At 32.9% G+C, this 144,179-nt stretch overlaps 1 protein-coding gene and 1 long non-coding RNA gene across 2 annotated transcripts; both read right to left on the bottom strand.

Annotated features, from left to right (window-relative positions):
• Positions 1 to 8,027: 8,027 nt before the first annotated feature.
• Positions 8,028 to 11,728, bottom strand: LOC139520183 (uncharacterized). The gene is made up of 3 exons (XR_011663833.1): positions 11,191 to 11,728; positions 10,388 to 10,604; positions 8,028 to 8,538 (listed from the first exon to the last, which is right to left on the bottom strand). It is a non-coding gene; the product is annotated as an uncharacterized lncRNA (long non-coding RNA).
• Positions 11,729 to 41,216: 29,488 nt separating this feature from the next.
• Positions 41,217 to 130,140, bottom strand: LOC139495630 (protocadherin Fat 3-like). The gene is made up of 20 exons (XM_071283921.1): positions 129,977 to 130,140; positions 129,324 to 129,399; positions 120,859 to 121,040; positions 119,494 to 119,664; positions 110,376 to 110,491; positions 105,737 to 105,911; positions 102,915 to 103,048; positions 87,063 to 87,234; positions 75,834 to 75,967; positions 72,364 to 72,514; positions 71,464 to 71,600; positions 69,977 to 70,145; positions 68,657 to 68,815; positions 65,750 to 65,890; positions 64,143 to 64,265; positions 58,229 to 58,411; positions 55,132 to 55,319; positions 52,183 to 52,549; positions 44,819 to 45,178; positions 41,217 to 41,604 (listed from the first exon to the last, which is right to left on the bottom strand). The coding sequence occupies exons 1-19, from the start codon at positions 130,128 to 130,130 to the stop codon at positions 44,823 to 44,825; spliced, it is 3,288 nt and encodes a 1,095-aa protein (XP_071140022.1). The 5' UTR covers positions 130,131 to 130,140; the 3' UTR covers positions 41,217 to 41,604; positions 44,819 to 44,822.
• Positions 130,141 to 144,179: the final 14,039 nt, after the last annotated feature.

Raw genomic sequence — 144,179 nt, 5'->3', positions numbered from 1 at the left:
AGAGGGCCCCAAAACTACTAGTGTAAAACCATTCAAACGGGAAAACCAACGAGAAACGAAAAACACATATGAACTACATAAACAGACGACATCATGCATTGTAACTTTTAAAGCCAATTAAGTAAAAAAAATAATCTGAAAGAACGTGCGATATCATATTAGGAAAATTGATGGTCAAACCATAACAATAAATCAAGTAAAGAATTTTAAGTATTCAACCTTTATAGCTTGCTGTTCATGTGTGAGCCAAGACTCCGTGTTGAAGGCCATTTTTATTTATTTTCAAATTACAAAGGTTATTCCTGATTAGTATTTTTAATTATTTTATTTAGGCGTTTAGAACCTTTGGTGACCTCACAGTTTAAATTTCTATGATAAGTACGTCATGAGCAGTGGGCATTACAGACGAACGTTCACCTAATTTTCCCCAGTCAATGAATGGCCATAGCTACACTGTTATGAATTTCATTCTATTTTGTACGCCAGACGAGCGTTTTGTTTGCAATATACTCACCAGTGACGCTCGAATAAAAAAAAAATCATCAACACGTTAACTGTTCAAGAGGAGAATATCAATTTGAGTAAGTTAATTATATTTGTCGTTTGTATTTAAATGTTGGGTGATTTTTTAAAAGGTATGCTTATCTATGGATTCACAGACAGAAATCCTTAAAGACATAGATATAAGTAACGTGAACATGCCGGATTAAAATTATCATTGAATACATCGAATTAACATCAATAAATATATCAAGCAGTTACAATGTAAAAGCGTTAATACTCTTCCTATCAATCCATGGTCCACTAACCTATAATATTTCAAGGTTTTTGAATTCTTTATTTCTATTCTTATCGTGTGAGTAAATAAACATGACTGCAAAAAATATAATTTACACGAACCACGGTCTTGTTTATACGTAGTATAACTAAGGACGTGTTACAAAAGAAATTGGCTATGACTTTTGTTAAAAAAAAGTCGAACTTTCCATAGTAAATCGTAACATGAGATACAATTTTGGTATTCCGTTAATTTTATTATTAACATGTTTTGTTTATTTTAAGACATTTAAATAAATGTAGATCAAGATCAAAAGCTTCATAAAGTAAATATTAAGATACAAAAGTTTAATTGTCACTAAATCTTGTTCTTTTCTAAATACACTGTTCCGTATTCTCACTTCTTATGGAATCATAATTAAAGGGTAATTTTATTCACATTAAAGGAAACACATTGCAAAAATGTTTAAATAAAAGATACTGTACAAATGTTTGCTCCTTTTTGTTTAATAAGAGATTCAAATTCAGTGGAAAAGGGTATCAAGTGCGTTAAGGTTAAATTTGATCAATAATACCATTAATATTTTCTTTTATTTGTACCATTTAATGTTCAACCAACGTAATTTAAAGATGCATAAAATTTTAACGATTATTTCGATTTAAGGATCCTACAGATATAAAATTAAAAGTGTGGTATACAGGAAAACGGCACAATTACAAAAAATTGTGGAGATAAAGAATTAATTTCGATAACAAAAAGTTGTTTGAATCTTGGCGGTCAATACCACAGATACAAGGATTGATTTTGTAAGATAATAATAACTCTTGGGTCATGAGGCAGCTGAAAATCAAAGTTGTGTCATGATGATATAAATTGGTTCAATAGTTCTTTAGTTCAATGGTTCATTAACATTATAATTATAAGAAACTCGTTTCGTATGACTTTTAGTCGGATTACTCCAGAAAAATTAAATGACAAAAAATTTGAAAATACTTTTTTCATTTTCATACCTTTCATAGGGGTTTCTCACAAATATCGAATATAGAATTTTTTGTTTACTGGGATATAGCATGATGTTGGGAAAATGAATTTCTCTCTCAGTATTTCGTTTAAATGTTTACATTAGCTGCACATTCATGACATTGCACAGTTCTACTCATCAATGGTGCATTGAAAGCAAGAAAAAAGTTTGGTCCATACTTAAAATAATCAAAAATCAATTTGACACCTGTCAAATAATTTGATATGAATCTATTTTATATTTTCCTTATATGACACTATTCTTTATTTACTCAAACAGTTATTTCTTTAAGATCCTACTTTAAAAATCACTTTGTTACAAACATGTACATCACAGTTTTGAAGTTTTCTTTATGAACATATTTCTTATTCGAAACAATTTTCTAATTAAAAAATTCAAATAAAATATTGGAAAAAATTATAAATTTGATGAATACCAAAATTAAAAGAGATAATTTTTAAAAAGACAAACAGCTATCGCCAAATCAATCATTTTCATAATTGTTTCAATTGGAATATATTTTAACTTTTATAAACAATAAATTCAAAATTTGATTTTAATACTATTCTATTTTTTATCCGTTGTATATGATTGTGCACATAATTTTGACATCATATCAATATTCTATATATTAAGTCTTATCTATCAATAATATACTGTACAGTGCAATATTACGTTAATTGAACACTTCAGATATAAAATATATAGTGTCATTCTTTACAGAATTATAAACGATTATATCGCATAAGCTAATTAAAAATAATTTCGTCTATCATAACCTATATAATTTGTAAATATTATTTCAAGCTTAAAGTCATATGAAACGAGTGACCGGTGAAAAATAATGTTTATCCAATTCTTGAACCAATGCACGTATATATCATAAACTTAGTCGTCAGTTCACGATTTTATAATTTTTTACGCAACCATATCGTATAATCGTCATTTTTTTTCTCTCTGTCTGTTATGAAGTGAAAATATAGCAGCTTCTTAAATATCGTGTTTAGAAGTCGAAGTTTACCGATTAACATCTTATAGTAAACAATCAACAAATAAATATTGATTATGTGGATATTGAGCACGTGTTTAACCTGTACAATCAGATAATAGTTTATTCTAAGGACAGATCCATGCGTATTGCGATCACCAGATTTTTACGAGTGGGTCACGCTGAGGTCACTTTGCAGACGGAAAATATGACGGCAATTGCTTCCTGAAAGAATGCAATTCAGTTACAGTAAACTTCTTCTAAATATGAACAAATAAAAGAATTGTCTTTGCTTATTCGAGGTTTCATATGACTTTAACCCCGCCCCATTATGTATGTGCCGATCTCAATACAAGAACCGGGAATACATTATTTGTCGTTAGCTGCTGTCTGTCATTGTTGTTTTTTGTTAATTAGGCCGTTGCCTTTCTAGCTTGATTTGTTTTTTGTTTTGTCATGCCGAGATCCTTTTATAGGTTACAATGTGGTATGGGTTTTGCTCATGATTGAAGGCCGCGATCTTTCGTGACTTACAACGAAGTCCTTTGATGTCTGGAGGATATACAGTTGTTTCTTTGCAATCAAACAATTATATTTCCTTATTCAAATTAGCCACATTATATCAATCGTTTTTTGGGGCTAATTTGTTAATTTGGTAATTTGGTATTGATGGGATATATTATGCTAAGATAATTAACTCACTGTCGAATTTATTTACAACTCATAGTCATTCATGTAGTTTAGCGTGTCTTGTTGTAGAGAAAATGTTAAAGCTGTATACTTATTAACCTCTTTTAAAAGATAGAAAACACATCTTTTTTTTAAAGTTATTTGCGCATGTCAAAAAAGGAACCAGCGCTTGATACATTACCAATATTTTGATATGCTGCAAATTGATTATGGATTTATCTTATTGATTTGATTGTATAATTCCAAACCCGTACCTCAACTTTTTAGTCTTTCAATTCAACATGTTATAAAGTTATTATCTTGACAAAGCATTAGGAAATTGGAAAAATGCTGAATAACTTGGTCCCAGACCACAATTGTCAACCCTTGATTTTCAACCCTTCATTTTCGTTGTCCACAAATATAGTCCCTTGTGTTGACAGTGGGTTGCTTGCCATTAATGTTTATACTCCTTCCAAATTTATTTCTCCATGTTTAATGCCTCAAATTGCAAGTCATGAGGGGGGATTACACTGTAAAAAAATTTGAGTCCAGTAGTGATTTGGTCCAGCCGAAAAAGGTTAAACATTAGCAATTCGGAAGCTGTCAAAAGATTTCAAGACGCCCTAAACATAAAATTGTCCATATTTTGAGTTAGAGTCGATGCATTTTTCTATAAGTTTGATATAGAACAACACTGTAAAAATTTCATTGAGAAAGCGCAGGTGGGATTTTTTAATTCTCATTTATGTTCTAAAAGAAATGCACTACGAAATAATTGTGGTCTCGGACCACTTGAGAGGGTCGTGTCTTTGTTACAACGTCACAAAGCTGCGATACAAATGAAAGCGCACCAGAATATTATGAACATAACTAAGGGATAATTTAACATTGCCTTTTCAAATGTACATAATTCGAAAATAGTTTTATCAGCCGTTGTTTACTAGCAGTTATCTTTTCAATAAAATACACAACTTTTAAAATTAAAAAAGGTGCAGTTTCAAACAAAAACAACAGAGAAATGCTGAACGTCACATGGTACACTCGTGACAGATAAGGAGAAGTGATTCGTAGTTGTTTTGTCAGCTTTGATGTGATTTAGTATTCTTTTATTTGTCGTTATGAATATAACTTTTACTGTTTAGTCTGTTTTTGGTGATATCCATTTGACGTGACTCGCTACTTATAAATGAAATCCAGTTCATAGTGATTAAGATTAAAACACAATGTTGACTACTGTTTCCATATTTATGACACTTTTACCTATTATGTCTGTTTGTTTTGTTCACACATCGTTGTTAATATAATGGAATTTAATGCGGCTGTCATGCAAGTGAGAAGTTTAGCTAGCTATAAAACTAGATTTAATCCACAATTTCTACATAAGAAAATGCCTGTACCAAGTCATGAATATGACAGCTGTTTTAAATTCGTTTGATGTGTTACAGCTTTTTGACTTTTCGTTTTGAATTTTCCTAGGAGTTCAGTATTTTTGTGATTTAACATTTACATGTAGCCTTTAAGCTTACAGTAAAACTAGAAATAAATCTAATGCGGATACCGTTCAGTAAAAAATGTCACCAATTTTTATACAGAAAAAAGCCCCAGATTGTGGTATCACAAAATGCAATTTGACATCTTCCTATTTAATCGATAGAAATATCACTCTTTATGCAAGAATGGTACAATCGGTACTCAAATTTAAAGCTGTCTTAAGTGTGTGCATATAAAAAGAAAATGGCCCGCTTGAAATAATAGTAAAACATTTCATTTTGTCCTGAACATTTCTTTTTAATGTACTTTGTCAACTTATCCATTTTAGCATGAAAAGAGGGACGAAAGATACCAAAGGGACAGTCAAACTCATAAATCTAAAACAAACTGACAACGCCATGGCTAAAAATAAAAAAGACAAACAGAAAAACAATAGTACACACACGACACAACATAGAAAACTAAAGAATACTAAAGAATAAACAACACGAACCCCACCATTAACATTCTCAACCGCAAGGATGGTATCGGATTGTTCTTTTTACAATGGCGGCAACTGTGAAAGAGTACGTTAACTTATCAAAATGCACGAACTATAGCCTGGTTACGATTGGAAAATCGACAATTGATATTAAGACGTTTGTGTGTCTAAAAAACAAACCCTCAGTTAAAGGTATTATTATTGTTTGATATTTACTTTTCTGTGTTTTTCTGGTTTTATTTTTATTGACTCTCTAAATGATTAAATAAAGTCTATATTTATTTAAACAAATAACAATTAGTACTGAAGCACAAATGAGTCTATGTTATATGTTTAACTGTACTCACTTCAGAAGAATCATATAATAAAAAGTCAAATTTCAACTTAAAAACGGAACTTAATATTCAAGGCCATTAATTTATAAGTTAAATACCTTTACACAAAATTCAATGGTTTCATGCTTGTATATCGATCTCTTTGTCCGATATAAGACATTATGTCAAGACATGACAAAGCAGCTTTACTATACGTATTATATCTAGGTGATTTTGTATCAGGATATTTGGCTTCATTGTCGAACTTCAAATAATTCTGTATTCACAATATTTACCGTGTCTAGTATTTTGTGTGAATTATGTTGCCAAACAAAATAATAAATTAACAACATCAAAACACAAAAACAAAAGCAATATTAATCTTATGCAACTTCTGAAAATTATATAGATTCTACAACCCGAATCAATGTTGTCACACACATGTGTATTTATACTCAATCTCTATAAATCTTCAATAACGACCGTACAGTTACAGAATAAATTATCGTCATAAAGTTTATACAATATTACTACGATCTTCATAAAATAATATCTGGAATATGTCAAAGAAGCAGCTTTCATGTTATGTAACTGTTGAAAGTGCTGAACATGTTCAAACAAAAAAATTATTTTCACTAATAAATAAATCTTAACCCGCCGCAATTGTGCGTCTGTCCCCTAGTAAGGAGCATATAGCCTTTGTTGTCTTGATTTTTAATTTTAGTTCATTTATATGTTTTGGAGTTTAGTATGACAGCCATTTTCACTGAACTAGTAAACATTTTCATTTTATTTGGAGCCAATTGATGCCCATCTCAAGATGCGAGATTTTAACGCTAATTTGAAGACCCATTGCTTTCCTTCGGCTGTCATCTGCTCTTTGGCCGGGTTGTTGTCTCTTTGACATAATCCTTATTTCAATTCTTAATTGTATAACCTAACGATTTCGAATTCTCTATCCATTTTCTTCCTTGTTTCAGTCGATATTTCTCTTGTATTTAAATATGAAAGCAGAAAAATATAATCAATATCAAACATGACTTTTTTCGGAGCATGTCATGTCACTTCATCACGCTCATTCAGCAAACGCACATTTCCGTCACTCTTTTTGCAGTGACTATTATACAGAAAGACCTTTTATTTTGCCAGCAACTTTAAAGCGAGGAGATGTAAGGTTTTAGCATTTTTGAACTTGTCAGACACGCTAATATTTAGAATTGTTTAATATGTTGTTTGAACTTCAAATTTTGACAAACGTTTTTCCGGGCAACTTTATATTTAAACATTAGCATGGCAGTGGTAGTTGAAGCGTTTGGACAAAATGTTCAAGCAAAACACTAACCAAGATGCAATCAAATAACACGAGACGTCCAATCAATTAAAGGGTCGAACGAAACTTTTAAGATTATGAGAAAACAATCATTAAACGTAGACCATTAAAAGATAACTGATCTTACGAAGTGCCAAACATTTTAATAGTACCTGTTATCATTTCATAAGGTTACACCAACAGGTAATTATTCATGTCGTTTGAGTATGATTGGTTGTCGTTTACATCACAAAAGAAGCGATGCACGTTGCCAGCTGTACAGAAATATCATAATGTGTGTATGTGCCTGTCCCAAGTCAGGAGCCTGTAAATCAGTGGTTGTCGTTTGTTTATGTGTTACATATTAGTTTTTCGTTAATTTTTGTACATAAATAAGGTCGTTAGTTTTCTCGTTTGAGTTATTTTACATTGTCATTGCGGGGTCTTTTATAGCTGACTATGTCGTATGGCCTTTGCTCATTGTTGAAGGCCGTACGGTGACCTAAAGTTGTAAATGTCTGTGTTATTTTGGTCTATTGTGGAGAGTTGTCTCATTGTCAATCATACCACATCTTTCTTTTTTTTTAAAACGTACTACTAATATCATTAGATTGTTACCGTATCACTTAATATAACAATAAAATTACTTCCTTCGTCTAAACAGATGCTCCATCACTTGTTTGTACTCAAACTGTGAATTTGAATGTGAAGAACCGAAATGAAAGAAAATGTTTCCGGCAGTGCTTCGTCAAAGTCGACCCTTAAGTAAGATGGTCTTTGTTAATTTTTAGGACCAGTTTTAGACACAAATGATGTGTTGTCATTTGACCGTTACTCTAAAATATAAAGTGTCGCAAGGGAATTTTTGTTTGGTATAAAATTTAATTGAATCTCATGAGGTTAATAGCATATTTTATTCAAAAAAATATTACAATCGTTGTTAAAATATCAATTGTTCAAAAAATTTTCCGTTTCATTTTTGACGTCATCTTCAGTTTTAACAGTTATTGGAATATCGCTTCCATCATTTTTACATTGACTTGATTTTGGTCCATAACAGTTGAAGATATCATACTTTTTGAAAGTTTTCTTTTTGTAAACAAATATTCTGTCAAATATGAGATAGAAAGAAGTGAAAATGTACACGACAACATCGAAAATGTTTTGTAGGGAAATATCTGGCCTAGCGTATCATTATACCCAGGATACTTAATAATAGACGGAAATGACAACACGGGTTCACCTCCCAATACACGTAGTGTGGTTCCTACAACAAGTCCACTGATTGCTCCATATGTATTCGCGAATGGTACCCACAATGCACAAGTTAAAAAAGGAAACTGAACAACATACATGGCATCAGCGCACAATATATACAATCCATAAATACTGTTGGCAGATATAGCAATGACAGCACCAAGAGTTCCTACACCTACGTATACTATAATAAAACGAAGTACCCATGTAAGTTCTCTGTCAGATGCCTGAAAATAAAATACTTTCTTGAGCCATTCATTTGAAATACTTACAGCGATTTTGACGTTAAGACATGGTAAAGACATTTGGTTTTGTTAGCGACTATATGTACAATGACATCTAGATTTGTTTTATTATTTGTTTTGTTTTGCTGTTGCATTTACATTTACATTCTCATGATAGAACATGCTAAGGACTTGAGCATGTTCCTAAAAGATAAAAAACGGAGCGAGGAAGAAGCTTATTAGTAAACTATTTTAGGAAAAATGTTATATACAAAAAATACCGAACTCTGTCGAAAATATAGAAAATGGTGGATTAAGCTTGAAATGAAGTTGGCTAAACCTCTCACTTGTATAACGGTCGCATAAAATTTCATTATATTGACAACGATGTGTGAACAAAACAAACAGACATGATAGGTAAAAATGTCAAAAAGGGGTACAACAGTCAACATTGTATTATAATCTTAATCACTACAAATTCAAAACAAACAAATATGTTCACAAAGAAAAACAAAACGATATTTAGACAAAGCACAATGACAAAAACGACAGACAAGGATCCAAAAATTTACCATAGCACGATAATAAAATTAACGGTACCAATTTTCTTGCACCAGATACATGTCTCTTCAGTGATGCTCGTGGCCAAAATATTTGAAATCCAAAGCTTATATAAAAGATGAAGAGCTATAATCCAAAAGGTCCAAAAAGTATAGCCAAATCTGTGGAAGGAATCAGAGCTTTGTATGAGGGAGATACATTCCTTAATTTATAAATGAAGGGATGTATAAGTACCGAGACAATTCAAATGGAATACAGTAAAAGTAATAATTTACAAAAACAAATAAAAGAATAATTTACATACAAATAAGAGAATAATGTACAGACAAATAAAAGAAAAGTTTACAGACAAATAAAAGAATAATATTACACGTTATTAAGATGATAAACAACGTAAATACTTAGAATCTGTATATCAAGACCAACATCTGTTATTTGTGAAGTTGATACGAACTACTTATCAACAAGGTCTGGGTATCTTCAAATGAACGTTTTTTGAAAGTATAATGGAATATACTTATTCCGGGACATCCTTAGCAGGTCGGCATAAAATGGGATCCAAAGTAAATAACTTACTTGTCTAATGCAAATACAGACAAGTGTATTCCATAAATATGTTCCAGGAATGTACTCAAAGGGTTAACACAAGTATATCATTTACCACAGCTATGTACAGGAACAGAGTTAAACAATTGGTTATAGACCTAACGACATTCATGATGTGGAAGATAATATTAAGGCAAATGATTATTTATCTGTAAATGAAAAATCAGAAACATGGCCATAAATCTAATATTATTGTTCCTGATGCAGATTTTGGGTAGGGATTTCCCATAGAACATCCTCATGGAGTTGTGTTTGTTTTTCGTACCGATCTATTGTATTAAATAATTTGCAACTGTTTGTATTGTATTTCTGTCACTAGTGTTTTAGCGATATTTTTAACATTATCATAAAGCCATTAAACCAAGTTCAACCCACTATGTTTTCTTAAAATATCCTGTACCAAGTCAGGAATATGGCAGTTATTATCATATACTTTGTTTCTTTGTGTGTTGGTGTTTGTTGTTTGCACTTCGGTGTTCTTGTTGTTCCTTTATTTTCCTCTTATGGTTTATGTGTTTCCCTCGGTTTTGGTTTGTAACCCGGATTTGTTTTTTCTTTATCGACTTATGGCCTTTGAACACCGGTATACTACTGTTGCCTTAATTTCATTTGGACGCCGGTGGATAGTGGTCTCTTTGAAAATCATACCAAGCCTCTTTTTATATACTAGCTACATGATAATTACCTGAGGTCTAAAGCAGTTTTGGTAAATATTTCTACTGAATACAGAGCCTGTTGCCAGGACAATGGAATCTGCAGACGACATAACTGCAGCACTGTTTGCTCCGAATCCTATGACCGAGACTGTTAATGGACATAAATATTCCATAACCATTGGTAATATAAACGCCCAATCTTCGTAAGTAATGTGGAATTTTGTGGATACGCAGTCATGTTCCAATCTGCAAAAAGATCCACAAAAAATAATTATACTGGTTCTTTCGTTCGATTCGAGTCACAGTTACTTACGAAAGAAGAATTAGAACAGCTATCATTAGATTCACAACGATTTTATACTTATTGACAATTGACAAAATAACGCGCATTTCATCTATACGTACGACTGACATCTTGTCTTTTATGTTCAACAATGGTATAAATGATGACACAGACTTGTAATGAAATTAAGAACAGTTTCTGAGGACTAAGAATAGGCACATAGGAAACAACGGATACAGAAAAAAATGAAAGTAAAAGCTATACAGAAAACTGAAGCGAAATCACAATCATCCTTTTCCAAAAGGTTACACAAAATTTCCTCACTAGTTGTGGCGTTGTTTTACATGTGTCGACAAGCACAAATTCATTAACAAATTGCATTCGGTGTAAAAAAAAAAACCAAGAATTTTTTTTCGGGTTGTTGCCATTATCAATGACATGGCTGTGTCATATAAAGATATGCCCAACATTTTGGCTTCAGTTATAACCTCATCAGGTTTTTTACTTATCTACTATATTACAAAATTATTAGAATTATCTTATTGATACCAGTGGCAGCACCAATAACACCAATAGCAGCAGGTGGTAGCGCCATCAACGCTGAAATAAAAGCTCCCAATAACGCAGAATTCCGAGCAACGGTTACAGATTTACATGCTAAAATTCGTTGGTAAAACGCCTGAAATATAAAATATAACAGCTACTTTATTTCAATTTCATATGTTCTGAATATAATTTTTTTTGCACTTACAATTGTCGGCAAAATTATATATTAGCTTACTATAAAACCGTAGCTATAAAACCAGGTATCACCCATCATTTTCTTAGGAAACTGCTTGTACCAAGTAAGTACTATGGCAGTGGTTTTTCACTTGTTCCGTTAATTCATTTTGTCAGATTTTATGAACTTTCTTTTTTATAATTCCCCTTTTGAGTTTGGTATTTTTGTTTTTGACAGTATTTGATAGATTCTTTCCCTTTACAGTTTGCAATTTTTTCATATAACCCTCATTTGTGCGACTCAAAGACAAAAGTAGCTTTTTCGATACATATCAAAAAGGTCCGTTTTAAAATTCTAGAGAGTTGTGAAACGGTTGTCCTGCGACCAGGGGCCTGTTTATCGAAGCTCTCTTAGGATTAGGACGTGTCCTAAGACCAACTTAGGACATATCTTAGTCCTAAATGGGTTTATCAAACATGTTGCAACTTAGGAAAATCCTAGGAATTGTCCTAACTTTAGGATACCAATTTAGGTGTCTTAAGATGGTCTTAGGATGGTCCTAACTGTAGGATATAATTAGGATGGTTATTTTATAAACAAATACGGCCGGTTTTGGTTTCATTTAATTCTTAAGGCGGGGGAAAACGGGGGGGGGGGGATTAAAAATATTGCAAAATTATATATGATTTTTTTTGTAATCTCTGTCCTTCCTTTTTATTTTTCACTGACTTTTTTAACATGACTTGTCATCCCCCGTTTTTTGCAAATTTGCTCATCCTGGTTTTTTTTATTCCAAACTCCTGTCCTGCTTTTCTGAAATAGCATCTTAGCACCACCACCCCCCCCCCCTCCTAAAAAAACCAAATGGTATATCTCCTTACATGATGCTGATGCATATTACATCCAAATCCCCCTTTTCAGAACCTTTGGTTGCAACATTTGACAATATACCAAAAAAGCTTAGTTTTACTCTATTTCCACGTCGAACAGGAGAGTCTGTTGTTTTGCATCCGTAAAATTCGAATTTCGGCTCCTGCTCAAATACACACGTAATAAAATAGTTGAAGTTATTGATGTATTTATATGAAAAGTGCACGAGATTTGCCTTTGGACTTTTTAAGTATTAAAAACCGTGACACTTCGAATTCAGCTCACTCAATGCATATAGTGATTTTACCAATTACATATTTTATTTTAACTTTTTACAATTAGTTTGTTTAATTCTTATATAAAACGTAATTATATTATTTGTCTTATGTTTTGTTTCATAAAGTTTAAATACATACAATTATAATATATAAATTATTTATAACCTTTAATTTTAAACTAATAATTATTTTATAATTATTAATCTTTTTTTTACTTATAGTAATTGGTTAAATTTGATACATTGAATTTTTAATTTGCTATTTGTTTTACGCCAATACTTAGGACAGCAGTTAGGACGTCCTAGCTAAGATAATCCTAAGATAGCTTCGATGTGCATGCTGAGACGTGTCGTAAGTCTGTCCTAACTTTATCCTAACTTCTGTCCTAAGAAATTCTTAGGACCGATCTTAGGACAGTTTCGATAAACAGGCCCCAGATGAATAAAAGTAACAGCATTGTTACTCTGAGCGATGTGTTCGTCTAATGATATTACGCCATGAATTAATATACCATATCCTTTCTTTTCCGCTCTAAATTATATATAATTATATATATTTATATATAAATATACTAAATAAATAAATGATTTGGAAAATACGTTGAAGGTAGAAAAAGTCATGAGAATTCCGAATGCAATAAGGTTCTATCCGGGCACTCTGGTTCTAAAGCTTGGTTCCATCTGGGTTGTTTGTTCTGAAACTTGGTTCTATCCGGGTTCTTTGGTTCAAAACCATGGTAACTGGTTCAACATCCAGGTTGTTTGGTTATATCAACCCGACTTCTTGGTTCCATCTAGGTTCTATTCTAGATTATTCTAATGTTCCCGTTGAACTTGGAGAAGATAACCACAAGTATCCGAATAAAAAGATAAAGTAGGTCAAAGACGCTTAAATTGTTTTATAACATTAAACATTTCAGGATAGACTGTAAAAGAAGCTGTAAGGTATTTATCTTCTCATTCTAATAATTTTGATTAGGAAACTAGATAGAAATAAAGCATCGTATAGATTTTAAAAATAGAATGAAATTCAAAACAGTGTGGCTGTGGCCATTGATTGACACATTAAATTCATCCATTGACTGGGACAATTTAGGTAAACGTTTGTATGTAACAACCACTGCTCACTATGTACTTTTTAACTTGACACTTAAACTATGGGGTCACCAAAGGTTCTCAACACCTTAATAAAGTAATTCGAAAAATTAATCAGAAATAACACGATGTTTTGATTTATATCAATTATATAAATCAAAACATAAAGGTTATTCCTGATTAATTTTTCGAATTATTTTATAATTAAAGGCGTTAAGAAACCTTTGGTGACCCCACAGTTTAAATGTCTATCGTTGGTACGTCGTGAACAGTGGTCGTTAGAGACAAACGTTCACGTAAATTGTCCCAGTCAATGGATGAATTTAATGTGTCAATCAATGGCCACAGCCACACTGTTTTGAATTTCATTCTAAAACGAAATATACATTATATAGAACATCCTTTTTTTAATTCAGTCGTTCTGTTTTATTTTATTTTCCTTTACCAGTCTATGGAAGAAGCGTATCGATAAAAACTTTTCTTATATCACAAAGCGATATTGTCTAATTTCAATTGTAAATATGCAGACATTCCATGCGGAAAATGTTGTTTTCGGTAACGAAAAATTAAGAAAATACTAACTTTAAAACGTATTGTTCAAATATAAACAACAATTGAGTCTAAATATACATTGAGAAGTTAGTTAGAAGCTAAAGTTTATGTCCGTGTTAAATTTGAAGTGCTGTGCGTTACTTTTAAAATATCATAGCAGTGTTTTTCTTATATCAATATTAGTACCGATTAGTATTAATATTAGACTGTTGTACCCATATTTTGACAATTTTACCTATTATGTCTGTTTTGTTCACGCATCGTTGTAAATATGACAGAATTTGATGAGGCCGTCATACACGTGAGAGTTTAAGCGCTATAAAACCAGGTTCAATCCACCATTTTCAAAACTTGAAAATGCCAGTACTGAGTCAGAAATATGACAGTTGTTATTTATTCGTTTGGTGTGTTTTATCATTTGATTTTACCATTTAATAAGGGACTTTCTGTTTTGAATTTTCCTCGGAGTTCAGTATTTTTTGTGATTTTACTTCTTAATAGTATTGTATGTAAATAAGCAGTTTTAAGACCATTGCTTATATTCAAATTGTTTTTGGTAACATCTTACAAATTTCTCAATTGGTTTAAGAAGTAAAACTAATCAAATAAGGGTTTAATAAATAATGCCGTAATCAAATAGCTAAGTATCAAAATGATTGTTCACATATGTAACATTTAGCAAATTTCATAATAAACGCACCGAAATAATATATATCCAATATAATCGCAAAGCAGGCATAGAAGACTTTCATTGGATAACAATGAAACTAACTTGTGACAAAGATGAATCATACTATCCTCGTTCAGATTGATTCGACAAAATCTGACCTGTACTTTTGAATCTCCTTTTTTTTTTACAAAATAGACCGTTGGTTTTCCTGTTTGAATGGTTTAACACTAGCAATGTTCTTGTTCCTATATAGCGTGGTGTTCGCTGTGAGCCAAGGCTCCGTGTTTAAGGACCTACTTCGATCTATAATGGTTTACTTTAAACAAATTATAACTTTGATGGAAAGTTGTCTCATTCGAACTCATGCACCATCTTCTTATATCTATAAATCTTTAAAATTTCCCCTTATAGATAACTGCTTTCCAGTCCTCCAACTGAACGATCTAAATGTATGAATATAGAAAAGATATATACACAATTCTAACGTCAAAAGACAATTAGATCTTATTTATTTGTGTTCTAAACATTTTTTTTAGTACTCATTGAAGAAATGAATTTATAACAAGCGATACGGATTGTTATTTTGCACTAAGAAATGTTCGCGTATTTATACGATCGGTTACTAGCCAAAAACAAAAGTCAAATCTCTGTTGCAACAATACATCGAAATACCCTCACGGTCATCGCGATGAAAAAGAGCGTCCACGCGACGAGCTGATTATGTTCATAGAGATATCGATTTACCAACGGGAAAAGTCTTTGATATCCCAAAAGAACTGTTTTCCTTCTCAATATCTTTTTCTATGTTAATAATAAATACATTTTCTGTTTGACAAGATTTTTGATTTTCGTTGTATCTGAAGTTGTCCAATTTATAGTCTGGGGCTACCCAGTTGGTATCTTCAAAGTTCGGGACATCAGCATTTGTACATTTTAATTTGTTTGGATTATTGATTTTACCATTTGACTATTTATTGTAATTTGGAGCTGTATTGGATTGGATTGTTTGAATGAATGTTTCTTTTAAGTAATGATATTTTTTGTCCATTTCGATATTACCAAGGTGGATAGGCTATAGTAGTGTGACCAGTATAGTATAATCTAATAGGTAGGTAGACGTATTTGCAACCGCATTTAAATTCCGCCATTGCATCATAACTTCAAATAGAATTATAAAAAATAAGATGTGGTATGATTGCCAATGTGACAACTGTCCACAAGAGACCAAAATAACACAGACATTAACAACTATAGGTCACCGTACGGCCTTCAACAATGAGCAAAGCCCATACCGCATAGTCAGCTATAAAAGGCCCGATAAGACAATGTAAAAAAATTCAAACGAAAAAACTAACGGCCTTATTTATATAAAAAAATGAACGAAAAACAAATATGTAACACATAAACAAACGACAACAACTGAATTACAGACTTCTGTGGCAAGGATAAACATGTTAGTTAGTCGGTTAAACCATGTGATTGAAAACAATAGACTGAACAGATTATTAACACTTTCAACTATCAATAGGGTCAAGAAACATTTTTGAAATGATAAGTTCATGCAAGCGTTAATTTTGTTACCAGTTACGAAATTTTAGTGATATTGATCCTAAAACATTAAACCGGTCATGATCTAAGTTTATGAATTAAATTTGTAGTTTTCTTGACATGCATTGTGACGTGTCATCGTATTCATTTTGTATTAGAAAACTAAAGCAGTTATATTAGAAAAGTATCGCATTCATAAATTTTTGATATTAAAAAGTCATCGCTATGATATAAGACAAATATCGCATTGATATTTTAAAATATAGCAGTATCGTTGACTTATAGGTGATTTAGTCGTAGCAAACAATTGAATTCATCTCAATTGCATTCCACTGAATTTGCTACATGATACTGATAGAATGTGTACATCTACAAATGATAAATCGTTCATTTATGTTTCATTTATTCAATAATTCAATTTTCTCGTTTAAATACACCTTGCTTGTTATTACATAAAATAACTCATGAAAATTATACACCAGACGTATGTCGTGTTAAATGTCACCCTGTTTTAAGAAAAAAGTCATTACTTTATACCGAGAAATATGCCTTTCTTCGTACAAATGCTAACATTCGTCTGAAATTTCCCATAATGCAACTCGTTGATATAAGACAATATCGCTCGTTGATATAAGAAAAGCTTTTATCGAATCGCTTCTTCCATAGACTGTTTACTCATTCCTTATTTCCGTTAATATTTCTGGAAGTTTTAAAACAACACAATTAGGACCTGTCGTTCAGTTGGCCAACGATATATGAATCTAACCACTTGACCAGTTGACGACTTGCATATATATTTGATTGGACATTTATTTTCAAGTTCGACTGAATTTTATTAAATAGGCTTTGTAATAATATCAGATTTGATAGAAATATGTGTGAAGTATATGTAACAAATCGTTTTGTTTAAAACGAAATGTTAAAAGACATATAAAAAGAAAGTGATGATCAATTTAAGTTTGTTAGCTTTATTTCATTGAAAAAAATAAGTTATAAAATATTTCAAAAATGTATATATACAATAAATTTGTCAAATTTGATACTCATTGTGAAGGGCATGCATATAATCATTAGGCCCAAAATAATCAAATAAAAATTCAGATTGAATATTTTTATAATAAAATTGTGTGTGTGTTAATGACAGTGCTAGTGGGATGAGTATCACCAGCACGATAGTCAGAACTTCTGTGTTGATGCCATGTAAAGGGACATAAAGTGTTACCCTAGTCCGTCCGTTCTCTTAACTTTAGTTGCCTCAACCAAATACTACAAAACTTATACACAAAATAAAAAAAAGAAGATGTGACATGAGTGCCAATGAGAACTCTCCACAAAAGACTAGATGACACAGAAATTAACAGCTATAGGTCACCCTACGGCCTTCAACAATGAGCAAAGACTTAAGTCCATACCGCATAGTCAGCTATAAAAGGCACCGAAATGACAATGTAAATCAATTCAAACGAGAAAAGAAACGGACAAGTTTATGTACAAAAAATGAACAAAAACAAATATGTAACACATAAACAAACGACAATTCATGAATTACAGTCTCCTGACTTGGGACAGTCACATACAAACAGAATGAGGCGGATTAAACATGCTAGCGGGATCCCCACCCTCCACCTAATGTGGCATGAGTGCCAAAGTAGAATTCTCCACAAGAGACCAGATGCCACAGAAATTAACAACTATATGTCATCATACGGCCTTCAACAATGAGCAAATAGATATAGGAAGATGTGGTATGAGTGCCAATGAGACAACTCTCCATCCAAATAAAAATTTATAAAAGTAAAGCATTATACATGTAGGTCAATGTACGGCCTCCAACACGGAGCCTTGGCTCACACCGAACCACAAGCTATAAAGGGACCCATATAAAGGGCCCCAAAATTACTAGTGTAAAACCATTCAAACGGGAAAACCAACGGTCTAATTTATATAAAAAACGAGAAACACATTAAATTACATAAACAAACGACAACTAATGTACATCAGATTCCTGACTTAGGACAGGTGCAAGCTTTTTCAGCGGGATGAAACAATATTATAACATCACAACATAGAAAAACACACGATAAAACGAAGTTCAAACGAGAAAAGAAACGGACAAATGTATAGGCCCCTGACTTGCGACAGGCACATGCATACTGAATAAGGCGGGGTTGAACATGTTAGCGGGGTCTCCACCATCTCCCTAACCTGGGACAATGCTTATTTCCACATAAAAAAAAATTGAAATTTGGTAGCGTCACTTTTACCGTTCATGAGTTATCATGTTCCTTTAAAAATATAGAAAATACTGAATTTTTCGTTTTCGTTCTTTTTAATAAGTTTGACTCAATCAAATGTTATAAACCTTATACGTAATGCTTATTACCCCATAACACAGATATATCAAGTTCGATATTGGGTGGTGTTACTGTTCATGAGTGATTAGATATAAGAAGTTGGTACGAGTACTAATGATACAAATATCAACACGTAGCCTTAAGATAGGAAAAATGCTAAATCTGTTGTTTCTGTTCTTTAACTTTAGTTTGCCTCAACCAAATGTTTTGAAACTTATACACAATGCTTATGGTCACAAAACAGTCAAAATTACGTGAATCCTGCATCTATATGTGGAAGTTTACTTGTGGTTTTTTTTCACAAGCAGGGGCATCTGTGGCCCATAGACATATTGTACATTTATTTCAGTAAACAGTTTATTTACTTCCTTTGGGTTCTACTTCTATTAGAGTTAACTTGCATATTTTTTTTAAGGATTGCGGTGCAGTTTGATAACAGACAGTGACCAGCATAAAAAAGTGTTTCACTAGATTGAGCTCTATGTCTAAGTGTACTTTAAAGGTTCTTCGCACTGAGTTCAGTTTATTGATATGAGTATACCTTCTGTGTGATTTTTCAAGATGCTTAAACAGACTATCCATATCTACATGTCCATGAAATGAAATCAAAGGTAAAATGATTGAAACATTTTGAATTATCTATCACAACTGGCAGCACATGGTGCTACTGAATCAGTAATTGTTCTCTCTAATTTTTCACGGCAATTAAAAGATTTAGTTTTCATTTGATCAAAACATTCTTCAATTCAAAAATTGAGAATGGAAATGTGAAATGTGTTAAAGATACAGTAACATGACAAAGGAGCAAAAAGCAGTCGAAGGTCACCAATGGGTTTTTAACAAAGTGAGAAAATCCCTCGTCCGGCGGCGGACTTCAGATTGCCCCTAAACAAAATGTGTACTAGTTCAAACTCCTATACATCAAACCGAACTTATAATTAAAAACATACAAGACTAACAAAAACCAGAGACTCCTGACTTTGTCAGGGTAATCATACCAAGAGGCACACCCAATATGCATAGGTCAAGAGTCAAAAAGTCACAGACTGGTCAAAAGTTCCATGACAAAAAAAAACACAAAGCAGATTTTGAAGAAAGGGTCATCGTGGTACACAAAACTAACAAATATATCTATATATCTATTATAGATATAAGAAAATGTGGGATGAGTGCAATCAGACAATTCTCCATATAATTCAAACAAAATATACAAGTTGTACAATGGGAGCAAAGGTCAAGCTCATATGAAGTTTCTCGTGCCACAGGACTCACCATCTTATGATAATACATCTGCAAGCTACATATTCAGAAGCAAGGTCAATTTAGAATTATACTTTTAGATCAGGGTAATATACAAAGGAACCCACTGTATTATGATGACACACCCAAAGTGCATAAGTCATGAGTCAAAAAGTCAAAGTCTGGTCAGTAGTTCCATGTCAAAAATATACAAATCAGTCCTGCACGAAAGTTCATCACGGTACACGTAACAATGTCTTATGTCATGATGCACTACACATGCCAAATACAGAAAACATGGGCCAGGGACAGAAACAGAAGACATATAACTAAACTCAATGGAACAGTACTTGTATTGTAGGTCACTATATACAAGTGTCTTCAACATAGAACATAAACTCTCGCAACACTTCAAAGTTAAAACCGTCTTTCACAAAAGTTTGAGCAGGATTCTTTGCAACGACTATCTTAAATACCACTGTTAATTGAAAATCGGGTCGTGCAGTTATGTTAATAAATTAAAACGGTAAGATAAGACATTAAAACACTTAAAACTAGGGTTTACCATTAATTTCTAACCTTACCATGTGATAGCACTATGGTAAACTGATAGAAACACATGATGCAGTCATGAAATTAAATATTTGCAATAGTACGACCAGACCAATACAAGACAGAGTTGGAAACAAATGAAAGTAATTATACATACGAATTTTTGATAACAATGCACACATAAGGAACCGTAGTTTTCATTCAATTTATTCATTTAAAATGTACTCTCGCGTTAAACAATGAAAATCCACACTGTATATTTATATAAACGATCAATCTTGTAAATTATATATTATATATAAATATACTAAATAAATAAATGATTTGGATAATACGTTGAAGGTATAAAAAGTCAAGAGAATTCTGAATGCAATTAGGTTCTATCCGGGCACTCTGGTTCCATCTGGGTTTTTTGGTTTTGAACCTTGGTTCTTTGGTTCGAAACCATGGTAACTGGTTCAACATCCGGGTTATTTGGTTATAGCAACCCAAGTTCTTGGTTCCATCTGGGTTCTATTCTAGATCATTCTAATGTTCCCGTTGAACTTGGGGAAGATAACCGCAAGTATCCGAATAAAAAGATAAAGTAGGTCAAAGACGCTAAAATTGTTTTATAACATTAAACATTTCAGCATCGGCGGTAAAGGAAGATGTAAGGTATTCATCTTCTCTTTTAATTATTTTCATTAGGAAACTAAATAAAAATAAAGCATCGTATAGATTTTAAAAATAAACCGAAGTATACAATATATCGAACATCCTTTTATTTAATCAGTCGTTCTGTTTTCATTTATTTTTCTTTACTCATCCCTTATTTCCGTAGTTTTAAAACGACATGTCGTTCAATTGGCCGACGATATGTGCATCTAGCTACTTAACCAGTAAACGACTTTCATATATATTTGAATGATTGCATATTTATTTTCAAGTTCGACTGAATTTTATTTAATTGGCTTTGTCATAATGCTAGATTTGATAGAACTACATGTGAAGTATATTGTAACAAATCGTTTTGTTAAAAAAAAAATGTTAAAAGACATATAAAAATAAAAAGATGAGCAATTTAAGTTTGTAAGCTTTAATTAGTTGACAAATAAGCTATAAAATATTACAAAAATGTATATGTACAATAAATTTGTCAAATTTGAGACTCCTTGTGAAGGGGATGCATATAATCATTCGGCCCAAAAAAAAAGAAATCAAAGTTGAGTTTAATATTTTTATAATAAAATTGTGTGTGTGTGTGTGTTTATATGACAGTGCTAGTAGGATGAGTATTACCAGCACAATAGTCAGAACTTCTGTGTTGGTGCCATAGTAGAGAGGCATAAGGTGTTACCCTAGTCCGTCCTTCCCGAACATCCCAAAAAATGAGTCCCGTTCTCCTAACTTTAGTTTGCCTCAACCAATATTGGGAAATACTTCAAAACTTATACACAATATTAAAAAAGAAAATTTGGCATGCGTGTCAATGAGAACTCTCCACAAGAGACCAAATGACTCAGAAATTAACAACTATAGGTCACCATACGGCCTTCAACGATGAGCAAAATCCATACACAATAGTCAGCTATAATAGGCTACGAAATGACAATGTAAAACAATTCAAACGAGAGAACTAACGGCCTAATTTATGTACAAAAAACAAATATGTAACACATTAACAAACGACAATCAATGAATTACAGGCTCCTGACTTGGGACAGGCACATACATACAGAATAAGGCGGGGTGAAATTTGTTAACGGGATCCCCACCCTTTACATAATATGATTTGAGTGCCAATGAGAACTCTCCACAAGAGATCAGATGACACAGAAATTAACAACTATAGGTCACAATACGGTCTTCAACAATGAGCAAAGGTCATACCTCATAGTCTGGGACGATGCTTATTACCACACAACACAAAATAAAATTTGAAATTTGGTAGCGTCACTTTTACCGTTTATGAAAATTCGTGTCCCTATAAAAAAATAGAAAATGCTGAATTTTTCGTTTCCGTTCTCGTAAATAAGTTTCACTCAATCAAACGTTATAAACCTGATACGCAATGCTTATTACCCCATAACACAGATCTATGAAGTTCGATATTGGGTGGCGTCACTTATAAACGTATATATACTGTTCATGAGTCATTAGATGTAAGAAGATGTGGTACGAGTACCAATGATACAAATGTCAACATGGAGCCTTAAGATAGGAAAAATGCTAAATCTGGTGTAACCGTTCTTCAACTTCAGTTAGCCCATACCAAATATTTTGAAACTATACATAATGCTTAAGGTAACAGCACGGTCAAAATAGCGTGAATCCTGCATCTACAGTGGAGATCAGTTCTAACCTCTCATAAATTCTGTCAGAATCTGTCAGGAGAACTGTTCTAGAACAGTATGTAGAACTGTCAGCCTGACACCTTTTAGTCAGTTCTAGGTTAGAACTATTCTAGCTAGAACTGATTTGGTCAGTTCTACCTAGAATTGATTTGGACAGTTCTAGCTAGAACTGATCCTGACAGTTCTATCCTAGAAAGTTTTAGACAGTTCTAGCTAGAACTGACCAAATCTTTGGTCAGTTCTACGGTTAGATTTGATTTCAAATTCTACGGCTAGAATTGCCTTTTTAAATTCTACGGCCAGAATTAATTTATAAATTCTACGGCTAAAATTGATTTATAAATTCTACGACTAGAATTGATTTATAAGTTTTAAGAAATATTTGTCTTAATATAAAGGCTTCGGCAAAATAGCGATTAATATTATATAGAGTTTTGCTATTTTGCCGGTTTTATATCAGATTTATAATCGGCAAGAGAACATGTTTAACCCCGCCATATTCTACATGCATGTGCCTGTTCCAAGTCAGGTCTGGAGCCCGTAATTCAGTGATTTTCTTTTGTTGATGTGTAACATAAAATATTTGTTTTTCTTTCATTTTTTGTACATAAATTAGGCCGTTAATTAGTATTATGTGTGTGTGGGGGGGGGGGGGGGGGGTGTTATTATTTGAATTGTTTTACATTTGTTATTCTGGGAGTCAGGATGGCTCGTTATCACATAACAAAATTATCTGACCTCATTAACCAAATGTAATATCTGTTTACGAGTAGTTTTCATACCTCGGACGGACCTGTATAACAAAAATCTTTTGACCACATCAATCTAAACTGACATTATTTGCTCTTTCTTTCTGCAAATCTATATAGCTGCATAGTACTTCAGCTTTAATTTTAGGTCAAGAGGGACTGTACTATACAAGTTACAGCAATATTGGAAAACAATTTTGTCATGTTTGTTCGCATCAATTTATAGTGCCAGCATGCAGGGGCAGATCCAGTCATTTTAAAAAGGGGGGTTCCAACTATATGTTCCCATTCAAATGCATTGATCGTCAAAAATAAGGGGGTTACAACTCCTGTACCCCCCCCCCCCCCCTTGATCTGCCAATGAGCCAATATCCTCTTTTTATTCAAAATATTGAATCATAAACAAATATCAGTAGTTTTCATACTTCAGACTGAGTCGTATAATAAAATCTTTTGACCGCATCAACCAAAACTTATCATATTTGCTTTTTTTTTTTTATGTAAATCTAAATAGCTGCACAGTAATTCAGTTATAATTTTAGGTCAAGAGGGACTGTAGTATATAAATAACTACAATATTGGAAATCAATGACCACAATTTTTTTTCTCGCATCAATTGAGAGTGCCAGCATTTCCTATTTTTATTCAAAATATCGCATCAAAAACAAATATCATTTGTTTTCATACCTCAGACTGACAGTAACATGTAATCATGTAACCAAATTATTTGTCTGCATCAATCAAAACTGCCCATATTTGACAGCATCAACCAAAACTGACCATATTTGACCGCATCAACCAAAACTGACCATATTTGCTCTTTTTTATGTAACTCTTATAGTCGCATAGTAAATCTGTAATATTTTTATGTAAGGATGGATTGTAAAATCATGAAAATACAAATGATAGAAATATTGGAACACAATGCTACCTAATTTCATTTGCATCAATTTAGAATGCCAGCATGTCCTCTTTTTATTCAAAATATTGCATCATAAACAAATATCAGTAGTTTTCATACCTCAGACTGACTGGTATAACAAAATAAGTTGTCCGCATCAACCAAAACTGACCATATTTGCACTTTATTATGTACATGATATCAATCTTAATAGCCGCAAAGTAAATCACGTATATTTTTATATCAGGATGGATTGTTTAATATAAATGAAAGCAATATTGGAAAATAAAATTATGCTCACATCAGTTTATAGTGCCAGCATGTCCTCTTTTTCATCAAAATTTTGAATCGTAAACTAATTTCAGTAGTTTTGATATCTCAGACCATAGATGTAAAACCCATAGATGAAGCTCAACCCTGACTTCAAAGGTTATATGTGCGTTGTAATGGCTTTCATGCACACTCATCTGATAATGACATAAACCAGTTGGTCATTGAGATGCAGATTGACAATCAGGACAATAGAAAACTGACAATTAAAACCTACTTAGCAATTAAACATGCTAAAATCAGAAAGAAACCAAAATCAAAATATATATTTTATATTGACTTGATTATAAAAAATAATATTTGTTTAGATAAAACAATATTACAAATTATTCTAGAAAAGAAACTAATAAATGTAAATATATTTTTTTAAGGCAAAACTTCTGTTTTGATCCTGTTTAAATTTTATATCAATTTAACTCTATCTTATTATAAACAATGCCTACTTTTATTTATAAACAAGTTTATTGAAAATATAATTGTTAGAAAACATTAAACAAGTTATGTATGCTCCAAAAATTATTTTCCATGCCTTGTATGTTTTGTTATTTCACTAAACTTAAAACTCTTTACAGTAATTATAAATACATATTTCATAAACCACTTGAATGAAATTATTATAATTTTTGTAATTAGCCATAAAATATATAAATTTCATCTATGATTTAGTAACTAATTAACTTATTCTTAAAATTACAAAATATAAAAATGATTTAAAAAAGACAATTTCTCTTTTAAAACTAGAAAAACTGATGAAAAAAAGGAAAATAATGTACTTTCTTGTTATTTTTTTTCCAAAATTCGACGCAGTTCGACACCTTAATGAAGCATATCAAAGAAAGTGTGTATTTCAGAAGCTTAAAAAGGTGCTATTCCCATTTTCAGGAACTAACAGGAAGACAGTTTTTATGAAATATAAAGACACAAACCTAAAAAATACATTTTTGAATTGAGTTCAATATTTCCCTCGTTAAATGCGCAATTTTTGATCGATTTCATCCATTTTTTTACCATTCTGTTTGTCTGTCCAGTGCGCTAAAAATAGACATATATTAACAACAGAAGGGACATAACTCGAGAAGACATTTAAGAAAATCTATTATGCTGTACTGGTCAATGAGATCAACAGATAAGAGATATGGCTAGAGTTACTTGATTGAGTACAACACACATAAAACATCAAAGACAGTCAATTTGGTCATGGTTCTTTGTATCTAACAATAGAGAATAGTGGGGAACTTTTGGCGAGCTTAAATTTATCTATGGGTATTACATCCGTATGCTCAGACTGACTCATGAATACATGTATAACAAAATTATTTGTCCGCATCAACCAAAACTGACCATATTTGACAGCATCAACCAAAACTGACCATAATTACACTTTGTTATGTAAATCTTAATAATATATAGCCGCATACTAAATCACTTATAGTAATACATATTACGATGGATTGTATAATTCAAATGACAGCAATATCAATAAATATTGGAACACATTGGCTACAAAAAAATTTCCACATCAATTTAGAATATCAGCAAGTCCTCTTTTTATTCAAAATATTGAATTGTAAACAAATTTCAGTGGTTTCGATATATAGATCAGACTGAGTGAGGGTTGTTTTAACAAAATTATTTGACCGCATCAACCAAAACTGAACTTATTTACACTTTATCATGTAAATATACATGTACATGATGTATATGGCCTCATTGTAAACATGGTAAACCAATATTATTTCTATGTGAGGATGGATCGTATGATAAAAATGACACCAACTTTGAAACACAATACACCTTATCGCTAATCCTGGCTGACCCGGTCTCTTGAACTTTTGAAGCATACAACAATGACTTTTCCATTGTGGCGTCAGATATTTTGTTTTATGACGTCAAAATTTTTACGGGAACCTGTGTGATATCCAGTAATGGCAGACAAATAGCGACAAGGTGTATTTATACCATATCTAAGAATTTAGCGCGCTGTTATTTCCTCTCTGTATCCATAATAATGAACCGTCATTAAACATGCTAAAGTGACTTTTTAACATGTTTAAATCAGTAGTTTGTGATGGTTTGTTTTTAAACAAAACTATGTAATGGCATCATCCAACACTCACATGACTGATTCATATACTTTATTTTAAAAATAAAATAAAAAGTACATGTATGGGAAGTTCTCTTCTTGGAATAGTATACTGTTAATATAATTTGAAGAATGCAACGAAAAATGCATGATTTTGTTTGTAGCCGAACGTCCAGGGGCAAATGTTTCATTCATGTTCAGATCCAGTATATTTTTCTGAGTTGCAGACTCCCAGATATCATTTATAATCGTTATGGATAAGTCTGGCTAAATTGACGAGATGGTGCAAATGTATATATAGTTTTTTTACGTTGTACAACACTTTTTTCATTAATATCCCATAATTCATCCACTGTACAATTTTCGTTTGAACATTTGTCAAAACAGAATCTTAAATGAATGTAAATCCCAGGCAAACAAGGTAAATATTACGATTAAAATTCCATGAATTAAATGCAGAGTTTTATTTAGGAAGAGACTGTTAAAAACGGGGAACGAAGAAACGTAAACAATGATGTTTGCGTATGCAATCTTATAAAAATATTTCTCCGATGAGTTGGATAACCTTCTATTCACTTCGATATTTGTACATGTAACGTAATAAAAGTCGTTTTCAAGATCAGTAAAAAATATAGAAAATCTGCTATTTAATATATAGCAAAGTAATTGGAAGTGATTTATCTCTTCTAAATTCTAAAGTGCCCTTACTGCAGTGCCGTCATTTAGAACTGCTCTACAGTCCTGACTGATTTAAAATAAAGCGTAACAATGCAGACAAGAATTTTATTTAATTAATATAAATTTGGCAAATATTCTGTATTTAACTTTTAATAGATATACATAAATTTTAATATATATATATATCTCGTTCATTGATGTAACATATACATATCATAAATGAATATAGGGCGAACGAACCAAGGGCGAACGGACTATCAGGGCGAACAAACTCAGTGCGAACGAACCTAGGGCGAACATGTTATCAGGGCGAACGATCCCGATACCCTGATTTAGTCAGTTCTGCTGACAGTTCTACGGTTAGAAGTGATTTGGACAGTTCTACCTAGAACTAGTACTGATCCTGACAGTTCTACCCTAGAACTGATCCTGACAGTTCTACCTAGAACTAATTTAGTCAGTTCTACCTAGAACTGATTCTGACAGTTCTACTTAGAATAGGGTAGAACTGTTCTAGGACAGGCTAGAACAGTTCTATGACAGAATATTCTGACAGTTCTAATGAGAGGTTAGAAGTGATCTCCGCTGTATATGTGGAAATTTACTCATGTTTTGTTCACAAGCATTGGCCCATTGACATATTTTACATTTATTTAATTAAACAGCTTATTTACTTCCATTAAATTCTACTTCTAGAATTAACTTGCATTTTATTTTCAGGATCTCGGTGCTGTTTGGTAACAGACAACGATATTTCAAGTTACATGTGACCAGCATAACAAAGTGTTTCAATAGATTGAGCTCTCTGTCTAAGTGTACTTTAAAGGTTCTTTGCATTGAGTTCAGTTTATTGATATGCGTATATCTTCTGTGTGAATTTTTAAGATGTAAAAACAGACTATCCATATCTGCATGTCCATGAAATGAAATGAAATCTAAGGTAAAATGATTAAAACATTTTGCATTATCTATCACAACTGGTAGCACATGGTACTACTAAAGCAGTAAATGTTCTCTCTAATGAGGGTCTTGTTGGGGATTCTGATACCACTGTTTTGTCAGATTCCCGTATCCCGCTTACACTATGTTCGTAAGCAATTCTCATTTTATTGTCAATTCCCGTGTCCCGCTAGACTTCATTTCCCGTTTTCACGGCACAATAATTTGACTGTCACGTGTAACGCTTACAAAAAATCAGCAGTCCCGCGTCACGCTTAGACCCCAATGAGACCCACTCCAATTTTTCACGGAAATTAAAGGATTTAGTTTTTTTTTAACCTAACATTCTTAAAAATTGAGAATGAAAATGTGGAATGTGCTAAAGAGACAGTAACATGACAAAAGAGCATAAAGCAGTCGAAGGCCACCAATGGGTCTTCAACAAAGCGTGAAAATCCCTCGACCGGAGGCGGGCTTCAGATGGCCCCTAAACAAAGTGTGTACTAGTTCAAACTCCAAAACATAAAACTGAACTAACAATTAAAAACATACAAGATACAAAAAAACAGAGACTCTTGACTTGTCGTCAAAATAATCATACCAAGAGACACACCCAATATGCAGAGGTCAAGAGTCAAAAGTCATAGTCTGGTCAAGAGTTCCTTATAAAAAAAAACACAAAGCAGATTTTGAGGAAAGGGTAATCGTGCCACACAAAACTAACAAATATATCTTTATATCTAAAATAGATATAATAAGATGTGGTATGAGTGCCAATCACACAATTCCTCATTTAATTCAAACAAAATATACAAGTTGTACATTGAGGCCAAAGGTCAAGCTCACATGAAGTTTCTAAAAAATATACACAGCAGTCATGCACGAAAGTTCATCATGGTACACGTAACAATGTCTTATGTCATGATGCACTACACATGCCAAATACAGAAAACCTAGGTCAGAGACAGATACACAAGACATATAACTAAACTCAATGGAACGGTACTTGTATTGCAGGGGTGGTGTTCTCGAAAGTATATCCTAAGATTCGTCCTAAGACACATCTTAGACCAATTTTAGGATGGACTTAGGATCAGTTTAGGACACTCTTAAGTTGTGCCTCGAAGCTATCTCAGACGAATCTTATGTTAGGATGTCCTAAACATATCCTAAGTCGAAATATTAAATCGTTAAAGTAATTTTTTGATAAAACATTTGTTAATGACGAAACTATTTAATAAAATTGTTTACGAATTTTATAATAACATGTACAGAATTAAATGCATAATTACCAATATAATTATATCAAAAAGGATTGTTATTTAAACTGCAAAACAATTTATTTTGAATGAGAATTAAATTTGTAGTTTAATCGTATAGTGAAACACGAGGTTCAAAGTTTAAAATCATGCACAATGTCTTTATATACGAGTTAATAACCGATGGTGCGTTTCATTTCATGTTTTCTTTCACGTAAAATAATGAGCAAAAAGCGAAATCCAAACTTTATTACACTATGATGAAGTTAGGATGATATTAAGACACCTTATTCACGGCCGACACTCGGCTAACCGAGAGATTGGTCGGTTAATCTATATTGAGTATGCGGCTATATGGGAGATTGGTCTGTTAATCGGGTTGGTTATACGTCTGTTAAGAGTAAAACGATTAATTTAATGTTAAACTCTATTAAATATACAGATTTTTGGCATGTTATAAGAACCAAATCAAAAAAAGAAAAGTGTCTGACAAAATGATATCTATCATAGAACATTTTGCACTTGTAAAAACATTTCTTAGTCTGCGCAGTTTTCAGTAAAACTAAAAGGCGTCGCGCAAGTATGTAGTATTTATGTTTATACGCATAGCATTTTTTTTAATAAAAGGCGAAACAAACAAATTTAGATATCATTTAAAGGACAAAAAATAGTACTGTGGTTCTAAAAAATAAATTGACATTAGTAAATATTTCAAAATTGTAAAATAACGTGAATAATACCACGTTTTAGTGAAAATTATGGGAATAAAGTCTGTTAATGGGTTGGACAATTGAAATTGTGTCAGTTAAGAGTTATTTAGCCACGAAAATAATTTTGCTACCTTGATATTTTCTCCTTGAAAATTTTAAGAATGAGATGTTCCTGAGTAAACAAAAATGACAATACGGTGCCACAGTATCCTAGAAAGAGCATTTTTATTTTGACTTTCTTTGCATTTTATTGAAGGGTGTGTCTCTTCAATATAGCGTGATATGGATTGGCCTCTGGAATATGCATGAATTTTTTATTGACGTTTTCAACCAGCCTTAATATATGTGTCTGTTCGAAGTAGCACGTTCTCAGTTCTGACTGAAAGTGTCTTACTAATACAACACAGGGTACATATAACATGTTCTCGTTCACATATGAACATGATATTTGTCACTGGACATTAAACCCTAATTCGTCAGCATCATCCAATTGGTTCTTTTCTTCTATTACTTAATCATATGCTGTTTACAAATCACTCTAAAGAGGTAAACGGAAAGGAGCAAAGGCAGCTACATTTGGTAATTTTAAGTTTCAATTCATTTTATTCCGTTTAGTTCCTTTCTACATAAACACAGAGGAGAACTACAGTTGTCTATGGTGGCCGGTGGAGTCTATTTCGCGTTTTCGCGATTTCACCTTTCATATTCTATAGGGCGAAAACGTGAAATCGCGAAAAGGCGAAATCGCGAAGTTGAAAACGCGAAAACGCAAAGTCGAAAACGAGAAATCGGTTTCGCGTTTTCGCGTTTTCGACTTCGCAATTTCGCGTTTTCGCCATATAAAATATGTAAGGCGAAAACGCTAAAGCGCTAAAACGAAAAATGGCATTAACCTGCCACCATAATTGTCCGCATGTAAACTTCTAGAATTTGTCACCAATATAAGTACATCGCAATCCGTTACTGTTTCAGCAGCCATCGGTGTTTCATGTGTGAATTCTTAAACAAGTATTATTTTTCTCTCGTTTTTAGCAATGTATCACTCTCTACTGTCCTATGAGGGTCCGGATTGGGGGTATTGTTTATTTCTGTATTCTTTAAATTGTTATGTCATTTTTTTCTACATTTTATTTATCTTACTCATTATTCTTTCTTTATTTTTCATATTTTGTCATCCCAATATATTTTACTTACTGATGTTTAGTTACATTACGACGTTTATCTCTGATTTATATACTGGTTACCAATGTAGATGACAAATTTGTGTCATTCATGACAATTAAACAGAATCAACATGATATATGCGATCATTCTTGGATGAAATTAATATTACTTTAATATTACACTTTTTGAAACCATTTTTATCAATTTTCAATTTCATGTGTTGTTTCCGTATTTGTTATGTTTCATTTCTCATGTGTTGTTTTCGTATATGTAAGCCGCTCGTCTTGAGTCTACTCATTTGATCCGATAACACCCCATATAGCAATACAATTATACTTTTATTGCCATTCATAACTCTTAACAGACCAATTAACAGACCGGGTTTTATACATCCGACATTAACAGACCAGGTTTTAAATAAAGATGGATTTATGTCACAAAAATACAGATTTTCGTATAGATTTTTCACACAATGATATTACCAATGTTATTTCAACTGATCGGGCGGAGCTTACGTTTTAATTTGCATGAGGACAGTCGATTTGTAAATGTGTGTGATTACGAGGATTGCCGTTATAGTTATTACTGATTTCTAATCACCTATCAGTGACCTCAAAGGAATTTACAAAAGAATAACTGGACAATGCATTGATGAGTGTATCCTAAAACACCTATCTATAGATGGACTGGTTTATTATGAGCGAACTGGATAAACTCCGCCCAGTCAAGTGAAATAAATTGAGTAATATCAATATGGTTAACAAGCATAATGCCTTTCTTTTTTCGATGTTCAAAATATTGAATGCAAGTAAATTTAACCAATGTGTCATTTTGTGTACATTTTATGTGTGTAAAATGTGTATAAATTTACTGATGAGTAACCCGCCTTTTCATTACATCGAAGCTAGAAAAATAATAATTACACCTCTGAATTCAGTACATTGAATTGTTTTGTTAGACATGAATACTTTTAATGATGAAAATATATTTAGAAAGTTATACAATGAAACATGCTGAACTTTCAATGATTTTCTCGATAACACCTGATTAACATACTTTAGCCAACCCGATTAACAGACCAAACGCCGATATAGCCGCATACTCAATATAGATTAACCGACCAATCTCTCGGTTAGCCGAGTGTCGGCCGTGTTATTGGGTGTCCTAAAGTTAGGACGAAAAATGAGATGCACCAAAAGTTAAGAGAGCTTAGAGAACACGACTTAGGACAAAGACTTGTCATAAGATAGACTTGGGACACGTCCTGATCCTAAGATAGCTTCGAGAACACCACCCCACACACTACAATCGCCTTCAAAATAGAACATAAACTCTCGCAAAACTGCAAAATTAAAACCGTCTTTCACAAAAGTCTAGCAGGATTCTTTGCAACGATTTTCTTACCACTATCAATTGAGAATCGAGTCGTGCAGTTATGTCAATAAATTAAAACGGTAAGCACTTAAAACTAGGGTTTACCATTAATTTCAAACCTAACCATGTGATAGTTCTATGGTAAACTGATGGCAACACATGATGCAGTCATGAAATTTAATATTTGCAATAGTACGACTAGAACAATACAAGACAGAGTTGTAAACAAATGAAAGTAATGATACATACGAATTTTTAATCACAATGCACAAATAAGGAACCGTAGTTTTTATTCAATTTATTTATCTAAAATGTACGCTTGCGTTAAACAATGGAAATTAACACTGTTAATCCTTCAGATTAATTTTTTCGATTGATTGATTGATTGATTGATTACTTATTGGTTGTTTAACGTCGAATGGCAAATATTTCATGCATCAGAACGAATAAATTAACAATAATTACAATAGGATTACGTAGGACCTGTAATGAATGCCGTACAGGATGAAGGTCGGTGAAATTTGGACCACCATAAGGATATATAAGAGAGGAACAGATCGCACGAACAGACCAACTGCACTGAACCCCTCAGAGTTGCTGCAAGGGTTTTAACAAGAAAGCGTTGCACTCTATCTACACAAGGCATCGATCTAACAACCCCATGACTCAATTACCACTGTTTTTGTTTTAGACACACAGGAGAAGCAGAAAGTAAAAACGCCTAAACAACAAAATTATAACCAAATAAACAAATAAACCAGTGGCAATTCTGCTTCTAGTCGTATCAAACTCGTTAAAATCAAATCAGAATTGACCCCGCAATATTATTTGAAAAATTATAGTTTTGAATGAAATTCGCAGTGTAGCGTAAACTTGTAGGTAACGAATAATTACCGGTATATTGCATGCAAATGTGTGTGTTGAACTAGAAAGACGTTGGCATGTCCCGTTTTTTATACAATTGAAAATTTTAGGATAATTTATATTTATGTGAAAAGTATAAAAGATACTAAGCCTAAGGGGTAATCGACGACAAGTGCAACATTTATAATATGTATAAGTGGAAGAACAAAGCTAACAGCAAAAAAAAACGAACAAAACATTACACAGAAACTAAGAATTGAGCACTATGACAATTATCTCAGAATAAGTAAATTCTATGTCATCCAAATCTCAGTTCTCAAGGGGCAGAAAATAAACAGGTGTCTTCTATTCCGTCCGCAATGTTTTGGAAAATAAAATCTAAATTTAGAACTATGGTTGAAACTGAAACTATACACATCACGGTGGGTATGGTTGTCCTGCGAGAGAACGTTCTGTGCTGGTGATTTGGTCCTGTCAGGTGCTGGTGGGTCCTGATTCTGTGCTGGTGGGTTTGTTTACATTGTATCAGAACGGCAATACAACGACTGTTTTGTTGCTTAATTTTTCTCTGATGCGTCATAAGTACCATGCAAAGTATATTACAACAATATTATATTGCAAAAGTCGTGCAAGTTCGTTAAACGGAATTGTCCTGACGCTGTGCTGGTGATAAGAAAAACGGTCCTGGTTCTGTGCGCCTATGTCCTGGTTCTGTGCCTTTATATTTTAGTTAAAAGTGGCATATATTCAAGATCATTGATGCTGTACTGTTATTGGCTAATTAACTGTTGTCTGCTTTCTTGAAATTGACATTGTTGTGAATCTGTTTACTGTTATTATGAGAGAAAAAATACCCCTATATTTTTTTTTTTTTTTAAATTAACTGTAATCTTATTTATTGGCCCAGGGGCGGATGCAGGAATTTTCGAAAGGGGGGTGCTAACCCAGGGCACCCAGGGCAAAGGGGGGGGGGGGTGCAAAACATATGTCCCGATACAAATGCATTGATCGGCAAAAATAAAGGGGGGGGGTGCGCACCCCCGGAACCCCCCCCCCCCCCTGGATCCGCCACTGTGGCCTGTTAATGGAACCCTTCTTGCACCCTTTTAAGATAAGAAAATATGTTTACGATTTTCGGGATTACGATCATTTTGCAAGATCACCAAAATACGTTGTAAATTATACAATACTTATATAAAGTAGATGATGTGGTATGTTTGTTGTCAATGGACAAATTTCCATAAGAAACCAAAGGAAGTATGTGTTAACAACCATACGTCATCGTACGACCTTCAACAATAACCCATAAAATAAAAATGTAAAAGGTTTTGCATAAAAATGGAGAGCAAAAACATAGAACAAAGGACCTTCTGAGCGTTTGAATCATATGTCTTTAGCAGTTTAAAACACATTTGTTTGTGAACAATTTAGTGCTGACTATAAGAATGACAATAGTATTGCGGGTTTGTTTGTTTGGGTTTTTTTTTGGGGGGGGGGGATGGGGGATAAGTTAGAGCGAGATTACAGTGAAAGCTTTAAGCTTGGCATAGTTTCTCGTAAGATTTAAAAGTTGTATTTTAAAAGAAAATTGTATCTTATAGCTATTAAGAATCACTTGCTGTATCTGTAAGATTTTTTCGACATAATTTTTTTACATCTGAACGGTTATCAGGTATATTTTTTCGAAAGTTCGATAGAACACTAAAAAAAAATCACTATTTTATGAAAGGGCAGACTAGAATATGTCAGAGAATGAAGACGAGATAACCTTTGTACAGAGATTTTTGTTATGTTTAGCATGGGATCAACACAAGGGTATATTATCCTTAAATATCTATTTAAAAGTATTTGAAACTACCGTTTGCGTTGTTTATTGTGCCTTCAATTTCAAAAATTAAAATATCTCCTAGCTTCATACTACCAATTGAGTATAAAACAAGTGTATAAGTTTAAAAAAGAAATTCTTAGATTAAACACCTACATTTAACTTTAAAAGGTCATACATGTAACAGTTTAAAACAATACAAATCTACACACACAAAAAACTGGCTTAATTTCAACTGGTTATCAACCCGAATCGCTATAAGATCATATATAAGCTCACCTGTGTCGAGGGGTCGTGTGAGGTTCATGTATTGTCTTTTTTGAAATTACTTGACCAAATGTTACCAAATGATTTTTCAAGAGTGAATCTAGGAAAAACAATATTCATCAACAAACATGACCACTGTCTGTTAAAATGTATTCGAGTTTTTAGTTACAGACGATTCCATTGAGTATGTAGGCAAAGGTAATATATTTGGTTAGCTTGCTTGTTAGCTAAACCGTGAATTCATTGTTAGGTAAGGTATACTACCCTCCTTTCGAAGTAGCCTGGTCCTACAGACAGAAAGATGTGTCATTTGTCGGACTAGTCTACTCTTAACGTAGGGTAGTTTACATAACCTGACAATGACTTTTCTGTTCAGCAAGCAAGATAACCAAAGATATTCCCTTTGTCTACACACTCATTGAAATCGATTTTAATATTGTAGAAGTTCAAGCAATTAGGGCAAAACTTACCGAGTAAAAAAAATCAAAAAAAGGCCAATGTCTATCTACCTTGCACATTTCAGAAAATTCAGATCAGATAACGAAACTGGGTCCAGCAACATTTATAAGCAATTTAAAATTTTGAACCTCACAGTTTCCATTCACCACAAATATTCTCGTTACAACGAATCATTTTAAATACAAAAATACCAGTTGCAGCCTTTTGTTTATCTATTAATATATGTATACGGATAAAGTTATGAAAGGCAGCAGGGTCACCGGCAGGGTGAGGAGTCCATGTCATCTGAAATAAATGCTAAGCATAGATCTAGAAAGCGACAGATAATCATGACATTGAAAAAAACTCTCTTCTTTTCGACTTTTTTCGAACAAATTGACGCATAAAATGAATTATGTAGTATTGTGGAATTTTTAACTTGTGTTCAATTCATTGGTTACACCTTTTACTAGGATAACAATCCTGTCAAGTGTGACCTGGGAAAAATATTTCAGAAAAGAAGATGGAAATGTGAAAGTTTCCGTGCGTCAGGTGCAACAGCATACGAACAGCTAACATGCCTCGTCAGGGTGGAAGCTAAAAAGTCCACGAAAATTTGATTTAAAACCTTTATTCGTTCCAACAAAGTTATTGAGATTTTGTTGATGATTTAACCATCTACGACAACAAGAGTTTTTTTTTTTAGAATTTACAGCTCTTCTATAAATATATGCAAAGCAAACCATTGATCAAATTGCTTGCTATGATTGTTTGGATGTTTGTAAACGACAGGTAAGTAGTCTGTTTACTATATACTAGAACTTGTTTGGACAATAAACATTAACTATAATTCCTGTCAGTTTGTATTTGTCCAATCAAATCCCAGTATGTATTGAAACTCCGCCTACCCCAAAACATCCAAGCAAACATAGCAAGCAAGTCAATCAAAGTTTTTTTTTGCATGCTTTTATAGAAGAGCTGTACTATATAATGCAAAGAAGCGTTTAAGTCTTTCGCCAAAAAATACTATCAATTTCTTTTTGTCCTATGTAAACTTCCGTACCATTTCCTTCCATTCATGATCATTAAATTGAACTGTAAAATATTTCTTGGTACCTTCTTAATTCCTTTATAAGTCTTATGTATACATAATTATGACAAAAACTGTTGTGAGCACAAGATTTACTGCACACTTTTAAAGTTCTGCTTCATCAAACATTAAAATGTGAACTTAAGTTTTGAGACTTTTTTAATCGACACGATTGGAATTTTTGTATATGAGAACATGGTTTATCTATAATTAGTTGAACATGCGGCTTTGAACTAGCTTTCAGTACCTGCGAGCATTCGTTGTTCAATAATGTGTGTCTTTGTGTTATTATCTTATGTGATAAATTGTTGTGTTGGTACACCACTGTAACAATGAAGGAGGAAATGATGAGGGTTGGTTGGGTGGAAGTGGGGAGGGGTATGCGGAGCGCTAACAAACATGTCTATGCGGCATGGGCTTTGATCATTGTTGAAGCATCAATGTAAGGGGCATTTAATATCTTAATAAAACTATTCTTATTTTAGATACTATATATTGTTATCTGATATTGGACGAAAGATGTTGCCCTTTTATGTAATTATGTAATGCAAGCTACGATCATTTGAAAACACATATTAAACAGCCAAATGGATGCACAAGAGCTAAAATAGGAGTCATAGATCCTATTGACAACAATTATCTGCCCAATTTTATTGATTTTGTAACATTTGTTACAAATATGACCAACTTCTTATCCAAAATCACCAGCACCGTATCAGGACCCACCAGCACAATGACAGGACCCACCAGCACAGTCAGTATCAGGACATGAATAAATTGAGAAAATGCTAAATTTTGATAAATTGCAATGTTTTTTTCACAAAATAGTTTTGCCGTGTGGATTGCGGTATGGAAAGCGAACTCTATGAGCATTTTTGTTTTATTTTTTCAGTTCTAGATTTTCTGAAAATGAGCACTTTTGTGTTACGCTTACTGAAACAGTTTAGAGGGTCAACTTTTTAATGGTTTACATATGAACCCATAAGAAACAAAATTGAAAAATCTCAACTGTTTTCTTTCATTTTTTATGAGTGAAAACGTCAAAAATCATCATTTTCGTCTTTGTTTACATTTTTTCATTGATCACCAGCACCCGTCAGGACCGAATCACCAGCACAGAACGTTATCTCGCAGGACAACCATACCCACCGTGCACATGTATGATAAAAATAGAACATGTTTTTTTTCTGGATCGAATTCCAATTTCGAAGGGATAGCAAAATTTGTATTCGTTTGTTGTGCTTTTGTGTATCATTCAGAAGTAGAGAATACAATTTTGAAGTAATTTTTTTCTTTTCAAGTCTCAATATTGAAGATTATTACAGAATAGAGTATAAGAGTATAAGGTAGGAAAGAAGGGGGAGGGTGAAGAAAATAATGTTATTTTACAATGTCGGGGCCTGTTATAACCGACTATACGTTATGGATTTTTCTCATTGTTGAAGGCCGTATGATTGCCTATTATAATTGCTTACATCAACTTCATTCAGTAAGGTAGCTGGGGTGTCAAAATTTTCGACGATAGATTATTCGTAAGCTTCTGTAAAAGACTTCTCGGTCAATGTAATTTCAAATTTCAATATAAAAACTGGGGACCACGGACCTTGTTTTTTTCGTAATAATAAATTGAAATTAACGGCATTTGGGGTATTTTATTTTGTTTATATAAGGGAATCTTAAGTTTTTCTTATTGAGGAAACATTAAACGATAGAATTGGCTAAAATTCGATGAGAGAATTGCTTTTCATTAATACTTCTGAAATATAAAAAAATAGAGGGTCACGGGCCTTATTTTCTTGAAAAAAAACCCCAAAATGATTGATAGTTCAATCTTTAAATTTCAAGTTTTAGGTATCTTGTTGTATATTGAATGATACTTGGTAAAATATTTTTAAAACAAAAAGTATTTTCGCAACACGATCAGAAAGGACGCTCAGAAAAAATACATCCGACTGTGACAGATAGTTGTCTCATTTGCAATGATACCACATCTTTTATTTTTATATTACATTAAAAGAAACAATTCATTTGCATTAGATACGGGCACAATTTGTATGACCCTATACACAATGCAAGGTAAACTCGTATAGCATTAAATTATGAACAGTCGCCTCTCCGAACTTTCCCGAAGTTCTGAGTTTTTGCCGAGTTTATGAGCTTCGGTCCTTGTTTGGAAGTGGTCTCCTTGCATTACACTGGATACATTCTAATAAAATTACACTAGATACATTTTTTTAGCATCATACTGGATGGATACATTCTCATAACATCGCCCTTGGTACATTCTTATAGAATTACATCCGTACATTTATAGTCAATGATCTATGCACGGGAAGTTATAAAAAAAAACTCCGATCTGTTTTATTTTGCTGAAATTCATATGCGGGTTCTTCTTTTGACCTTATTACAGCCATAAAAATCTCAAGATAATATGCATTTGCAGATTTCTTATTTTTTGGGAGTCGTTCATGTGGATATTTAACAAATAATGGTACAAGAAATTATTTCCTTTGTTACTGAAACTCCAGCAACATTATATCATGCTTTGTTCTGTAGTTAAAAAAAGGGAAAGCGATCGAGACAGGAAATTTTTGAAAATAAAATTGCACAGTTGTGTCAGGTGCACGTGTGTGAACCTGACAAATATAATGGGTTTTGTACGCAATACCTCGAATAGCGCCGGAACAGGTGAGGATGAAAATATGCAGAACATTATATTTACTTTTTTTTTCAAATACAAACACGCAGAAATAAGATTTAAAAACAAAGACATGTATACGCGATCCCAATATTATAACAGAATTTTTAAATATGTATAGAATCATTCTGTGCTAATCTGGACAAAAAAACTCGACCCCGTTCACACTATGACATTTTTATCGGTTTAAAGTAGATCGGTTCACATTAGATCGGTTTAAGGGCTAATATGAACGCTTTGAATCGATCTTCAATCGGTCTAAACTAAAACACCAAAAGAAGTAGTTTAGTTTGAATCGATCTAAATAGATTGGTAAGGAAATAAACTGACTAATTTTTAACGATATTTCTGCTGCCACTAAAGTGCAAATTGGCAAATAAATATTCTGCAAGTGAAAGAAAGTTAGACTTCAACTCCATCTTTTCTAGATTAGACAGGGTTCCACATCTTTTTTAAATGTTTGTATTGCTCTAATTATTATGAATAATGATGCTAGTACACGATATATGTGCATTGTTTTGTCAAAAAAAATCCCATATTTATGTAGCAGAAGCATTCTACTTTCCAATAAATAAATTAAATATTACGTTTTCACAATTTTGTAAAACTGCTATATTTTGGGGCCAAAAAGGGGTCTTACTGAACCTACTCCTTTGTTAATTCAATTCAAGTTTTTGATCTTCTGCAGTTCGACATGGTAATTTTTTAGTTGTGAGTTTGGAGAAAGATACATATATTTTGGAAACTAAAATAGAATAAGTATACAAAGAACATATGTAATTTCTTTGCATACAAAAACATATTTAGGATAGGCTTTAATCATTTGAATACCCCAGGCATAGATGACATAATTTATTATTTTCAGAGCTCTTCAACTTTGTAGTCGATTTGGCCTTCAAACAAAATATATGCGCACCACTAATGAGTAGACGTAACTCTAGTCTGGCTAACGAAATTATAAGCCTAGTATCTTTGATGAGATTTTATTATATAACAATGTTGAATAACATTTACAGTACCAGTTTTACTGCACCAGATATGCATTTCTACATTTAAGGTCTCTTCGTTGAAATGCTACTGTACATTAAAAACTCTTAATAGTAAATAACGGGTGGATTATTCAGTATTAGTGAAGCAACCAAACTTGATTACGAAAATATTAAGAAAATCACGTGAAAAAGGCAAAACGAGAAGAGGCATATAGATCACTCATTAATCAGATTTTACATCAAGAATAAATTTCAAAAGTTACTAAACTACAATTGACAGTTTGCATATTAATGCATTTGCTTTTTTATGATATGTTGATAACAAAGGTTATTGACATATTCCGTGACTCTGTATCTATTTCAATCGTTTCTTCTTTTCTTTTGGGCATTCCTGCAACAAAAATTTTTTAAATTAAATAATTTGATAGTCAAATGAAAATAATACGTCCGAAACGCTATCCTTGGTTTTGCAGGAACGATCAAAAGCTAAATATTTGAAAGCCAAAGAATTTAAACTACCGAAACACACCATGAACTATATAACCAAAAGGGACATAAAAGCCAAATTCATCTAATGACAATTTTGCCTGAGAGAGTCGGAAAGTGTACGTAGACATTAGATAGAAGAGCGCGAGAGAAGTCTTCTTCCAAATATATATGTTATTATTATTGCAATTAAATGTTAAATATGACATTTTTTTTTTAGAAATAAAATTATTGATTTTGAACTAACTGTGAAACTTTGAACAGAAAGTAGCCTATTCAACTTCGACGTTGTAGGAAGATCCTCTTTTGTTATAAATATTGAAAATAAATTTGTTGTTGTCTATTCGATCACGTGATCAGAAATAAACTATACATGACAGAGCAAATAAAATCAGAATATTTGGAAATTTCAATTCTAAATCATATTTTTTTCAGTGCTAGTAATTGTTTTTTTTTTTGCAAAATTTGCCTGAACCAACAATATTTTAAGAAAAACTAAAAAGGAAAATAACAACATCGAAAGAGTGCATTAATTATTCCTTCTAAACTGCTAAACATCCAAGTTGCATTTTTGTTCAAAAAAATCATTTGTTTTACTTGTACATGTGTTTCTATTGTTTATAATACTGGCATTATAGATAAAGAGATTTTTCTTAATCTTTATTCTATATAGTTTACGGCCAAACATTAGTAAAGACCCGTTTAAATTTCATTTAATTGATAAATTGAACAACACTGACCGTTATCTTGATGATATTTTCTCGTTAAATAATCAAGAATTCCATAAATATACAGCCGAAACTTACCCAAATGAACTTACTTTAAATAAATCAAACATTGACAGCAATAACTGTCCTTTCCTAGATTTAGATAGTTCGGTTTTACACGAGAAACGCTGGACAAAAAATTACGACGAAAGGGACGATTTTTCTTTTTTGGATGGTGATGTTCGTTTGGTACCGTCTAACGGGGTTTATATATCCCAACTCGTTCTCTATGCCCGTGTCTGTAGTGACGTTTTGGATTTCAAAGATCGTAATATATGTATTACTGGTAAATTATTAATTCAGGGATTTCGATACCACAAATTACTCAAAAAATTTGCTAAATTCTTCCTTAGATACAAAGATTTGGTTTGGAAGTTTGGCTGTACCTGTAGAAAGCTTATTTTAAACGGAATTGCATATCCTAATTTTTACGGCGAGGTTAACAATCCTTTAAAAAAACTTCTTCTTTTTATTATTGCTTTTATTGGTGTAGATATTGATTTTGTTATCACAAAAACAAAACCGTACTGAATAGTTTTGTTATACACACATGCACATTAACGGTACTACAATCTGTTGATACCTATATTTTGACATTACACAAGGTCATGTTTTTCTCTGACTGTGAATGACGTCTTTACAGTACATCCATTTGATTTTGGATGTGTACTGATTGATATTGTAGTCTTAGAAACATGATTTTTTTATTAGTTGTTATTGGTTTTGAACTAGCTGTCAGTAACTGCGAAGACTTTGTGTCTATTTTGTTTTGTTTTCATGGATGTATAAAAACCCTGCCATGTCCGGTCTGTGTTTTTGTTAGATGTTTTTCTGCTTTGAATCGATCTGATGAGTTAAAGCCTTTTCAGCTGATTTTATTGTTCTTATGTTGTACTGTTAAACCACTGTCCAAGGTTAGGGGAGGGTTTGCGCCACATTCTTTATTTGCCTGTCCCAAGTAAGTAGCCTGTAGTTCAGTGGTTGTCGTTGGTTTATGTCATATTTGTTTAGCCGTAATTGTTTTGTTATAATTTAGGCCGTTAGTTTTCTCAATTGAATTGTTTCATATTTTTCATGTCGGGATCTTTTAGATCCAAATATACGGTGTGGGTTTTTTTTAATTGTTGAAAGCGTTTCGGTTGCATGTAATTGCTTACATTTACTTCATTTGAACTTTGGTGGATAGTTGTCTCATTGGCAATCATACCACATCTCCTTATTTTTATATTAAATGTTTGTTTTGTTATTACACTGATTTAGTTATAGATTGAAGAGGGAGAAGGCTGAGTATGAAAAACAATAAATTTAACCTTTCCTCTTGTTAATTTTATGTCCCAAGTCAGGACACCTCATTAGTGGCTGTCTTTCATTTTATCTACTTTTTTTTGCCCTTCAGAGACTGTGTTGTTGATTTCAGATTTTCACAATCCCTGTTAATTCTATTGAACCTTGTGTAGACTTGTCATTCGACATATGGTAAGGGCGCTTTCCTTTCTGTTGTTGAAACCCATTTTTTTTAAGTTTACAAATTACATCTCGATGTTTTAAGCTTTGTTGTTGTTAGGTAGCACTCGCGAGCACGGCTTGAAGTCTAGTTGAAATGTTTATTGTGATACACAGCTTGGGTTCTTGTTTCTCAAACTGTTTTTATACACTGATGCATTATGCTAGTTTGTAGTATTTCTTTTTTTTTCTCTCATCGAAAGGTGCGAGTCAAGTTCTATACGGGTGCTCCAAGAACGGAGGAAATAACTCAGAGAAGAAGACAATCTAGAACTCTCTGATGATTTAAAACATTTCTTCAGTGGTGCGAGTTTGTAGTAATTGTTTTTTTTTCGAGTAGTGCCAGTTCCGTCTCTGTGTGACACGGGTGCTCCAATAAAGGAGGGATTTAGTAAGAGAAGAAGAAAACAATCTAATGATTAATCACATTTCTTCGACTTTTAATATTTCGTTTTTTTGAGTGGTGCGAGCTTGATAAAGTGATGCAAGTTGTAATAATTAGTGAGATTGTTTGAGTGGTGAGTTGGCCGTGGGCCGAGTTGTCGAGCAGTACGTCGACTGATCATGCGCGAAAGCGTTATAAGACACCGAATTTGGATATTAACTAAAAATTTGGCGTTTTTTGTGGAAAAAAAATTGTTTCAAGGACAAACTTAGGAAGTACAAAACACTACATTTATACGTCATATCACAAATATTTCAGACTTTGTATGGTTTCAGAGGAGTTGCGGCTCAATGAAATTGGTCTCTTCCTTTAGAAGTATAGATAAGTAAGGTCGATTAAGAGGGATCATCTATTTTAAAGAAAACAAATTCAGCTATAGTTGTTTGGGAATTCATTAAAGTTACCTTTTTATTTTGGGCATGCACAATATCCTTTATATACAGTGTGGAACACGATGCAGATTGTTCCAAAAAGGATTGCCATCAATGGAACAAACCATGCCATGTTCGGAGCATATGTGAAGAAGGTCTTGTAGTATATAACATCTACATAAACATTTCCATTTGATTCTACACCAGGTAAAATAACATTGACCAATGCAGTATCTTGTTCACCATCACTATCCACGGCATAAACAGTAAGGTTGAGATTTGTGCCCGGAACAAAACTTTCCAGAGACTGTTGAATAATAATGGAACCATCAGTAGATACACTGAACAAGCCGTTGTTGAGATCTTCCTGTTCCAAATGATAAATGACGTTTCCTATAATATAAAATTAGAATTAAAATGAAGACTTTTACTCTTTAGCATCTGAAAGACACATCTTAAACTTGAAACCAATTAAACAGGTCTCTGAAAAAGATTCCCATAGAATAGAATACTGATATCTTACAAGACGGAATACCCTCGATGGTTTCATAGAAACCTCCTTGCATCGGTCTTTGTAGGGTAAACATAATTGGTATTTGGTGCCAGTCAGACAAACAGGATGAATATATATGAGTAAAAGAAAGCACTAGTCGGCTAGAAATAGTATGTCATCTTATGCCTTATGGTGAATACACATTATTCCAATATTCTTTCTACAGTAAGATGATGTACAACAAAACCAATCAGTGTTGTATAGAGACGGAGATTAAAAGGAAGAGATTGCATTGGATTGGTCGTGTATTGAGGAAAAGAAATGAGGATATCACCAAGACTGATTTGCGATGGACACCTCATGGTAGACGAAAAAGAGGGAAGTTTTTCGCCAAAAGAGACCTGGCGTAGATTGGTAGAAACTGAGATGAAAGACCTTGGGAAGACCTGGAAGAATATTGTTGAAGAAGGCAAAAGATAGTCAAATGTGGCGGGGACTGATTGATGCCTTATGTGCTGACAGGCACGAAGAGGATGAGTGAGTGAGTAAGATGATCTTCAGAAATGTTATGGTGAAATATATTAAACCAACGGTGTCAATCAGATGTGGATTCTTAAAAATTCGAAAGATCTACTGGAAAATCATCAATCATAATGTTTAAAGTATTGAATTAATATCAAACCTTTTGATATTTCTACTCTTTACACTACTATTCCCCATATTCACCTGAAAGATCGAACACATTGAATAATTAAGGGGTTGACTTGGGGGTATGGGAGAAAACTCTTACAAAATGTATTGGAAGTCATTTGTGCGTTTAAACCTATCAGTAATTGTATCAGTGATCAAGTATTTATTTTGTTTATATTTGGCTCTGAGAATGATGCAGGAAGATCTAGAAAACTGGACAAGTTAGATGCCACCAAGTATTAAATTAAGAAACTACATTTGTTTTAAAGATTTAATAATCAAAAGCTGAAAGGGTAGACAATTACCATTCATACATGAAAGGCTTTAAAAAAACTTATGTACTAAGGAGTTTTTGGACCGACTATAGTGTCTTGACATCATTTAGATAAAATTTTGGAAGATTTGGAAAAAATTGAATTGGAAAAAAAGGGATTGAATAAAGAAGTTATAAGGTTTTAGTGCTAAGATATTGGTTAATATGCTGTTCTTAACAGTATGTCTTTGGTTTTCAAATACAAACGGCAATATTCTAGGAGATATGATCTGAACATCCATCATAGTAGTGCTAGTGCTAACAGATAATCTATGTTAGCAGATAGATAGTACGTAGATAGTGAAAGACTGACAAAACATTGAATTTTAATAGCGTCTCCTTACTGGTGACAGGGGCATTTTGTAGTATGGGAGAGAAAGTAACATTATGTATTATAATGTTGGTATGTAAATTCGTCCATTATAGGCGAGTGACTTATTTCAAAAAGACGCTTAGTTAACGACTTTAATGCACCCACCTAACACACGGCTGTATTATATATCATTCGAAAGCTGTTAATCTGTACTTTCTGTTTTACCCGGTCGTAAAAAAATCGTACGGTGCAATTTTTGTTAAATCAAGGTCAAAGGTCATGAAAAAACATTCCAATTTTTGCGATTACTAAATAAAACGCCATTTTCTAATTCTTGTACCATAAAATTTTCCAAAAGATCATATGAACTTTATGGAACATGATACATAATTTCCAAATCAAACAAAAAATAAGAGATTCGATGCGCAAAATTCCAGAAAATTGAAATTTATCACAAATCCTAAAAAAATGAAAAATTATTCAAAAAGCAAAATATATCTTGGGGAATCGATATTTGTATGCTAAACAAATAGATAAATGTATATGTTTTAGGTCAAGGAATATTTGTTTTGTAATTTTAAGATGCAATTATTAATTATTGTTCATGGAACAGCCTTCTATTGAAGTGTTTGCAGTTGCCCAAAAATCTGCCATCTGCAAATAGCGATCATTTTGTTAATCTATGTTAAAACAGCACATCGCTAATTGTGAATATCAGGGAGGAGAATGATGTTTCATAATAAAAGAAGGGATATTTAAAGTAAGAAAAGAATATATGCGAGGTAATTGAGGTTAAAATAGGTTTTTTACGAAGTCAAACTTTTTTACTTTTTGTAATCATGTTTAAATGCAAACTTAACTTTGCGACTAAATCGTAGGCAACATTGAAATAAGTAACTTTCTAAAGAAACACTTGGTTGTCTAAAGCGGGATGTAAACGAACTAAATAAAATGCGGCTGCTTCTAATTTAGTTTAAAAATCGTGTTATAGTAAGTCATTTTAAATGTGTTTAGAAGTTTAATAGCTTTAATTATTTGAATAAAAGATGCTTTGAGTATTTTCTATATAAGCTTTAAAAATACAAATGCATGTCATTGTGTATGTAGAACACTAGAAGCAGTTGTGAAATAACAAAATGAAAAATTTAAATACCCCTCCTGACCTCATAAGATCATTCAATGTTTTAGGAGTGTTCGTTTTCATGGTATGCTGTGTTTTTTGGACTGTTGTTCGCCTCTTGGACTTTAATTTTATTTTGTTCATGGTTTTAATTAACTTTATTTGACTCAAGGTTTGAGATGTTGATTGTCCCTTTGGTATTATTTTACTTTAAAGACATTAACTTGCAGTAATGAAAATCGGCCCAAAAATCACCTCAAAGTAAAGTGAAGAAGATTAACGCAATAAGACAAATATCCGCGAAAATAACTTAATTTGCTCACGGTGATATATATATAGATCTAAATCGTTATCATGATACATTTAGCTACACTAATCTATAATTTTAAAACCTTTTACTACTTGAATAGTGACGAAATATATCAAAGGGACATCAAACTCATAATTAAAAACGAACTGACAAAGCCGGGCAAAAAACGAACAAGACAAGCAACAGTATACAAAACACAACATATAAAACTACAGATTGAGTAACACAAACCCCCCAAAAAACATTTGAGTGAACTCAGGGGTTCCAAAAGGGTAGGCAGATCATGTTCCACATGCGACACCCGTCTTAGTTTAAACATATTTTTTATAGTGGATTTTGAAACAAGCTTTTCAACTTTGCGGGTGCGAGTGCTGCCTTGTAGCGGCATTAGCCTGCTCTTTTTCGAAATCTACAAAGGTGAGTTTAACGTGCAAGAGATATGACTCTCTCTTAACACGGGTCAGCAATTTATCGTCCCCTTCCGACGGACTTTCATCGTTTCCTCTAGACCATACTCACAAATGGTGTCGAGGAAGAGCCGAAAATTCAGTCCCTGAAATTTTCATCATGGAACAGGAATCGAACCAGGAACCTTTGTGCAAGTAGTCCGATGCACTTACCACTACACCGTGGCTCTCTTTTACCCGTCTTGTGGCTCATGTATTTCCTAACTCGGTGCCAATCCTTATTTGGTTGGTGACATTCACGGCAAAAATGACGGCAATTTGGTTACGTCGATGGAACTTATCAGTCGTCATCTGGCGAAACAGATATCTCATAATTGTCAACCAACTCGTAGTGGCGCCATGAAATTTTCAAAGGGATGATTTCAACTTTGCATTTGAACTCTGGTTTAAAACATGTTTGAACCACCATTTTTCTTCCAATGTCTTGTACCAAGTCAGGCATATGGCAGTTGGTATCGAATAATCTGTGTCTTTGTATGTTGGCGTTTGTTTTTGTAGCAGTTCTGTGTTTCTGTTATATCGTTGTGTTCCTCTTATAGTTGATGAGTTTTCCTAGTTGTTGCTTTGTGACCCAGATTTATTTCAGTTACTAGTAAATCGATTGATGACTATTGAATAGCGGTATACTATAGTTGCCTTTATTTCAGAGGAGTTGAGGCTCAATGAAATCGGTCTCCTCCTTTAGTAGTATAAATATGCAGGCGTTGCTATAATGTTGTTACATAGAAATGAAAAGTTTATAGTAGTTAGGTAGTAAGGGGTGTTTTTATGGGTTGTTTTATGCTCATCTCTTTTGTCGTAAAACTTGTTCTCAACCAACCCTCATCATCGATTTCAAGATACGTGATAGAGTAAACTATATCTGTTGAGTTTTTATTTTCAATTTCAATTGTCCAACATTGTCACAAATTTTTCACTATTCAGTGAGATGACATCATCTATAAATGGAAAGTGAAGTTTCAAGATAATGATAGCTTCTTATCAGTCGTCTTCAGAAACTCTTGCATGAAGTCATCCTCGTATGAAAAATGAAATAGTCATTCAAGCTATTCAGGAAGTCTAGTTGCAACTAGAATCGTTGCGTATTATGGATATTTTTTCTTCAAAATTATTCTTATTTGATGAATAAATGCAGGTAAACAATGAACAACGCAATTTAAGCAATCAAGTAGTCAAGTTTTATAATGTGTTTACTAGTTTTTGAAATTCTTTGAAATTTCAATTTTCATCAATTTATTTTCTATTTAATTTGGTCTAAATGTTAAATTCACATTAAATAAATAAAAGGTCTTTTCACTACAATAATATTTATAATGAAGCTACAAATCAAACAATTAGAAAAGTCGAAATATGTTTATTTCAGTCTGGTAGTTACAATGCAGATTGCAATCTCTTAGTTTCACCCCCTTTATTTCAAGCAATAAGATGATTCGCGCACATATTTGTTTACTCTAAATGTATCAGATTCTTAAGAATTTGTTTATTAAATCTTATATTGACCACATACAATGTTTAAATAGGAAGAAATGCTTAAAAGCGTTTTTTTCGCAGATGGCGGTATTTTGGGCAACTGTATGAGTTGTTGTGATTTGCTGATTTATTAGAAGTAAGCACAATTTTAGGAAATTTTATGATGTCAAAAACTTCTTTGATAGTCATTACAGGGTTTTACTCTGTTTTAATTGATTAGCATTTGCACCAGAAAGAAAAATTTGGGTTTTCACACATTTTGTTAACTTTTACTTGAATTTCAGGAAACATGTGCTCTCTGTCAAAAACACGCATTAAATATTAAAAAATGCATTTGAATAATGACTGCTAATCTCTCTGCTAAAAGTTTAAATTGTTTGCATATGTGAATTTAGTATATAAAAGTCATATTATGCAATCAGGCTGAAATCTTAGAAAATATGCACTTATTCGTCCTTGACCTTTGATTTTGATTTGACGGAAATTGCACCGTACGATTTTTTTACGACCGGTCAAAACAGATAGTACAGATGTGTAGCTTTCAAATGATAGATAATTTAGCCGTGTGTTAGGTAGGTGCATTAAAAATTTAATTTTATGGTTAAAGTCACTCGCCTATTACTAGATATTACTGTTTTTCCTTTTAAACTTGACTGTAATTATTAATGGGACAATACAATTTTCACTTAAGGACATATAAATAATGCAAAGAGAGACTGTAGAAGGTTTTGTAGGGTAACAAATTAATTGTCCAAAAAAAATCCTTTTTTCTTGAGCCTGTAAGCCAACTTTTTTTGAGATTTAAAAAAATTTAAACGGTCAAATTCAATAAAAGTTTGTGATTTTCAAGGTTATTAAACAATAATTTAGAAATTTGTTGCAGGAATTAAACATTTTTTTTCCGACAAAGTTTGAAAAATGAATGTGAAATCTGAGCAGGCCACATTTTTCGTCTATCAATAAAATATTACCACGACATTTCAGACTTACTTTAAAATATGTATCTACTGCTCATTTAAACAGTCATGTGTATTGCTAATGAAAACATGTGCAAAAACACACAAAAATATATGCCTACTAGTGTTTTCGGTCGCTTTTTTTTTAGGGTACTCCAAAACTGGTCATATTCAATATACCCTAAACATATAATGAACAGTGAATTTCAACAAGACTTTGGCAAATGATACATGGACTCCTACTTGTTCAATGATGTAAATTTAAGAAAAATTAAAACGAGAGAACAGTTTTGGGATTACCAAGGCATACCCCCTTAAACAGTGTTTTTTTTTGACAAAAGTAGATTCCCATTTCTTGCAGGTAATAAAAAATCTTACTTTGTGATGAACAGAACTGAACTAAAAAAACTAATACACCGAAAATGATACCACCAAAATGTTGGAGTTTTTGGCCGACAACATATTCGTCTAGTTACAGACATTCCAATGGGTACTAATTGTGCATTTAGATATATTGATGATGTCCAGTCACTTAATAATCAACATTTCAGTGAGTGCTTAGATCTCATATTTCACCGTGACCTTGAGATGAAGGATACATGATTTGTTTTCTTTGTCGATTTATGAGATTTGAACATCGGTAAACTAATGTTGCCTTAAGGTGGTACCCAACACTTTAAGTAAAATTAATTTGGCTCGTTTAATTTTCTTAAAATTTTGACAAAGTATTTACTTTGACCCTCTTACAAAAATATTAAAATTTCAAAAATTTTGAACCAACCGTTTTATCAGAAAAATTACACTGGTTATATAGCAGTTTGACAAACACTAATTTTGATCATTGAGAAGCTTAATATTCCCTTAACAACACAACGTAATTAAAACGTTTAGCTGATTTTACAGAGTTATCTCCCTGTAGTGTTAGGTACCACCTTAAATAATGTCAGTCATAAGCTCATTGCGAGCTCATGGTGTACTAGAACTGTTACTGATCTTAACGAGATGAAATAAAGGTTATTTGAATCGATTTGGACTGATATGTATATAAAAAATATAATCCCGTCCAGAAATAGACTGATAGATTGTCACTGTACGCTAATCATCAACTCTTTTTGGAGACCTACAGTTTTAGGCGTGTGTTGTCCGTTTTTCTTTATTCATCTCTTTCTTGTTATCTTGAATGTGGAAAGTGTTAAAAAATTACAGGAAAAAATTATATGTGCAATTAGAATAGGATAAAAGAGTTAAATTATGTATGATCTTACCGTAAGTTCCAACATCATTATCGTTTGCATCAACTTTGCCAATTGTGGTTCCAATGGACTGGCTATTTGTAACAAAAAATGTGTATTCATTATGCAGAAACGATGGCGAATTGTCATTGGCATCAAGTACCGTTATGTTAAGAAAAGCAGTATCGGTGTACTCATTGTCAGTTATATAAACCGCGCAGATTATAAGAGAAGCTGTACCATCTACGTCTAAGTCATACTCGATGGAATATGACAGGAGTCCCGTACTTGAATTCATATCTAGTAATCCAGTATCTGTTCCACAATTAAAGGAGAACTTAACGGTATCACCGTCTTCGTCTGAAAACTGGTAGTATGGATTTTGCAGTACAGTCCCAGCCTTTAAATAAATAAGAAAATACCAAATTGAAAAAGACAATTGTATCCGTCAAGAATAATGAAAATAGCACTATTGATTTCGTGCGTTCGAATAACTATTCTAGATCTACCCTCATCAGGAACGCTCAAACCCAAAAATTTGAAAGCCAATGATATGTAAGACCTCTACACACGAAGAGCTATATGAACAAAAGGGACCAACAAAAAGCTAAATTCTTCATTTTTGCCTGAGGGAGTTGGAACCTTAGTTTCTTTACAATTTCTTAATTTATCAACGGAACATTTAAATAAAGGTTGCTATAATTCATGTCAGTACCGTATAACTGACTGCTGAGGTGACGATACCATCGGAGACTAACAGTTATCCTGCAGTAGTATTGACCAAGTGTCAGCATATGAAAATAACACCCAGTAAAATTATTTATAATAATAATAAATATATATATTTTTATACAGTTAACCGACAAATATTCATTCGTTTTTTGTAGAAATATACCAACTTTATCTAAATTCGCGATTTTCGGGATCTTACATTAAATTGAATAAATTAATAAGAAACTGTAATGTTGTACACGAATCATAAATCAGATTAGACAAACCGATTAGAAAACCTTTTGTGTGAAAAAGTGATCGGTTTTCGTCGGTTTATTAGTTTACATGTAGATGTACAGTGATTTGACTTAGATAAAGTGTAATTTTAAAGTTCCTTTGGTATCTTTCGCCACTCTTTAACTACCACATTAATGTTTACTTGTTAATACACATAAAAATTGAAGACTGGTCAAATTAGGGGTGAATTAGAGGCTGCCAAGATAACTGCTAATTTATCAATCTTTTGATTATATTGATTTATGAAGCAGATGCAGTGTTTTTATTTTTAAAAATATCAGAATTGTCCGCCTGCTTAAGAAGTCTTCATTTAATAGGACAGTTATGAATTAAAGAATTGATTTCTAACAATGCGCTTTTATGATCTCAATATAATGTTTGTTTTCCCAAACACAAAACATGGTAAAATCTTTATTCAAGGGCAATAACTCCTCGAAGAAGTAGTGTAACAATTTTCGTCATGTTGATCTGTTTGTTTTGCTCATCATTTTCGCTGTTGACAGTTTCTTCTATCTTCAATGATTTTTGCCAAAAACATAAAATGGGTAAAAGGCGTCATATCAGGGCTCTAACTTCAATAAGGAGTCGACAGACAATTTCGGCGATATGACCGATTTGTGAATCATGACTTGCTGATCATTTTAGTTACTAACAGTTTTTCATAATGTACTATAGTTTCGAGAAATGAAAAAAATGGTAAAATTCACAAATAAAGGGCAATAACTACAATAATTGTCGACTGACGATTCCGGCTGTTTAAGTTATTGAAAGATCTTGTCTTTCTGATCAATTTTTGTATTACAATTTCCGTCTTAATCTATTATAGTTTGTAAGATAAAAGGCAGAAATGAAAAAAAAAGATATAACTCGTCATTAAACCCAATAAATCATATAAGTGGTCGTCTGACAATTTTTGACATTGTTAACATTATCTACCTTTTTAAGTTGCTCTATCTGTAAGAGTTTTCCAGACTTCAGTCCCAAAGAAAGGCGAAAGATACCAAAGGGATATTCAAAGTTTAGTTCAAATTGACCAAGTAGTTTCAGAAGGGAAGAATTAGGTAAAAGTTAACGGACGCCCAGTGATGTCAATAGCGCTCACTGACCCTCTCAACCAGGTGAACTAAAAATATCTAGTAACTTATAACAGATTTTTTTTATATAAAATACACGTCAAACTGTAGATTTTATGGTTAACCTATCAATATTTGGCCAAATTGTAAAACGTATTCCTTTTCATAACAAAAATAACAACACACTTTCAGTCGAAACAGATTTGTTAAAAAAGTACTTTTGATACAATTCGTTATTTATCTAATACTCCCCGATTAGAAAAGACCATTTAACTATGAATTTGCATTCAGGTATCGAAGATCATATTTATTCGTTCAATGTTTGTTAATTTGCGTTTTTTGATTGAGTTAAGCCTTCCAATTGATATTTTATAATGTGTGTTTTTCTATGTTGTGATGTTATACTATTGTTCCAGAAAAGGGAAAAGGTTTGGTACCATTAAAACGTTTAATCCCGCTGCAAGTGTTTGTACCTGTCCTAAGTCAGGAATCTGATGTACAGTAGTTGTCGTTTGTTTATGTAGTTCATACGTGTTTCTCGTTTCTCGTTTTTATATAGATTAGACCGTTGGTTTTCCCGTTTGAATGGTTTAACACTAGTAATTTTTGGGGCCTTTTATAGCTTGCTGTTCGGTGTGAGCCAAGGCTCTGTGTTGAAGGCCATACCTTGACCTATAATGGTTTACTTTTATAAAGTGTTATTTGGATGTAGAGTTGTCTCATTGGCACTCATACCACATCTTCCTATATCTATTTAGATAAACACATTTATATATGAGCCATACTTTTTGTTGTTTTGCCCTTTGGGTTTTAATTGGACTTTCGATTTTTGAATGCCTCCTTTGTATCTTCTATTTGTTTTTAAGAACTAATTAATAAATAGGTATACTGTTTCCCTTACAATATTCTCTATAGCTGTGAATGCATATGTTTTCTTTGTAAACTTTGGAGGTTCATTCATATTCTGAATATTAAGAGTTATGTTTGTAGTATCTTCCATTAGTGAATCTGATCCAGTAATCGTCAGCATAAATGTCTTGTAGGGAATAGTCTCGTAATCAATTTCAACCATAGTCGTTATTAATCCAGCTAAAATTAAATTATAATGTAATTTAGGAGAATTTTAGAGTTAAATGGTTAACATAATACCATATTCTATATTCTATTATCGTTAGTACAAATATGATTGTGTTAATTCGTTGTAAGTAAATTAAGTTCACATTTTTTAACACAGTTCGAATGTTTTTAAATATACTAAAGTTTGATTTTGAATTTGACAACCCCATCAAGAGCTTAAATGAACTAAAACAGTGGTTGAAGATAACAAAGGAAAAATACAAGCTCCGTAGTCGAAGAACGACCATCAGAAACATGACAAAAAATGACGAAAAAACAAGCAACAATCCACAAAACACTACATAAAAAATTGAAGAATGAGCAACACTTAAAGCCTGGTGCTATCTAAAGAAGGAAACGGGAATAAAAACGGCCTATGCTGTAGATATATGGTTTTAAAGGGTTTTGATGCCACTGCATCTATAGATGCTAAACAGATAATTAAATTTTGATAAAGGTATCAAAAAGTTCAACCATTTTCCAATAAAAATTAGGACAGTAAAACTAATTTTCACTAGCTTTTCTGTCAAATTTCTTAAAACAACTTTGTTAATACAAGTTAGTTTCAGAAAAAATAATTAATACTTATAATAGAAAAAATCTTAAATTGGCAATTTAAATAATGGTATATTGAGTTTAAAATACATTATCATTGGTGATAATATCTTTGCGGTTTCTTGGACGAACATTTTCTTCTTAGTTCAGTGTGGATCTTTCCCAGCGTATTTTAATCCAAATACCCACCATTTATAAATTAAAAAATTACAATGATACAATATGATCGAGTATCAATAAAACACAAATCTTAGAAAGTTGGTCAGATAATATGTAATAGATCCAAAAATATCCAATGATAGGGCAGTACCCCAAAAGATATGTAATTGACTGAATGATGATTGACGATTGTTGGTGTTTAACTTCACCTTAAGCACTCTCGGCTATATCGTGGCGGACAATACAGCAGGAACGCTAAAACGTAAACATTTGAAAGCCTTGGATGTATTAATACGTAGAAAAATTGGGGGCAGTATGACCGAAAGGAATATTCAAAAATGATAAAACTCATCGGTCATTATTGCCTGAGAGAGTTGTAACCAAGCCTCATAAAAAAAGTTATGAATTTATCAACCGAGAATTTAGAAAAATATGTTAGAAATATACCACCGGGAATTTATAGTCCACTAGCAATGGTATAGACCAAGTGATAGTCAATGCAAATAACTCATTTTTTTACGTGCTTCCTAGACGATTTCATCGGGAAAGCTCAAACCTTAACATTTTGAAAGCCAGGGATTTATATATTATACATAGAAATATTAGAAGCTATATGACAAAAATGACATAAACAGAATAGCCAAATTTATATAAGGTCAAATATGCATGAGTTTCTGAAATAATTATGAATTTATCAATGGTGAATTTTAGAAAAATACGTTATAAACAAGAAGATCAAAGAAGCCAGATCGTTAATTTCACATTCAGATATATTGATGATGTTCTTTCAATAAACAATCCAAACTTTTCTGATTGGGTTCCATTGATATATCCTCCAGAACTAGAAATTAAAGAAACAACTGACACGGCTTCCTCCGCCTCATGTTTAAACTTATACCTCGAATTTGCGGTCATCTCAGTACCAGAATCTATGACAAATGAGACGATTTTGATTTTGAAATTATCAATTTACCCCACCTTAGTAGCAATATACCAACTTCACCTGCATATGAGATATACATTTCCCAACTCATTCGGTATTCAAGAGCTTGCAGCTTCTACTCAGACTTTGTAAAACGTCACCAGTGTATGAGCAGAAAGTTGATGAACCTGGGTTATATCAAAGAACGTCTCGTCCTTTTTCTGAAAACGTTCATCGGAAGATACCAAGACCTTGTTGATAACTATTCCGTATCAACTTCACAAATAAAGCATGATGGTCTTAATGTATAGATTCTAGGTACTGACGTTGTTTGTCATCTTAAATACGTGTTATAGTATTCTTTTATTTGTCTTTGTAAATTATTAACGTTTAATGTTTGGTCCATTTTTGGTACAATCTTTTAAGCGTGGCTCCTCCATTGTGTTGTTGTGCTGTGGTCATTTTTTGTATTCTTGTGTTTCATATTTGCTTATGTGCTTTGTATATATGCCATTTTGTTTTTCTTTGTGGACATATTTGTTTGCTTTTATAGTGATTGAGATTATAACACAATGTTGACTGCTATACCCCTATTTTTGACATTTTTACCTATTATGTCTGTTTGTTGTGTTCACACATTGTTGTCAAGATAATGGAATTTTATGCGACTGTCATACAAGTGAGAGGTTTAGCTAGCTTTAAAACCAGGTTTAATCTAACATTTTCTACATGAGGAAATGCCTGTACCAAGTTAGGAATATGACAGTGTTTTTCCATTCGTTTGATGTGTTTGAGCTTTTGATTTTACCAATTGTTAAGGGACTTTCCGTTTTGAATTTTCCTTGGTATTTTTGTTGTTTTTCTTTTTATAAATTATCATTATGTCAGTATTGAAGCACTGACTACTGAGCTGGTGATACTCTCACAGACTAACAGTCCAACAGCAGTTTTATGGACTCAGTCCTGATAAATCAAAATAACATATTATAAATTTCGTGCTTCAGAAGCTCTACCGATGTTCTTATATGCTGCACGCAAGAGAAATACTTAAAATACTTTAAAATGTATGATATAATTTATGTTTTCTTTGAGTTAAAAATAAAAATGATGATGTAAAATACTAGTTTCGCTTAAATTTGAGGTTTGAGCAAATCTTTTGTAGTCTGTAAATTTTATTCAAAATCTGTCGGTATTAATAGTATCTTTATTTTTTTTATTTTTAAACAAAATAATACATAAATCTTACTTGTAGCGTTTACCCTGAAGTATATAACCCCCTCTGGTGGGGAATACGATGCATAAAACGTATGAGTATCAGAAACATCATCGTCTGTTAATATTGGTTGAAGAATAGACGCTCCGATGTTGATGCCCTCTAAAACAATAACTGTTTGTGACGGATTTAAGAATACAGGTGGTTTGTTGATATCTAAAAAACAAATATACAACTATATCTTTAACTGTAATTAAAGGGAAACAGTAGTTGGCTCTGTACTTATACATCCCGTCATTGTGTTATTGTGCTATGGTAAATTTTTGTATTCTTGTTTTTAATTTTTGTGCTTTATGCCTTTTTGTGTTTCTTTGTTTTTATAGTGATTAAGATTAAAACACAATGTTGACTGCTGTACCCAAATTTTTGACATTTTTACCTATTATGTCTGTTTGTTTTGTTCACACATCGTTTTCAATATAATGGAATTGTATGCGACTGTCATACAAGTGAGAGGTTTAGCTAGCTATAAAATCAGGTTTTATCCACCATTCTCTACATAAGAAAATGCCTGTACCAGGTCAGGTATATGACAGTTGTTATCCATTCGTTTGACGTGTTTGAGCTTTTGATTTTTCCATTTGATTAGGGACTTTTCGTTTTGAATTTTCCTCGGTGTTCGGTATTTTTGTGATTTTACTTTTTTCTGCTCAAATTGTCGATTTCAGTTGTTCTGACCCTAACCCTTTTGAAAAAAAGTTTATGTGTAAGGAACACTTCATTGTAGATAAAAGGAGTAGGTCCAGTAAGACCCCTTTTTGGCCCCAAAATATAGCAGTTTTACAAAACTGTTAAAATGTAAACTTTTAGTTATTTATTGGACAGTAGAATGCTTCTTCTACATAAATATGGGTTGTTTTTGACAATACAATGCACATATATCGAGTACTAGCACCAGTAAGTCATGCTAAATTACTGAAATCTTCACAATTCTAGCATTTTTGGCGCTACATACGCAATTATGAAAAATGGTGGAAAAATTTACAATTTTCTACAAAATGGACGAAAATTAAAGGCGAGAGGGTGGCGCTACATACGCAATTATGAAAAATGGTGGAAAAATTTACAATTTTCTACAAAATGGACGAAAATTAAATCTCTACATACGCAATTATGAAAAATGGTGGAAAAATTTACAATTTTCTACAAAATGGACGAAAATACGCAATTATGAAAAATGGTGGAAAAATTTACAATTTTCTACAAAATGGACGAAAATTAAATCTATTAATTTTCGTCCATTTTGTAGAAAATTGTAAATTTTTCCACCATTTTTCATAATTGCGTATGTAGCGCCACCCTCTCGCCCAATGAATTTTTTCAGTGAAATGGAAAGAATATGGTATATAAAAAAAAATATTTCAGCAAAAATATTTGTGGGCGAAGGGTGGCGCCACAGTTAATTTTTCAGAAAACTGTCATACGTTTTGCAGAATTCTGCAAAAAAATCAGGGTTTTACGAAATTCCCCTTCATTATGACGTCACAATTACGTCACTAATGACGCGATTGGTGAAAACATGTTTTTTAACTGAAACAATTGGACATTTTAACATATGTTTTAATCAAGTTTTCACTACATTATCGCACTGAAAAATTTTCAGATTTTAAGGGGGCCAAATTATGAGTTAGTGAACCAACTCCTTTCTTTCTCTTTGGTAACAACACCAAACAATATGATATAAACTTCCAGTTTCAAACTAGATACATTAAATTCAAACCTTTATAAAGAACTCTTTAAAGCCGTGTCGTCGACATGTTTGACTAAACATCTTTCTAAAGTTCTTAAACCATTCTTTATACAGTAAACGATTTACTTTAAAATCGTGAGTAACAATCTTTACAGTATTGCATTAATATCAAAACTTTTAATAAAACTTCAATAGGAGTTGTTCATTTCAAGGTATACTGATCAAGCACAAAAAATCGTCACAAATGCCTAGTTTCCTTTCATATTCATTAACAGAAAGCCCGTTTCGAAATATTATGTTTAAATTTAAAAAGTCATTGAAAGATAATAGGTTTGAAATATGTTGGGTTATAAATATAAAAGGATGAAAAAAAAACCAATTGACTAACGTCCATTGATATGGTAAGACTACAAGGGGTAGTTGCCGAAATCTGTTTCCTAATAACTGATTTTTTGTTACTTAGTTTTTAGTTTTTTTATTATGTGTTCTTTAGACTGTTAGTACGGTGACCAAGTCAGAAAAAGTCGCTTATTTAAGGAGTTTAATTGTTATTCGGACTATATGGCTAAAAATCACAGTATTGATAGTTCAAAGGTTACACTTAACGTTTTGACTTGTCGTCAAAAAATCGTACGGTGCAATTTTCGTAAAATGGACTTTGAAGTACGTTAGTTTACTTGAACGAAAAATCGACTTAAAAAAGTTTTGAGGTCTACATTGTAAAATAACATCCGTGATATAATTTCAGTTATTATATACATTGTTGTTACACCTTATTTTAACGATTTCAAATAACGTTTAGCAAAATTAACCTCGTTTTTAAAGAATCTATGGAAAAGATAAACACTACGAATATTTTGCATTTAATAGAGTACGTTTCAATTCAATTTTATCATTTTTTTTTCAACGCAAAATGTAATATAATTAACATTTATATGATATTTCATCCTTTTTTTAATCAATAATATCAAATTCATTTATCTCAGAAGCATTAGTTGAGCAATTCAAGCAAAACACAAGTCCTAACACTCATATGACGGATCTATTCGAAGCTCATATATACAGCCTCTTATAGAGACATATAAGTAATGGGGATGTGCTGTATCACATACATTCAAATACTGGGATATGTTCCTTGAAGCAGTAGACATTTTGCTCTCAAATGATAGAGCAGAACGAGATGGAAATTGGTCACTTCCTTCAGATCGTCATCTTAAATGTTACCGTATTTTTTGTTACCAACCGTACCATTTACTGAAGGTGGATGCCAGTTTACATACTCGATATGCTTCAACTTTCTTAGAATATTCGATCACCTTTTATAGATGGCTACTTTGCCTTTAGACATAAATCTGGACACTTTAACGGTACTTGGACCGACATGGCAACAGAAAAGACGTTATAAAAGCCTCAAGGGGATCAGGTGGCACTGTAGGCATAACAAATCAAAAGTCTGCGCTTGTTAGATTGATCCTTACTAGACATTTAATAGAATCCCTTAGTTGTGTAACGCTGAAAGGGGCTAGAAATGATGCAAATTCACAAGAGAAGAAACAAAATTAACAGCAATGAAAAGAGATGAAGAACATGTTATTGCCATTGTGGACCATCTGAAAGAACCATGACTGATCTGATCCCTTAGTTGTGGAATCCCATCCTCCATGTCATATCAATATCTCTTCTATAATGCATGCTACAAGAGTTATTCGAGATTTTTTGCTCACCGCTGTCGAGGAAGGCTTGAACATGTCTAAACATTTCATCACGTGTGCTCTTTCTTTAGTACAGTACGGAGTTTTATAGTTCAATATCAAAGGCAAAACTAAAAACGTTTGCTAACATGACAACAAAAACAAACCTTAAATTTAAATTTGGGGAAAATAATTTTAGGTCTCATAAATCCATAACTTGTATCTAGACGTGCACTGATTTTGACAAAAAGTAGAGATAATGTTACCATAGAAAATGTGCTATCGCACCCTGTATGTTCCATTCCAATTTTTCTTTTTCAAGATGACGGCACCATGAGAAAATCATGCAAGTCTGATTTTGTGAAGCAAATTAAAATCTGAAGTCACTTGTGAACTTTCACTGCCTTCCTTTGCACCATCACTCACAACTTACATAAGAGATCATGTATTGATGTTAAGAAAGGTAAAACATTCGCTGACCTTGTAGCTATTAAAAGATATGTCCAAATTAATTTCTACAACGCACACAAAAGCACATGTTGCAGATGTTTTTGACCGCTACGACATGAACAACTGTATGAAGTCTGTCGAAAGGAAACGCAGCAAAAAGTTTACAGCTTCCATCAGATTATTTAGGAGAGAAGTATTCCTAACTGGAACACTTTGACAAATCCCCTATGATGCCTTAAATTAGACCCGGAGTTAAGAGAAATGGGAAATAGCAGAAGAACAATCATACGGACCTCTAATACAAATGTGATTGTTCTGTGTGTTCACTACTATAAATATATGAGACACACAAGCGAGTTGTGGGTAAAGATGGGGAACATAAGCAGTGTAAAGGATGAGCGAAGATTTTCAACCATTCACTAACTACATGTATATTTGTCTGTCTTTCCCCAACAATTTGTAAACTATTGCCTGCTGTACGACACAACTTCGTCTCTGTTTGGAGTAGGTAAGCAAACTGTCTACAAGACTTTGAAGGACACGCACGACTATTTCATAGGTTTTTAGAGTTTCTGTAATATTGACAAAGATGAAGCCTTGTTTGGGCATGAAAGTTAATTCCAAAGCTTTATGATTTGAAATATTTCTTTGAAACCATCCAATCATAATAATTATCAAATGCACATCATGCTAGCCACCAGAAAAAGATGTAAGTTTAGTCAGGTTACCTCCCCATGAGGCGACACTGAAGCAGCATGTTTTACTTACTTTGATTCAAACTTAAAATTTGGACCGCATTACACATTGCTAGACCCCCTATTCCGTCAATTTTAGAATACGGTTGGTGAGAGTTAAATGATTCATTACACCCCGTGTATTTCAAAGGGCATATGTCAGCAGAATTCTTGCATGATCTTGTGTTTTCATTGAAGGGAAATTCTCCATGTAAAAAGTCATTTGTTTGTTCGCAACAAAATTTTACATGTCTTGAGCTTTGCTCCTGTAAACGGTTGTAATTATGTAGATATTTCAAATCATGTTCCTTGACAGATGAATCAGAAGATACTCCTGGCATAATTCTGTTGTGTGGATCTGTTTGATTTGAGTTTTCAATTGTAACTGTTTTCGAGGTATTGAGTGCTTTTTAGATTTAAAGAATTACATGAATGAGCTTATGCAAAACACGCCTTCAATCATGGTAGTAGGCTTCGGGTAAAATAATAATATTTATCCTTTATTGCTGAGGTTGAATGGCAGCCGGCAAGGTAACTACTGTAACTTTAACATAATATGTGTAAAATAGATCAAGCGTTTGAAAAACGCCAATTTCCAGAATAAATCGATTTCCTAATTAATTGTTTTTACACTTTCAAGATAATTCATTGTTAATTGATTTGATGAAATGTCTGTTTCTAAAATTTAACCTAAATTGTTGTATATATCTTCAAATTTTGAAAGTGTGGAAGAAAACAAATAAAAACAGGATTTGATCTTTGACCTTATTTTATGCAAAACTGTTACCACATTTTTTTTTGACGACATCGATATTTCAAAAGTACTCATTTTTCCGATTCCAATGATATATAATATAGCCATATAGTATCTTTGACGATTAAATCTTTAAAAAATTGAGTCTGGTCACCGTACTATGTTGTTTGTTTGGTCGTCGTGTTCTTTTTGTATTTGCCATAAAGTTGTCAGTTTTTCTTCGATATATCAGTTTGAATATCCCTTTGGTACCACCCGCATCACTTTAATCACCATGTCCGATATGTATTGAAATATCTGCACACATAACTTCAATGACAGGAAAAAAAAACAAATTCCCTAGAACTTAAATTTCTTAAAGGTCTGAAAGATATCTGCATTTTCAGAAATAAAAAAAAAAGCTTCTATGCGGTTTAAGTCAGTTTGTCGCAATAATGAAAAAAATGTCAGTTAATGATAAGCGGTTTATGACGGTTATTGAACTTGATTCAAAACTACCTTATTTTTTGTTTCCTGACAGGCGAAAAAAAGATAAAAAACAAAAAAGATGAAACTCTTCATCATTTACCTGTAATTCTTACTGACAATGTTCTAGGTGCAGCATTGTTCCTGCCATCTGATGCATTTATATATAACTCATATCCAGCTGACAACTCCGTGTTTATTGAACGACTCAAAGATATTTCACCAGCTGAAAAAATATAAATAATTTGAATTTACTATATATTTAGTATATAATTCCTGTTTCACAGATGGTCGAATACGATCGTCAATATTTTTGTTCTCTCGTCTAATTCTTGTTGATTCGTATAGAACAATATTCTTTTTTTTTTGTGCAATATCATAATGTTTAAAAGAACTGTTCAGAAGCTAAAAATACCTAATTTGCTTGATTGTCATCTGTTTGAAAATTATTGAAGAATTTATTTCAGCTAGGGCTCCTCACAATGTAATGATCTGTATCATATGTTAAGACTTAAACTATCGAATGTTTGTTCACAGTTAACTGTTTTTCAATTCCTATTGTCGTACTCTCAAACCACTATAAGTGAAGTGTATCGAATTTTACGTATGGAGCACGCAACAGTTACACTGACTGCTCAATGATTGATTTTCAATTAAATTATTGAGCTGCTTTATTTTGTTGGTCTTTTCTGGCGGATTGCTGCTCTGTTTATAAATTTGTAAGTGCATCTTACATTCATGCTATAAACATTTGTTTTAATAGTTTGCTTACCCATTTACTGAGACGAGCCGGTATGCTTACTTTCCTCATTTATATACATTATCCATTGTTTAACCCCTTCTCTTTTTTACAAATCTAGATAGGTTAGCCCTCATAATGTACTTAGATTTAAAACCGAGATTTCTTAGGTGGATATTTGAAATCATCTCTCCAGATGAATTTCAAAGACCATCACAATTTGGTCGAACGTTCCCGTGCGACATATATTCAGTGCATGTGTTCATTTGGTTTCGTAGTTTGAATCCTGTTGCTAAATATTAGTTTTCTGTGTAATATTATAATTATAACTGTTACTTGTTATTCATATTTATTTGTTGAGCCTTGTGGTTTTTGAGTGCCACCTGTCTTGTTTTGTTCTAACTCAAGACCGATTCACAGAACTATATATCCAGACAAAAAATGCGTAAGTTAAGGTAAAACTTAATTTTGATTCGGCTTATTAAAAAGAATCAAAAAAAGTCTGGTTTCTATTAAGAATTAAGACTACGAATACATCTTGCAATGTATAATATAAAAATAAGATGTGTTATGATTTCCAATTAGAAAACCCCCCACCAGAGACAAAATGACTAAAAAGATATACTATAGGTCACCGACGGCCTATAACAATGAGCAAAGCTCATACAGCATAGCAAGCTAAACAAGGCCCCGAAATGGCAAATGTAAAACATTCCAAACGATAAAAACCAACGGCCTGATGTATAGAAAAAACAATAAAATTAACGCAAAACACTGAATTACAGACTCCAGACTTAGGACAGACACATTCATAATGTGGCATTGTTAAACATTGTTTGTAGGCGCCAAACCCTCTCCATAACCTTGAAGAGTGGTGTAAGAGCGCTCAACATAAGAACAAACTATAAAATCATGACAAAGTAGGATGATTCAATATATAAACCAACTGATAATAAAAACATTTAACTTACTGTTCTGGTTAATTGAAAATGGTGCCGAAGCGCTGCTGGATGTCATTGTGTACTGTACATTGTCACTCTCTGGGTCTACACTTAATACGGTGTATATAACTTGACCTGTAACTACTGTCTGTGCCGATACAGTTGTTTTAGCTGCAGACAAAAAAGAAAATAATTGATTTACATACAACTAACGTTTATTGAAGTAGGTAATCAACATGGGACGGGTAATTTCAATGTTGAATTACTTTCAAATTAGAAAATACTTATACATTACTTTTACCTTGTCATTTGGAGCCTTTTATAGCTGACTATGCGGTATGGGCTTTACTTATTGTTGAAGGCCGTACGGTGACCTATAGTTGTTAACTTCTGTGTCATTTGGTCTCTTGTGGAGAGTTGTCTCATTGGCAATCATACCACATCTTCTTTTTTATATTATAAACGTATACAGATCTAAAGGTTTCATATTAATTTTTTATTACTGCTAATTTTACTCTTCCTTGTGATTCCAAAGGGTGACTGGAGCATATTAATATGCATATGGTCACTTTCGACCAACAGGAAAACCCTTGGGATGTCCGTTTGGCTGTGCGGGATGTATGAGTACGCAGTCAAGTCCGTTCAGAATGACGATGTTTAATTCGATACCTCATGTAGTGAGAGTGCAACGCTCTCTGCATGCCTAGAACACTTGCAACAACTCTTCTCTTTAAGGGGTCAGAAGGTGGCATGTTGCAAGGCAAAATTGCTGTCGCTATCCAATATACCCTCATTTTCCAGTGGCAGTCCTAATTTCCATGACCTTCATCCCGGACGGTCTCTATTACAGGACCTACCTATTAATTTTATGTCTTGTCTTGAATATTCATGAAATATTTGCCACTGGACGTTGAGCAAACATCATTCTATCACTCCTTTGGTAGGGTTTTCTTTCATGAAAACATATCATTCGCTACATCCTCATTGAACCTATACTATTTTATAGTCTGCGCATAACTAGTTGTAAAATAGTGTTCTATAAACCATGTCGAGTCACCTTTTTCAAGGAACTAAAATGTAGATCTACTTGTATTCCTTACATTTTTTTTAAAGACAGACAGGCCAGATCATAAATGGCATTTGTAAAAAAATGTGTCTCCATACTTTATTTCTGAGCTTTTAATTTTATTACTATTACTTGTAACGTTGATATTGAAAACAAACACTTCCATTTCTTGCATCTGTAAAAATTCGAGGGTAATATTCTAGAAGTCATGTTGTTACAGAAGACTTTTACGTTCCCCGAGACAGCAAGATTATGAGTTTGGAAGGATTTCAATATCGCCTTCTTTTATAAACCAAATGGAAGGAATGTCGTTATTTTATCAGAACCTTCCTCATATGTTACAACTTATCACTCTTCAGCTGCTGACAATACCATTTACGGTACCAATTGTACTAAATATAAAGTCACCCTGTTTTGAAGAAGTCGAAAATGTGTAAAAAATATCTAAGTTGATTTAAAGTATTGAAAAATTCAAAGTAATGGCAAACAGGAAGTAGGTGACTATCGGGTCCGTTTAACGCTTACAAATTGCCATTTAAAGCTTCTGACCAAACAAGAATTTGCAAAATGTTTGACGAAAAATTTAAGTTCATTCAACAAATTTAAAACTTTAAAGTAACGGCAAACGAGAAGTAGACGTCTTTACAAACCCCAAAGTTCACTTTATTACAACCCATCATTTCATGCCGCTGACGAAATATAAAGAATTCTTTTTTGAAGTAGATGGAAAAAAAAAAAATATATATTTGTTTGACGAACAGACTCCTGTGACTCCTACTGCAGGAATTAAATGGAATAACATTAACGGTACCAATTTTATTGCACTAGATGCGCATTTCGACAATTTAAAATGTCTCAGTGATCATGACGCTCGAGGCCAAAACCGAATACAAATGTTGAAGATCCGTTTTTTTCCTTGAAAAATTATAAAGCTAACAGGTCTGGATTGTCCTTTAAATTAAAATTTTTACATTACTACACTTACAGTTAATATTTACTGTTGCTTTTTTCAATTTGTTTACCTATACCCTTTTGGGATGAACATCATTTGATAATTCATAGATAGAACTTAAATATTTTTTTTCTGTTTTTTTTCTGCATTGATATCATGTGTACTTTACTCTGAAAATTGCACATGATCTTGTCTTCCTGCACTGTTTATGAAGTACACCCACCGATATTAAAACTTCTAACATTCTGTGATATGGTATACTATTGTTTTTTTATGTTTTCTATCTATGATAGCGTTATTCAAGTTAAGTGCGCTTCGTTTAATGGTTTTATTGTACCATCTGTAACACTAAGTCTTTTATGTACCATTTGTCATTCCTGGTCAGTGATATTTACTGATAGACATAAGTTTTGAATAGCTTGATATGTGGTAATGAGGCTTATGCAACATGTCTGTAACTGCTCAAAGAAATAAACTAGTGTCTATGTGATTCACAGCTTTTAAGTCCCATATTAACTGGTCTTTAATAGAAATAATAATGCGAGTGTTCCTATTTTAAGCAGGAACTGCTGATCCATCTGGTGCGACTGGTCTCATCCCAGGTGTTTTGTCTCTAGTTTTCTGATGAGTGTTTAGTGAATTCTATTTTCGTTGTTTTTCTCTGTATTTATAATATTGCCTTTTTTATTCAACTTTTGTTTTTGATTGCTTTCTTAGTATCTTCTCCCCTTTTTAACAGAGCTTAAGCGACTTCAAAAATCATTATATTGTTACAATATTTAAAACCCTTCTTTTCAAAATGCAAGAATGGACAAATAAATAAAATGAGCAAATTTAATTATGTAGTACATGTATTACTATGTCTACCTTAAGAAAAGACAGATATGTTTTTTGTCCATTTAGAGAAAGAGAAAAGTACCTTGAAGATTGGTAAAGTATGGTGGCATATTACGAAGCAGGTATACATAAAATTCTGATGTATCATTTCGTCGCTGATCAGCACATTCTATTCCTAAAGTGTATCTATTCAGAGCGTCGTAATCAAAAGCTTCATTCCCTCTAACGTAGATATTAGTATCTGTTGAATATAATACATTTTTCGTCAATTATAAACCTAGTTTCTTGAAAAACAATGTTTTAAACGGAAAAAAAAGGAAAAGCTTAAAGCTTTCATAAACTAATGTCAACAAAGTTTACAGTACGTTTCTGTATGTATTGTGTTAATAAGAAAAAATTAGAGATTGTTAACTGCTTAGTAAAATCTAATTTGTGCCAGATTTTTTTACATTGTGATTCATATAAGATATATTTTACATTTTCTGTCTCACTCTCACTGCATTTGTAGTAAATGTTTTTCCGAATCTTTTACTCTTTTATCACCTGTTTTACATGGACCCATGACTTATTGATTGAACAAATGGTAAACTAACTTTGTATCTAACTTATAAAACTCCTTATCAAAATAAAAAAAAAACTCTGAATACTAACTAGCTGTAAATATCAACATACAGAAAACAGAAAATATTCGTATGACTGTCATTAACTGGTAATTGTTGGTGAATATAAATATAGCTCACTGCAATATCTGCTGCTTTTGGCTTTATTGTAGGGTGTGTCGGACCGTTTCATTTTGTTATTTCATTTAATTAAAAATATGTTGTAAGGTAAGTGCAATTTTTGATAAATTAATTTGATTTATACCGCAGTCCCACTAGGCCACGATCGCACTACGATCTGTGAAAAAAAATGAAAATGTTGACGATCGTAGTGAGATCGTGCACATCGCAGTAAGGTCGTAGTGCGGTCGTGGTGAGGTCTTCATGATCGTGATGTGCGTGGCCAACTTTGAACATGTTCAAAACAATCGTGGTGCGGTCGTTGCGAAATCAGGTCGTAGTGAGAGAGCAGTCAGGTCGTGGTAAGATCGCAAAGGTCGCTGTACAGCGAAAGCCCGATTCTAGTCAGGGAGACTGCGCTACGATCTGACAGCGACTTTACTACGACCACCACGTTCTTACCGAGACCCAAACACGCTTCCACGACGACTATACCACGTTTATACCTCAAAAATAATCTGAAATGCGTTTTTATTTAAATAATTCTCAAACAGGTTTGACAATTTTAGGTTAACTAGAAATAAACTCTATTTCATTTAGTTCTTACTTTAATTCTTTTGCTGAAAATGTGTACCGTGTAGATATGCAAGCGACTATTATAATATAGCAATTCGGAAACATACCAAACTGACTGGAGCCAGACTGGAGAAAAAAAGTAGATGTCACTGTTGTTAAAGTGCAAGTGACTGAGTCGTTTGTAGGGTCTGTAACAGATACGGTATACAACAAACTGTCTGCAGTAATGCTTTCTTGTATCTCAGAACTCATCGGTAGGTTAACAATTGTTGGTGGCTAAAATGAAGAAATGCAACACTGAACAAAACTGATATTTTTATTTAGTGAACACTTGCTAAATATGTTAGTATATGTTTTTTGTTTTCCTTAAGTTGATACAAACTGAAATGTCAAATAACGCGAATGATATTTATTAATGAACAAAACGGATTAAGCTATTCATTAGAAAATTCAGAACATCATCAGTGGGTGTCTAATTTTCTATCTTTGTGTTTTGTTCTTTAAGTATTTTTGATTTGATGATAGATCTTTGTTAGTTTCTGTTAAATATATTTAAAATGTGTCTACACTACGAGAGACAAAGTGTTTGACATGCAGTACAGACATTTGTCCATTCTGAACACCTTATATTGTTATTATATGAAAATATCTCTTTAAAATTTCATGCGTCCGAAGAGCTTTTTTGTCGATTCACCTTCATCAGGAACGTGAAACCCAAACTTTTGAAAGTCAAGTATATTTAACACCTAAAAACGTGAAGGGCTTTGTGACTTAAAGAGACACCAAAAAAGAAAATCCAAATTCATATAAGACCAACTTTGTTCAAAATAGATTATAACCTCAAGAACGTTCAGTCCACCTTCAGTGGTATCCAGTACTAGCAAATAAAAATGACACTTTATCAATTGTGTGCGTCCGAAGTGCTTTTCTAGATTTTCCTATGGACCGCTCAACCTAAAATTCTTTAGTGTTTTTCATGCTTAGTTGTAGTTGCGTTGAGATTTTAATGTTTATCAATGTAGTCACAATCCTAGAGATGTGGTATAATGAGGAGTTGTGGTACGTTTGGCAATGAGACAACTACCCATTAGAGTTCAAATAGGGTAGATGTAAGCAAGATTAGGTCACTGCACGGCCTATGCTTTTTTATAAGAAAAACAAATCTGTCACTTATGTTGCTAAATCTTTAGTGTTCTGTGTATTGATTTTTCGATTGTTGTTTTTCTGTTTTGCTATGATCTTCTCGGCATATGATTTCCTCCCTAATATCTTCTCTCATTCTCGTGGGAAACAGTTTTAATTAATGTGCATATCTATATTTTCATGAACGAGTTATTTTCATTTAAATTCCTTATACAATAAAACACCCTCTTACAGGCTATCACTACGGCAGATGACATAGGATTTGTGTTCTCGATGGCTATTCGAAACTATTTGTTTTGCTATCGTGCACAGCAGATTTTTTCTGCCTTTCCGATTGTCATTGCAATACTATGTATTTTGCAGTCGTGTAGAGCATACATTGATTTGTGTTATCTGACATCTGCATAATCGATAGTCGGTTATAGGGAATGTGTCTTCATATTTACCATACCTCATTACGAATAAGATCTACTGTGAGGACACCAGAGACATTTCTCCTATGATCACCACATTCTATGTCAAGTTGATAAGTCGAAGTAACGTCGTAATTTAGAGTTGTCCCTCCAATCAAGAAAACTCCGTAACTTACTACGAAAAAAAAAAAAAAAAAAAACACAAGTAAGGAGAAAAAATTATTCATTCCAAATTGTTCATTACCAATTATTTAATTTATAAAATTGCAACGATCGACGCTGTAAGTCATATATGGTTATAATATACAGACGTTAGTTAACTGATTTTAAGTATTTGGCAATTATTTATCCAAAATACACACTGTAATATTTTAAAATTAATTTTTCTTCTCCACTGTTTGTCTGGCTTAGTTCTCAGAGATGATTGGATCAATGAAAGTTTACCAAAAACCACAACTACCAATTAGTGTTCTGGATTTTGAAAAATCGTCGCCGAAAACATGGAAACTGCTAAAATGTGAAAAATGGCTAAATGATCCGATTTGGTTTTTTTAAAAAGGAACGTGAAATGTCATGCAAACTTTTGCAGTTATTGTTTCAACATTTCAAAATGGATGATGTTAATATGGAAACTGTAAGTTTGGCTGACATTCTCTATTGCTTTCACTTGCGATTCTAGTTGTTCATTGTTGTATAAAATTCCAGATGAAGGTAATTTAAAATCCAGAAAAGCGCTTTGGACGGTTCTCATTCGCTGTATACTTAAAACACGCCCAAAAAGTTTTATGTTTCATTTTTTAGCATCTCATATCTACTTATTATTTATATTAGTATAGGGACATCAAGTTGTTAAATTACCGAAGCCGCTCTAGCATCTGAAGCCGAGATGATCGTTTATTAAAATTCAATATACAAACCTAAATACGAAGATGTTTTACCTAATTGAAATAAAGTTGTATGTGAATTCAATGCACAAGTGATGATATCTGCTGCATTAACATCAGTAATGTTCAATGTGTGTATCAATGTATAGGTTATTAGGTCTTCTGATATACTTTCTGTATATGGTAAGCTGTTTATTACTGGTGGCTACAATAAAATATTTTGGCAAAGAAATTAAAATCTGAAAACAATCATTATGACAGAATTGAACAATACAAGAAATTTAAAGCAGGCATAGTACTTGTTTTAAAAATGAAAGGAATACAGTGCAGAAGAATATTAAATCTAATTTCTGTTCATAGTTTTAAATCATTTTATTTTTGGTTTATGCCTGTTGAACAATCTATTCGCACTAAATTTCCATGTTTCAAAACATGGCGAACAAGTGAAACTGCGAGCTACTGCTCACTGATGATACCCCCGCCGCAAGTGGATAATATTAATAGTGTAAAAATATGCAAGTGTTCGGTAAACAGGAAGTTGTCGAGTGATGAATCTGAAAACGCATCACACGGTATAGCTGACTTATAAAAATCCTGAAACCAAATTTCAGAAATCCTTGTATTGTAGTTCCTGAGAAAAATGTGACGAAAATTTTTAACTTGGTTATCATGTGTAAAATCATACAAGTGTTCGGTAAACAGGAAGTAGTCGAGTGATGAATCTGAAAACGCATCACACGGTATAGCTGACTTATATAAATCCTGAAACCAAATTTCAGAAATCCTTGTATTGTAGTTCCTGAGAAAAATGTGACGAAAATTTTCAACTTGGCTATCATGTGTAAAATCATACAAGTGTTCGGTAAACAGGAAGTTGTCGAGTGATGAATCTGAAAACGCATCACACGGTATAGCTGACTTATATAAATCCTGAAACCAAATTTCAGAAATCCTTGTATTGTAGTTCCTGAGAAAAATGTGACGAAAATTTTCAACTTGGCTATCATGTGTAAAATCAGACAAGTGTTCGGTAAACAGGAAGTTGTCAAGTGATGAATCTGAAAACGCATCACACGGTGTGGCTGACATATATAAATGTTGATTCCAAATTACAGAAAGGGTGGATGTGTAGTTCCTGAGAAAAATGTGACGAAAGTTTCATGGGACGGACTGACTGACTGACTGACGGACGGACTGATGGACGGACGGACTGACAGACAGAGGTAAAACAGTATACCCCCCCTTTTTTAACGCGGGGGTATAAATATCTATCATTAGCGCAATATATAAGAATACATTGTTAAGATTATCGTTGAAAATATTTATTTCCCTTTTTAGCTCACCGGGCCCGAAGAGCCCTATGTGAGCTTATGCCATCACTTGGCGTCCGTCGTCGTAAATTGTATACGGTAAGCTGTTTATTACTGGTGGCTACAATAAAATATTTTGGCAAAGAAATTAAAATCCGAAAACAATGACAGAATTGGACAATACAAGAAATTCAAAGCAGGCATACTTGTTTTTAAAAATGAAAGAAATACAGTGCAGTAGAATATTAAATCTAATTTCTGTTCATAGTTTTAAATCATCAAATTTATTATCAAAAGAAGACGATTCGATGACATTTAAAAAAAACAAGTTTTGTTTTTGGTAAATGCCTGTCGAACAATCCATTCGCACTAGATTTCCATGTTTCAAAACTTGGCGAAATATCAATCATGAGCGCAATATATAAGAATACATTGATGAGATTCTTCGATGAAATTATTTATTTCACTTTTTTTTAGTTTAACTTTTGGATATCATGTTTTTAAATTCATCCTGTTCCCGATTGCGACATTTTGACTGACTTTTGATTCGCATGGCGGATGATGCATGCGTAGCAGGAGACGCTTGTCCTTTTGACGCACATAAAAAGTAAAATAACCAAAATAGCGAATACCGACTTGGTACAGGCATTTCCTTATGTAGAAAATTGTGGATTAAACCTGGTTTTATAGCTAGCTAAATCCTCACTTGTATGACAGTCGAATAAAATTCCATTATATTGACAACAATGTGTGAAAAAAACAAACAGACAAAATAGGAAATATGTCAAAAATTGAGGTTCAACAGTCAACATTGTGTTATAATCTTAATCTCTATAAAAGCAAAAAAAAAAAAAACCTAGTCAACAAAGAAAAAACAAAATTGCATATAGAGAAAACACAAGCAAATATGAAAGACAAGAATACAAAAAAAAAATACCATAGCACAATTAGCCAATGGCGGGATGTATAAAAACCGAACCACATCATAAGGATATTACCAAAAACGGACTAAACAGTAAAGGTTAATAATAAAGACAAATAAAAAGAAACTAATAACACGTAAGAATATATATGCCCGTCGAACTAACTATTGTAGCTGGTTTTGGAGTTCATATGATTCCTTCATTTTATGTTTGTTAATTACGTTGATTTGTCTCTTCTTTATCGATTTACGCGATCTAAACATCGGGAAACTACTGTCGTTTTAATTGAAAACGTATATTTTGATTAATCATAAGCAATGTTAACTCCAGCATTTAATTAATTTTCTGGTCGTCTGAATTGCTACATGTATACACGATATATTTTATAAATGATCGGATTCTTCACAAAACATAACAGTATGTGTTATAGTTTTCTAGGTTTCTTTAAGGGGCATTAGCTGTCTATTTCATGTTCACCGATTTAACTCAAATTCTAATATTTGATTTATAAACTATTTTAAAACGTATATCCAAATTATAAAAAGTCTAAAATAAACAATTTTCAATGCATGGACTCGATATATGTATCAGTTTTTCGTGTTTAATTTAAGTCTAGACGACATCTAATTAACAATCGTTGTGACCTCTGAAGATTGCCGACGGTCATATAAAACATAAATATAGATATAAACAGATCGCGAACTCGTGCAATTGTATTTTTCTAGGTCTGTTTAATTTCATGTTATAGGTTAAAATATATTTTAATCTTCGTTTTTACCTGTATAAGAAAGAGTTTTTGTAGATCGAATCAGTCAATTAAATGGTTTCCCTTGTTTCATTTTCAATGTTGATCTTCTTTTCCTTTTAATAACTGAACACGCCTAATTCATGCGTAACCCATCTCTAGCTAAGAGGTTACATTGAAGGTCACATGCATACGGATTCAAAGAGGTCGAATTATTCACTTGCAAGTGAATAATTCATCAGCGATGTCTCTTAGCTTATTTTGACAAAATTGAACCAAACTGGCTGCTAAAAGCGAATTACTATTTCACTTTCATTAATGATTGAACTAAAAACAAATCCTATTTTAATTTTTTTTTATATCTCGTAGCTAATGCCCCTTTACAATGATGTGAAAATCCTAGTATTGAAATGCAATTGACCCACTTTAGCTACATTTTTTAAACATACAGTCTTGATTGATAAGATAAACAGTTGGTGCAGATTTTGATAAACAATATAAGATGAGCTCACATGTAAGCATTTTTAATATAGAAATCATATTTACTGTATTCCGTATTAAATTTACGGTAAAACTGCCTGTATCATTTCGTCTTTCATCTTCACACTTTACTGTAAATGAGTATGAGGATGTCGTATCGTAATCTAGAGTTGTCCCTCCTGTCAGGTAGATTCCATATTCTATATCAAATTAAAATTTCAATATTTCTTTAAAAAACATTTTACTTGAATTAAATATTTGAAAATCAAGATTAATATTTAAGCAATTAAGTAATATAGTTGTAACTGTATATGAATTTCAATCAACATCATTCTCAATTTCATTACATGTACAAGTACAAGACAGGTGCTAAGTTTTGTACAGTATTCTTACTCCCATAGATTAATTTAGTGGAAGAAATGGTTGAACATTTACAAAGTACTCTTTATACCAAATATAAGTACAATACAAGATTGATTGATTGATTGGTGTTCAACGCCATTTTCAGCACTATTGTGCTATTACGTGGCGGTCATTTTTCATGGGTTGAGGATGCCGGAGTGCCCGAAGACTAGGTTGTTTATTAGTTACAAATTGTGATTATATGTTACCATGGAAGGTTTTAAGAGTTGGAGTTATGAATATAATCTTTATAATTAATTATATTTAATGTGTTTCCCTCAGTTTTGGTTTGTTACCCCGATTTTGTTTTTGGTCCATGGATTTATGAGTTTTGAACAGCGGTATACTACTGTTGCCTTTATTTGTCTCCTTTTATGATATAAGAACTGGCCAATAGACCATTTTGATATTGCCGATTTTTTACTCTGGAGTATTAAAGTTTTCTACAGGCTATCTACTCTGTGGTAAGACATATTGATACTCTGACAAGTAAGAGCAACAAGTAAAAAAAGCTTACAATCGGTGCAATTTTGGAGAAAATAACTAATGAATTTGTCGTGTATAAAAAACATAAAACAATTAATCCCTCCCCCACATCGTACCGATTGTGAGCTTGATTTAATTATTTAAGTTGCTCTTACTTGACCTATTACCAGAATGTTCTACCACAGTTTAGGTAACCTGTCGAAAAATTATAAACTCCGAAGTCTTAAGTTGCTTATCTGAAAATGGTCTATTGGACAGGTTTCTAAGAATAAGAAACGGTGCAACTTGTTACAAAGTATGTGATAACGGATGATAGCTCATTCTCCAGGAATAAAACCAGGACAGAAAATAAAATGAACACAAAGAAAAAGTAGGAAAGGAAACACGAAAATCTATAAAACACTACATAGAACTACAGATTGAACAATATGAACTCCTGTTGTGGTGATATTGTTCATGTTTGAAATCTAACAACAATACGAACTCCTGTTGTGGTGATATTGTTCATGTTTGAAATCTAACAACAATATGAACTCCTGTTGTGGTGATATTGTTCATGTTTGAAATCTAACAACAATATGAACTCCTGTTGTGGTGATATTGTTCATGTTTGAAATCTAACAATTGCCAATAAGACATCATGCAATAAAGGATTTGTATATGTTACTTTTCTTACCCTAAGGCAATATCAAATCTATAAACGATCCATATGTACACTCTCTAACCTCATAAATGACGAAATATAAAATAAACCTCACTACAAAGTCCTTTACGATTTTGCACTTTCCATTGGAAATAAATACGTTATGGTATAAAATAAAATCCTAACATATTTTTAAAGTGTACATATTTCGAATTCAGAATAACCCATACATATAGCACATATTTTTGTCAGGCACTAAACTTGAAAAACTACATCGTGTATCACACTTCTCGAACACTGACAAGTGACACCAAACTAATTATTTACTTCGACAGTAAAAAAGAAACAGGAGTTCCGCTTTATGTAAACATTAATATGTGTTGTGCTTATAAACACTATAGAATTATTTGTATTGGACAAATAAACAAGTTTCTTAATAAGTTATATTTGTCCAAATATGGAAAATGTAACCTTAACTTGTAACTTCCACAATAAATATAAATATACTTTACTATAGCAACCACTAATAAAATAATTAAGATATTACTGTATGCTTTTATTCCTTCAAGGAGAATAACCCCCTTTTCCGGCGACAAATATTGCGTAGGCAAAATGACGGTTTTAGAATCTGCGCGTAGGCAAAATAACTGTTCAGGAATAACCGCGTACATTTGCACGTCAAAATAATAACAATTTATAGAGACGTCGTATCGCTTCTTTACCTCTGAAAAAATATGGCGGCCGCCTCAACATTTTGCTCATTCTCGGATCTGGACATTGAAAACATTATGAGACACAAAGATTCAAAAAGCACTGCACTATACAAGCTACAAAAGTTGCGTTAATATGCTTGAATGAGTATGCAATGCGTACAGATCGATGAGAAATCTTGATTTTTCTAGTTACAGTCGAGAGGAACTTTTATCTTAAATTTTTATGTTCATTCAAGGAAAATTATATCTTTGTATAATAATACAGTTATGGCCTGCATGAAAAGTAAATATCCAAAATTATTAAATTTCGATAAGGTTATTTTTCCTCGGTTCTACAGACCTCGAGGAAAATAACATTTCCTTGATTTGATAATTTTGGATATTAACTTTTCATGAAGGCCATAATTGTATATTCATGTATACTCAGTTTGCATTAGATGTAAAAGAATCAAAGCACTGTAAGCGCTGTAGGCAGTTAACCAAAAACCAAGGCAAAATTGAAACATAATTATGAAAACTGTGGCAATGTTGCTTCAATTTTTTTTTAAAGATTTTTAAAAAAGAACTAACATTATATCATATATATTGTAAATTTGTGTTCATTTAATGAATTAAGCATTAAGGCAAAAAATTCATATTTTATCAAGGTTTTCAAAAGCAAATAAACTCATCATAAATACCAGGCCTAAATTTTGTATATACGCCAGACGCGCGTTTAATCTACAAAAGACTCATCAGTGACGCTCGAATCCAAAAAAGTTAAAAAGGCCTTAGTTTTTTTGAAAAATTCAAAATTTTGTAAACAGTTAATATATAAATATAACCATATCAATGATAATTCATGTCAGCACAAAAAGTGCTGACTACTGGGCTGGTGATACCCTCGGGGAAATAAATCTCAACCAGCAGTGGTATCGACCCAGTGGTTGTAAATAAACTTATCATAAATACCAGGACTAAATTTTGTATATACGCCAGACGCGCGTTTCGTCTACAAAAGACTCATCAGTGACGCTCGAATCCAAAAAAGTTAAAAAGGCCAAATAAAGTACGAAGTTGAAGAGCATTAAGGACCAACATCCCCAAAAGTTATGCCAAATACAGCTAAGGTAATCTATGCCTGAGGTAGAAAAGCCTTAGTTTTTCAAAAATTCAAAATTTTGTAAACAGTTAATTTATAAATATAACCATATCAATGATAATTCATGTCAGCACAAAAAGTGCTGACTACTGGGCTGGTGATACCCTCGGGGAAATAAATCTCAACCAGCAGTGGTATCGACCCAGTGGTTGTAAATAAACTTATCATAAATACCAGGACTAAATTTTGTATATACGCCAGAAGCGCGTTTCGTCTACAAAAGACTCATCAGTGACGCTCGAATCCAAAAAAGTTAAAAAGGCCAAATAAAGTACGAAGTTGAAGAGCATTAAGGACCAACATCCCCAAAAGTTATGCCAAATACAGCTAAGGTAATCTATGCCTGAGGTAGAAAAGCCTTAGTTTTTCAAAAATTCAAAATTTTGTAAACAGTTAATTTATAAATATAACCATATCAATGATAATTCATGTCAGCACAAAAAGTGCAACACATATATCAAGTATATTTTTTTCATGGTCATGAGTCTGCAGTGGTACAAGTTCGCAATGATTGCAGTTGTTCTAGTTGATAGTTAACGTTGGTATCAGTTGACTGTTAGTAGTTCAAGTTAACTATAGTACAAGCTTGTTTAAGTATCATGAATGGACTTGCTTCCCTTGAAAGAAAACTGAGATTGTTTTCTACAGTACAAAAGTTATGAGACCCAAATCAGACAAATGTTTACTACTACAGGGATCAAAGGTGGGGTCTAACTGACCTGCCCATAGTAAATGTAAATGACCCCCAACTTCACCCTAAATCCATGATGTGTAAGTTTGGGAATAAAATGGCAGGTAATTATAAAACAGTTGGTCAAACATTCTTGGGCTTGAAAGATATGTTTTCTTAAAAATAAGCCATATCAAAATGAAAATTTTTATAGGACCAGATATAATTCCAAATATAATTAAGGTAAATTCTTTAAACCAACTCATTTTTTTTCCATCAATAAAATTTTATAATAAACAAGAAATAATTGTAATATAATGCTGTTACGTAGTCTCCCAAATAAAGCTCCCATAATTATTCATTCCCATGGTAGCCTGACATTGGGCAAAATCTAGTACACATTGGTTAAGTCAAAAAAGTGATATGCATATGTGACGCCTATGAGATTGACCTTGAATGTCATTCAATCTTTTAGAAATGACAAACAGAAATGAATATGGTTTATGGGTTGGTATCTCAATCTTCTACAAGTTCTCAAAACACACACAAGAGGGGTGGGGTGATCCTAGGGACTACCCCTATATTTCATTTGATTTTTTTTCATTGTCCCATACATGAATATATATGCTTTAGGGGTGGGGATCTCAACCGTTATCAAGTTTTTAAACAGGAGGGGATGGGGTGACCCCAGTGACTTCCCCTATATTTCATTTGGTTTGTTATATTGTCAAATATGTGATTATATATGGTTGAGGGTGGGGATCTCATCTGTTTCCAATTTATCAAACAGGAGGGGTTAGGTTGACCCTAAGGACTCTCCCTATATTTCATTTGATTAGTTCTTTTGTCCCATACATGAATATATATGGTTTAATTAAAAGGTGGGAACCTCGACTGTTTACAAGTTCACAAACAGGAGGGGTGGGGTGACCGCAGCGACTCCCCTATATTTCATTTGATTTAGAGGTGGGGATCTCAACTGTTTCCAAATTCTCAAACAGGAGAGTTGGGGTGACCACAGGGACTCCCCCATATTTAATTTGATTTGTTATAGTCCCATACATGAGTATATATATGACGTACTTATGAATATAATTATTTTCTGTGACTGTATCTTACATTAATTTGTAGGATCCTTTACTATAGATAATTTAGCTGATCTGTAACAATAACATCTTTATGCCTTATATATCATGTACTGTAGTACGCCGCTAGATTAAAACTGACGTGGAAAGGTAACACATGCCCACCGAAAGCTCTTTTAATGAGAGCCCAGGTGGTCGTGTGGTCTAGCGGGACGGCTGCAGTGCAGGCGATTTGGTGTCACGATATCACAGTAGCATGGGTTCGAATCCCGGCGAGGGAAGAACCAAAAATTTGCGAAAGCAAATTTACAGATCTAACATTGTTGGGTTGATGTTTAGACGAGTTGTATATACATTATGTACACAGCCATGTATCACCATCATTGATGGCGATCCGATGGATACATCTGTTGTAGGGTTGTCACTGACTCAGATGTACTTATGAATATAATTATTTTCTGTGACTGTATCTTACATTAATTTGTAGGATCCTTTACTATAGATAATTTAGCTGATCTGTAACAATAACATCTTCATGCCTTATATATCATGTACTGTAGTACGCCGCTAGATTAAAACTGACGTGGAAAGGTAACACATGCCCACCAAAAGCTCTTTTAATGAGAGCCCAGGTGGTCGTGTGGTCTAGCGGGACGGCTGCAGTGCAGGCGATTTGGTGTCACGATATCACAGTAGCATGGGTTCGAATCCCGGCGAGGGAAGAACCAAAAATTTGCGAAAGCAAATTTACAGATCTAACATTGTTGGGTTGATGTTTAGACGAGTTGTATATATATATATATATATATATATATATATATATGGTTAAAGGGTGAGGATCTAGACTGATTCCAAGTTTTCAAACAGGAGGGTGTACAGTGACCCTAGGGACTCTTTATAATTCATTTGATTTTTTATATTGTTTCATACATGAATATATATGGTTTATGGTTGGGGTCTCGACCGTTTTCAAATTCTCAAACAGGAAGGGGTAGAGTAGCCCCACGAACTCGGAGTCTCCACCTATATTTCATATGAGAGGGGGTATGAGGGGTCCTGATTCCGAAATCCCGGGCTTAAAAACACCAGATCCCGAAATCCCAGGCTTAAAAAACACGAAATCCCGAGGTCCTGAAATTCGAAAAAAGAATTCCCTGATCCCGAAATCCCGAGCTTAAAAACACCCAATCCCGGAGTCCCGATAAAGGTCCTATCCCCCCTCTCATATGATTTGTTAAGTATTGTCCCATACAAGAATGTATATGGTTTAGGGGTGGGGATCTCGACCGTTTCCAAGTTCTCAAAAAGGAGGGGTGGGATGACTGCGGGGACTTCCCTATATTACATTTGATTTATTATATTGTCCCATACATGAATATATATGGTTTAGGGGTGGGGATCTTGACCTTTTCAAAGTTCACAAACAGGAGGGGTGGGGTGACACAAGGGACTCCCTCAGTATTTCAATTGATTATTTATATTGTCTCATACATGAATATATATGGTTTATGGTGGGGATCTGGACTTTTTCCAAGCTCTAAAACAGGAGGGGGTGATCACCCTAGGGACTTCCCCTATATTTCATTTGTTTAGTTACATAGTCCCATACATTAATGTATATGTTTGAGGGGTGGGGATCTCATCCGTTTCAAAGTTATCAAACAGGAGGGGTAGAGTGACCCAAAGGACTCCACCTATGTATCATATGATTTGCTTACATTCAGGTATCATATAATCTAGTTGCACTATTTGTGAAAATAAAGTAAGAAACTTCCAGCTATTTTAAATGACCCTTCAAAATTGAAAAAAAAATAACCATTTAAATTGCAGGAATTTGTTTAGACTTTAAAAGCATCTCACATGCATTATCAACATTTATCACTGATAAAGAAAATTTATACTGTCACCAGGAACATATTTATTGTTAGATATACTGTTTCCAGCTGTCACATTCTATTGGATTTTGACATTAAAATTTGTCAAAAAGTAATTTTGAGTTTCTGTACAAAATATTTTCTCCTTTTTCTTTCTTTAACATAGAATCATATTCAAAACAGTGTAGCTGTGGCCATTGATTGACGACCTTAAATTATCCCATGGACTGGGACAGATTAGTTGAACGTGTGTCTGTAACGACAACTGCTCACTACTTACTTATTATAGAATTTAAACTGTGGGGTCACCAAAGGTTCTTAACTCCTTTGATATTAAAATACTCGAAAAGTTAATTAGGAATAACTCTATGTTTTGATTTACATTATTGATATAAATCAAAACATCGTGTTATTCCTGATTAGTTTTTCTAATTTCTTCATTTAGTTGTTGAGAACCTTTTGTGACCCCACAGTTTAAGTGTCTTTAACAAGTACATAGTGAGCAGCGGTCGTTACAGACAAACGTTCACATAATATGCCCCAGTCAATGGGATAATTAATTTAAGGTCGTCAATCAATGGCCACAGCTACACTGTTTTGAATATGATTCTATATCTTTTGGTTTTCAATTCTAGTGTTTATATTTATTTACCATGCATAGATGTATTTTGTCACCTGTATCAAGGATTTGTATAGTAAGTATCTTACTATACAAATACTTGCCTGTATGGATTTTTTTTAGTTGATCGCCAAATCCGGAATTACTCTTATCCGCTTCCGGAATCGGATCTGATATTGTAATTGGCATCCATTTTGTTTTCAATGTTGTTTTTGTCAGTCAGATACGATTTTACTCGAATTTACACATTATTTGTCGGCGATTTTCTGTATAATGCTAGCGGTTGAACAAAATAAACATCGCTGTCATGAATAATAATGATGAAAATATGTTTTGAGATCGTTTATTTGGAGAATTTGGTAAAAAGGTTTGCAAAGTTGTTTATTATTTTCTTTCAAGTGGCATGTCGGGCGTAGCTAGTAACCAAGTCGAAAGTCCGACTGCAAAAGTGGAAGTTCGCGGACCTCGGATCACCGCTAATTTGAACCCCTGTTTACATATTGAAAGATACGCAAATTTCGTCCTCTAATTTAAAATTGCCGCCAACAGTATGAATTTTAATAGACTACTGACGTAGTTGACTACGTATTGATGACAAACAATATTCCTACGACTTTTGCCATTTGGGAAATCTAAACTACCTGTCTTTAGAAATTTTTGGCGATTAAATATTTCATACATTTGTTCTTTGACATCTTAGCCAAAAGCTCAGGGGATAATAAATTACATAAGGATTCCTAATGTGCTCTACTTCCTACGTGCAACTTCAAAACTTTTGGATAAATCGACGATCATTTAAGGTTTTTCTGGTCATATTTTCTGTAATCCAGAATTAAAAGTATGAAAAAACTGTTCAATTAGTTATAAATAACATACTATTCAGCTAGATAATAACAATGGCACGTATTTCAGCATTTATTGGGTAGAACACAAATCTAGGGTGCTCGCATAAGGCAGCTTAACTGCCTAAAAAAAATCAGGATCGCACATAACATTCAGAAAGAAAGAGGGGGTCAAGTAATGAAATTGGACGTAACAGAAGTTAGCTGGTGTTCAAATCTCACAAAAACACTAAGAATATTAAAAATAAATCTAGTTAAAAAAAAAAAACCCGAATGAAAAACATGAACTCCAATCGCAACAAGACCAGACGCGTCGACAGAGTAAGAATTCCTCGCCATGCAACTCCACACTCAGTTAAAATATCACAAAAGAGTATATGACAAAATTGGAAAAGGTTCATATTAGACAGCTTTTCTGATATAGAAAGATATAATACAACAAAAAAGAGGAGAGACATTTCAAATATCACCGCCAGGTTTTGTTGGGGTTCGTGTAACTCAGTCATTAGCTTTTCTAGGTAGTGTTTGTGGTTTTTGCTTGAATGTAACTTGTGATCTCACAATGACGTCATTAACATGTCGACATTACACATACAATGGTCATTCGCGCATAGTTTTTAAGTCAAAATATATATGAGCAACAGCCGTACCCAAAAAGATATTTTACACACATAAGCACTTTGATAAAATACATCTTAAGTACAACATCTCAAAAAGAGGCTATTTTGACGTTTGTTTTTATGTTTTGCGCAAAATTTAAAAAGGCTGAAGACCTATAGCTAATGTTTAAAACAAAATTAAAAAATGTAAATTCTTATGTCCGACTGACTTATGTTGGATACAAATTTGTAGCATGTAATTTATTAGATTGATCATTACTTTTAATTTCCGAATACAAGGGGCCAAACAATGGCATTATTATATTTTCTCTTTTTTGGTGATAAAACAAAGAAAACCATTTGAAATTAAGAAATGTATCTCCTTCATGCATATCTATAATTCCTTGTCAGAGTTTGGCTATACTTTTGTCCACTTTCAGTGTTTCAGCTTTTCAAAGTTGACACTCATCTAAGGCCTACTGATAGATTTAGAACCCTAGTTTCTTAATAAAAAATATTATTTCAAGTACACTCCTGTTCTCGAACATACATGCAAAAATAGAAGTGACCAATATATTTCAACAGCACAGTAAAACAAGGCTTTTGGTTATCAAAATGCAATGGACCACTTTCGAGTAATGTCCTTCAGCATCAATTATGCGCGCCCTTATGACGTCATTTACCAGATAAAGGGGCCCGCCTGTATCCCTGCACTATTAAGGTTCATCAAGCGTCTCCGTGATCGTCATATTCCGTAGGTACTTAGTCACAATTCCCTAATGACAACAGTGCTGATTATCAATTAGAAGAATTTAATTTTCCAAATAATTCGTGCAATATAGCATCATAATTTTTCAATCGCTCGCTCAACATGTGAAGGAAATGACGATGCCCCTAAACGCATGAATGATGTTCACTAAAACAAACGTTTTTGATGGAAATGCATCGAACTCGAAAGTGGTCTATTGTTTTACTTATCAACTAACCATAAATTCTTATGGATTGATATTTTTATATAAACTGAAAGTAACCTAATTACGTAGCATCCCGAATTTGATCTTCCTGTCCTAACAAGTGTATAGTTTTCTATGATGAGTATGTACATGTGTACCGAACATTTTGTTTTTCTTTGAAGATGGGGAAACAAAGTGTGAAAATGATAACAATTTTTAACATTTTGTTTCCTAAATATTTTAAAGAGAAAATGCAATACTAATTGACACAAAACTACACCAGCATTTGAAGATTTTACTAAATATTATGGTAACCCAAGCAGGATTATAATATCAAATAAAGCCTCACATATGGCACGTCAAAGCTGTCTTATGTGGAACTCTGATATTACGTTATGTTGTTTTATTATTACTTGCTGATATTTTGTCTTTACATAATATGGTTTTGACATTACGTAATGATGTTTTGATATAACTCAATATGGAATAGTCATTACTTAATGATATTTCGATATAATTACATGATATGGTTTCGTATTAATTTGATATAGTTTTGTCATAACTCGATGTTATTTCACCCTCGATTTCACCATTATTTAATGTGGTTTTGTTATAAGGCAATGTGGTTTTAACATTACCTGATGTGTAACATCAAGTACTGTTAAAACCACATTGCCTAATGACACAACCACATTAAATAATGGTGAAACCACATCGAGTAATGACAAAACCATATTAAGTTATGACAAAACTATATCAAGTCAATACGAAACCATATTGTGTAATATTGAAATATCATTAAGGAATGGCTATTTCATATTGAGTTATATCAAAACATCATTACGTAATGTCAAAACCATATTATGTAAAGACAAAATATCATCAAGTAATAATAAAACAACATAACGTAATATCAGAGTACCAAATAAGACAGCTGTGGTGTTCCATACTTTCGTGTGAATGTCTTTTATAAACAAGATCATAATCAGATATGTGCTTAATTTCAGAGGTTCGAAAAAGTATTCGAAAATAAGAGGGCCATAATTATATTTAAAATATACATAAATAATATATATTTTAAAAAATTGAAACATCAAGGGCTATTCAAGGCAACATATATAATAAAGAGTAATGAACATTTATACTGAATTACATATTTGAATAATACAAATCGCAAAATCTCCATTTGTTAGAATCGATCTAACAATTAAGAAATTAAATTTGAATTGTATTCATTTTTTTATTAGTTAAACAATTAGCATACAAACCATTGTTTAGAGGTTGTACCGATGATATATTGAATATAGTACTGTTTGGAACAAGATAACATGAAATAACATCTCCTTCAAAATCAGTGACATTAATTGTATGCAGCAAAGTGTTGGTGTTGGCGTCTTCAAGGAAACTAACAGTATCCGGCAAACTATTGATGACAGGCGCCTTAAATATATCAACTTATAATTATAATTAATCAAATGATGAATATACATGTTGTATCAAAATGAGTGCCCGTAGAAAACCACCGACCTTCGATAGGAAAACTGACAATCCTAGTCAATTAAGATTGGAATCGAGTGCACCCGCACGAGCGCGGGGTTCGAACTCACAACCTCAGTAGTAACCACTTATACCACTCGGCCACCGAGTCCCCAATGGTCAGTTGAGAACTAAACATACGACAAAAGGGATGATCAACTGTCCCATCGTGAACTTTTTATTTTCTGTAGCAACATTCCCACTGCGCCTGTATATGACGTTTATATCTCCAGTTATACAAAGTTTCAGTTCTTGCGTTTCCTATCATTATACAGGTTTGCTACTGACAAAGAAGCTATTTAACCCGGGTTCTTTTTAATTAGAAAAAAAGTCATTTTGTTATACGGTCTACGTACACCATAACCATTTGTTTGACCGATATGGAAAATCGATATCCCTAATGACCACAGATATGCTCAATTTGTCACCATCCAGTCCTCGTTTGGTCGAACTTAATAACATACCCGGAAACATCGCAACATCGAATACTTACTTGTAATGAGCAATACGACTGGGTGTACTAGTGGAGCTGTTTACCCTTCCAGTGCACTTGAGTTTACCTTAGTTGTTTTTGTTGAGTTCTTAATGGTCATTTTTTTTTTCTGAGAAGAGGTATGTAACGGTTGTTTGTTTTTTCGTGTATTTATTATTTTCTTGCTTGTCTGTCTCTGAATTATGGTTTTGGATGCCCTCAATTTTTCACTTTTTCGGAAATTCTATGTAGTTGTATTGTTCACAAATTATTTCGGTCGTGGTAAATTTAAAGCATTGTCAACAGGAACACACTTTTGTCTATATTGTTCTTAGTGCTGGTTCAATTTTTAAAATTTTCGTGTCTCTATCGGCAAATATCCTTCATCTGATCATGCAAATTCTTGTTTTAATTTCAAACTTTCACAATCGGACATATCGTAGGTTTAGTTGAACCGTGATAGCGAGTATATGAACACATCGTCAGTGGTCATGATAAATCGAAATAAATGTTCAGGACTATTTGTGAAAAGCTAATGTGTACAAAACTGTGTTGATGTTAGGGATACGTATTTGATAGTTCAAATAAACTTACGCCTTGTGTACGTATAAAATAGGAACTGAGGTGTTATTGTCAATGAAACAATTATTCACAAAAGACAAAAGGACAACTTCAGGTCACTGTATGACCTTCAACGATGATTAAAACCTGTCCAGACAGGTAAAAATATAACAGTTAAAAAGAGAAAAAAATGATATGGTTTACGACTATAACAGTAAAGGAAAAACATTAAAAAAGACAGAAACAAACAACAACCAATGGATTACAGGTTCCAGCTGGTTTAGAAGTGGCGCGGTTTTACATGTTAATAAGTGGTCAATCTTAAACTGTAAATAATTATTATACTGGAAACGCAGATAGCCTTTTAAAATCAATCCATATATAAAAAAAAACAAAAAAAAAAAACACAAGGCACAAAGTACCGACCTCAATATAGTCGCAGTTACAAAAAGCATGTTTTTCAACTAATATATATACTGCGGGTTTCCAGACATTCACCGAAATTAAATAGCAAAGAAGTCATTAGCAGACAAGGCAAAGCATGACTTTTTGCAATGGAAAATACAGGTATCGACAGAATACATGATGGTATTTGTAAATATCTAAATATCAATACATATATTCATATATGTTAAGTTGCATGTTTAGACTATTGTGTATTAGTAATGGTTACTTAAAGTTTAAAGATAAGTTAATATTGATATTAAAAAACCTTCAAACAACAAGGGATTTTAAGATCCCCGAGCGCGAAGGGCGAGAGGATTTGGACAGCTCTTTTTATCACTGGGGTAAAGCTGATGACCGTAACTGCATTCACGGTCATCCCAAGATGTCGGATGAAAAATTAAGTCAGTTTCTCTATTGTCTGTTAAAGTGTTTCTATATCATTTTCTTTACAAAGCATACATTGATACGATGTAAATTTATAAAAGATTCACACTGAAATCACCAATTACTACCGAGAAATGTGCATGAAACGGGAAATTCGATTTGAAAAAAATCGCTAAGATGACCGTAAATCATCATCAAAATATTTTCAAGATGACCGTAACATATAACAAGGATGACCGTGATTGGTAAAAAGATGACCGTAACTTGTAAAGGATGACCGTAATTTGTAAAGGCTGACTAATTTATAAAGGATGACCGTTACTTTTAAAGGATGGCCGTCAATTCAAAGAAATATCCGTATTTGTATTCATAGCTTTTTGTTGAGTTTGTCTCGGTTAGCGGATATAAATATGTTTCGTTAAAATTTTTAAAATACAAATTGACAGCGATACGACGAAAAGTTGAAGAATTTCAAACATGAATGTGTCCCTAGTACACGGATGCCTCATCTACACTATCATTTTCTATGTTCAGTGGACCGTAAAAATGGGATAAAACTGTAATTTGGCATTAGAATTAGAAAGATCATATCATACGGAAAATGTGTACTAAGTTTCAATATAAAAAAGAAGATGTGGTATGATTGCCAATGAGACAACTGCCCACAAGAGACCAAAATGACACATACATTAACAACTATAGGTCACCGTACGGCCTTCAACAATGAGCAAAGCCCATACCGCATAGTCAGCTATATAAGGCCCCGATATGACAATGTAAAACAATTCAAACGAGAAAACTAACGGGCTTATAAAAAAATGAACGAAAAACAAATATGTAACACATAAATAAACGACAACCACTGAATTACAGGCTCCTGACAGGCACATACATAAATAATGTGGCGCAGTTAAACATGTTAGCGGGATCCCCCCTAACCTGGGACAGTGGCATAACAGTACAACATAAATACGAACTATAAAAATCAGTTGAAAAAGGTTTAACTCATCAGATGGACAAAAATACAAGTAGACGTGGCCGGGTACTTATACATCCCGACAACAAAAAGACAGTAGGAACAGATCTGAGAGTACTCGCAGTTATCTGACAGCTAGTTCAAAGCCACTAACAACTAATAAAATAATCATGCATCTAAGACTAAATTCAAGTTGACTTCAACGTTATCAAAAACTTCCTCGATCAAGAATTTTAACCTGAAGCTGGACATACGGACAAACTAACAGACGAACGGACACACAGACCAGAAAACATAATGCCCATAAATGGAGCATAAAAAAACATTAATTAAACATTTGAATATCCGGTAATCGAGCCCATGTGTATGGTTCCAGAGGAAGCAGATTAAAATCTTAATTTGTCTTGCTATATTAACAACATTTCTGTATATATATAAATTGACAAGGTTCCCCCTTGTGATACGCTATTCGTACAAGACTATTTTAAGGATCCATCTTGCTAGTTTGGTCGTATTATTTAAAAAAAAAACATTTTCAAAGACGGTATAATATCAATGGGTGTACATGCATTAGCATTTTTAAAAAGGTGTATTCATTATATTTTATTAAAAGGAATCCCTGGGAAAAAAAATCTCTAGACTTTTAGGTAGGCTGTGCACCGCCTTTTTTTTGTTATACTAGTAAGGTGTCATTTTATCGCGCTTTTGTTGCATGTTTTCCCAACTTGTTCATGTGCATGTCTTGTTGCAAATTCATTTTAAAAATTAAACCCTCTACCATAAACAAGAGTGCACACGCTGAAATGTCTTTTTCTTTACTAATCATTGTTATTATGTTGATAGTCCTAAATATAAAGCTTTATTACAACTGTCACATAAACTTAACATTAACCAAGATAACCAAACAAAGATCAATGAACCATGAAAATGAGTCAAGGTCAGATGAACCATGCCAGACAGACATGTACAGCTAACGATGCTTCCATACAACAAATATAGTTGACCTATTGCTTGTAGTTTAAGAAAAATAGACCAAAACACAAAAACTTAACACTGTGCAATGAACCATGAAAATGATGTCAAGATCAAATAAAACCTGCGCTACGGACATATAGATCATAAAATATTTCCATACACCAAATATAGTTGACCTATTACATATAGTATTAGATAAAAAGACAAAACCTCAAAAACTTAACTTTGACCACTGAACCATGAAAATGAGGTCAAGGTCAGATGACATCTGCGCATTGGACATGTACACCTTACAGTCCTTCCATACACCGAATATACTAGACCTATTGCTTATAGTATCTGAGATATGGACTTGACCACCAAAACTTAACCTTGTTCACTGATCCATGAAATGAGGTCGAGGTCAAGTTAAAACTATCTGACTGGCATGAGGACCTTGCAAGGTACGCACATACCAAATATAGTTATCCTATTACTTATAATAAGAAAGAATTCACAATTACAAAGTGGTCACAGAACCATGAAAATGAGGTCAAGGACATAGGACATGTGACTGACTGACGGAAACTTCTTAACATAACACATCTATATACAAAGTATGAAGCATCCAGGTCTTCAACCTTCTAAAATATAAAGCTTTTAAGAAGTGAGCTAACGCCGCCGCCGCCTGATCACTTTATATCCCTATGTCGAGCTTTCTGCAACAAAAGTTGCAGGCTCGACAAAAAGATAAATATCGTGAACTATTTATTTGAAGCACGTCTTATTTTCTTCTACCTAGGATAATACTCTCATATAAATAAGTTTATACCAACATAATTAATCATTAATTTTGATACAAAAAAAAGGTAGTTATATAAATACGGATATTTCTTAAAATTGACGGTCATCCTTTAAAAGTTACGGTCATCATTTATAAATTACGGTCATCTTAAAACCAATTACGGTCACCCTTGTTATGAATTGCTGATTCTGTTACGGTCATATCGATTGTGATTTACGGTCATCTTGTCGATTTTTTCAAATCGAAATTTCTGTTTCATGCACATTTCTCGGTAGTCATTAGTGATTTCCGTGTGAATCGTTTATAAATTTACATCGTATCAACATATGATTTGTAAAGAAATTGATATAGAAACTCTTTAACAGACAATACAGATACTGACCTAATTTTTCATCCGACATCTGGGATGACCGTGAATGCAGTACTCAGACTGATATATACAAATAACAGTTACCGAATTGCATTGGAAACGGACTGACTAAATTGTAGTATAATTATCATTTATTTACATGTATTTAATTGTTATAATCTTTTTAGCATTAACCTAACATCATCGGGTAGTTTTATAAAATTAAGGGTCAAATTATATTTTTAAATTCCAACTTTTCAAAATAACAATTTTTTATTTTATAAATGAGTAAATCAAATTCCTATACAGACCTCATTTACAACTGACCAATAAATGTTCTCTACAAAAACTTCTTGTTATATATATTTAATGTTTTTTTATCTGTCAGTAATCATAAAAATGATTCGTAAAGACCAGACCATATGAAAAATATAAGTAAACTCTGCCAACAATTAATTATTTAAATAGTTTGTTTCAAAACTTTCGAACAGACCAAGATGCATAAGGTCCTTCACAATAGTCAGGTAAATGTTCATTTTGGATTTGATTCTGTAATTTTCCTACACTACATGCAATTGCAAAATAATTAACGTTGTTTGTTCAGTCGAATTAATTAATAAATCTCGGGTTTATTTATTTTTTTTTAAATAAAAAAACTATGCCTGTAAACTTCAATGAACAAAATCGTATTAAATAGCCTACATGTAACATCTTTAGAATCAAGTTATGTAGGTTTGGGTGGCTCGTTCAAAACGTGTATTGATGAGATATTTTTTGCAAGGTTGATCATCATTCTTAAATTGAAATACAATGTATTATTTATATATGAAAACAACAACTTTTATTTTGGTCGTCCGTCATTCTCTTTTCACGTCTAAATGAAGCATAAACAACTTGAAAAACAACTTCAACCTTTTTTAGTTTTATAATTGCCTGAAATCATTATATATTATAAATCGTAATAAAACGATAGTAAAGAAATATTAAAAAAAAAAATGTTATCATTTGTTATCACATGGTTATGTAGTAAATTGCAACCCCCCCCCCCCAAAAAAAAAAAATCCTTAAAAATGTTATACTGTTATTCAGTGATTTAAATGGAAATTTTACATTATAGCATTTTACAAGATCTTGTCTTCGTGTACTATGTACATGGAAAAATTTATGAAGTTGCCAGTGGCAATATTTCATGCACTTCATGACGAGAAACTTGGAATACCACTGGAAATTGAGGGTATATTGAATTAGGACAGAAATGCAGCCTTGCAACAGCTGGTCACATCCGGACCCCTCAAATATTTGATACTTTTAGCTCGCTTTTATTTTGTGAAACTGTATTTTTTTTTATTATACTTGAGTTTTAGGTATCTTATTCTATACTACTGCTCTCCTGGTTGGTCTCGTGGGGGTGTGTTCGCCTTAAGAGTGGGAGGTCGTTGGTTCGAACCCCAACATAGTCAAACATGGACGTAAAAATTGGCATTTGCTGTTTCAACTTAACACGCGGCATTGAAGAGTAAGAGCACAGACGTGTAGAGATTGAGTTAGAAATGTGTCCGGGTAGGGTGACTTTTCTTCCTGCGAACTGTTAGCTTGTAAACTTACACGTTAAAAATCCACCTCCGCATGTTGGTCTAGTAGAAAGCAGGGTTAATATTCATATTATATTAAATTTACATGTTTTCGTCCTGAATTTGCATTTAATTTGCCGCTAGACGTCATCCATTACCATTACCATCATTTATTTTACCATTACTATGCAGTGACGTGTTTTTCTTCTAATGGTTTATATTACACCTTCTTTAATTTTAACCGATCGAAATTAAAAAAGGACCGTGAGTTGATATTTTTCTACCAAGCACTTGTACCTGTTTGGTACTTTTTGACGGTAAATATTTTAAAATAAACTCCGTACTTTTAAAGTCATGTGGCGGTTTTTAGCTTATTATTCTGTATAGGCATCTTTCTATTACAAAAGACTGTATGTTGACTCTTTATATTTTGATTTGTCTGTGTCGTTTGGTTGCTGTCAAATTATACCCTTATCTCCTTTTATTCAAAACGAAAGGATTAACTTGGGTATAGAAATATTGACGTCTCTAGACTTCTCCGGTCCGACAATATAGCCTTGCTAAAGAGGTGCGTCCTTATGTCTGTTCGGATGTTTAAATACGCAGCTTAGTCTAGTCGAAATAGAGATGTCGTATTTCTGATGCTTGATGTGATGAGAGTTTTACGCTAACTATACGTTAAAGAACCATTTGAATAACTCTTTGAGGAGGAAATACAAGCTACGCACAAGTCAAGTGACTGAAATCTCTAAACAACAACAAAGGTCAGCTAAATCTTCAAATAATTCGCATGACCGAATTTAACACATTTTTGCGCCTTTTGCAAGGATAATTATAAATTAAAAAAAACTTAAAATAACAAAACCGCTCAGCAAGACAATATCTAAAGATAAATTGTTGCCAACTTTTTTTTTTATCCATTTTTGCTTTTATGACAACTATACCAGATATAAAAAAAAAAATATCAATTGTTCTTGAACAATTGAGAGGTCTTTCTTTTTGTAATGTAAAATACATATTCCAATAGACGTAGAATGTATTGAAAAGTTCTTAAACACACAAAAAATTGTTAAAATATGATAAAAATCAACAAATTCGCTTTTTAGGAGATGACCTTGACCTGACCTTGTGACCTTTGTGAAGGTCATCAGACCACAATGTCATTGCAAAAGACCCCACTGGTCTAGGACCTTTGGTTCAAGCGTTAAAGCTAATTTTACCTTTTCAGAACCGTTAACGGGGGTTATGCCCTTAAGAATACGTCAAATCTCTTCGGTCAAATGTAAAAAAGTTGTGCCTCAGTCACCTAAACATTTTTCACTGTTTTCAATTTCTGTAAGACAAAGGTCAAGGTCAACCATAAAAACCTTTAAAACACTCTAAAAATACCTTAAATAAGGTCAAAAACATATAAGCTATCTGGGACATGACCTTGACCTTTGACCTTTTGAACTTTGTCAAGGTCATTAGTCCTCAATGTCATTGTTGAAGATCCCATGGGTCTAGGACCTTTGGTTATATAGTAAAAGCTGATTTTGTCTTTTCAGAAACCTAAAACAGGGGTTCTGCCCCTTAGAGAAAGGTCAAATCTCTTAGGTCAAAATGTAACAAAGTTGCGCATAAATGACCATAACATTTTCCACTATTAAACACTTCTCTAAGTATTAAGGTTGCTGAGATTATTCCATAACAAGGTGTTAGGTCAAAGGTCAAGGTCAACATACACATTTGACCTTGAGGTATTTTTCAAAGTCACATGAATTGATGATGAATGGTGAAGATTCTAGGTGTCTACGACTTACGGTTTCTGAGTTTTGGTGGCCAACCGACACCGGTTAATTTTCATAGGGGCATAACCCTACCAATGAGTCGTTGAATCTTTTTGATCCAAATGTAACGAAGAACCAGCGTCTGGTCTTAAACAAATTTCACCCTTCGTTTTTTTTCTACATATTACGGTTACGGTGTTGGAACGATAACAAGGTTTTTTGGTTTCGGAGGGATTAACCAAAACACTTTGACTGAAATAGGTTGAAGTTGCGCCTTATTGTAAACTTACAGTTATTTGGCAAACACATCATATCATTTACTGTCACAGTTTCTGTGGAATAACGATAACAAGCAAAATTCAAAATTTAGAACATGACCTTGACCTTTGACTTTGACCTCAATTTCCTTCAAATGGACCAAGGATTGCATATCAAAAGACTGTAGGCCTCTACGACTTATAACGTATGAATTTATCCAACAAATCGCCTATCTTAAATTTTCAAAGGAAAATAACTCCCATAAGATGTCTTCCGATCACTCAAGTCAAAATAAACCAAATCATTCTCAAGAGTAGAGGAACAATTTGGTGAAAACAGTTTGCTAAAATCTTTTATGGTTTTAGAGATATAGCGATAACAAGAAAAAGGGACGTGGGGAGATAACTCATATAAGAATAAGTGTTTGGTCACACAGGGTGAGTTTTGAAACCCCCATTACTGTACAACATCATTGGCCAAAAAATCCATTCGATATGTTGTAAGACAAAAAAGCATCTCAGACGGCAGAAGAAAAAATAAAAAAAATTTAAAACCAATTCTTCAGAGAACAATTGAAGGTCTTTCCACCTCGATAATAAGAATGCAATTTAAAAAAACGATGTTAGAAAATGTCACTCCTTGTTGATGTAATTTGGTTCTTCGAATTGATATAAAAAAATAAGATTAATAGGTATATGCAGAAGACTTAATTGTTTTAGTATGAACAGAAAATAATTTTTAGCAAAGGTCAAAATCTAGAACGTCAAATTGACCTTTGACCTTGACCTCAATTTCATGGTCATAGGTCAGTGATTCCAAATCGAAAGACCCCAGGTCAATCATTTGTATGGTTGTGGAGAAATACTGATTTCAAATACATAAGGGGAGAAAACTCCTATAAGGGTTAACAAAAACACTTTGACTGAAATAGGTTGAAGTTGCGCCTTATTGTAAACAGTTATTTGGCAAACACATCATATCATTTACTGTCACAGTTTCTGTGGAATAACGATAACAAGTAAAATTCAAAATTTAAAACATGACCTTGACCTTTGACCTTGACCTCAATTTCCTTCAAATGGACCAAGGATTTCATATCAAAGACTGTACGCCTCTATGACTTATAACGTATGAATTTATCCAACAAATCGCCTGTCTTAAATTTTCAAAGGGAAATAACTCCCATAAGATGACTTCCGATCACTCAAGTCAAAATAAACCAAATCATTTTCAAGAGTAGACGAACAATTTGGCGAAAACAGTTTGCTAAAATCTTATACGGTTTTAGAGATATAACGATAACAAGAAAAAAAGGACGTGGGGAGATAACTCCTATAAGAATAAGTGTTCGGTCACACAGGGTGAGTTTTGAAACCCCCATTTCTGTACAACATCATTGGCCAAAAAATCCATTCGATATGTTGTAAGACAAAAAAGCATCTCAGACGGCAGAAAAAAAAATAATCAGAAGAAAAACAAAAGGTCTTTCCACCAAAAGTGGAAAGACCTAAAAAAAGAAAAAAAAAAAATCAAAAATCAATTCTTCAGAGAACAATTGAAGGTCTTTCCACCTCGATAATAAGAATGAAACGGCAGAAAAAAAAAATAATCAGAAGAAAAACAAATGGTCTTTCACCAAAAGTGGAAAGACCTAAAAAAAAAAAAAAAAAAAAATTAAAAATCAATTCTTCAGAGAACAATTGAAGGTCTTTCCACCTCGATAATAAGAATGAAATTAAAAAAAAAGATGTTAGAAAAGGTCACTCCTTGTTGATGTAATTTGGTACCTCAAACTGATATAAAAAAATAAGATTAAGAGGTATATGCAGAAGACTTAAGTGTTTTATAATGAACAACAAAGATTTTAAAGCAAAGGACAAAATCTAGAACGTCAAGTTGACCTTTGACCTTGACCTCAATTTCAAGGTCATAGGTCAGTGATCTCAAATCAAAAGACCCCAGGTCAATCACTTGTATGGTTGTGGAGAAATACCGATTTCAAATACAAAAGGGGAGATAACTCCTATAAGAATAAGTGTTCGGTCACACAGGGTGAGTTTTGAAACCCCCATTACTGTACAACATCATTGGCCAAACATCCATTCGATATGTTGTAAAACGAAAAAGCATCTCAGACGGCAGAAGAAAAAAAAAAAAAAAAAAAAATAATCAGAAGAAAAACAAAAGGTCTTTCCACGAAAAGTGGAAAGACCTATTAATCAGAAGAAAATGAAAAGGTCTTTCCACGAAAAGTGGAAAGACCTAATAATAATCAGAAGAAATACAGTAAGGTCTTTCCTTATAGAAAAAGGAAAGACCTTAATGACATTTGTCACCTAAACGAGACTGCCGTGGTTGTACGCTTCAAAATATGAGTTATTGTCACTCAAAGAAGATTTTGTTCTGAGTGTTCTGCTCACCTTCTCCAAGTTTGGCTGGATAGGATATAATGTATGTAACCCCTGATGTGGACTACGTTATTTAATGTTAAAAAAAATAAATGCAAAGAGAAGTTACGCTTAAAATATCAAATATGAATAAAAATCAAATATATAAGAACTTTGTGAGCCAATTATCAACTAAAGACCAATGATCATACGTCACTAAATCACTAAATGCATCTGATTATTTGATTGCTACCTTAATGTCTAGTGGCAAATATGTCATGCATATTCACGACGAGATACAAAACGGATCGACATGCAGCAAATGATAACAATATTAGAGTGACACTTTAATAAGAAAGAGCGTTTAACAGAGGTTAAATGCATATCGTACTAGAATAAAGTTGAACCATGATCAAAATTCCCCACCCCTTTTCCCCCTCATTTTTCCCCACGGTAGACGAATACCAAAAACAAAACGATCGACACGCATTTACAATCTATAACGGCCACAATAAGTAAATGAGATCTGAACTTATTTTGTAAATAAATTCCTACTGCAGCTAACATTTCCCGGTTTCGGACAAGCTTGTATTTTCACCGTCTAATTATTGGCCGGAGATATTTTAAAATGAGTCAAAAAGCACTTTGGTTCTCTGAAATTGAAAATAACAGTATTTCGCTGGCTGTTTTTTTTCCTCCCAATCCTATTTTGGACCCCCTGATTCTAACAGGGCGTGTCTAATTATATATATTAAATTAGTCATGCCCGATTAATTTTTTAGTTAATTCAACCTCAACTTAAAGACCAACACCCACAGTGTAGATACTATTCTGTACGCTATCCGGAAGTCGCGATTTTCGAAGCGATGATTTCCAACTGGCTAACACAACGGTTTTGCCTACGGTGACTTTTCTCATCATTTGTTAACACCTATATCAATAAAGTGCTTTGAACATCTTCAAGGTATGTATAGCATCATAAATATGTGTAACTGTAACAAAAACATGCACTAGAACATAAAATATACGTGTGCATCATACCAACTTGATAGAAAAAAGTGAAATCGATGGACAATTTTGCTCTCGTAGTACAAAGCAAATAATCTTTGATTGCAAATATTTGCATCAGTTTACAGTTAAATATATACTGTTTCAATATTCTTTTCGTATTTAAGTAGAATATTCGTATTTCCCATAAAAAATATGTTTTCCATGAGGATCACAAAATAAATTACTGTACGATCAGTCTATAACTGACTGTATCCTAGAAGCGATTTCATTTTTTTGACTGTATGACCAGTCGTGATTTTGAAGGAAGAAAAAAAACAACGGCAATTTGAAGGTATATACGTGTCTATGTGATATTATGAACTGTCCAGGGAACTATAACGTGTAATATCTTTCATCAGACAATATAAATATAGTTCTGATGATTTTTGTAGACTGCAAAATAATTGTATTTTTGTTCCGTCAGTCTTATTTAAAATCAAATGCCTAAAAAGCAATACATGATTTGCTTGTGGACTTTGTAATAGTGTATCGTTGCAGTTATCTGTTTAGCTATTACATTTTTAAAGACTATTTACACCGTCCGCCGTTGACCAATTGATGATAACATAAATCAAGCTTGTCTCTTTCGAAATTACAAAAAAATGCATAAAGAAAGCTTTGCGAAGGGGGATAATTCATGTGATAAAATTTGGGTAAGTTTACAGAAATCATTACCTGAAATGAAAAGGATATTATCATTTTTCTTTAAAAAGCGATTTCTGGGTTAATCCATATATATTTCATTGTACTGATTGCATTTGTTAATTGCGTGACAACTTATGAAAATGATAATAATTTGCTTATGCACTGGCCCGAGAACACAGTTATTTCGTAGTGCACTTCTTTTAGACAATAAATTCAAATTAAAAAAATCGAACCTGCTCTTTCTCAAAAAGATTTTTACAGTGTAGTGTACTACCAGTGAGATAAATAATATCAACATTATAGAAACTTCTACCAGCTCTAACTCAAAATATTGACAATTCTGTGTTAAGGGGGTGTAAAAGTCAGTTTGACAGCTTCAGACGTGATAAAATTTGACCTTTTTGAACTGGACCAAATCACTACTTAACATAAAGATTCAGCACCCAAATTTTCTTAACATGTAAATACATCCCCCTACTTAATATTTCATGCATTTGATATCAAGAAATAAATTTGGAAAGTGTGTCAAATAAAACATGCAAGTTATACACTGTTTACACTAGGGACTATAAAACCAAAGACAACGAAAACCAAAGGACGATAACTGTGTCCTTGGACCTACTGTCACCCTTTTTAACAGGATTTTCCACAGAAAAATCGGTTGGTAGGTTGAAGGTTGGTGCGACCATTAAAACGTTTAAACCCGCTGTACTGAAACTTTAAAATAAGTTGGGAATTGGATTGAGAGTTGTCTCATGGGCACTCATACCACATCTTCTTATTTATATTATTTTGGTGATGTTAGAATGCTGCCAAACATTGTCCATGCCCTTTACTCATGAACCGTTCAATCAAAGCTTTTAAAATTTTAATTTCTCTACTGATGCCAAAATAGAGATTAAGTTTGATATTGACGATTTCGATTGTTCTGGTCATTAGATATGCTTCTTGGAAGATTTAAAAATGGTGTTTCCATTCGTGTCCGTGCGTTTTATTAATATACGGTAAGTTTAGAAGAGTTGCGTATAGTAAATGGGTACCACCCAATAAGGTAGTTGAAAAGGCCTTATCACGGAAAGAGAAAACTGATTTTTTTTCGAAAAATCAAAACAAGAGGTGCACAATTGAATTAAATGATAAAGAATCTAAAAAAGATTCATTAAGTTAAGTGTCTGAAGGAATTTGTGAATATAAAATAGGTACGCCCAATATAAGGCTATGGCAAAGTCCGTATTTTAGATATAGAAACATAAAAAATATTTTAACCAAAAATTCGAAATAGAAGGTGCATAATGCTTTAATTGATAAAAAATGGAGCAATTTCAGAAGACTTTAATAATTGGTTTAGGAAGTGTTGGAAATACCTGATGGGTGCCCCATATAATGCAAAGTCCGTATCTTATATAAAGAAACCCCATAAAAGATGTTTACTAAAATTCGAAATAGACGGTGCACAATGCAGTCATTATCATTTATGATAAGGAATCCGAGTAAGATTTAATTAATATTCATATCAGTGACGGATCCAAAAAAAGGGGATCCGGCGGTTTGAAACCTTTTTTTAACTATCAATGAATTTGTATTGGAACATATATTTGGAATCCCCCTTTCTCCTGGGTTGGACCCTCTCTCCATTTAAAAATGGCTGGAAACCCCATTGTATATTAAGTAGTTTATGAGGAGATGCGGTTACAAAAACGGCGAAACATATTGTACCGGTTCAACGAACGAACGGAAAGACGAACATTATTATCATTATAAACCACCGCTTTACAAAGGGGTGTACAATTGGGGATCAAAGAGACAGCTCTACTTCCAAAACAAAGTGAATGAACTGTGATCAATTATAGGCAACAGTACGGCCTTGAATGTGTGCAAATACATGCATTTTTATATAACAATTAAATCTGTGTGTTTGTACAATTTTAAGTATAACGGTGGACAGTTCGGAAACTTATACACACAAGCAGTAAGTCGAGTACACCGTATTAAGGTAAACATGTTTCATAAGTTTTCAGGATGTGAATTTATTGAAATATATTTGTGTTATTTAGAAAAATGCCACCTTCTAATGTAAAACTATTGTAAATAACTTTGAAATCACCACTAGAATACAGTGAAATAAAGACTGATCATACAGTTTCAAAATATACATGCGAGACTGATCGTACAGTGAGAAATTCAAACAAGTGTAATTTTCTTATTTCTGGCTTCAAAGATCTTGTTGAAATTTTTACCACCATTTGAAATATACTTCATTTAGTTAATTAAGTCTGGTGTTTACGTTAATTTGTACACTAAGAGGGTAAAAAGATAGTTTTTAGGTTCACAGACTGATTTTCCTTAGTGATGCACTTGAAAATATATTGATTAAGGCAAAGATACGAATAATGAATGTGCTAAATTTAATTCTTAACCATTTGAGAAAACCGATGTCAGCTGAATTAATCATTAAGCAATGTACAGATGATCAACTTACCATTTAATTCAGTATATCCATCAAATTTAAAATGCGATCCAAAAAGTTCTCGCTTCGAAAATCGCGACTTCCGGATAGCGTACAGAATAGTATCTACACTGTGACACCGGGTTAATAAGTTCGAGGTAAAATAAGTAAACAAAAGAGATCCTTTATGAAATGAGATCGTCCCAGGTATCTTAGATAATTATTTTGCGTTGAATAACAATGAAAATTGCACGAGCAGTTTTGTAAAACTTAAAAAAATTCAAACCAATCCATGAACTAAGAAAGGCATTATGCAACGATCTTACTACAATGTTTAATTTATAATCTTTCAGAATAGGTTAATTCAAAGAGCCAATATGTTTACAAGGATAGTCTCTTAATGTTCGTGATGTATTTTTTGTAAAATGTGATTTCCTAATTTGTTTTGAGACATAAGTTGACATCGTATGTGTATAAGGACTAATGATATATCAATTAGATCATACATACCTGATTCGGGATAATAATGATTGTCAATACGCCATCAACAGTATCATTTCCATCGTTACATGCTACAGTTATAGTGTATGAAGGATTAACATCATAATTTAAAGTCACTCCGGAGTCCAAGTACACACCATAATCTGAAAATGATGTTTAAATTCATCAAAGAAAGATTCCAGGCGCATTATTTGGTACGCAAGACACCCGTTTCGATACATAAAACTAATCATCGGCGCTAAAATCACAACGATGAGAAAGCAAAATTAGATACGAAATTGTAGAGCATTACATCCACAAATTCCGAAAAGCTCCAATTTTCTAATGACAGTCTATGTTTTCATTCCTTTATTCAATTCAAATAACCTTGCATGACCTTCTCATGGTAAATCAATTGTAAATTTGTTTTGCCCAGAATATACATGACACATTGTGGCACCGGACGTTAAGGTTGGATTGTGTGTGTTTGGGGGGGGGGGGGGTCTAAATATTTTTTTTTATTGTAAATAGCTTGAAAATTTTTATCTCGTTTTTATTGAAACTATCAAATTTAAAATTGAAATGATATTTATTTTTGAGACTTCTTTTAAATGAAAAAAAAAATCTTGGGTAACATCTTTTTTTTTTTATAACCAAAGATGACATTTCTATTCCTGATATCTATGATGAGTTTATTTTTATTGATCATAAATTTTTGTTTTATCAGGCTACATTACTCTTTTTATAACGTTAAGCAACCAACAATCAATCAATCAATCTTTTTATAAGGAATGTACGGTGAATTAACTGATTTTATTATGTAGCTTAGAAAACGAGTATGGTGACCCCAATTTTTATTTCATTTTCAGAAAGCACATTTAAAGAGCTATCTTCATATTTATTTTCAATACATCGGTTAGTTTTTATTCTATTCACCCACAACTGCTTTTCCCATGATTAACCTTGTTTATCCTTACAAAATAGACAAATTTAGAGCTTGAGAAAATCTTGGTGACCAATATATTTTATACATTTTTGATAATAGCATGAGATAAATTTTGGCAAGGTATTGTTTAATAGTAGGTTGTAAATGTTACATACATTAGTTTTATGAAAAGGAGAAAAAAATGTCACTTTGTTTGATAAAATCTGAAATTTCGTCGAAAAAGAAACTTCAAATGCTCAAAGTATAAAATCACTCTTCAATAAGGGGTTTATCGAGTTCATAGTGAGTCATCATATGAAAACTTACGAGCGTTTATTGGATTTAAAAATGATTGACATATTTACTCCATATGGACGAATGCTACATTGTACTTGATTTTCGGATGTCGATTTAGAAAACTTTTATGTCGCTGTTATATATATCTACATCTTCCGTAATGCATCTAAATCTGATCAATTTTGAGCCATGCGATTAAAAATATGACACCTGTGTTAACTTCATTTCAAAGAAATTATTTTGTTTTCTAGTGGCAGGATAATTCACATCAAGGTAACTAAGTTTAAAACAGAGCTGCACTTTTCTTTTTTTTAGATGACCAAAATTGAGACACTAATTTCCAAGTCATTTAGAAGGCAATGTGTTATCCCTTTTTATAAACTTACACATTTCATAAAATATAACTTTGGAAGAGTTAAAAGAAGCTAGTATTATCTATTAACTTCACCTTCTTCTATATAAATGATGTGCTTTCACTAAATAAATCAAAGTTTGGTGACTTAATATCTTGACCTACATCTAGAAATTATCAATGAGGATCGGTTTAGAAATAAACCTACCTCAAAAGAAATCATTGCAGACCCCAATTGTGAACTTTACGACAAAAGAAACATTTCAGCTTCCCAATTTTGAACTTTACATTTCTATGTATCAACATTCCAGCAGCGCATGCATTTGTAGTATATTTCTCCCAGTTGGTACTAAAAAAGCTTGCATTTCCTATCATGATTTCCTTGATAGAGGGTTTCTGCTTACAAGAAAGCATTTAAACGAAGAGTTGAAGTTGAAATCATCTCTTCGAAAATTTTACGGACACAATCAGGAGGTGGAATATCAGTTTCAGTGATGACGACGGAAATGTTCTGATTGTTATAACCACAATCCATCCTCTTTTCCTTGAATTTGACATACCAAATTAGACTTATCATTAGGTTGTACTTAAATGAGCGGCACGACGGGTGTCACATATGAAGCAAGATCTTCTTACCCTTCAGGGGCACCCGAGATCACCCCGGTTTTTGGCAGGGTTCGTGGTGCTTAGTCTTTAGTTTTCTTTGTTGTGTTTTGTATACTGTTGTTTATTTTTGAGTCGGTTTCCGTCTTTTGCCATGGCCTTGTCAGTTCGTGTTCGTAGTTCGGTAAAAACAACCTTTACTAAATTAAATTTTTGAACAACTGAAAGGTCTGTTCATTCGGAAGATGCTTTAGATACTGTCAATTTATTGACATGCGACGCAAACAACTAAAATCTATAAAAAGTTTATTCATTCTATTTTCACCTGACTAACTTACCGTAACTGGTCCACAGCAAATATCAAATACAGTTTTTAATGTCAAAATTCGGTTAAACATGACCTTAAAACACAAGAACGTATTACGTTCAAATATATAGACAATATGTCTCTCTAGTTCATCATAAATACATAATATTATGGTGAAAATAAATTAATACAAAGTAAAGACTCTTACTATAAATATTTGAACAGCAGTATTGCACACGATACATTAGAAGCCTTTTTAGTTATCTATGTAGAATGTAGTATGATTTTACAATCGTTTAAGATATATGTTACTTCAGTAAAAATTTGGAATACTACATTTTTAATAAACAATCAGTTTTAAATTTTACCTGTTGTTGTTGAAGGTATGGCAGAAACAGAAAATGGAATACCACCTCCTCCATTCTTCTCGCATGTTAACGGGTCAGTAACTGTGTCTGTGGCATTTATTGTAAATATAAGAGTGTTATCTGGTATATCCTCTGATATTGACACATTACTTGGAAGGTTGTTAATTACAGGAAGCTGAAATAAATAAATGTCCAACTTTTAAAGCAAAGTTCATAATGATAACAGTTTACATGGAATGCAACTTATGACAAAATGGTTTTTCAAAGGCCAATAATTCAAAAGTTCAATGGTTTAGAAATCTAATGATTCATACAAAAAGTTTTCTGAAATACACATGTAGTTAAAATGCTTATTGTTTGAATGAATCCATATTTATCACGTTTGGGGGACGTCTTTTTGTCATCACACAACCATCCTTTTAAACTAACTGTGCTCTCCTTGCCGACCTGTTCCCTTATTCATACGAGCCAGACTTCATACAGAAGCTTCATTAACTTTACATTCCGCTACATAGATGATGTCAGCTCAATAAATAAGTAAAAATTTGGTGACTATGTTGAACTTATCTATCCCAATGAACTTGAAATAAAAATACCCCAGATATATTAAAGTCAGCCTCATATTTTGACGTTATCTAGAAATTGACAATATGGTTCGGTTGAGAACAAAACTTTAACACAAAACAGATGATTTCATCTTTCTTATTGTGAACATTCCTTTCTATATCGCATCATTTCAGTAGTTTCTGCCAATGAAGTATATATATTCCAGATGAAACGATACGCCAGACCTCATTTCCTATCATGATTTCCTTGATAGAAGGTTGCTGCTTACAAGAAAGCTTTTGAACCAAGGATTCGAAGTGATTAAGTTGATGACATCCTTCGAAAGTTTTTTTGGACGCAATCAGGAGTAGACCTCCATAGAATATCTGACTCATATATAACCACAGCTTTGTTCTGATTGTTGAGCTACAATCCCATCCTCTGTTGTTTTATTGTGACATCATGCAATATGATTTATCACTGACTTTGTACATGTCATGGTTAATGTCGGTCTCTCTTCAATTAATGAGTTTTGATTGTCCCTCTTGTATCTTTAGCCTCTTTTTTTTAAACAATTTACATGCTAACATAATATTTTGCAAAACAATTGTATGAAGAACACTATCTTCAATTCTGAAGGAGAAAAAATATGCCAGGCTTCGATCGGCATCCATGAAAGAGCTTGTTCCTATTCCGCCGAAATTTCTTTTTAGGTTTTTTTCACAAGAAATCAAAACCTCTTTTTTAATACCATTTAAATGCTAACATAATGTTTTGCAAAACAATTGTACGAAAAAGAATTCTACCTTCAGTTCAGAAGGAGAACAAATATGCCAGGCTTCGATCGGCACACATAAAAGAGCTTGTTTCTATTTTCCCGGTATTTTTTTCCACAAGGAATCAAAAGCCTAAAGTTGAGTAAAAACAACCAACATCATGTCTAAGGAAAAACGTCGATAATACAAACAATTGTCTACAGATGGAGCAGTAGTTTCTGAATTACCAATGACACTAGCTTTACTAGTTTACGGTAGTATAGAAGTTTAAACGTTCGCGCCTTCTGCTCATTTTGTTGCGCAATGATATTGTAAGTCATTATCATTGTCGTAATTAGCCACTTCAATTAATTTGGATTAATACAATTAATCAATTTTAATTAAATACATTGAAGATGAGTAATATATTTGGAAACTGCAATATTATAACTTTATAAAGTTTATTGTAGCAATTTTCATTGTTGCAAATGCACTTCCGTTTTGCAAAAGGAGAATGTTCTTAACGTCGGAGAAGAGATATAGAGAAGATAATTCATAAAAATCGAAAACACGTAGACTGTTTTTCATGAATACTGTAAATCAGATGGAAAACGATCTTCATTTTGATAGCTTATTAAGCAGTTTCGCACTTGTTTTACACTCGAAAAGGACCAGAAAATATGCGAAAAATGTATTTAAACAAATGGTGAAATGTCTGTAAAGTAAGTATTACACATCGTCCGCTAATTATCAGACCACGAATTTGTAAAAACTTTTAAAGTACAAAAAAGAAGCTTTTTTAAGTTATTGTCCTGGGATTGCACTTGTACAGACAAAATAAGTGCAACGCGAGGAACATTGGAACCCCGTTCTTTTATTTAGATTGTAACAAAGATTTGTTTATATCACAATAATGAGTGTTTTCATCTCAACAAGTTTGGGTGGCATGTCCCCTTAGAGTATTTATTTAGAAACTTTGTAATATATGTTTTATGGAAGGCTCCAGGGGGTAAGGAGAGGTTACTTATTTTCAATGTAGGAAAATAGTCATTAGAAAAAAGTATTGGGGGGAAAACTAAACATCCAGAAACACACACAGAACACATGCTAGATAGATTGAACACATTTTTATGGAGGCTGTGATACCAATTCCGCATGTTGATCATGGAAAGAAAGGGAGACCCAAAAACATTATGAACATAGTTCATAAAAGGGCTGAAAGGAAAATGCCTGACTACGAAACATGACATTATGCTCAGATAATACACAAGGAATCAATTTGAGGTGTTTGACTGACCTTTTTAGCACCTTCAGGGTTTCGAATGAATACTTTATTTCTCTTCAAAGTGCAGTAAAATCAGATTTAATATTTGAAGGCTAAAGTTTTTTGAGTGTTTTGTGTGTTTGTTGTTTTTTCAAAAAAGAAGGTTAGGCAGAGCAAATATTCAATAGTAAAGGGTCTAAATGTGGTTTACAGAATAGAGAATAAAAGGCAAACAATGCAAAATAAAGGGCTAAACAATTAAGAATAGACACAAATAGACAATGAATAAAAATAGAGAATAACAGTGTTCTAAAATATACAGAATTGAATAATGGGCAAAATAATTAAAGTATTGAGAAAAATTATCTAAAACATTAAAGAATAAAAATATAAGAGACCCCCAATCCAAACCCCTTGTAATATATCATCCAAATTTACAATGTAGTTTGCAAAAATAAATGATTTGTATTAGGCTATTGTGCTTCAGATTTTAATATTTAAGTTTAAAATTAATTTTATAGAATAAATTAGTTTACTTTTATACATTGTCTCTCCATTCCAGTTATTATGTATAACCCCTGACATTTTTTCTAGTTATTATGTATAATTCCTGAAAATGTTAGTAATTATATATAATCACTGAAGTTGTCAGTGATTATACATAATCCCTAGTTCTACAAATTCACTGTAACATTTTTCAGTTCCTTGACCACATTCATTCTGTATTATAGACCTGTGTCAAATATGTAATCACAATCCAAATTTAGAGCTGTATCAAGGATGAATGTAGTGTCCAAACTTGTCCCAACTATTCAGGTTTCGACCTCTGCGGTCGTATCAAGCTGCGCATAACAGAGCATTTTATTCAAAGATGCATTTAAAACCAACGTTATAAATACATCAGATATTTGTCAAATTAATTTTTTTTTTATCTCTCTATGAAATAACATAATCATGATAGCTTTAGTTCTACTTTTAGTTAGCAATTATATGATAGGGTATATATTTTCAAAAAATGTACAAAAATATGTGTACTGGATGTCGCAGATGCTCATTCATACCTTTAAAAAAAGGATTAAAGACTCTATCCTCATCCACCCACACTGCACACACACATACAGAGTTAGAAAGTAATTTAACTTGTGATAGTAAGAACTAAAACAGCCTAACTGGGGAACTGGATAGGTAAATGCTCACTTAAAACTGTGCCTAACCCGTGTGATAAATGTCTCCTTTACAGCATATATCATGGTGGTGCTCATAAGAAAGGAGACTTATATAAAGCACTTGTAAATAGCTAATAGATATAGGAAGATGTGGTGTGAGTGCCAATGAGACAACTCTCCATACAAATAACAATTTAAAAAGTAAACCATTATAGGTAAAAGTACGGCCTTCAACACGGAGCCTTGGCTCACACCGAACAACAAGCTATAAAGGGCCCCAAAATCACTAGTGTAAAACCATTCAAACGGGAAAACCAACGGTCTAATCTATATAAACAAAACGAGAAACGAGAAACACGTATATATTACATAAACAAACGACAACTACTGTAGTCCTTGTTTTACCAATGAAAACCCCAAAGTCTGTTTGAATAAAACAAACTTAGGCTTTTTGCACATATACACATGCTACTTAATAATTATGCAAAGTTTTGATTAATTCTAATGAAAATTGTAAGATATATGTTGGTGCTATTTAATGTGAAGAAATGGATAAGTTTTACAATGGAAAATCCCTAAAATCAACTTTCTTGTCCGTTTCCATGGTAAACTGGTCATAAGAAGTAAATCATCTCTCTTATATTGCCCCCAAATTTTATTCCAATTTCCAATTTTTGCTCTATACAAAATAGTCTAAAATGTATGATATTTAAAGGTCCATATAATTATCTTATATGGCCAGTGGCCCCCCAATTTTTTTTTTTATATTTTCGATGTACATATTGTAGGGATCAACTGTGCAAAGTTTGAAACAAATCTAGTATTATAAGAGGTTAAATCATGTTTTGTACATATACGAAAAATGGAATAGTCATATTTTGAACATATATACTGATGATATATCTTACTCTATTAATAACTGCTATCGTTGTTGTACTAATGTCAGACTTGTTACATGGATCTGTTACTGTCACGCTTAGAGTATAATTCCCTATTGGAGGTGCATTTTTTACACGTATTTCATCTGTTAATATATTAAGGAAAAATACAAAATCATATATTTTAATTATTACTACATTGAAATGCTAAAAAAAACCTCGAACAAATGATGTACTCTGTCGACGCAACCGGTCTCGGTCATTTGCGAGTGTAGGTGATTCCTTCGTTTTTCCCCCCTGATTAATATCTTCATAATGGTTTGAGGTTTGACGATTCGAACAATGTAAACGGAAATAAATTAAGGACATACCGTTTATACAAAACAAACGTTAAAACTGAGCGATACCTTAAGCTACAACTCCCCAAAAATGTGCGTCGAACTGTTACCCTGTTCCGTAGCGGGTCTCTGCCGTTGGCGATCGAGACAGGACGATATGCCCGACCGCGAACACCAGTAGATGAAAGACTATGCCGACTATGTAATAGCAACGATGTTGAAAGTGAAAAACATTTTTTGTTGTTTTGCCCATTATATGACGATATTAGATTTGAATTGTTTGCTAAAGCTAGAACTTTAATTGATAGCTTCGATACTTTGGATATGGACAGTAAATTTATCGAAATAATGTCTTGTGAAGATATACAAACTTCTTTGTCATATGCAATTTTTAAATCTTTTCAGAGACGAAAACTATTTAGCACATGAGAATTTATCAAGCAAAAATATTTAATGTTTTTCTATTTATATTTATAAACAGTGATTTTAACTCAAATTATTTAGTCATTTTGGAAAAACTTTTACTTTTTTGTAAGTTTATCTGTGATAATTAATATTTTTCTATTGTTATTTCTTATTTTTAAAGCTCAGTATGAAGATAAGTTTATCTTTTTAAATCTTTTTAAAAATTTTAGAATTTGAATTTTTGAACATTTAGACTACAATGACTTGTTTAATGAAACCTTTTAACTTTTTGATTTTAGAAATGTTTGTACATAAGTGTCTCGTAAGTCTACATAAGGCTGGGTATTTGATCTTTTTATTTTGTGTTGTTTATGATATTGTGTATATATATGTCTGATCAAATATGTGACACTATAATAAAATAAATCATTATTATTATTATTATCAGTAAACTACATTCATTTATATATCATTTAATTGCAGCTGTGAAGATTCATTAATTGATGTCTCTATCAAATAGACTCGTACAACTCTTATTACCAGTTTAACAGGTCTACATATTTGGATTTTATGTTCTTTCTTTCTCATTTTAACCCAAAGGAGACGAGGGATTGCTTCGATAAGACAATAATGAAAAGACATCTGCAGGTCAGCATAGGTCTTACAAAAGAAAATAAATACCAGTAGTATGCTTTAGGCTTGAGAAATTACGAAAAACTTTTAAGATTACTCCCAGAAAAAGAGCAAATAAACCAACCGCAATATACAAAACACAATATAGAAAACAAAAGACTGAGCAACACGATCCCCACAAAAAAGAACGAGGGGATCTCAGGTGATTCAGACGGGTTAGCAGATCTTGCTCAACATGTTGTGTTACTCATGTAAGTACAGACCCGGTGATAAGGCTAATTCAGAAGGTCACCGATTAATCGATTAACAAAACCTACATATAAAAGAATATATAATACAAAAATAGTGCAGGAATAGAACTTAACCTAAAATAACGGTATAATAATAATCACAAACACATTTAAAATATATCACTTAAATCCTGTAATTACCATTGTTGTACAGGTTGTTAAATAATGGATGAGAAAAGAGCAAATAAAAATCTGACAAAACTGGTGATAAGCTGTGAATAATCTCAACTGTTGTGGACTTAAAAAGAAAATTATAATTTAGTTGTTAGCTAGCAGTATAACAATTTGAGACATCAACCCTTGACTACTGGAATGTAACACGTACAGTTTTAAGTAAATATTTGATGTTTGAATCTTTTTTTGTGAATATTTATCTCTGTTCCACTACTTTGGTCAAAGCATGCCTGCTTACTATACGGCGTGGGGTTTTGCACATTGTTGAAGGCTGTACGGGGACATATAGTTGCTGATATCTACAACATTTAGGGTCTGGTTGATAGTTGTTTCATTGGCAAACTTCTTAGTTTTATACTGATAAAAAAGGAATATAGAGGAATTTAAAGGACTTATATTACTCCTATTAATACAAAATTGAACATATATCGTATATTGGACCTGACCGATGAGTAAACTTCAAATGCATACTGGGATGATTTGGAATTTTAACAAAAGACGTTTTGAAAATCTAAATAATCAAAATTCATTCTGCATTTACTTATCAAAGTTTTTGGCGTTTGAATACATTACTGGTACATGTAGCTAAACAAATGTATCAAACACATAATTTTATTATAAAGGTAAGTATCAGACCAATTTGTTCTGTTTGATCACTCTACCAGTTCGGTATGACATAGATAATATTTTTTGTCATTTCGGGCCAAATGTCCGTGTATATTTAGAAATGATCATCTGGTCCGTAAATTATCATATGGCTCCAAGTGCTATGATTATTTTTTTGTATTTAGAAAACTATAGGCATTAAGGCCTAACAGCGTATGAAATTCAAATAACTGTTCACAGTCTATGGAAGAAGCGAATCGATATAAACGTTTCTTATATCAAATAGCGATATTGTCTTATATCAACGAGTTGCAAGTTGTGGGAAATTTCAGAAGAATGTTAGCATTTGTACGAAGAAAGGCAGATTTCTCGGTATGAAAATTGTTTGCTAAGCCAAAATCACCTATAAGTCAAAGATACTGCTATATTTTATTATATCAATGCAATGTTTGTCTTATGTAATAGCGATGTGTTTTTAATATCAAAAATTTATGAATGCGATACTTTTCTAATATAACAGATATAGTTTTCTATTATAAAATGAATACGATAACACGTCACAATGCATGTCAAGAAAACCGCTAACATAATTTACAAACTTAGTTCATGACCGGTTTAATGTTTGAGGACCAATATCACTAACATTTAGTACGCTTACATGAACTAATCATTTCGAAAGTGTTGCTTGACCCTATTGATAGTTGACAGTGTTAACAACCTGTTTAGTCCATTGTTTTCCATTATATGGTTTTACCGACTAATTCTATTTGAAGTGATGATGCAATGGCGAAATTTAAATGCGGCTGTAAAAAGTCTACCGACCTATTAGATTCTAATATAGGTCACACTGCTATAGCCTATTCACATGGGTTATATCGAAATAGACAAAGAATATCATTACTTAAAAGGAAAAAAAAACATTCATTCAAACAATCCAATCCAATACAGTTCCCAATTATACTTGACAATGAATATTCAAATGGTAAAATAAATATTCCAAACAAATAAAAATGTACAAATGCTGCTGTCACGAACTTTGAAGATACCAATTGAGTAGCCATAGACAATAAATTGAACAACTTCAGATACCACGAAAATGAAAAATCTTATCAAACAGAAAATGGATTTATTATTAACATAGAAAAAAATATTGAGAGGGAAAACAGTTCTTGTTGGATATCAAAGACTTTTCCCGTTGGTGATTCGATATCTCTGTGAACATAATCAACTCGCCGCTTGGACACTCTTTTACATCGCGATGACTTTCGTGTTTGACTGGTAATCGATCGTATAAATACGCGGACATTTCTTAGTGCAAAATAACAATCCGTATCGCTTGCTATAAATTCATTTCTTCAATGAACACTCATAAAAATAATTTTTTAGAACACAAATAAATAAGATGTAAACGTCTTTTGACGTTAGAAATATATATATAAATATATATAATAAACAATATCAATGATATCTATGCACACGTACATGCAGAAAAAAATATGTTAACACACACGGAAGAATATCTCAAGAACGTTTTGTGAGAAAATATGAATGCCTACTAAAATTCAATCGATTAGATAAACCGAATTATTACAGAAAAGTGTCCACCATGCATTTGCACTGCTCTATTATTAAAAAAAGAAGAATAAAATGATATACAAATGGATGAAAATTATATATAGATATAGGAAGATGTGGTATGAGTGCCAATGAGACAACTCTCCATCCAAATAACAATTTATTAAAGTAAACCATTATAGGTCAAGGTACGGCCTTCAACTCGGAGCTTTGTATACATGTTACAGGTATATACAAATATTAATATAAATTTATATATAACAACAAACCAGAGTATACAGCTTTTTACTTTACCTCCTATACATTTCTAGGAATATGATTGGTTAAAAGCGTTCGCGTGGAGAACGTGTATATTTCATATTAGGTTAGTAGGAAGGCGGGGTTTATTTCATACACGGTTAGTAGTGGAGTTACGTCCCTTTATTCAAACACGGTTAGTAGTGGTGTTGCGTCCCTTTATAAAAACAAAACGGTACTGAGAAAAAATGTTAAAGGTTTAAACAGACAAGGAAATTGATGATTAAGATATTCATAAAACACATTTAAACCTAACATGTTGTTATTGTTGGCATCTGCTTACAGTATTGAAGACTTGCTCATTTTGGTAAGTCACTAGTCTAAATTTCACACGTTAAGATAGGCAGTGAGATAAATTCGTTACATAGTGTGCTAGTGACCTAATACGGTATATATGGGTCAGTAAATTTCATATGGGGATTCGAACTTCGCTCTCACCCCATATGGAATTTACTGAACCCATATATACCGTATTAGGTCACTAACGCACTATGTAAATAATAGTATCACTGCAATGTAATAGTTATTACGGTGAGGTTGAATTGCCTATCATTTATTCACCATTTACACTCGAACTTGTCTCAGAAAAAAATATTTCGGTACATTAACCTCACTTTCGTGTAATGTATGGTTATTTTCAAAGACAAGGTCATCATGCGTTCAGTACTCTAGTACTATTTTTCCATTCTCAATTTTATTCAATTTTCAGAGGCCTTGCAAATACATTTTAAATTAAAAAGATCGCACATGCTCTATCTAAAAAAAAAAGATTTTTACAGTGTAGTGTACTACTGGTGAAACAAATAATATCAAAATTATAGAAACTTCTACCAGCTATAACTCAAAATATTGACAATTCTGTGTTAAGGGGGTCTAAAATTCAGTTTGACAGTTTCAGATGTAATAAAGTTTGACCTTTTTTGACTGGACCAAATCACTACTTAACATGAAGATTCAGCACCCAAATGACAGCCTTGGAGGACTGGAAAGCAGCTATTTATAAGAGGAAATCTTAAACGAATTTATAAATATAAGAAGATTGTGTATGAGTTCGAATGAGACCATTTTACATCAAAGTAATAATTTGTTTAAAGTAAACCATTATAGATCAAAGTACGGCCTTTAACACGGAGCCTTGGCTCACAGCGAACACCACGCTATATAGAACCCAAAACATTACTATTGTTAAACCATTCAAACAGGAAAACCAACGGTCTAATTTGTATAAAAACGAGATTCAATAAAATTAACGGTATCAATTTTCTTGCACCAGATGCGCATTTCGACAATACATGTCTCTTCAGTGATGCTCGTGGCCAAAATATTTGAAATCCAAAGCTTATATAAAAGATGAAGAGCTATAATCCAAAAGGTCCAAAAAGTATAGCCAAATCCGTGAAAGAAATCAGAGCTTTGCATGAGGGAGATACATTCCTTAATTTATAATAATTTCTATCATTTTGTAACAGCAAATTTTAATAACACAAACAAATCCGTATTTTCATGCCAGTACCGAAGTACTGGCTACTGGGCTGGTGATACCCTCGGGGACTAATAGTCCACCAGCAGAGGCATCGACCCAGTGATAGTAACAAAATTAACGGTATCAATTTTCTTGCACCAGATGCGCATTTCGACAATACATGTCTCTTCAGTGATGCTCGTGGCCAAAATATTTGAAATCCAAAGCTTATATAAAAGATGAAGAGCTATAATCCAAAAGGTCCAAAAAGTATAGCCAAATCCGTGAAAGGAATCAGAGCTTTGCATGAGGGAGATACATTCCTTAATTTATAATAATTTCTATCATTTTGTAACAGCAAATTTTAATAACACAAAACAATCCGTATTTTCATGCCAGTACCGAAGTACTGGCTACTGGGCTGGTGATACCCTCGGGGACTAATAGTCCAAAAGTACAGGTCAGATTTTGTCGAATCAATTTGAACGTGGACAGTATTCATTGTTACCAATAAAGAAAGTCTTCCATGCGTGCGTTGGGAGAATATCGGATACATATTGTTTCGATGCGTTCATTAAAAAAATTGATAGATGTTGTGTGAACAATAATTTTGATACTTAGCTAAAGATACCAAAGGGACAGTCAAACTCATAAATCTAAAACAAACTGACAACGCCATGGCTAAAAATGAAAAAGACAAACAGAAAAACAATAGTACACATGACACAACATAGAAAACTAAAGAATAAACAACACGAACCCCACCAAAAACTAGGGGTGATCTCAGGTGCTCCGGAAGGGTAAGCAGATCCTGCACCACATGTGGCACCCGTCGTGTTGCTTATGTGATTACAAATCCGGTAAATAGTCTAATTCGGTAGGTCACATTCATGAAAGGGAAGGGGATTGTAGTTACGACGTAAGGAACCTGGTTTTATAGCGCTAAACATCTCACTTGTATGACAGTCTCATCAAATTCTGTTACATTTACAACGATTCGTGAACAAAACAGACATAAAAGGTAAAATTGTCAAAATATGGGTACAGCAGTCTAATATTAAAACTAATAAGTACTAATATTGATATAACAAAAACACTGCTATGATATTTTAAAAGTATCGCATTGATATTAGAATTTATAGCATTTGTTTATTTATGTATATAAGAAAAACACAGCACTTCAAATTTTACACGGACATAAACTTTTGCTTTTAACTAACTTTTGAATGTATATTTAGACTCAATTGTTGTTTATATTTGAACAATAAGTTTTAAAGTTCGTATTGTCTTAATTTTTCATTGCCGAAAACAACATTTTCCGCATGGAATGTCTGCATATTTACAATTGATATTATTAGTTACATAGTGTGCTAGTGACCTAATACGGTATATATGGGGTCAATAAATTCCATATGGGGTGAGAGCGAAGCTCGAATCCCCATATGGAATTTACTGACCCCATATATACCGTATTACGTCACTAGCACACTATGTAACGAATTTATCTTACCGACTATCTTAACGTGTGAAATTAAGACTAGTGATTCTCAAAACGAGCAAGTCTTCAATACTGTTAGCGCTAAGAAAATATTTCCATCAATCCTACAAAAACAGATGCCAACAATAACGATTGTAAGGTTTAAATGTGTTTTATGAATTTGTTTCAATCTGAATCATCAATTTCTTCGTCTGTTGGAACTTTTAAGATTTTTTCTCAGTACCGTTTTGTTTTTTACAAAGGGACATAACACCATTACTAACCGTGTATTAAATAAGCCCCGCCCCTTCTTACCTAATAAGGAATATAAAGGGACGTAACTCCACTACTAACCGTGTATGAGATAAACCCCGCCTCCCTACTAACCTAATATCAAATATACACGGTTTGCACGCGGACGCTTTTAACCAATCATATTCCTGGAAATGTATAGGAGGTAAGATAATAGACAATATCGCTATGTGATATAAGAAACGTTTTTATCGATTCGCTTCTTCCAAAGACTGGTTCAATTAAACGAAAGAGTTTATGTATTGCGAGACGAAGTATAGTTTAACGTACAAATGTAAGACGGAAAACAATTAAAATCGCATTAAATGCAAACAATTCGACACCAGGTTGGTCTACACGGTAAACTTTCTTGATTGTATCACCTTCTATCGTACGATTTTAAATTAAAGGCAACAGTGGTTTACTCGCTGTTAAAATCTCATAAATCCACTAAAATATACAAATCTGAGTAAAAAAAAATTGGGGAAATCGCATGAACTTCAAAATGACAAAAAGAGCGAGATCGGCTATGTCGACAGGATAAAAGTATCCAGCTATGTTTGCATCATTCTCATGGAAATTAAAAATCAGCGAAAATTTCACGTCCAGGATTAGGGTAAATTACTAAATTTACAGATCAGACAATTATTCTGTTACCAATATATCTAAGACCGCGAAAACACGTCTCTAGTGGGTTGAGACACAGACACAGCGTATCTGTCTTATACAGTAGTCATTTAGAATCATATTCAAAACAGTGTGGCTGTGGCCATTGATTGCCGACCTAAATTATCCCATTGACTGGGACATATTAGGTGAACGTTTGTCTGTCACGACCACTGCTCACTACTTACTTATTATAGAATTTAAACTGTGGGGTCACCAAAGGATCTTAACGCCTTTAATAATAAAATAACTCGAACAATTAATCAGGAATAACCTTTATGTTTTGATTTATATTATTGATATAAATCAAAACATCGTGTTATTCCTGATTAGTTTTTCTAATTACTTTATTCAGGTGTTGAGAACCTTTTGTGGCCCCACAGTTTAAGTGTCTTTAACAAATACATAGTGAGCAGCGGTCGTTACAGACAAACGTTCACATAATCTGTCCCAGTCAATGGGATAATTTAGATCGTCAATCAATGACCACAGCCACACTGTTTTGAATATGATTCTATTAGAGCCATTTATAAGAGCCATGCAAATGTATACTTTTAAAGTGCTATGAGAAACCTCCGAATCATGATAGTCTTTAAAAATGTAAACATTGCAAAGAAGTAGTGAAAATTTGTTAAAGAAGAAGCTTAAAAAAAATAAATGTGAACGAATAGTCTCTTTTAAAACCTAGTCTACGTTAAATAAGAATATGAGCGATTTATTTCCATTAGGAAAATAAGAGCATTAAAATATTTGAATGTAAAAGAGATTATCTTAAATCTACAATACTTAAAATTTTCTTTTTCAAATTTTAAAACTACCTTTGCAATGCATGCAATACATTAACCATTTTAAAATATATTTTCTAAGTTTTCATTTCAAGTTGAACATAAAAAAATGTCTGTGTGTATAGTCCAAAATATCAAGGAAGACTTACTGGTATTTTGGAGTTCGAAATAACTTGTGGTAACGTTAAATGTTATCGTCAAACTATTAGTGTCTTCGAGGTCACCATCCGTAGCTGTAAATGTGGATAATAAATCGCCTGCAAATACCTCGTCATTATACTTTATTACGTCGGTTAACCCTGACAATGATGGATCTTGGCCTGAAGTGAAATGTGTACAGTAGTAAGCTTTAAAGTCTAAAATGTCCAACAATAAATGACCACCTTACGACAATAAATGTCATTTCAGTGACGCTCGATGCCAAAATATTAGAACATGCGAAACTTAGTTAAATAATGAAAAGCTTATAAACCTTTTAGCTAGATGATATTATACTTGTTAAAGGGGCATTAGCTTTCAAATTCCTGTTCACCGCTTTGACTCAAATTCTTATATTTGATTTATAACATACTAAAACGTGTATCTAAATTACAATAAGTCTAAAATAAACAATCAACAATGCATGGACTCGATAGTATATATCAGTATTTCGTGTGTATTTTAGTCTAGACGCCATCTAATTAATCATCGAGATGACCTCCGAAGACTTTCGACGGTCACATAACCCGATAGTATATATCAGTATTTCGTGTGTATTTTAGTCTAGACGCCATCTAATTAATCATCGAGATGACCTCCGAAGACTTTCGACGGTCACATAACCTGATATAAACATAAACATAAATATTAATAGATAACGACCTCGTGCAATTGAACTTTTCTAGAACTGTATGATTTCATGTTATAGATTGAAAAAATAAGTTAATCATCGTTGTTACCTGTATACATAAGAATGATTTTTTGTGGATCTAATCAGTCAATGAAATGGTTCACCTTTGTTTCACTTTCAATGTTGATATCATTTTCCTTTTAATTGGCTGAACACGAGTAATACATGCGTAACCAATCTCTAGCTAAGGAGTTAAATTAAAGGTCTCATGAATATGGATTCAATGAGGTCGAATTATTCACTTGCAAGTGAATAATTCATCAGCGATGTTTCTTAGCTTATTTTGACAAAATTGAACTAAACTGGCTGCTAAAAAGGAATATTTCACTATTTCACTTTCATAAATGATTGATAAAAAAACATATATATTTTTTTTATATCTCGTAGATGATGCCCCTTTAAATAGTATATAAACAAAGACAATTTTTACAAAAAATTATAATGATTTTTTGTGGGAAAGTCCTTGATGAATCCATGTGTAATATATAATGTTTAAAATTATTCGAGATTAAATAGCAACACAGTTGTTTTGTATTCTAGTAAATCCTTTCAAGATTTAAAAAGAAAACATCATATATCCTTATAAATGAAACAAAGAGTAAAATACGATTGTGGATGCACTTACTTTGTATAGTAATCGCTTGAATGGCGTAAACAGCTTTGGAAGTATCTGTAGTAGACCATTCATAAGGACTTGTGGATGCCATTGATGTATCAATGTTGGTTAATTTTTTTCTTTGTTTGCCTTCACTACCCATCCCGCTGGTCCCAGTATTTGGTATAATGAATGTACTACTGTTTGTATGTCTAAATGAAAAAGAAAATGTTTATCAGAAACACCCATCCACACACACACACACCCATATTTATAAGAAGTATTATGAACTTATAAAAAAACCGATCAGGTTAATACGTCTATGGGAAGCATGCGAAACCCGATGTTCGTCTAACAAATTTACTCAAAAATTGTCAGGATAATGAAAAAAATCGTTGAACAAGCCTTTTATTCCAAAAAAAAAATTTGTGTTACCATTGGATAAATATATATTCCCTTTTATTAGCTTATACTTAAAATTATTTTTTTAGATTTCAATTTTTTTGTTGACTTGAACTAAATTAGTTCTCACGTGTATTTCAAAATGTACAGTTGTGATAAAAATACTGAATTTAAGTATATAAGTTAGACCGTTTTCAATGATATAAAAATAAGGAGATGTGGTATGATTGTCAAATGCGACAACTATCCGACCTAATTTATAACAGAAACAATTTACGAAAAACCAATATGACAGACATGAACCAACGACAAACACTAAACTACAGGCTCCTGACTTGGGAAAGGCACATAAAGAATGTGGCGGAGTTAAAGATGTTTGTGAGCGCTCAACCTCCCCATACTTTGGACAGTTGTGCTACAGCACAGCATAAGAACAAACTATAAAAATCAGTTGAAAAGGGCATAATAATCAGATCGATACAGATACAAAGCAGAAAAACATCTAACAAAAACACAGACCGTACCTGGCAGGGTATTTATACATCCCTTACAACCAAAAAGACACACTTGTCACAGATCTGAGATTACTCGCAGTTACTGACAGCTAGTTCAAAACCAATAACAACTAATAAAAAATCAGGTATCTAAGACTGGTGTTTTACCAAAGCAGGTGAAATACAAAAAGTCCATTTATGTTTTTGTGAAAGATTACTCCGAGTGAAGCAATCAACCAATACTGCTATGGTATATTTTGAGGTGGGACGAATTCCCTTAATAGTGAAACGTAAACTGCAGATTTTTAAATATTGGCTCAGACTATTGAAACATTTTGTCGTGCATTTTTTTTTAGTTTAAATCTCTGTCCTGCCTTTTTATTTTTCACTCTATTCGGTCCTGTCATTTTTTTTTAAAATGTGGACAAATTCATTTATATACATATTATCTATTTGATATTATTCCCAACTTTGTACTTAGTTTATATCTATTTCACCCTATATTATAATGATCTTATTATATTGAACATATTTTGTATTATATGGTTCAATGAATTCAAAATACTCTATTGGGGCTCTTTGATATTAACTCACCACTGGCTATTAGACAAACTACCTTACTTAATAGTTGTTTTATCTGATTCTATCTAGTTTAACAGTTCACCTATTGACTATATATATATTGTACTTTTTAACTATATTGTCAATGCAGAATAAGTAACACCAGAAACAACATCAAGAGCCGTAGCCAGCATTATAAGGTATTTACATTTAAGGGTTTTTCAAATTAGTTTATGGTTAAATGTTTTTGACTTTAATATTTTATTTGGTTTCATTTACTTTGCTAATTGCATTTCAAACTTTATATTTTCTTATTTACCTGTAATTAACTTTCAATGTTATATTTATAGGTTAGACAATACTTGGTCATGTTTTATGAAGATTTAAGCCCAAGGCGAAGCCGAGGGCTTAAATCTTCATAAAACATGACCAAGTATTGTCTGACCAATTTAGAACATATTCACACTTTCGAGTGACCTTACAAAACTATCCTTTCCCATTGTAATATTCAAACCTAAATAAGAGTTCACTTTTTATAATGAACTAAATATAATACATAGGTTATGGTAATTTCAATGGATGAAATGAAATAGCACTGACATAGTTTGTGATGGATAAATTGTTTTTCTTCTGCTTCAGGTAAAATTTAATACTTATAGCATATATCTTTAGATTTTTTTTATTATAAAAAGCAACACAATGTTATATAAATCCCCTTTTTGAAATTTGATTTTTTTTTTATAAATATGAAACTCTCTGTATGAATATTTGAATTCAGACCATACAACAATTGAACATTATATGTTTACTTTTTATTGATAAATTTAAATGTATTGTGTTTCTCCGAAAACAATCCTTTGCTATATATCAGCAGTCTGGCAATGTGTTTTTTTTTTATAGAAAAAGAAAATAATTCCCTCAAATGTAAGGTATATAAATGAAATAAATATCATTTTATTTATCCTATTATTTTTTTGTGTATTCTATATATGTGTACCATTAAAAAATGCATGAAATTTTGCAAAATTCAAAATATTTTTATTTTAATCTTTGCTCTTTCGTTTCTAATCAGTAGGCTATTTTCCCAAGGAAAATGTCTTAGGGGATTGTACACTTCGTTAGTGCAGCTATTAAGAGTTCACTTTCATAATTAACTGACAATGAAAAGTCATTCATGTATAGCATTTCATAGTGCATGGAAAACCATGTACTATGAAAATTAGAGGGCAAAAAACTGACTTTTCATTGGACGAGAAGGGGTGAGTATGTTCTAAAGTATTTTATATAGTAGTATGGTCAACTTACTTTAGTGAACAGTTTTCATTAGCATTGATTAACAAATTGTTTACATTCAGAGTTGTCATTTAACTGTGTTTGCATTATTATTTATTTGCAATTGTGTAATTAAACATAATATTCATTATTTGCTACAAAATGATATATTCATATGCATTTATATGTAAAGTTGTATTTATTTGTCATTATCTGTATATTTCAGATCTGTCGTTGCCTTCTATATTATATTTATTAAAATATCTGAACGTTCTGCATTTGATTTATCTGAGCCTTATTCCACCTGGTCACATAAAGTTAAACTGACTTTTTTTACATAAATTTTCATCCTGCCTTTTTGTTTGCCAAGTTGCTCATCATGTCTTTTTTTTAAACTCAAAACTCCTGTCCTGCCTATTTTTTTCAAATTTCATCCTAGCCTCCCCCCTCCCCCATAAAAATAAAATGGTAGCTCCTTAAATATATTCCTCCTTTATACCGGAAGGCTATTACAACAATAAGACTATCTTCTCATTCATTAAATATTGAGACTGGTCGTTATCTAAATGTACCTGTATTTGACCGTCCGTTTATTCAAAGTATGTAGTCAATGTATTGAGGACGAGTTCCACTTTATTCTTGTGTGTTCGGCATATAGTGACTTGCGGGCAAAGTTTTTTTTATTAAACAATACTACTGATATAGACAGAGCGTATTTAAACTGATACAGTTGTTTAGTCTACAAAACGCGAAGCAGTTGACGTTTTTGGGAAAATTTATTATCCTGGCTTTTATAATTAGGGACAGTATTTTACAAAAATAATTAACATTCTCTGTCTTCATGTTTTATTGCAATTATAACTTGTTATTTTTTTTCACCGATGAGCTGTAAAGCTTAAGGTAATAAAGTATATAAGACTAAAATATCAATCAGTACGCATCCAACATCTTTGGTAGCAACCTTATTTTACGTTTTGTTTATACTTAGATAAAACATTGAAATAAACAAGATATTTTGCGGGTTAACTTTAGGTCAGGTCAATTGTTAAGGGATGTTAAGAAGGAAATTCTAAGTTGATCAATGAGGAATGTAAAGGAACATTCCATTTGTAATTATGATATGACCCTCAGAATCGTATATAAATAAACTCATCATAGATACCAGGATTTAAATTTTGTACGCCAGACGTGCGTTTTGTCTTGAAAATACTCACCAGTAACGCTCGAATCAAAATGATTAAAAAGGCTAAATAAAGTACGAAGTTGAAGAGCATTGAGGACCCAAAATTCCGAAAGGTTTTGACTAATACAGCTAAGGTACTCTATTCCTGGAGTAGAAAATCCTCAGAATTTCGAAAAATTAAACGTTTTATAAACAGTTAATTTATAGTTATAAAATTGAGAATGAAAATGGGGAATGTGTCAAAGAGACAACAACCCGACCAAAGAGCAGAAATTGTTTGTGAAGTGTTACAGACAGTTGAAGTTTTACGGACGGTTGTATTGTGATTGTTCTTGTAATGTTCGTGTTCAACTGTGTTTTTACGGTAAGCTGTTGGTCTTATATGCCAACGGTTTCGTCTATAACGTCTGCCACCTGACGTTTGCACTACATACAAGCGAGGAGTGTGGTGTTTTTTCAGGTCCACAATTAATGTTTTAATTATCATAGTTCATTTTATTTTTCCTTTGGCGGATTTCAAGTTGAGAATTTCACCGTTGTTGACGTTTTGCTGCATCAATAGCGGTAATGATGTAGGTAATGATGTTTTCAATCTCCGATTTAGAAACAATTGTACTGGCGAAAGATCAATGTCCACCGGTTTGTTTCGATAGTCTAAAAGAGCTCTGTGCGGATCCTTCGATTTCATAATGAGCTTCTTGACGGTTTAAACACTTCTTTCTGCTTGTCCATTTGATTGAGCAAAGTGTGGGCTGCTCGTTGTATGTTTAAATCCATATTCGGTAGCAAATCTTTTGAATTCTAACGAAGAAAACTGAGGAACATTGTCAGAAACTAATTCGTCAATATATCCAAATCTTGACATTAGTCCTTTTAAATAGTCAATGGTGTTCTTGCTTGTTTCATTGTCCAGTTTCATTACTTCCGGTCATTTCGAGTAGTAGTCAACTACGAGTAGGTAGTGTTATTTTTTATATTCAAATAAGTCTACGGCAAGTTTCGACCAGGGTCGCTCTGTGATTTCAGGCATTAACATTGGTTCCTTCGCATTAAGAGACTGATGTTGAGCGCAAAGTCCACATGATTTAACTTTATCCTCAATATCCTGTCCCATGCCGATCCATAAAAGCACATCACGTGCACGGCTTTTGCACTTTTCGATCCCAAGATATGATTCGTGTATTTTGTCTAACATTTCATTTTGTAGCGCTTTCGGTACAATTGCTTTGTTTGACTTGTACAATAGTCCATCGATTACTGATAATTCATCACGGAAAGTCCAATATGGCCTTAAAGAGTGTAAAAGATCAGATTTTTCATTTGACCATCAATCAAATATGACATCTTGTAATTCCTGAAGGTGTTCAACATTTGCTGTTTCCTTCTGAAATTTAGCATACATTTCTGGTGCGATTGGCATGTGTGATATCAAATGAATGTCAATCACGTATAAATCAGGTGCTGATTGAAGTTGTTTTACGTATTCGTTTTTATTCTGTAGTTAGTCTATACTTCGGTGTAAACATTTATATCTATTATATAGTCATTTTTATAAATTTACTGTTTGCAAAAGTATGAACTATTCTAAATACTAAGGAATTTCTTATCCAAGGCATATAATCTTAGCTGTATTTGGCACAACTTTTTGGAACTTTTGGTCCTCAATGCTCTTCAACTTTGTACTTATATGTAGACGAAACGCGCGTCTGGCGTATTTTAAAAATCATAAGCCTGGTACCTTTTGATAGCTATTATTTGTGTGTGTCTCTGTCCTGTATGTTCTCCCATTTATTTGTATTGTAGTCCTGTCATGTAATGTTGTCATTTTAATGTTATATTTAACATTGCCATAAAAGCGGGAGGTTTGGTTAGCCACTACACCAGGTTCAACCCACCATTTTTTTCTTAAAATGTCCAGTACCAAGTCAGGAAAATGGTCATTGTTATATTATAGTTCGTTTCTGTTTGTGTTGCATTTGTGTGTTGTGTTTCTGTTGTGTCGTTGTTCTCCTCTTATATTTTATGTGTTTCCCTCAGTTTTAGTTTGTAACCCGGATTTGTTATTTTCCCAATCGATTTATGAATTTTGAATAGCGGTATACTACTGTTGCCTTTATTTTCGAGCTAGGTTCGTCTAGTTGAATATGCCAAAATCCACTGGTGGTATCCAGTTTACTAAAGACTTTAGCATTTGGCATTTGCGAAATTACTTTTTCAACGGTTTATTTAACGGATAATGTTCACGTAATATGGCCTTGTTAAGATCACGTGGAAAAATGCAGATTCGAATTTTGCCGTTGGGTTTAATGACGATTACCATGGAGTTAACCCATTGTGTCGGTTCTTGCTGTTTGATGATTACGCTAAGTTCCTCCATACGGTCAAATTCAGCTTTAACTTTGACTTTGATAGCTATGGGTATCTTACGCGGTGCGTGTACAACTGGTGCTACAGTTTTGTTTATAAGTATCTTATATGTTCCTGGTAGACACCCTAGGCCTGTGAACAAATCTCCATATTGTTGTTCCAGTTTTTCTGGTAAAAATGGTTTTGTCGTTTCTTGTGGCGTGCTTGTATGAGTGATTGAATGTATGCGCTTTAGAAGTTTCATCGCTTCGCATGTTTTGGCACATATGACGGATTGTACATTACGATCCACAATGTAAAATTTCACGGCATATCCTGGCATTTATAACTACACCTATGATTGATTACTCCAACAGTGTCAATGATGTGTCCTGAGTAGGAATGAAGCGGGGAAATATTTTTTGTAATGATAGGATGCGAACAAATGGTTTTCAGTTTGTGTAGGGAAAGTACGTTGCACGTTACACCTGTGTCGTCGTTGACGTTAATTGTTTCGGTCCATTCATCAGTATGCAATTCTGAATTATCAAATGTAGCAACAAAAAGTTCCTCATCAGATTCAGTGCATATGTCTTAAGTGTGCATTTTCTTTGTTGATGTGTTTGATGACAGACATACGGACGCAAAGTGGTTAAATTTATGGCACTTGTTGCACTGTTTCCCAAATGCAGGACATTTTCTACGCTCATGTTTACCTCAACAGTTTTTACCTTTGTTTGTGACATTAGGTGATTGCCCCTTGTTATTTTGAGGTGGTCCCCTTTGTGGTGTGTATTGCTTGCCACACTTTTTACAAGATGCAAAGTTATTTGATCTTGATCCTTGTTTGTTCAACATGTTGATTTATCTTCCACTGATTTTAAATGTGCTTTAGAAAATTCATACGTTCTTGCGAACTTGATAGCTTTCACTAACGTTAGTTTAGATCCTTCGGTGATGCATTTTTCACGATCTTTGTGGTCTTTCGTTCCAAAAACACTGGCGTCCCGGACCATTTCGTCTGGAGTTGCATAGCCAGAATCTTTAACCAATATTTTAAGGTCGGTGGGGTATTCTTTGAAAGTGTCAATGTCTTTTTGTACACGGCTTATAAATTTGTATCGTGAATAGATTTTTTTTTATTTAGGTCGATCGTGTTTTTCGAAGTTCTGATAGTACACTTCAAGTTTCTTTTTGTCTTCTTCCGAGAGATCCCAGGTTGAATAAATGTCCCTACCTTTATTTCCGATCCATATCATTAGATAGTTACATTTTTGTGCTTCGGCAGTTTTAGATAGAGGTCCCGCGAACCAAAATTCTGAGTGTTGTTGGAAAGATTTCCAAGCGGTCAACAGGTCTGTTGCTTCCCTGTCCATTTTGGGATGTGATCCTGTTAGTGCATCCATGATTTTGATTTATTTCAGTAGCTGGATTGTTCATGCAACTTTTAAGATTGTTTCCATCTACGGTTGGCTTATTTTCTTTATGATGGGCGACGGTTCATGCTGACACCATGTTCAATAAGTACGAAGACATGTTGACAATAACAAACTATATTTATTAACCTTCTATACAGGAGAGTCTCATAATACATAACAATAAAGTCCGGATCGTATTCGGTTGAGATATGTGAATATTACTGTATGTGACAGGGCTGTTGTTATCATAGGGACTAACAGTCCACCAGCAGATGTACCGACCCAGAGGTTAAAGAGCTAATAAAACCAAAAAGGGACCAAAACTAAAGCCAACCCTGAAAAGGAATCGGAGCTCTGCATGATTTAGATAAATTCCTTAATTTAAAAGATTTCGAAATTTTATAACATCAAATTTAAAAAGAACAATTTTCATGCAAATACTGAAGTACTGACTAATGCTGATACCCTCGGGGACTAACAGTCCACCAACAGAAGTATCGATCCAGTGATAGTATTAACATTGATGGTACTAATTTCAATTGTTCCAGATGCGAATTTCGACAATTGAAATCTCTTCAGTGATTTTTGAGACCTAACCCAATACAATCGTTAAGTAGATAAAACCCCAAAAGACCAAAATTAAAGCCAAACCCGGGTTGAAAATTAGAGCTATAAATGAGGGAGATACATTTCTTAATTTAAAAGATTTCGATTTTTAACAAATCAATAATAAAATCAATTGATAGTTAGGTTTCAACATTATTTCAATTATAAAATATTGACACTTTGAACAAATTAAAAAAAACGAAAACAACTTACAACCCAATAAGATCGTCATTGTTAACCCGAACTCTCTTTCCATTTGCAATATCTTCCCCCGCTTGGATTTGGGACTCTAAAAAGAGAAAGCATTTATTTGACACAATTGAGTCTACATGAAACAATATTTCAGAAAAACAGTTTTTATTATTGGCATCATATTTATTATATTTGTATATATATGAAAATAAGGACATGCTTTTCAAACCGATATTCATGTGGGAACCGACTTTGGTCCTTTTTCCTCATCGAATTGTTTCTTTATTCATATCGGGCATATTTGCATATAAACAGACGCAAGTCCTCATGAATTGACTTTAAGTTCTGCAAAAAAGAATTACGTTCTGAATAAGTCAATATTTGGTGACCATCTTCATCGTATCTATCTAAATGACTAATTGACTTTAAAAACAACAACAGAAAAACATACATTTAAGCATCTTCATAACTTGATTTCATCTAGAAATTTGCTTTGATTGGTTGAGAACTGAATATTACGGTACAGATAATTATAATAAGGAATACTGGTGTCAGTTTTTATAAGATTACTTATTCTGTTTAATTTAACTAGTATACACTTAATATTTCCTGCCTTGATATATTAATGATACAAAATATAACGCCGTCATTGCATCGATAATTTACAAACTTACCATTTGACGTTATTGTATTGCTACCAACTAATATGTACTTAGTGTCCGTGTCTTTCCGCCAAACCATGGCATCGACACTACCATTTAAATCGGCATTAAAGACCCATCTGCTAACAAAACCACAGCAATCAAATTTAAAATCAGTATGGTTCATCAACACTGCCACACCTATAAATAAGAAAAGTGATTAGTTTAAGAGGACTAAATTGATTTGTCCATTGTGTATATGGTATGATAAAACAGGTACATTTATGCTTTCTTCGATTGGTTATTCTATATCACGGATGTTTATTGTCCTTCAGTCTTTGGTGGATAGTTGTCTCATGTGCAACCATACCACTTGTCATTATTTTTGTTTTGTTTATAAAATATCAGGAATCGTTTGGACCACAATGATACTCCTGATAGAAACTTAATAGTACAAATGTGTGATTATCTTGATACAGTGCATCCTTAAAACATGTCTCTTTTATAGTGTATTTCTTGTTTGATTTTACCCATTCTTAGTCAAAATATTTTCATTGAATTTAATATGTTTTTCAGTCAGCTTATGATAACTTTTTAAGTTTTTTGTCAAGTTTTTTTTTATACACTCAGTCAGTTATGAAACTGTAACCAGAGGCAGTTTCGTTACAATTTGATATTGGCTAACACAACACTATATACTTTTATATCTTTCTTGACATATTTGTTTGTTTTTATAGTGCTTGAGATTATAACACAATGTTGAGTGCTGTACCCCTAATTTTGACATTTTTACCTATTATGTCTGTTTGTTTTGTTCACACATTGTTGTCAATATAATGGAATTTTATGCGACTGTCATACAAGTGAGAGGTTTAGCTAGCTTTAAAACCAGGTTTAATCTACCATTTTCTACATAAGGAAATGCCCATACCAAGTCAGGAATATGACAATTGTTTTCCATTCGTTTGATGTGTTTGAGCTTTTGATTTTGCCAATTGTTAAGGGGCTTTGATTTGAATCATCCTTGGAGTTTGGTATATGTTTTTTTTTAACTTTTACATGTTGTAGACAAATTATATATACATCTTGTATGTACATGTATCTTACATGTACGTCTTTTTCACCCCTGAAATTCAAAATAACAACACGTTCTTAAATATGTTGCTATGTTCCGAATTATGTATAAGGTTTCTGCGTCAGCTATAGGTAATATTGAAATAAATCGTGTCTTTTTTATACTGTATTTTCTCCAACTTCCAGTCTAATAGCTCAAAATAAGTAACTTAAATCCGATTTTACAAACCAGGATTGTACTACACGTCGCCACATGTTGAGCAGGACCTCTTCTTATTTTCATATGAGTTGGAGTTATCAAAATAAAGAAGATGAAAGAAGCCAGATCATTTAATTTTCACATTCAGAAATATTGATGATGTTCTTTCCATTATGAATCCAAACGTTTCTGATTTGTTCCATTAATATATCCTCCAGAACTAAAAATTAAAGAAACAACAGACACGGCTTCCTCCGCCTCATTTTTAGACTTATACCTCGAATTTGATATTAGCGGACATCCTAGTACCAGAATCGATGACAAACAAGACGATTTTAATTTTGAAATTATAAATTTCCCCAACCTTAAGAGCAACATACCAACTTCACCTGCATATGGGTTATACATTTCCCAACTCATTCGGTATTCAATAGCGTGTAGCTGCTACTCAGACTTTATAAAACGTCACCAGTGTCTAAGCAGAAAGTTAATGAACTAGGGTTATGTCAAAGAACGTCTCGTCCTTTTTCTAAATAAATTCATCAGAAGATATCAAGACTTGTTTATAAATATTCCGTATCAACTTCAAAAATAAAACCTGATGGTCGTGAAGTATATATTCTAGGTACTGACGTTGTTTATCATCTTAATTACGTGTTATAGTGTTCTTTTTATTTGTATTTGTATATTTTTAACCTTTACTGTTTAGTCCATTTTTTGTAATATTCTTTTGGCGTGGATCGGTTTTTTAACATCTCGTCATTATGTTATTGTGCTATGGTTTTTTTTTGTATTCTAGTCTTACATTTTTGCTGATGTACTTTGTATACAGAGTGTCTATATGCCATTTTGTATGTTTTTCTTTGTTGAAATAGTTATGTGTTTAATAGTGATTAAGATTATAACACAGTATTGATAAATTTGTGACAACTTTTACCTATTTTGTCTGTTTGTTTTGCTCAAACATTGTTGTCAATATAATGGATTTTTTGCTGTCATGCAAGTGAGAGTGTCAAGTCAGGAATATGACAGTTGTTGTCCATTCGTTTGATGTTTTTGATTTTGCCATTTGATTAGGGACTTTCCGTTTTGAATTTTTCTCGGAGTTCAGTATTTTTGTGATTTTACTATTTTATTGCTAGCTATAAAACTAGGTTTAATACACCATCTTCTACATAAGGAAATGCCTGTACTATGATAGTTGTTTTCCATTCAGTTGATGTGTTTGAGCTTTTTATTTTGCCATTTGTTAAAGGACTATTCGTTTTGAATTATTCTTGGAGTTCGCTATTTTTGCTATTTTACTTTTTACCCTTCCGGAGCACCTGAGATCACCCCTAAATTTTGGTAGGGTTCGAGTTGTTTATCCTTTAATTTTCTATGTAGTGTTTTGTATACTGTTATTGGTCTTTTTTTGACATGGCGTTGTCAATTTATTTTCGACTGACGAGTTTGAATGTCCCTTTGGTATCTTTCGCAAAGTTGACATTTCTTAGTTCCAAGCTGACATTTTAGTTCCAAGTTAACATTTATAGGTCGTCATTTCTCGGTTCCGAGTTGGCATTTCTCACTTCTCAGTTGACATTTCTGATTTTCAAGTTGACATTTATCCCACCAAAGTTGATATTTCTCACTTCCATGTCGAAATGTCTCACTTCCAAGTTGTCATTTCTCACTTCCAAACTAACATGGTTCACTTCCATGTTGACCTTCTCACTTTTAAGCTGACATTTCCGAAAGCTAATGCATAATGCATCAAACTAATGGAAAACATTGGCCTGTGGGCTTACTTATGAGGATTGTATTTGTATATACTTTTGGCGGGAATGAATGCTTTTTGTTTTGTTTTCAAAAGAAGATTAAAATTTAAAGGAGTTTCAACTCTAAATTGTACAACTTTGTATTTCATAATTTAAACATGTTTTCACTGATATCAATCATACGAAAGACAAGTACGAAATATTCTGTTTTTAAGATTTTCTATTTCAAACTGATAATTGTCACTTTAAAATTGACATTTCTCACTTCCTAGTTGACATTTCTTTTTTTCAATTTTACATTTCACATTTCCAAGTCGAGTTGACATTTCTTACTTCTAATTGACATTCCACGGATCCAACTTGACATATCTAAGTTCAAAGTTGAAATTTCTCACTTTCAAATTGAGATTTCGCAGTTCCAATTCGTTAATTTGTTTAGTTTTAAGGTAACATTTCTCACTTACAAAATGACATCTCTCCCTTCCAAGTCGACATTTCTCACTACCAAATTAGATGCGGTATGATTGCAAATGAGACAACTCTTCACAAACTCTTCACAGGAGACCAAAATGACAGACACAGAAATTAAAAACTATAGGTCACTCTACGACCTTCAACTATGAGCGAAGCCCATACCGCTTAGTCAGCTATAAAAGGCCCCGAAATGACAATTCAAACGAGAAAACTAACGGTCTAATTTATGTTCAAAATAATCAACGAAAAACATATATGTAACACAGCAACAAACGACAACCACTGAATTAAAAGACCCTGACTTTGGACAGGCACATACAGAATGTGGCGGGGTTAAATATACTAGCGGGAGCCCAACCCTTCCCTAACCTGAGCAATGGTGTAACAGTTCAACATAAGAAAAAAACTATAAAAATCAGTTGAAAAAGGCTGGACTCATCAGATGGATATAAATATAAATACATGTAACAAAAACACAGAGTGGACGTGGTAATTAACTATTTTCACTTCCAAGTTGACATTTTCTCAGTTCCAAGTTGATATTTTTCACTTACAACTTGATATTTCTCACTTTCTTGTTGATATTGCTCACTTTCAAGTTGACATTTCGCAGATTCAAGTTGACATTTCTCATTTTCAAGATGGAATAGAGAAATGTGAAATTGGCACATTTCTCAGTGTCACGCTTTCATTCCTTATTTTAATTTTTGGTTATATATATGATAGCTCGTCAACTGTTTCGGTTCTTATACAACCTTGGCTATCAAATATTCGGCTTTAGGAGTTTCTGGTGAAGGTAAATCAAGTTAAGCGCTTTGGTACATGGACGTTTCTGGTGAAGGTAAATCAAGTTAAGCGCTTTGGTACATGGACGTTTATGCAATTTATAAAGTGTTGTTTTAATTTTTTGTTCAAGTGAATGCTTGCATCTTTTATGCCCCTGTGCACATGAGATTTAGGAAGCTACGTATACCAAGACTAAAATATTTCCTTGATATTGACAGATGGACGACTTCAATCTATAAACTTTGATTATCGTGATAAACTTTCCAATTGTCAAATTCCTACTTCTCAGCAGTAACATATTTGCTCCATCGTATGTGGGTAACATATATCAGTTAATACGTTTCGCTCATGCATGTTCACACAAGACGGACTTCATTAATAGGGGTGTGCTCCTGGCACAAAAGATTTTCAAACAGTGTTGTTAGTAACAACTACTGAAATTGGCACTTCTTAAGTAGTACCTGGACACCATTATGCATTGGTTGACCGTACCGATGTGTATGTATCTCAACACACTAGAAACATGTTTTCTTAGATCTTCAGATACAAAAATAGTCGTTTGGTCTGTAAATTAACCGATTGTGTCCCATATTCAATTTCGAACTTGAACACACTGATAGATTGTTGATTCGCATAGCATGAAACGCTAACCCTGTCGACGTTTCCAGTCATGCTCATTTTGAAGGTCATGCAATTGCCTCATTTGTTTGTTTATTATCTAAATTTGAATCTGTTGGAATGATTAATGAGATTTGAACATCGGTAAACTACTTTTGACTTTAAATTATACTAAAATACAAAGTAAATACTAATGTTACCTGTTTCTAGATCCCTGGAGTTGAAATTGTTTTTTGTTAGATCCGCTCCTGTAGATATGTTACAATCATTCGCTGGAAGTATAATTATCTAAATCCATATAATTACTTGCATTAGTGATAACCACATGGACTTTATGTAATGGGCAACCAAATTAATTTTGACTGAATAGAGAATATTTGAAGTTGATAAATAACAGCTTGGTAGACTTACCAAAAGAAAAAAGTAAGCTAAGGTACTTTATTGGCCTCTTGAACTGTATTATAAATCTAAAATCCTTAAGATGCGCATCAGTCTGTCATCTATTTGTTTACATATCTTTGAATTTTGTCAAACATTTTTCCATTAGGGCTTTAAATTTCTTGCATTTAGTGTAAAACTGCAAAAACTGCTAAAACTGCCTAATTTTCAGATCTTCGCATTAATTTTTATATATGAGCCAAGATATTTTGCTAAAAGATATATACTTTTAAAAAAACCCGTTTCTGGTCTAAAATATCTTTTCCTTTAAGCACCAGTTACACTAGACCACGATCGCACCACGCTCACCGCGATCTAACATAAATTTAGATTGTGGTGAGTTCGCGGTATGAGCGGCATTAAAATGTAAATTTTCGTTTCTGTCACGTTGCTACTACGTCCTCATTACGCTTCAACAACGATCCCGCTACGATGATTCCACGTTCTCAGCACGCTTATTCTACGATTATCACATTCTTTCTAAGCTCATCACGTCCTCACTACGACCATACTACGATTTATCCGATTGCAACTCGATCTTACCACGCTTCTACTGCCCTTATAGCACGCTCTTACTACGACCATAATACGATCATACCACGTTCATACCGCGATCTTACTACGCTCGCAGCAATAACGTCAACATCGTGTTCTACCAGACCTCGTAGGCGTGGTGGTAGAAGTAGAGGTAGAGGCAGAGGGAGATCTGATAGTAGCGAATCATGATCCAGTAGAGATATGTCGGACCCACCAATCCAATCCGAATCACAACCAACTGCTGGTCCATCAAGATCAAATGACGATGCTTTAGTGAACGGTAGTAGGGATGACACAGATGTGTCAAGCATGGTTGAGCCGTTTGAGAAAAAGGACAAGAGGTCCAATTTACATACAGACAAACAAAACCTGGTAAGCTTTTATATATTTTATATGACAAAGAGCATGATGGTCGTAGTATGAACGTAGTCAGGTCGTAAGAAGAGCGTGATGAGGACGGCATGGGCGTGCTAAAATCGTACTATAGTCTTGAACAGCGTGGTATAAACGTGGTATGGTCGTAGTGGAAGCGTGGTTGGGTCGCGTTAAGGTGGCTCGGCCCTTTAACAATGCGCATATTTTAACGCATGTTTCTTACGACGAGTGCCTTGGAAACGGTCGCTTTAAGGGGTCTTCTCAAAAATAGCTTTGACGACCTTGGAACGCGGGCGTGTATGAAAGCACCCTTGACGATGTAAACAAGTGACGCTAAACGTTCTTCAAAACAGGAAATACGAACGGTCAGAAATTCACAGTGCTTTCTTCATTTTTCGCATAAAAGTTTAAAAGGAGAAAAATATACATGATTTAAGCATAACATTAAAAAAAAGAATATATAAATACTGACAAAGTCACATGTATGACGTCGACGGTATTTGGTGCCGCTTCGCTCCCAAAACGCATTCTCATCTTACACGGTCGCCTCTTGGGTCCGTTCGTACCATATTTTGAATTCACTTAAATATTACTCAAGTTATTTCACTTGACTGGGCGGAGTCTAGCCGGTTCGCTCATAATAAACCAGTCCATCTTAACATAGGTGTTTTAGGATAAACTCATCAATAAAGTGTGCAATCATTGTTTTGTAAATTCATTTGATGACACTGATAGGTGATTAGAAATCAGTAATAATTATAACGGCAATCATCCTTATCACACACATCTTCAAATAGACTGTCCTTATGCAAATTAAAACATAAACTCCGCCCGATCAGTTGAAATAACATTGGTAATACCAGTTGAATTAAATGATGTCGTGGATATTTATTTTTGAAAATGTTTTGCCAATGACGCAATGATTAACTGTAAACAAATGATAGCGATGTAAACAACTTCATGTCATCGTACAGCTTTCAAAAACAGGTAAACTTGTGACCCGTATCAGAGACATATATGTGTATATATGTCTCTGCCCGTATAGTATGGTTTAAAACATCGGGGCGGGTTTGTTATCATGATATAATCCGTTTGGCGTTTTATAACAGTTTGTTTCTGTCATAAATATATTTAAAACTTGAAATATCTTTATTTCCAAGTATTTTTAGGAGTTTTTTCCCGAGTATGCGATATATTTTTCCACTGCAAAATTTTGATATTATAGTTATACCAAAACAAATTTGAACATGTCAATTTTCTAACAGACTTAATACTTAACATTTTCATTTAAAGATATGTTTACCTGCACGAAAATCATCTGATAATTTTTCTCGTATCACAATTCCATGATTTCCGGAACACTAGACTTAGTCCTATAATCTAAGACATCGGGACCAATGTTTTCTATTTTTATGATACTTTTCTATTACTTATATTGTGAATTGTTATTTTGTTGATTTGCAATTTTCTGTTGTATCTATCAATATGTCAACCGAGTTCATATTAAAAAAAAAAGAAATATCAGCATTAAAACTAAAATAATTGAATCAGAGCACTGAATGTTATTAAAATAGACTAATGGATCCAGCAACGATCAATCGGGCGGATCCAGCCATTTTAAAAGGGGGTTCCCAACCCAGGACAAAAAGGGGGTGTTCCAACTATATTTCCCCATTCAAAGGCATTGGTCGTCCAAAAAAGGGGGGAACCCGGAACCCTCCCCCTGGATCCATCACTGTCAAAAGTAACCGGGACTGGCCTAGTATTCCGACCTTATATATCGGTCTATGATATAATTCCTAAATACTGCATGCTTTGTGGAGAACCGCAAAATTTTTGGTTTCACCATGTCGGGATTTTGCTAGGACATACACCCGCATCGTGCCGGGCAGTCTCAAACACTACTAAAGACTTTATATATAAAAAAAATCTATACTACTACTAGGTTCAGGAAAAGTTTGGATTGTAATTTAAAAGCTACTCCCTGAAGAACGCTATATTAGCCGGTGATGTTGGCAAACTTTAACTTTAATCTTAATTTTTGAAATGCTTTTTTAAAAGGTAAGCTAATAAGGAAAGTTCTTGATTAAAACAAATGATCACAAATATAGTTGAGTGATGTCAATGCGGCAAAAAAATGTGAATGACAATTTTGTTTGTGAACACTGATTTGATCTTACCGTGGCAAAGAAATGCATAACTAATCATCGATCTATGCGTGATGATAAAAGGAGATAATGTTTTTTTTATTTATAATATTGAATTTTAAATATGAACTTTGGTGGATAGTTGTTTTATTGGCAATCATACCACATCTGCTTATTTTCATATCGTATGGTTAACATAGAAATATGACTAATCTGACAGATGACCCCTTAATTATACAGGGTGTTCAAACAGCTGGATGTATACATACGAAGCCTCGTAGGGTAAAAAGGGGGAATTTTGCCTACACATGCACCAAGCGTAATTGTCCATTCGTTTTTTTTTATGGCAGTCCATAAATCTAGCTCCCGTCTTACTTTCATTGCATAACTTTCATAATTGATACTTTGCAATCTTATCACGACATAACTGCGCTCTCACTACGCTTCTACTACGACCTGATTTCGCTACGACCGCACCACGATTGTTTTAAACATGTTCAAAGTTAGCAACGCTCATAACGATCATGAAGACCTCACCACGATCGTACTACGACCTTACTGCAATCTGCACGATCGCACTACGATAGTCAAAATTTGCATTTTTTCACAGATCGTAGTGCGATCGTGGCCTAGTCTGACTACAGTATTAAAGGGGCATTAGCTACGATTTAGACACAATTTCAAAATACAATTATTTTTGTTTCAAGTAATTACTGAAAGCTGAATTTTGAATTTTATTTCGTTATAAGTCACTTTGTCCAAAATTTGTCAAAATAAGCTCAAAAACATCGCTGATGTATTATTCATTTGCAAGTCAATAATTTAACCTCATTGAATCCATATTCATGTGATCTTCAATTTAACCCCTTAGCTAGAGATAGGTTACGCATGTACTAGGCGTGTTCATCTATTAAAAGAAAAGAATGTCAACATTGAAAGTGAAACAAGGGTGAACCATTTGGTTGACTGATTCGATCCACAAAATACAGGTAAAAACGATGATTAACATACTATGTTTATAACCTATAATATGAAATCAAACAGACCTAGAAAAATCCAATTGCACGTGCTCACTATCTGTTATATGTTTATTTATGATATTATATAGGGTTATATTACCGTCCGCAGACATCGGAGTCATCTTTATGGTTATTTAGGGGTCATCCATAATTGTCAACCATTTTCCAAAGTGTACAAAACGTACACTTTTTCAGACCCCCCACCCTCCCTCAAAAAGTGTACATCAACCATTTTCAGATTTCAAGAGAAGAATCAGTCATTCTTAATAAAAAGAAGATCCTGTCTATTATATTTTAGTTTAGTATAGAAATTTGCATTGAAAAAAAACTAAAACATATCTGACTGTTTTATTTGATGACATCTATCTGTGATCATGGTGATGCTTGTGTTTTGTCAGAATAAAGAGTACAAAAATTTGTGTTTCCCCTATCACACAGTGGGAATGGTAACTCCAATAAAAAAGGGTACCTAGAGCATGCAAAAGATTAACAAAATGGCACATAAATTATGCCAAGAATCAAAGAAAGGGAAATGCATGGTTATATTGCATTGGTAAAGTATGGACTGACAGTTGTTGATGGAATCAGAGCTCAAGACAGCAGTCAATAAAAGTGTAATGTTTTAAAACATTTTCAGTTTTTAAATTTCCCGCCAGTATTTCTATTTAAAAGGTCCCTGTAAATATGCCATTCATGGCACTATTATCGTTTATGTATGTATACTGTAACGTGTACATATATTGGATATTTTTTAAGTTAAGGTTAAACTTCATATGGAGGTGCTCCTAATTAAAGGAGGCTTATACTAAGAAAAATAAGTTTACTTCCGGTTTACTGGTTTACTATTTTGGAATGCATTACAAGAAAATTAATCGAGGGACCATTTTAAAATCTTTTCACAAAATGGCGTCTTGTCAAAATCAAAACATTCAAAGAATTTAGCATGTTAGTGTTTCCATCAATTTTGTTTATTAAACAGAGTAAAACGATATCGATCAATAATAAAGCAGGTGAAATTGACAATCGGGGGTACTGAGAAATGCTTGCAAACTTTATGTTTAAATAATTTTACTAGTTCATAATTTTGAAAGATTTAGTTTTCATATGATTTGATCTTTTAATCGTTCAATCCCGATTGAGTAGAATTATGATATCGAAATCAATATCACCAAATGAAAATAATAAAGAAGAAATAAGAAGAGAAACACACCCAAGCCAATTCTCGATTATATAAATTCCGGAAATAAAAAAAAAAGCGTACGGTAAAAATGTTGATTTTTCAACCCCCTCCCCCCAAGTGTACGTTTTGTACACTTTGGAAAATAGTTGACAATTATGGATGACCCCTTAAATGGTGTCTAGACTAAAATACACACGAAATATAGCTACATAATATCGAGACCATGCATTTTTAATTGTTTATTTTTGACTTTTTGTAATTTAGATGTAAATTTAAGTATGTTATAAATCAAATATGAGAATTGGAGTCAAATCGGTGAACATGAATTTGAAAGCTTATGCCCCTATAAAGACATGGATAGTGTCTTCTTTTTTTTTTTTTTTTTTTATCTAAAAACTATGTGTAAAATGGTCTTTTTGTCCGTTTATGAATTAATAAATCATAAAGAAACTAAGTTTTCAATTCCCTCGAGCAAAGTTGACCTTAGCTTCGATTTTTCTGTCCGTTTTTGTCATATATTTCTTCAACTGGTACGGTTTTTATACAGCCATGGCTTTCAAGTATTCGGATTTGAGCGTTCCTGATGAAGGTAGATACATAGGGGCGCTTCGGACGAATGAAATCTATAAAGTGTTGTTTTCAGTGTTTACAGCACTGGTTCGATACCGCTGCTGGTGGACTGTCAGTCCACGGGGATATCTTCAGCTCATTAGTCGGTACTTCGACTAAGTAATGATAAATAACAATCTTTCTAAAATTTGCACTTTATTAATCTATAAATAAAAAAAAAAATAGGGTTGGAACTTCTTAAGGCGAAGTTTTCCTAAGATGGATTTGGTCACTTTTTTTATGTCCTTTTTGTTCATATTGCTCTTCAACTGGTACGGTTTTTTTTATACATCATTGGCTTTCAAATATTTCGAAAATGTACATATTTTGTTTTTATCATGCAACCAACACCCAGCACTTCAGCTTTAGTTGTTTAAATCCAAATCAATGTCTCTGGTTTTTCAAAAAAATCGACATAGTTTAAACGCGGACTGCGAAGAGGACCCCAAAATAAACTGTTACCAAAAAAGAAATATTCACATTATCGCTTGCTCAACAAGGAAGCAGGTAACAGGAGACTTTATTTGTACCCAACAAATTAAACAAAAATGTATTCGTGTATCTGTTATTTATGCCATATTTGTTTGATTGCAGGATAAATATGTATATATGTATAACAGACGACAACAACTGGTGAGATTCCTGACTTGGAAACAGACCATATACATATCAAACTCTAGTATTCAGGAATGTTTCTGATTGGTTAAAAGAGGATCAGATGAAGCTTAGAATTACAAGATGTACAGAGGGTGACAACATTTAACCCAACATTTTATTTTAAACCAGATGATTACCAGAAATCATTTGCAACTGATTAAAAATGATATATAGATAAAGGAAGATGTGGTATGAGTGCCAATGAGACAACTCTCCTTCCAAGTCACAATTTGTAAAAGTAAACCATTATAGGTCAAAGTGTGGTCTTCAACACGGAGCCTTGGCTCACACCGAACAGCAAGCAATGAAGAGCCCCAAAAATAACCAGTGTAATAAAATTGAGAATGGAAATGGGGAATGTGCCAAAGAGACAACAACCCGACCATAGAAAAGAACAACAGCAGAAGGTCACCAACAGGTCTTCAATGTAGCGAGAAATTCCCGCACCCGAAGGCGTCCTTCAACTGGCCCCTAAACAAATATATACTAGTTCAGTGATAATGAACGCCATACTAATTTCCAAATTGTACACAAGAAACTAAAATTAAAATAATACAAGACTAACAAAGGCCAGAAGCTCCTGACTTGGGACAGGCGCAAAAATGCGGCGGGGTTAAACATGTAAGTGAGATCTCAACCCTCCCCCTATACCTCTAGCCAATGTAGAAAAGTAAACGCATAACAATACGCACATTAAAATTCAGTTCAAGAGAAGTCCGAGTCTGATGTCAGAAGATGTAACCAAAGAAAATAAACAAAATGACAATAATACATAAATAACAACAGACTACTAGCAGTTAACTGACATGCCAGCTCCAGACTTCAATTAAACTGACTGAAAGATTATGATTTCATCATATGAACATCAGGCACAATCCTTCCCGTTAGGGGTTTAGTATCATACCATCATAACATATATGAGAAGAACATAACCCGTGTCATGCCAACAACTGGTTTTTGAATAAATGTGTTTAGTTCCGATGCAAAGACCCTATAAGTGAATCAATATTAACGCCAAAATATGCAATCTTTAATGACCTGACAACAGTATCGTAACTATATCCCTTCTTAATAAGTCTATTCAAAGGTTTTGTTTGTTTTTGAGGGGAATACTGACACCTTTGTGCTTTATAAAGAATATTTCCATAAAAAAATTGGATGTGAAATACCTGAACGTATAAGAAGTCTGCATGTTGAGCTATATTTACGAATGATGTCCTTATACCGATGATAAAATTTAGTAAGTGTTTTGACTAGTTTGTGATATCGAAAACCCTGGTGTAATAATTTTTCAGTAATACATACATTTCAGTCGTTAAAATCGAAAAAATTGTTACATACACGAGCGAATCGTACAAGTTGAGATATATAAACACCGTAAGATGGTGACAAGGGAACGTCACCATCTAAAAATGGATAATTAACGATAGGAAATAAAAAATCATCTCTTTTATCATAAATTTTAGTATTCAGCTTTCCGTTAGTGATATAGATATCAAGATCGAGGAAAGGGCAGTGGTCATTGTTAGTATTAGCTTTATTTAAAGTAAGTTCAACAGGATAAATTTCTTTAATATAAACCCATTCAAACGGGAAACCAACGGTCTAATCTATATAAAAAAACGAGAAACGAGAAATCTTATGAACCACATCAACAAACGACAACTACTGAATATAGTCTATATATTTCATTTCTACTTGCCATGTGCTGTATAAAATAGATCTCTAATATTATGTATTATGTAAGGACTTGTCTATTTGCCTGGTTTTAATTTAATTGCTTGAAACATTTTATATACTTAATCAATTGTAAATAAATATTTTTTAACAATATGTGATAAATATTAAAGCAGATTTTTTTCTCACTCAATTATAAGCGGATGAGCTTCTGATAATTTTATTGATAAAAAGAAATGATTTAATTGATGATTTTATTCAAAATAAAGAAGTATATAACTAAGTCTTACCGTAAGCTTGTTTACATATAAATATCAAAATCAAACAGAATATAACATTTTCTTTGCAGGTCATTTTGAACACACTTAAGTCATGTATAAAAACCAGACTCAAGCTATCGACCAATCAAGCTAGCGATCAATTCTAGCTACCAGTTGCGATCATGTCTGGTTGTATAATATGATAATAAAGTCAAATGCAATGTTTAAATTCACAAAATCAAACAAAATTGCTAACAATATCTATAGAAAAAACGTTTACCAATCAAATCGATTAATTTGTATTTTGTTTGTTTATTAAATGTCAATCATCGTTGGATATTAAAATTGGCCTGACTAGCGTTTACTTCATCAAACTTTTTATTAATCTTAGAAACATTTTTTATATGATAATTATAGCTTAGCCTA

The sequence above is a fragment of the Mytilus edulis genome, chromosome 1, assembly GCF_963676685.1.
Source record: "Mytilus edulis chromosome 1, xbMytEdul2.2, whole genome shotgun sequence".
Taxonomy (NCBI): domain Eukaryota; kingdom Metazoa; phylum Mollusca; class Bivalvia; order Mytilida; family Mytilidae; genus Mytilus; species Mytilus edulis.
The sequence above is the reverse complement of the archived record's forward strand: the minus strand, read 5'-3'. Positions and strand labels throughout refer to the sequence as shown.

Bases quoted from the DNA above. Each gene is read 5' to 3' on its own strand.
- LOC139495630 (XM_071283921.1), bottom strand. From the start codon at position 130,130: ATGAACCATACTGATTTTAAATTTGATTGCTGTGGTTTTGTTAGCAGA. The intron at 121,041-129,323 runs GTAAGTTGTTTT...TTTTTCATTTAG, and splicing joins AATGACGATCTTATTGGGTT to ACATACAAACAGTAGTACAT. The intron at 119,665-120,858 runs GTAAGTGCATCC...ATTTCACTTCAG, and splicing joins TCAAGCGATTACTATACAAA to GCCAAGATCCATCATTGTCA.